Source organism: Poeciliopsis prolifica, unplaced genomic scaffold (genome assembly GCF_027474105.1).
Source record: "Poeciliopsis prolifica strain line A6 unplaced genomic scaffold, Auburn_PproV2 SCAFFOLD037, whole genome shotgun sequence".
Taxonomy (NCBI): Eukaryota; Metazoa; Chordata; class Actinopteri; order Cyprinodontiformes; family Poeciliidae; genus Poeciliopsis; species Poeciliopsis prolifica.
The window spans coordinates 3,143,719-3,287,700 of NW_026562412.1; the positions used below are offsets into that span (position 1 = coordinate 3,143,719).

General features: G+C 36.9%; 5 protein-coding genes across 9 annotated transcripts in view; 4 read left to right on the plus strand and 1 right to left on the minus strand.

The window, feature by feature from the left end:
- Positions 1 to 17,677: 17,677 nt before the first annotated feature.
- On the plus strand, positions 17,678 to 19,332 carry htr1d (5-hydroxytryptamine (serotonin) receptor 1D, G protein-coupled). Its single transcript, XM_055053427.1, has one exon. It carries the CDS (start codon positions 17,900 to 17,902, stop codon positions 19,001 to 19,003), a length of 1,104 nt encoding a protein of 367 aa, XP_054909402.1. The 5' UTR covers positions 17,678 to 17,899; the 3' UTR covers positions 19,004 to 19,332.
- Positions 19,333 to 41,007: 21,675 nt separating this feature from the next.
- On the plus strand, positions 41,008 to 68,574 carry ppp2r5ca (protein phosphatase 2, regulatory subunit B', gamma a). Of its 4 annotated transcripts, XM_055053400.1 has the most exons (16): positions 41,008 to 41,059; positions 41,148 to 41,213; positions 42,907 to 43,057; positions 57,465 to 57,664; positions 59,258 to 59,368; positions 59,909 to 60,001; positions 60,083 to 60,213; positions 60,321 to 60,380; positions 61,205 to 61,313; positions 61,523 to 61,576; positions 61,666 to 61,836; positions 62,843 to 62,970; positions 63,709 to 63,810; positions 63,925 to 63,997; positions 65,030 to 65,141; positions 66,791 to 68,574. In XM_055053400.1, the coding sequence occupies exons 1-16, from the start codon at positions 41,033 to 41,035 to the stop codon at positions 66,928 to 66,930; spliced, it is 1,728 nt and encodes a 575-aa protein (XP_054909375.1). In that variant the 5' UTR covers positions 41,008 to 41,032; the 3' UTR covers positions 66,931 to 68,574. The 4 variants fall into 4 exon arrangements, with proteins under 4 accessions (XP_054909375.1, XP_054909372.1, XP_054909373.1 ...); XM_055053397.1 differs by lacking the exons at positions 41,008 to 41,059; positions 41,148 to 41,213; positions 42,907 to 43,057 and adding an exon at positions 49,976 to 50,167; XM_055053398.1 differs by lacking the exons at positions 41,008 to 41,059; positions 41,148 to 41,213; positions 42,907 to 43,057; positions 66,791 to 68,574 and adding exons at positions 49,976 to 50,167; positions 65,212 to 65,277 and having other exon boundaries at positions 65,030 to 65,146.
- Positions 68,575 to 103,447: 34,873 nt separating this feature from the next.
- On the plus strand, positions 103,448 to 104,704 carry dio3a (iodothyronine deiodinase 3a). The gene has a single exon (XM_055053439.1). It carries the CDS (start codon positions 103,561 to 103,563, stop codon positions 104,350 to 104,352), a length of 792 nt encoding a protein of 263 aa, XP_054909414.1. The 5' UTR covers positions 103,448 to 103,560; the 3' UTR covers positions 104,353 to 104,704.
- Positions 104,705 to 110,030: 5,326 nt separating this feature from the next.
- On the minus strand, positions 110,031 to 121,124 carry LOC129374857 (protein delta homolog 1). 2 transcript variants are annotated; one of them, XM_055053521.1, is made up of 6 exons: positions 120,792 to 121,124; positions 120,422 to 120,531; positions 120,173 to 120,236; positions 119,255 to 119,385; positions 117,775 to 117,916; positions 110,031 to 112,950 (listed from the first exon to the last, which is right to left on the minus strand). In XM_055053521.1, the coding sequence occupies exons 2-6, from the start codon at positions 120,471 to 120,473 to the stop codon at positions 112,161 to 112,163; spliced, it is 1,179 nt and encodes a 392-aa protein (XP_054909496.1). In that variant the 5' UTR covers positions 120,474 to 120,531; positions 120,792 to 121,124; the 3' UTR covers positions 110,031 to 112,160. The 2 variants fall into 2 exon arrangements, with proteins under 2 accessions (XP_054909496.1, XP_054909495.1); XM_055053520.1 differs by having other exon boundaries at positions 120,422 to 120,515; positions 120,792 to 121,122.
- Positions 121,125 to 142,073: 20,949 nt separating this feature from the next.
- Positions 142,074 to 143,982, plus strand: part of LOC129374711 (paramyosin-like) — a 2,511-nt gene continuing 602 nt past the window's right edge. The window contains exon 1 of the mRNA XM_055053283.1: positions 142,074 to 143,982. This exon is cut by the window's right edge and continues 286 nt beyond it. Within this exon, the coding sequence (XP_054909258.1) occupies positions 142,167 to 143,453 (1,287 nt within the window). The 5' untranslated portion in view covers positions 142,074 to 142,166 and the 3' untranslated portion in view covers positions 143,454 to 143,982.

Below are 143,982 nucleotides of genomic sequence, written 5' to 3' on the forward strand. Positions count from 1 at the left end.
TGACTAATCTGATGAATTAACACCCTGTTTGAGTAATGCAGGCATTTCTTAAGCGTGGTCAGGAGTACAGGAGTCAAAAAGCAAAGCTGAACTCACTGCAGGGACTATGCAGTATATACTCCTTCGGACCTGAAGGGAAACATACTGTATAAAGTCTGGAGCTAGAGAGGCTGTGTCCCAGGGGAGCAGGATGTCTGAGTCTTCCTCTTGGATCTATTATCCCCGCAATCCGATCTTGGACAAGTGAAAGCCAATGGAAGGTTGGTCAGCTCTTCATAGAGACCAGAAAGGAAGAGATAAGATGAATAAATAGACACAGATAAACTTTTCCAAATCCTTATGACTCTTTCTCCCACATAAACTATGTGCAGAGATCAGTGGAGGCCACAACTCTTTTATTCTCATGTTCCTGAATCAGTCATTTCAGTCATCTTTCTGTATTTATTTCACACAAGACATTTCATTGTCAGGTTGTAAATGTTCAGGTGGTATTTACAATTTATTGCACTCAAAAACGTAACAGTTGCAACATTTTGAGAAATCCTATATCAAGCTGAAGAGCCTGTCTTACACCCTGGTAGTCGTGAAACTGCAAAGATTTTGGGAGGGAAATTGTTTTTCTACTGGGGTGAAAACAAGTTTATACTGAGGAGGGTTGACTAGCCCAGCCTGATGTTTTTCACTCATGATGACGTCATGTATCGTCATTTCTCAGGGTTGAAACGATTAATCTGATTAATTGGGATTAATTGATTATCGAAGTACTCGTCAACTAATCCAGTAATCGATTAATCGCTAACTGGGGCACACAGGCTCCAATAAAGATCAATTGGTGAGAAAAAAAAACATATTAAAAGAAGTAATTAAGTCAAAACTGCATAAAAATAACTACATTTAAGATAAAAATTTGTTTTATCCAGAACTCCTCAAATGTTTTAGTTTTAGCTTCAAGTTCACATTTACTATAGGAATCCTACAGTTTTGCATTTTAGGCAATAACATTTTTATTTTCTTATTTAAAAATAATTTGTTTATTGCATTTTTTAATGTAGAAAAAGGCTCAACGTAAAATCAGAAGAATGTGCCATTTCTTAAAAATCAAATTAATTGATTAATCGTCAGAATAATTAATAGATTAACCGACTACTAAAATAATAGTTAGTTGCAGAACTATTCTCAATATCAAATGTGAAAAAGTCACATCAGCTTCAAACAGTTTTTCTCTCTTTTTATCTTTTAAACAACTGATTTATTCAGGCACTAAAGAGTAAATCTAAAAATTACTGCGACTTTATAGAGACAAACAGGCGAGGCGAAGCTGCCTCCTGTGAAAATCCTGATGTAAAGGTTCTGCACTGCCTTGTGGGATTGAATAGCCCAGTCTGTGTTATGTTCTGCATATTTCCTTGATAGTTGGAAAGCACAGCTGGAATTTCCTGGGTGTTAGACCTGGAGGTATGTTGTGAAAGCTATGAGAACAAAGAGCAGATCTAGCACTAAATTACAGCTTTGATGCACGATTTATTGTTTGTCTTTACTAAACGTAAACTGTGCTGTTCTGAGGTGTCACCTTTGCAAGATACTGTAGCAAAAACATCTTAAGTTATTTATCACTCTTTTTGTGTAAACGCGTCCTGCAGCTTTGCTTTGCGCCGAGCTACTCGGCTGATCATGGCAGCATCTGTGAGGAGGAGTTAAGCTGGTAAGCTGTAAAACAAAATCCACCCTGCAAATTCAGCAACTGTCCGCAGCAGCAGAGGAAGCAATAACCACATGTTGTTTGGTACGGTACCGATGAACTGTCAGTAACGATCTGGAGAAGCTGGAAACGCAAATAAAAGATCTCCTTCAGCTGACTCAGCTGCTGACGTGAGTCAGAGAAACAGCAGAACAACAGCAGAAGAAAAAACTTTTTACTGCAGGAAAAATAGTCTTTGAAATAGATAATTGTAAAATAAAACCCAAGGGTTTGTTGAAAATCTGCTGAACATGCAGCTGGACGTCTGATTTAATGTTTAAAACATAAACAGCATTCGGTTTCTAGGAAACTGCAAAAATGCTGAAACACTGATTTCCTTTAAGTTCATACCTGCAACATTGATCATTATAGTTGATGTTTAATTGCTTGTTGATTTTGTTGATGGCATTTGGAAAAGTTTAGTTTCTAAATGATTATTTTGTGATTATTATGTTTCCTCGCGTAATCTTAGGCATTCACTTCTTTAAAAATTTGGTCGGCATAGAAAAAAAAATTGGATGTTAATTTCTGTCAATAGAAATCACGTGATTAATCATAAATTAATTTTATTAATTGATGATTCAAATAATTGTCAATTAATTTAGTCATAGATTATCCATTAAATGGAGTGCAAAGACTCAAAAACTGCTCAAAGAACAACACACTCAGAAATGCAAATAGAGCACCAGATTATCCGAAGCTGAAACGATTAATCATGATGAATCAATTATTCTAATAATCGTCAATTAATTTAATCATCGGTTATCCGTTAAATGGAGTATAGAGACTCAAAAAATGCAAATTACTGAAGGAATATGAGAAAAAGAAATCTCTTATGAAGTATTTTTTGCAATATTTTATTAATCAGTTAATCCAAAATAACGATCAATTAACCAACCCCACTGTTTTAATGGGCTGAACTTTTCACATGTTGATTTTAGAAGAATTTTTAACTGCAGATTTTTTTCTACAAATGACCAAGAAATGCTATTCTTGCATTGTAGGCAATAAAATGTTTGTTTTCTAATTTAAAAAGAGAATTGACTCATTTATCTGCACTTTTTAATAAGAAGAATATGTCAATTTTTCATTTGATTAATTGATTAATCACCAGAATGATTGACAAATCAATAACTAAATTAATAGTTACTTTGAGCTGTGTTTGCAAATTACATCAGACCAGCAGAAAATATTTTTTTAACAGAAAGGTTATGTTGCTGCATAAAAGAGAATCCAGGTTCTGCTTTTCTCTGTCCTACTTATCTGGAAACATCTTAGAAAAAATGAAGTCCTGAGAGCTGAAATGACGTTTCCTTTGAAGAGCAGCTGCCTTGATGTGAGAGCTCTGAATTAGCTTCATAACTACAAAACATGTGATGTCTTTGTCTCCTGTTAAGTAAACACAGTAAATTCACCATCTTTGTTGTGTTATCCGTTCGGATGTCCGCTGTGATTGCTTGTGATGAGCTGGGATTTCTCTGCCTGTTGGCAGCTGGAGACCAAAACATGGAGTCACGAAGCAGAATCTAATGGCTCCTGACTCACCTGCGATTCCTGACTCACCTGCGATTCCTGACTCACCTGCGATTCCTGACTCACCTGCGATTCCTGACTCACCTGCGATTCCTGCCCTAGGGCCGCCGCCGTAAAACGTCACGTTTTAAGGCGGCAAAGTAGAGCTGTAGTGTTTCTACATTAACTCACAACGACTTAAAGGGGATCCATCACCCAAAACTCACATTTTTGCATGGTTATTTTGAAAACCATTTCAACAGTAGTTAATGTTTTTGGTGTCTGGAGTTAATTTATGATTATTATTAGAGTCACAAAGATTCAACTTTTCAGGAATTATTGATTTCTTTAGATCAATAATGACTTAATATTGACAGAAAAGTACTAATTATGAGTAAAATAATCATGAGCAAATTTTTTTCTTATTATAATATTTATAAACATAAGTTGTGTTGGATTGAAATCAAGTGTGATAATAAAGAATGCAGCATTAAGTTGCTTTTATTGAAGTAATTTTGTTTTCATATTCTGTTTATCTACCCAACCAAATGCGATTAAACTGGGTTTAGGAACAAAGTCTGCACATTAATGCACTTAAGGGATTTTTTTCTGACTCATCAGGGTCTGTTTCTGCAGCTGCCCATGCATCGCGCTCTGCTGCTTCAGCTTCCAGGAAAACTCAGCTGTCATCACCTAAGTTCAAGTACTTCCATACTTCAGGTCACTTTAGCATTTAAAAGCTATTAAAATCTCCCCATGGGCTTTATTTAAAAAAAAAAAAAAGGCATCTCATTTCATTTTTACACGGATAACTCAGATTTATCTGTCCTCTGAAGGTGATACTGGATTGTCTGGAGGATTTGACTCCATGAAAGGCTTTAAACTTTATTTATTTAAAAAACAAAGTGTGTGACTCCAACTATTTAAGCCTTTTGAAGGTTTGCTGTAAACATTTTGGCACAGTTGCATCCAGATAAAATGTTACTTAGACCATTAGTGCTGCTGTTTAACCCGTTTTGAGTCAGAGAGGCTTCATATTGAATAGCTTCCTGTTTAGCTAGTTAGCTTAGCTGCTACGCTACATAACTAAAGCGTAACTTTACTGAACCTCTGTTTCTGTCACAACAAACAGGGTTGCCAGATCTGACAGATTCCAGCACAAACGCAACGTAAAAACTGCACAAATGCAAAACACCCAGCCCTAATTTCAACCTCTAATATATATACATATATAACAAAGTACATATATTCTTATTGTTGTACTTTATTCAGATATTATTTTGACAATTTATTCCTATTACTTAGATTTTATTCTTGTGTGACTTTATTCTCATTTCAACTTTTTTGGTCGTACAACTTCATTTTGTAATATTATGACTTTATTCACGTGCGAATTTATTTTCATAATATTATGACAATTTTTGTATAATTTCAACTTTATTCTTGTTTTTTTTTTCTCAGTGTGCCCATTAATACTTTATTGTTTTTTGCTACTCAATAGAATTTATTTAGTTGTAAAGGCAATATGATAATAATAAGACAGGATTGGACTAGGTCCTTCAGCTGTGCGGTGTGTGCAGACAGGCAGCGTTCTGCGTTCTGTAGCGTAGCAGACGCTGCTTGTGCCGATGTTATCAAGCTGCTGAATGGTTTGTGCTGATTGCTCAGGGCTGCATGGTTTCCTGTCAAGATGAAACAATGAGATTACATTTATGAACATAAGAAAAGTAAACTCAAGCTTTTCATAAGTTCTTTCTCTTAATAATTCACTGCATTAAACCAAACCTGGTCCTTTTATTTATTCTCTTTATGCATTAATTCATTTCTGCTCCTTATATAGAGCACAGAAACATTTCTTCTGTTTTAATTAAAATAACCTTATTGAATCATTCTTTGATTGCGGATGTGGAAAGCTTTTCCTTAAGCATTTCTTTAAGAATATAAAATAATGCACATATCTTTGGTGAGACATCTGCAGCTTTCATGGGTAATATGGATTATATCAGTGACCCTGGGGTGTAGAAAATCAGATAAAAAGTTATCTAGGCTTCTTGCAAATAGAAAAACCGATATTTTAGTTGAATTTGTGTTTCTTATTTTAGAGTTCAGAATGAACGTAAAATGTAAAAGGTGTTTATTGTTACCAGAGAGCTGCTCTCTGATATAAGTAGCCTTCAAATGAGTATTAAAGGGGCAGCATTATGTGTTTTCCGGTCGCATAATGGCATTTTATACCACAACAAAGTAACTATTTTACCTTCAGCTGTTATCAAAATGCTCTATATGTCAAATATGACTTAAAAAATGTTACTTCCTCGAAGTTGGGCCTTTGTTTCTTTAAAAACGCCTGCTCTTTCTGATTGTGCTCTGTCTTCGGAAAGTTAAAAATGAATTTATTAACCCTTTAATGAGCTCAGCAGATCTGCAGTTCTACTAGGTCTTTGCTAATTGCTGCTGGCTAGTCTGAAGGAGCTGGAAGGGGGAGAAGCTGTGTCTGAAAGGCGGGGCTAAATCCACCCAGCCGTTTTCAAACATTTATGAAAGGGTCAACAGTGCAGGTATGGTTTTGATGAGAGAATAACATTAAAACACAACATAAAGCAAATAAAAGTTGATTTTACATGATACCGGCCCTTTAAATCTCATCCTATTATAACAAAATCAGTGTATCTGGAGGTGTTTTCTGTCTTTACTGTGTTAGTTAATGAGAATATACTGGAACTTTTAATTTGTAATAACATTCTAGTTCTACTGGAGCATGAACATGATTCAACTGAATTCATCATATTCATATATCACCAATTCACATTTACAAACAATTCAATCACAATTTAACTCCAATTTATCCTAGTTATCAAATATTGCATTAAATTCAGGCTGTTATTCAAAATAGTTTGACGTTCCTGTTTAAGGAAACACATCCAGTTATTGACATTCACAGCGTTTTGACATTTCTCTATTTGACAAGAAATAGAGAAAAAAGTTTTAAAGAAATCAGTAAGGCTGTTATTTCTGTTTTAAAGTTCTACTCTTATAATCTGAGCATATAAAAATAAATACTGCTAATCTAACGCCTCCATACGCCTGTTGATAACAGATCCTGTCATAAGCTGGAAGCAAACTGTGGATAACTAAACCTAAAAACTTCTTGTTTATTTCAGTTTTTCAAAGTTTCCTAACATTTCCATGTGATGTGCAAATTGCAGACGGATAGATGGAGGCTGAACTCCCTCAGCTGCGTTTAAGTAACGGAAACATCTTTCAACAAGTCGTCAATCACAAAATATAGGCCACTAATGGCTCAGGCAGCGACAGCGGCTGTGAAAACAGAATGCGTATAGATCCGGACATCACGACCCCTGCTGTCATTTTAACTGCCAGATTGTCAGGATTTATGATAACAACTGGAGGGCCCCGTCTTCAGACAGAACTCTAATTATGGGAGCAGATTACGCCGAGCTTGGGTCAGTAGATATTAAGGACACGACGGGAAATTAAGAGAAAAAAATGGTGAGAATAAGAGCTGAAAAAAGACAAGAATAAACACTTAAAATGGGAGAAAACCAAAGGGTGGAAGATTAGATCCTCCTGATTGAAGACAAAACACAATTAGCTTTGCCCTGAGACGGCACAGTGTGGTGGATTGTCCCCTCCAGTGAAACAATGGTGTGAAAATTGATGAAAAGAGAGGAGAACCTGACATTGTACGTCGAGAGAGACAAACTGGTTTTCTCACAGTCCGATTCCTTGTGAAGACTCCTGCTGTACAACCAATAAAAACACAACAGAGAGTCTCAGTTTCCTGAAGTGGTGAGAATCCAGTCTTAAACAAGGCCCAGCAGGACAAAAGCTGGCAAGAGACGACAGATAAAAGGCGTGCCTTGATCTAAAGATGGAGACGGCTGAACAAACTGGAGGTATTTTTGGTTCATTTTATGTTTTATGCTTTTTGAATTGAGGCTTTTAAGTTATGTGCATTTATTTCCCCTTACCCGAAGACGATTCTCTCCAGAAAATATGAGTGAGTCGCCAACATTTGTTGTTTTTCAGAAAAGAAACATTTAATAGCAAAAACTAAATTCTTTATAATTTCATTCTGTAATACAAACATTAAAAACCTGCAGCTGCTCTACATGACAAGGAGGCAGCAATGACCACTGCTAGCTAAAATGTTTGCTATGCTAACGCTAAATCCCTAATCTTAAACAGTAAAGCACTGTACTAACATGGTATTTAGTAGAAGCTAATGCTACATGCTATGCTAAATCCAACCATGTTTTGATGTAGTGTATCGCCCCCAACAGGGTGAAATTTGTTATTCTTACTAATTTTCTGTTTATTGTCTGACTGATGCATTCTGGGTATAAAGTAAAAATAATTTCCATTTCTCAAGAGGTGACTATTAGGACAGGAAGCAGAACTTTTGCGTAAACAATCTTCATCCACTTCAAAATAAGAGCGTGAATACAAGCTGCTTGCAGAAATCTTCAAGATGTTGAGCTTTATTTTACTGAAAACTTGCAAAACAGTCAAGTAAATTATCACTTCAGAATTTTAATTTAATCATTTAAGCTAAGTGCACTAAACGTTTTAAATGTTAGCGAAAATGCTACGTTGCTAGAAGTGAAATAACTTGCGTGACTAGTGGATTTTTTAGGAATTGAGTCTCTTTAGCAGCACCTTTGGGATGATTTAGAGTTGATCATATGAGGTCAGTCCTGCTTGTCCAACATCAGTGTCTGACCTTACAAATGTACTTCTGGAAAAATGGTCAAAACTCCCGTAAACACACTCTTCAACATTGTTATCGGCTGTTGGTTGACATCTTTTAAAGTACATAATTATCAAACCTGAGTGAGTTATTCATGTCCTGCTGTGCATCTAAACACGTTTCACTGTCATAAAAGGAGACTTTTCACCTTTTCTATGATCTATGAGAGGAAAACCTGCGGTCTTTCATGTTATCCTTAGTGCTGCTCTTGTTAAACATCGGCTGTTATCTGCTGGATGGATCGTTTCTTTCCAACCTTCAGTGACTCACTGGCCCTTCGCCTTTATGACTCATACGCACAACAAAACTCGCAGGATAAAAAGAGCGCGCTGCTGCTGGTCTTCATCCATTGAGCCAAACTCCCACTGCTCTCTCTGGATCTTTCTCCCTCCAACAAACATTACTTTTTAAATACAGATGTTTAATCTCAGCGTAAACAATTTGTCTACTTCAGAGTGTGATTTATGGACCTATTATATTTGTAACAACCGGGTAAAAATAAGAACGACACTAACCCTGATGTAAGATGTTGAGTCTCCAGTATCTTCATTGGGAGAAAATAAGGTGCTTGTAGCTTAACTCGCTTTATTTTCAGTGCACATCTATTTACTGAGCCTTCCACCTATTCCCAGTTCAGGATTATTGGATTTTAATTCATGGAAAATTAGTCTATTCAAGGTGTTTTTTATAGAGCGTGTCTAAAATATTCTACAGAAAATGCATTTTTGAACGTTGAGATACCTGGATGAAATGCTACTCGACGCGCTACTGGCTGGCATTTGCATAGCAGACAATCTGGTTAATTTTCCTTGGCAGGGATCTGAACCCCCAACCACAGAAAAACAGTACAGCTAGCTTGAGTTGTGATGTTTTGTTGCTCCATTTTGGGTCTCCACTGCTTCTAAAAAATGGCCCAAATGCGTAAAATGATCCTGCTGAAGAGTTATTTGTAAGTTATTTTTGTCTTAATTCAAATGTACAGAGTGATTTGCAGAACCTAGACTAAAATTACTTGGTAAGATTTTGTGTTTTTACAGTGTCGTCCTTCAGTTAATGTAATGTAATTAATATGAAATTTTAAGGCTTTTTACCAGCAAATATGCCAGTTTGATTAAATTTGTTGATATTATTAAATAGTGATGAATGAAATTGAGTCCAATTCATCAAATCCTCTAACAGGAAGAACGCACGGCTGTCATGAGAGTGAGTCTGATTGGAGAGGGAGCCATCATCATCTTTTATTTCTGCATGTTCTCGCCATGCTGCTGCAGACATGCTGCAGCCAACCTGCGTGGGCTGCAGAGAAAAACATGCAGCGCTCGGCGCATCTGGACCCGTCCGCAATGAAAAGACGCTCAGAAGAATCAGAAACGGGTTTCTGAGGATTTATGGAGAGCAAATCTACCGCTGGAAAATAAAATAAACCGCAGGAGAAATTAATGCGCAGCAAAGTGACAGAATTAAGTTCAGACCACAGCGTTCATTACGGCGGCTCAGAGGGATAATCTCTGGGATTAATACGAAGGGAACAGATTGCTGAAAACAAGACAGTTTAGCTGCTTAGCAGGAAAAATTACAGTTTCGTTCTCAGTGAAAATCCTGCTTATGTTGTAAACAATTTCAAAAATATAACTAAATATAACTTTATTGATCCCAAAGAAAAATAAAACTCCTCCAATTTATTGACATCTTGAATTGCACAATTCTTGATTTTAGAGTGAGTATATATACATTTATATACAATCTGTTTCACCAATTAATCACATTTAAATACAATTAAATACAATTAACTGTGACTAAATACAGTTTCTTTCAGCAAACAAACTGAATTTATATTGAGATTAAAAGACACTTTGTTCACCAATTAGTTGATGTCTGGAGATATTTGGTTGCATTAGTCTGAAATTAACAGGAGGCTGAAGACAAATGCACAGTTTCAACAGCCTGTCCAGTTTCACCAGTCTGTCCAGTTTCTCCAGTCTGTTTTAATCGTTATTTACTGCATTTATTTGTCCTGATTGGTTCCAGTTTGAACCATTTTCCCTCCTGAGTCTTTGATGTTTGGCTGTTTCTTCCCACCATGTTATCAACCTTTTATCTCGTTTTGGATTCTGGTGCTGAATTCGTTTTCCACTCACGGTTTACACACGACTACAGCGGAAATCACACTGCATCTTCATTTGTCGAGTTAGTTTTTTTCAGGTTTCTGCTCTTAGACACAACATTTGATTTTAGCAGGGATGCCTCTCCAAAAGGCGCCGTATTAAACATTAAGCCACTGTTCAATATTTCAGGGAAGACGTTTTTTTCTCGTGTGCGGCTCCTGCAGACCAGAAAAAGGAACGTCACAAATGGGAGTTTCACCAGTTCTGTTCGCATAAAGCTCCACTTTTCTCTCCTACTTTAGTTGTAGTGCTTTTTGAGGTCCATCCAGGTTTCAGTGATGTGAATGTCAGTCTGTTGCAGTCAAGCTTTAAGGTTTGGTGTCTGTACTTTCATATGTGGGTACTAAAAAGTGTGGTAAAGTTTAAAGACACTATATTATCGTAGAAAGCTTGTTTTGCTGTTTTATTCTGATCAATTACACATTTCATTTCAAATATCAAAATGTGCAAAATATGAATTTTGTGTGATGAATCCCCTTTAAATTGTCAAATTAAACAAATGTAGATTAATTTGGATAAAGTTAATTCAATTAATTCTCATGAATGGGAGACTTTATTAATCTGGATCGACCAGCTCAGCTAGATTGGTTTAGATTGGAAACTGCATTTTATAATTTCCAGTTTATGTTGTTCTGAACCATTTAAATGATAGATGTTGGATGTTTTACTGCATACTACAGTTCATTCAGCCCAGCTGAGCCAACATGAGTCACTCAGAACGTTGCAGGTTGTGATGCATTAGGTTTTTATCGCAGGCAGCTTTGATGAGCCCATCAACATCGTAATAAACTCAATCCGTCGCTCACCTTGGGCCGCAGTGGCCTGACAGAAACACCCACTGCAAAATTAGGATTATTTTAAAATGCCACTGCTGGCGCACTTCAACATCCATCTCTTCACCCGACCGCTCACAAAATCAGACTCATTCATTCCAGTTTACAGCAAACACCGGCCATTAGCTGACAGCGGATGGTTCCGCCTCCTCTGAGATAAATCAATTATCCTATCTCCACCGGGGCCTGATGGGTCCAGAGGGGATTACCGTTTCAGACCAGCTCCTCAGCATCTGCATGGCCTTCAAATTAAGAATTTGGATTTTTTTGGCTTCTTTTCTATTACAATTCTGTATTTTTATTTTTGTTGATGAGGAATAATTAGCTTTACACTGCAAAAACACAAAATCTAGTATTTTCCTATTTAGTTTCTAGTGCAAATATCTTGAAATAAGGCAAAAGTAACTTACAAGTTTCTTTTCAGCTTATTTTAAGTAAATAATTCCTTAATTGTTTAGAAAAAAAGTACTGGTTTTATTGGGAGATTATTTCATGTATAACAAGGATGTACAAATTTTTCGCCATGTTTGCCAAAATTAAAGACACAATTAGTCATGAACCAAACAAACATAAAATCAAGCAAATACAGAAGCTTATTAAAGTTAGCTAAATTTAGCAAAAATGTTTGCTAAATTTAGCCAAGTTCAATAATAAACATCTGACTTTTCAGTAAAAGTCTGTTGGTTTTATCTTTTGTTAAAACTTGGTATTAAAAACACAAAACCTTTGTTTGTATTTTACATTTTCCTGTGTAAGACAATGATGTTGTTGACAATTTTGACCCTGATCACAAATTAAAAGTCTTGATCTGCATCTATGAGCCACATTTGGATTATTTTTGATTTGCAGTTGGGGGCCTCACAAATTTAGTCTGAGGGCCACAAATGTCCCCGAGCCGCATGTTGGACACCCCTGACCTGTGACATAGAACAAGCAGATTTTCACCAATATTAAGACATTATTTACTTCAACCAAGCACCTTCTACCCTGATGACCACCAGTTAGATTTGTCTTATTTAAAGTGTTTTTGTACCATAAACTCAACCAAAATACTTGGCCCTATTTTGTGTTTTTGCAGTGTGAGCCACGCCCCGCTGTATTAGATCTTCAATTTCAAGGCCAGATGTAGCCATAATATATTTTATGAGGGGCAGCGTCCAGACAAATCCTTTCCTCTCATCCATTCATTAAGACGCTCATCAGCTGGTTCTGTTTGTTCCCCGGCCCATTTGGAGATAAGCCTTGTTTTGGACTTCTTTGATAGATGGCCAAACAGTTTAATCAGTTTTCATCAAACATGCTAATGCACATGCTTGTGTGTGTGTGGGTGTGTGTGCAGGAAAACACTGGAATCATATTACAGGGCAGCTGCTTGAAACCAGATCAAGAGGCTTGATCGACTCTCCACAACAATCTTATTGCTTGCTGACCACACTGTGAATTCGATAAAGCTACGCTGAGCGCTCTTAACAGACACTTACCAGTTTCTTCTGATGCAATGAAGTGTGGCTGTTTGTCATGCTGTGCAAGCTGTGTCGATGCTTAGCCTGTCAGCAGCTCAAGACATCTATAGTACGAGTTTCCTGGAGGTTTTTATGGCTAAAAAACTTAAATATTCACAATTTGTTCTGGTGGATCATCAATATGAAGATTGAGCTTTGAAACAAACTGAGCAGGGAAATTACTGAAAACTACATTTAAACTCAGGATGTTCATTTCCTGACCAAATGTTTATGACTGTTAGCATGTGGTTGGGACAACTGCTAATGCGCTAATAGTGTAGCTAATGTTTTATTTAGCGCTTTTGATATTTTTGAAAGCCATTTAGCGTCCTTAGCTTCAACAAAATTATTTTTTCTGGACAAATTTTATTGTGGTAATTTACATAGCTGTTCTGCAAACAGTAATTTTTGTTTAGCGCTTTTGCTAACCTTGAAAACATTTAGCCTGCTTAGCCTCCCCTAAATAATTGTTGCAGATAAATTCTAAAGCACGAATTTATTTGCTGTTTTGTAAACAGCTAAGTAATTTTTTGTTTAGCGCTTTATAAATTTTGCTAAGATTTAGCACACTTAGCTTTCCCTGTTTTAATTTTTCCAGATACGTCCAAAAGTGCGAATATACCTGCCTGTTTTGTAAACTTTCAGTTGAATAAAGTTTCAGTTACTGACTTTCGTCAAATAGTAAGACGTTAATATTCATACTCTTATTTTGACGAGGGCGAATTCCATTTCCTCTTCTCACTTTTTCTCCTCCCCCTCAATGATTATATTTAAAATAACAAACATACATGAACAAATAAAACATGAACAGTAGAAAACAAGTTAAGTATAATATTTAAGGAGATCACCAAACATGAATGTCAAAAAATGGTTGCAGTATTTCAGTGACAGATACAATTTGGGCTGAAGTTAGCGCTTTAGCATTAGCTTCCATTAATTACAGTGTTGGTGAAGTGTTTATAATTAGTGGTTTAGCGTTAGCACAGCTAACATTTAGCCCTCTTTGGCCCTTGCTGCTATTAGCCTTAGATTGTGAAAGTTGGGTTACATGTTACTTTTTGCATTGTACCGATTCCCAGTTGAGGAAAAAAATGCTTTCTGTTTATATTTTACTGCAGCAGGATTGTTGAGCTGCACGAGAATCACCCCATTCCTGAAGAGGCTGATGCAATAAAGCAGTTATTTTAAGTTTCTTTAAAGATACTGACGGTTATATAACAAAGAAGTTAAATGCTAGGCCAAAGACATTTCACTTGCTTGAGGATCTGTGGAGGCAGATCCTTCAAAATTATAGATTATAGCACTTAGTTATGGCGTCTGGAGCACAATAACCATAAAAAGTATGACTGAAAAAAGCTAGAACAAAAGTATATGTCTTCAACAATCCAGTTTTCTCGTGCCCCACAAAAATGCTGCTTTAAACTGAAAGAAAAAAGTCATTTTGTTTGGTCCTGATGGCTTCAGTGTGAGAGATCCAACTGGGGTCTGAATGTGTGCAATGAAGACTCCATCTTTCACAAGTATAACACTCAATAGGATCCTTATATCCATCATTCAAAGATGTTTTGATACCTGCTAGTCCAGTACATTTTATTTGATTTCAACAAATAGCAACATTTGTCACATTTTCAGCTGCTGCAGTTCTCCTTCAGCCTGTTCCCCTCCTGGCCTGTAGGGGCGCTGCACCAAGAACCACTGAAGGAAACGACACAAAAACCATTTTAAAAAAACGAAGTAAAATGTAAACAAAATTGGAGTAGTGTCAGATATTGGATTGTCCTTTTGTTTGAAGTGAAAGCAGCCAGGAAAGCCATTTTATACGCTAGTCAGGGTGTTTGTTTGGATTGTATTTACCCAGAATACCCTGCATTGTAGTCCACCTCCTGGTTTTGGAGCAGTTTCTGGTCCGCTGGCCGTTCACATAGGCATTCGAACCAAACCAGAAATCATTTTAACTGAACTGAGGGTTTTAGGCAGACAAGACTTTGTGTTTTACAAGTTTGATTTTGAGTTCACGCTCCCCAAATAAACTGCAGCCCAAGCTTAGCTGCAGCACCTTTTACCGCTGTATGCGCTGTACAATGGCTGCTGGAAAAGACAAGTGTTTTGTTGTTGACCTACCATCCAGAAACCACTTGCTGCATTTTTGTTTGTTTTGCAGGAGGTTCCACTTATACTTTTCAAAGATGCACAGTTGTATAATTGCCCATTTGATTGAATCCATTTTCATGTGAGTGTAAATTTTGCATTGGGGGGCGTGGCCAACTCATTTTATTTGGATTTAAAGTGACAGAATGTCCTGAAACAGCTCAAATTAGGCAGAACTGAGCAGACTAAAATCTCGTTATCAAAGAATAATTTTGTGCAAAAAATGCGATGTACCTGTTTAGATTAATCCAAACCTGTTTAAGGAAGCGTAACAGGTCACCTTTAAATCACATTTTAAAGGTTTTGACCAAACGGCGAAGCTGTTCGCTTTTGAACTTTATTTGCATAACAGTGTTTATTTTATCTCTTGTTGCTTCTTTTTGAGGAAAATGCAAATACTTGTGAATTTTTCTCCAGTTTCAGAGTTTTGTTCAGGAGTGAGAAACAATTTAAAACAAGGCAGGCGTCTAATCTTCCTGCATGACTTCCTCATGGATAAATTAGTTGGACGGCGGCTGTTATCGTCATAACCGTGCCACTCAGTGCCACTGAGTGCCACTCAGTGCCTCTGGTTTAAAAAGAAAATTACAACCTATACGTTTCTGCTGAATTTTTAACTAAGCTGAAGTGCTGGGGTAAGTAACACAATCATTTGAGTGTCTTTTGATGTCAACCGTGCATTCGCCTGCGTTGCGCTGATCGTTTCCCTCTGGCCTTTTCCTCGCTGTCAAACAGCACACAGGTCTTTGATGGGAGACAACCAGCAGCCATTTAAATGCCACGGAGCAAACTGGGAGCAGGACAGAGTCTTTTCTTTATTTATGGTCTGAGGAGGCTTTGAGTTTATGATTTCTACATCTACACTGCAGAAACACTAAATCTTACCAACTATTTTTCCTGTAACTAACTTACAGGAAACTTTTCACCAAAACATAGGAGCTTGTTTTAAATCAATAATTCCTTAATATTGATGAAGAACTGACTGATTCCACTGGCAGATTGTTTCACTTGCAACATGCTGAGTCGCACTGCAAGAGCACTGCGCCGTTGCCACCCCAGTGGAACTCGTGCTCCTCCAGTGGCTGGTTTTTCTTACCTGCTGCTTCGTTTACTATTCAAAAATACAAAACCTTACCGAGTATTTTTGGTTTAGTTTCTAGTGCAAATATCTTGAAATCAGACTAAATTAATTACCAAGCAGGTTATGGGAGCTTGTTTTCAGTCAATAATTCTTTAATATTGATGAAAAAGTTTTAGTTCCACTGTTGATTATTTTGCCTATAAAATAATAAAAATGTCCTGTTATAAGTGAAATAATCTGCCAAAGTAATCAGTATGTTTTTCCTATTATTAGTGAATCATTGACTAAAAGAAGCTCCTATTTCTTTCTGAAAAATTACTTATAAGTTAGTTTTGTCTAATTTAAAGACGAATTTGCATTAAACTAAAGTGGACTAAAAAAGATTATTTGTGTTTTTTGGGTGTTGTTCTTCTACTAATGTAATTAAACACATTCATTTTGTGAGTTTGAGCTGCTAAATATAACATTTTTTTCTCAAATTTTTTTTCCCCGCATATTTGAGATTTCAAACTCAGAAATTCATTCGTTTTTTTCTAAAACAAAAAATCTGAGATTGTTTTGAAAATTTCTACAAAAAGTTTAATGGTAATTTTTACATTTTCAAACTGAGAAATGTTCATGTTTTTTTCTAAATTATTTCTGACATTTACCTCAAAAATTGTTCTTACATAATTTGATATTAAAAATGAACAAATTTCCAAGATTTTTCTAAACATTTCTCAGATTGTTCTAAAAATGTAAAATAAAAAATATTTCAGAGATTAATATCAAAATAAAAAAAATCTTGCAAATGTCTGACTTTTTAAACTCAGAATTGAACTCACAATTTTTTTGAGTTTTTATTCTGAAAATTTCAGTTTTTTTCTTTGCAAGTTTCTGACTTTGTTTCTGCCAGTTTATTTATTTGGACAATAAATAGATTTATTGACAAATCAATTTTTATTGATCTAAAAATGCCGTTTATTTTACTTGTCAACTAACAAATTCTTCTGTATTCGGTTTATTTCTGTGTGCATTCACAGAAATACACACACAATATGAAAAGGAAACAATGTCTAATATCATTTTTTCTGCTTGTTTCATATAGAAGATTAATGCATCGCTGGATTAAAGTCACTGTAAATCCCAACGGACGCCACGGCTGAAACTTTCCCGGATAATCAGTGCAGTGAAGAGGAGAAATTAATGGACAAACATTTTACTCTGGGAAACTGAAAGAAAACCTTTTTTTATCATCTCGTTCCAGCGAAGTTTTGCATAATGGCCCAGAATCCCAGCGGACGCTGAAGAGACTCTGTAACCGAAACACTTCTCACATTAATCATGCAACTCTGATGTTTTTGTCTTCAAAGCGTCGTAGAAAAAGTCTAATATATGGACCTAAAATCAGGAAAAAAAAAAAGATAAAAGTGAAACGAGGTGTCATCATCTTCCTACATCCAATTCTGTGTTTTGTTGAAGAGGAGAAACAGATTTATGGCTCATAATTAGGAAATTATGACCATGTAACGACCTGATGGATTAGGATTTAACCTCAATGATGAAGCCAAACGGAAATTTTGAAATGTACTAATTGATTTGGTTGGGAAAATACACAATAATTAACATTTTTATTAATCAAACAGTCAATCAAGTTGCTTTGTGTTGCACATTTCAGCGATATTAGAGTTTAAAGACATAATAAACAAATCAGATAGTCAACAAGTTTGAAGATGAATAAGAAGTGGATCGAATATGTTGGTTTAAAAGTTAAAGTAAACAATTTTAAAATGATGTAATTAGATACATTTAGTCCACAAATACAATCAGAACAAACAGTAAATATAAAACAAATATTATCTAAAGTATAAGAGTCAATAAATTTGGATGATTTTGATATTTTTATGTATTTATTTTGGATATTTAAAATGTCTTCCTGTTCCAGTGTTAAATGTTCATTAGATAACGATGTTTATTATTTATTTTAGATTATTATGCCGTTACTTGAAAATGACGTCAAAACAACGATATTACGCTTATCGCGATAACTTCCGGTCGATGTGGAGAAAGTATTTATGATTCGAGATGCTGACAGATGTGATGTGTTCTGAACCGGTTCTTTTCTAAATATCATTCGGTTCTCCTCCGGATCTCGTTATGAACTGAAATCATGGAAAACGTCACGGAAAGCAACGCGACCGCGGCGCCGTGGACCGAGGCCACGCTGCTCAGCCTGCAGGTCTCCCTCTACGCGCTGCTAGGCGTCGTTACCTTGGTAACCGCGCTCTCCAACGCCTTCGTCATAGCCACCATCTTCCTGACCAGGAAGCTCCACACGCCGGCCAACTTCCTGATCGGGTCTCTGGCCATCACGGACCTGCTGGTGTCCATCCTGGTGATGCCGATCAGCATCGTCTACACCGTCACCAAAACGTGGTCGCTCGGTCAGATCGTTTGCGACATCTGGCTCTCCTCTGACATCACCTTCTGCACCGCCTCCATCTTGCACCTGTGCGTCATCGCGCTGGACCGCTACTGGGCCATCACGGACGCGCTGGAGTACTCCAAGCACCGCACGATGCGCAGGGCGGCCATGATGGTGGCGGTCGTTTGGGTGATCTCCATTTCCATCTCCATGCCGCCGCTCTTCTGGCGGCAGGCCACAGCGCAGGGCGAGCTGACGGAGTGCGTGGTGAACACGGAGAAGATCTCCTACACCCTGTACTCCACCTTCGGTGCCTTCTACGTTCCCACTGTGCTTCTCGTCATCCTCTACGGGAGGATCTACGTTGCGGCGCGCTCACGCATCTTCAAGACGCCTGCTTCCGGGAAGCGCTTCACCACGGCGCAGCTCATCCAGACCTCCGCGGGGTCTTCGCTCTGCTCCCTGAACTCTGCCTCCCACCAGGACGCGCACCTGCACGCCGGGAACACAGGTGGAGGCGGAGGCTCGCCTGTGTTCATGAACAGCGTGAAGGTGAAGCTGGCGGACAGCGTGCTGGAGAGGAAGCGCCTGTGCGCGGCGCGGGAGCGCAAAGCGACCAAGACGCTGGGCATCATCCTGGGCGCCTTCATCGTCTGCTGGCTGCCGTTCTTCGTCAGCACGCTGGTCAACGCCATCTGCACCACCTGCTGGTTCAGTCCGGTTCTGTTCGACCTCTTCACCTGGCTGGGATACCTGAACTCGCTCATCAACCCCGTCATCTACACGGCGTTCAATGACGACTTCAAGCAGGCTTTCCAGAAGCTCATGAAGTGCAGACGGAGCTTTTAGGGACACAGAAACTATGTTTCAGTAGATTACAGCTTCTGTAATTCAATTCATGGAATATTAGGGATTATAGGAGTAAATCTGCACCAAACAACTCAGAACCTTTTAGATTCGTCTCCAAAATCTAAAAGAAACATGGAAATGTCTGAAAAGTTGAAAAATTGCAAGAAAAAAATAAAAACTTGTAAATTTTGAGATTAACTAAATTTTCTATAAGATTTTTGTTGACTTCAGAAATCAAATTTCATAATTTCTTCCAGCAGATGTTTGACTTGAGTCATTGATCACTAGGAGACATGATGGCAAAAAAAATCAGTACATTTCTGCCAAATAACTCATCAGAATATTAAGCTTTGATATCCTGATTAATATCAACAATATTAATCAGGGTAATGTTATTATTTACTTTTTTTTTATTTTCTGAGTTTGAAAAGTTTGACATTTTCAAATTGAAACAAAAAATTAAAAAAATTTTAAAAAATCAGTTTTATTTTCTAGAAAATTTCTGACATTAAATTCAAAATTTGAATTTTTTTCTTGCAAATATTCCACTTCTGAAACACAAAAATTCCCAAAAGTCTGTTTGACTTTTCACACTCAAACTTTTCAAAATTAATCAGAAAATTTCAGATATTTTTGGGGTGGTAATGAACTTTTTTCTATCAACAGTTGTCATGGTGCACATCATGTATGTGAAACAGATTTATTGCAGTAAGAGTTTCTGCAGCGCTTTGAGATTAAATATAGTTTAAACTTTTCCAGTATTTATTTTTCTTAGTTCTGATGATTCTGACTGAGAGTCAAAGAAAACCTCAAACGCAAATCCTCTTTGTGGAGCCGAAGCCGCAGCATCAAGGACACACTAAACAAATCCATTTAAAAATTATTATGACAATAAAGTCTTAATATTATGACTTTGTTCTCTTAATACTATTAGTTTATCAGGCTAAATATTTAGCTTTTCACTGACTACTAATTATTCAGATGGAAGCTTAAGGCTTTTAACATTATAGCTAACTACATATTTAGCTTGCTAAATATTTAGCTTCAAACTAAATATTTAACAGCTAGCTTTAAGCTAACTGTGTGATCTCCTGTAATGATCACACGATTAGTTTGCAGCAGCTAGCTCTAAGCTAACCCGGTGATCTGCCTTAATGATTACACAGCTAGCTTGAAGCAGCTAGCTCTAAGCTAACCCGGTGATCTGCCGTAATGATTACACAGCTAGCTTGCAGCAGCTAGCTCTAAGCTAACCCGGTGATCTGCCGTAATGATTACACAGCTAGCTTGCAGCAGCTAGCTCTAAGCTAACCCGGTGATCTGCCGTAATGATTACACAGCTAGCTTGAAGCAGCTAGCTCTAAGCTAACCCGGTGATCTGCCGTAATGATTACACAGCTAGCTTGAAGCAGCTAGCTCTAAGCTAACCTGGTGATCTGCTTTAAAGATCACACAGCTAGCTTGCAGCAGCTAGCTCTAAGCTAACCCGGTGATCTGCCGTAATGATCGCACCGCTAGGTTGCAGCAGCTAGCTCTAAGCTAACCCAGTGATCTGTCGTATTGATCCCAGTATCTTTGTGATCATTGCAGCAGATTTGGTGCCGTTTTGGACCGGCACCAAGTTCTGGCGTCTAGATACAGTTTGTCAGCAGAGGGGAGGATGAAGATCTTAAACTTCCTGGCTGTGCTGCTGACTTTGGGCTTGATGAAACCCGCTGGACCCGAAACGGCGCCACAAATCATCACAGACTATCGACCTTTAGGAAGTTTAATTTTCTACTCTTCCTTCAGAACCTGAAAGATTCATTGAAAGAAAGATAACACATCTGAGGACACTGCAAAAATGCTGCAGAATATTTTCTGTCTAGTTTCTAATTCAATAAGAAAAATATTGCTGAAAAGTAACTTTGCAGCAAGATATGAGCTTGACAGTAATTCTTTTTATATTGAAAAATACAAAATAAAACTATTATTTCAATGGTTCGAATTTATAATTTATATTTCCATGATCTGAATGAATACATCTGCAAATGGAACAATTTTACCCTGTAATTATTTAATTAAAATAAGCTAATAAGCTACATCTTGTTAAAAATCTGCTTGTTAGTTATTTTTGTTTTATTTGAAGATTTTGTGTTTTTGCAGTGAACTGTCCATCGGCCATAACAAAGCATTTTTTTAAAAAAAAAATCACTCTTTATTTGTCTTATATCATATTTATATCTATTGGAGAAGGGAGTTTTGGGGTTTTCTTTAACTGTAACCCATAATTATAAATACCAAAAATATATTACTATGAGTTTATGAATTGAATTATGGAAACTGTATCTTTGTTGACACATTTAGATTTAAAATCTTCATCTTCCAAAGAGGTTCGGATGATAACAGGTTATTTTATTTGGCCGATTTGTTTGGAAACATGCAGAAAAGCCATCTTAAAGACTGAAGCATGCATCTTTCAGAAGAAAGGAGGGACCTACAACAGACTAACATAAAAAAAATAATTTATCCATCAAAAACAGTTTTTTTCTGGATGATGGGAACTATTGTGAAAGGATCTTTTGTGACATTGTGGAAAAAAAGCAAACCTGAAGCAACTGGACTGAAACCTGCAGAGATGTAAAGCCATTAAAATGTCTGTTTTCTCTCCGTCTCTCTGCCGTTGCTCCCATGTTTCTCTGTGCCAGAGTAAAAATAATAAGCAAGACTAAAAACGCTTCATTTGCATAAAAATAAAAGTGCTGGTCTGCGGTGTCTACATGTTGTAGCTACAACAATAACGCCGAAGCAGCAGAACCGGGTCACATTGATATTACATAAACAGCAAATATTGATTTTAATGGGTTTTTTATGTGCTTGTTGATTAATGTGTTCATGTGGGAAAAAGTTATTGGCAGATTGGATGGATTTGCAGGAAAAGTTTGATTTAAATCACATTTCTGGAAGCCCTGAAAACGACGGACCATAAGATGCACATTCACCAGATTCAGTTCATTTTGGGTTAAATTATTATTATTATTATTATGTTGAAAATGTGTTGAGAGGACTGGATGAATCTGTTTTCAGGAGAAATAAAAATTATGAATAAATAAAAGATGAAATAATATGTTGTGAAAATCAATATGGCTTCTCATCTCTGTTTGCTTTTCCAAACATCAGCTGGAGGTAAAACAGACACTGATGTGTTACTGCAGCTTTAGCACAGAAAACAATAAACTGATATGAATTATTAAGTGTTGGATTGAAACAGCCAACAGAGTAAAATACCTTAGAATATTCACACTTTGTTATATCACAACCCTAAACTTTGGTGGATTCATCTGGACTTTTTTATGAATTGGAAGAAAACTACTAAGTGATGTTCATCCATTTTTATTAATCACTCATTATTTTACAATTAAATCAGACTTCTGAAACTCTGAAATCTGCTCATTTTTTCCCCAGAAAGTTCATGAAATAAATCTCAAATTCAACAATTTTTCAAGCTAAGTTTCCACTTTTGAAACACAGAAAATGTCCAAAGTAAAAATGTTTTCTTCTGAAATTCACACATTTTTAAGTTATTTGTAGAAAGTTTTTAGATTAAATTTCTGTGGGTTTGTTTCTGTCACATATTTGACTTTTCAGTATTTATTTAAATAAAAAATTATAAATGAATTATGTAATTTTAGTTCATAAATAACTATGTATGAATTAAACACATATATAGGTCTATGTACATACTATATATATATATATATATATATATATATATATATATATATATATATATATATATATATATATAAATTCCCTTCTCACCCACCGCGGGTGGTTCTTATCCTCTGAGCTCGGGTCCTCTACCAGAGGGTCCTGCAGTATCTTGGCTGTGCCAAGGACTGCACATTTCTGGACTGAGATGTCTGATGTTGTTCCTGGGATCTGTTGTAGCCACTGCTCCAGTTTGGGGGTTACTGCCCGAGGGCCCCGATGACCACAGGCACCACTGTGGTCTTCACCTTCCAGGCCTTCTCCAGTTCTTCCCTGAGGCCCTGGTATTTCTCCAGGTTCTCATGCTCCTTTTTCCTGATGTTGCAATCACTTGGTATTGCTACATCTACCACAACGGCTTTCCTCTGTTGTTTATCCACTACGACAATGTCTGGTTGGTTCACCATTACCATTTTGTCTGTCTGGATCTGGAAGTCCCACAGGATCTTAGCTCTGGCGTTCTCCACCACCTTTGGGGGTGTTTCCCACTTTGATCTCAGGGTTTCCAGTCCATATTCTGCACAGATGTTTCTGTACACTATGCCTGCCACTTGGTTATGTCGCTCCATGTACGCTTTCCCTGCCAGTATCTTGCACCTGCTGTGATGTGCTGGATTGTCTCAGGGGCCTCCTTGCACAACCTACACCTTGGGTCTTGTCTGGTGTGGTAGATCTGGGCCTCTATTGCTCTGGTGTTTAGGGCCTGTTCCTGGGCGGCCAGGATGAGGGCCTCTGTGCTGTCCTTGAGTCCAGCTTTTTCCAGCCATTGGTAGGATTTACTGATATCAGCCACTTGGGTTATTTGCTGGTGGTACATCCCATGTAGGGGCTTGTCCTCCCATGATGGTATCTCTGGCACCTCAACCTCCGTTCCCTGTTGTCTGAGACATTCACTGAGCACATTGTCTGTTGAGGCTTTGTCCCTGATGTATTTATGGATCTTAGTTGTTTCGTCCTGGACAGTGGTTCTCACACTCACTAGTCCTCTGCCTCCTTCCTTGCGGCTCGTGTACAGTCTCAGGGTGCTGGATTTGGGGTGGAACCCTCCATGCATTGTTAGTAGCTTTCTAGTCTTAATATCTGTGGCTTTTATCTCCTCCTATATATATATATATATATATATATATATATATATATATATATATATATATATATATATATATATATATATATATATATATATATATATATATATATATATATATATATATATATATATATATATATAGCAGACATAGAGGACAGTTACAAGTACCTAGGTATACCACAAGTAAATGGCAACCTCGATGAGGCCACAAAGAAAAGGAGCCACAGCTAAATACCTCCAACGAATAAGGCAAGTCCTGAGAAGCCAGCTCAATGGCAAGAACAAAATCCGTGCGATAAACAGCTATGCCCTGCCAGTAATCAGATACCCTGCTGGAATAATCAGCTGGCCAAAGGAGGAGATAAAATCCACAGATATTAAGACCAGAAAACTACTAACCATGCATGGAGGGTTCCATCCCAAATACAGCACCCTGAGACTGTACACGAGCCGCAAGGACGGAGGCAGAGGACTAGTGAGTGTGAGAACCACTGTCCAGGACGAAACAACCAAGATCCATAAATACATCAGGGACAAAGCCTCAACAGACAATGTGCTCAGTGAATGTCTCAGACAACAGGGAACAGAGGTTGAGGTGCCAGAGATACCATCATGGGAGGACAAGCCCCTACATGGGATGTACCACCAGCAAATAACCCAAGTGGCTGATATCAGTAAATCCTACCAATGGCTGGAAAAAGCTGGACTCAAGGACAGCACAGAGGCCCTCATCCTGGCCGCCCAGGAACAGGCCCTAAACACCAGAGCAATAGAGGCCCAGATCTACCACACCAGACAAGACCCAAGGTGTAGGTTGTGCAAGGAGGCCCCTGAGACAGTCCAGCACATAACAGCAGAGTGCAAGATACTGGCAGGGAAAGCGTACATGGAACGACATAACCAAGTGGCAGGCATAGTCTACAGAAACATCTGTGCAGAATATGGACTGGAAACCCCAAGATCAAAGTGGGAAACACCCCAAAGGTGGTGGAGAACGCCAGAGCTAAGATCCTGTGGGACATCCAGATCCAGACAGACAAAATGGTAATGGCGAACCAACCAGACATTGTCGTAGTGGATAAACAACAGAGGAAAGCCGTTGTGGTAGATGTAGCAATACCAAGTGATTGCAACATCAGGAAAAAGGAGCACGAGAAACTGGAGAAATACCAGGGCCTCAGGGAGGAACTGGAGAGGGCCTGGAAGGTGAAGACCACAGTGGTGCCTGTGGTCATCGGGGCCCTCGGGGCAGTAACCCCCAAACTGGAGCAGTGGCTACAACAGATCCCAGGAACAACATCAGACATCTCAGTCCAGAAATGTGCAGTCCTTGGCACAGCCAAGATACTGCAGGACCCTCTGGTAGAGGACCCGAGCTCAGAGGATAAGAACCACCCGCGGTGGGTGAGAAGGGAATTTTTTATATATATATATTTGCATCATATTTATATATGATGCAAACAACCAGGAACATAGAAACAGAAACTTAGACGTTCATCATATAATCTCTACATCTTTTTCCAATTCCATCATTTCGGTTGTTTGTTCAATAAAATCATAATTTTATTCCAAAGACGGTAAGAAAACATGAACCCAAACCGGCGCCGTCGCTGTAGATCAGCTTCGTCGGGGAAACTGCTGGCGGTAACATCCGGCCGTCTGGAGCAGGAGAACCGAAAGGTCACGACGCATTTAACCTCAGAAGATGGGGCCTGTCACTTCTCGGCGAGCGTGAGGAGCAAGGCCACAGCGGAGCGTAAACAGAGTGAGTGACAGCGGCGCAAACAGACGCAGAAACGGATCGCTGGAGCTGCTGATAGCGGCGCTGAAGGGCAATAAGACACAACAGGCGAAACCCAAACCACCGCTTGGAAATACAAACTGAGGCATCCAGATTCAAATGTTTTGATTCAAACAGACGGAAAAACAACAAGCCAAACAGTGGGGGGTGACTGTTTTGGTCCAAATAAATAAAAATATATGCTAATATTCAAGAATCACATGAAGATGCTGCACTGAAAACCTGACTGTTATTCCACCAAATGCTGGTTTCTGAACTCTTCCTGAGTAAAATTATGAGTATTATTGTTTACAAACGAACATTAACTTGTTTTCTTGGCATTATCTGAAAGCACTGCAACTTTTTTATTATTTTTACCGTTTTTCATTTTCAGTTAAATTTCTGCTTTGAGTTTTGCGGATATGCAGTCAGTAGTTCACAGATGTTCATTTCACTGTAAGAGAAACTGGTCATTTTACGTGGTTGTTTCTTCCAGAGCTGAATTTGTGTTTATTCTGAAAGGATGAGAGGTAAAATGGATGAATGCTTAAAACAAAGTCTCAATACGTTTCTGTTTTATCTGAGAAAAAAACAGATTTTATGTCCATATCTAAGGTTGGGATGACAAAGACAACACAGTACATAAATTATGCAGATTTGAGTTATGTGCATGACTTGCTGACATTTTGGTCAATGTATAGATATGACTCCTCCAACGCAGTCCTCCTGTGTCTCCGATACGGACGGCGGTTTATATTCCAGCCTGACTCAGAGACACACAGGGGATTAAATATTAAAGAAACCAAACAAGTGTTTCACATTTCCACTCCATTCAAACACAAAAACATCCTTCAATTGTTTGAGCTGGGCGACAAAAAGCAAAGCAAACACATATACGTTCAAATATTTCCAAATATTTTCACTCTTGTTTAGAAAATGATGCCTTGCTGAAAATATTCCTGCCCCTTTAATTATTTCAGTTCATTTATTGGGACATTATAGGAAAAAAACCCAACAGAAATTGAGTATAACTGTCAAAAGGAGCTAAAATTAAAGGGATTAATTATGATTTATTGATTGTTGAGATAATTGTAAACTAGTAATCAAATAAAGTTAATCATTAATTGGAATATAAACCTAAAAAAGGCCAAATGATGAAAAACCTGTGAATCAATAAAGCAGAAATAAAGACAAAACTGAAACTATTTTGCATTTAAGATAAACGCTTTCTCTTCACTGTAAAAACTAAAAGTCTTACCAAGTATTTTTGGTCTAGTTTATTGATTTTTATAGAGTTTATATTGCAAATATTTTAGTAACTTGAAAAATGACAAAACTAAAAACAAATTTAGAAGCTTGTTTTGGTTGTATGATTCATTATTATTGATGAAAATGTTTTATTCCACTAAAATTTAGTTGTTCATTGGCATCTTTAATGTTTTGTGAAACAGGCGATTAAATAAGACATCTTTTGTCTGATTACGGTTTTTATAGTGTTAGTAACGCCTAAAAAGAAAATCACAACTTTCACATTTTTGTGCTAAAGTTTGTGTTTCTGCTGCTGCTAAAAACAACAAGGTCTGAAAAATGAGCCATTTCAAAAACACTCCCAAAAGTGACATCACAAATCTCTGACCTAGTGACATCACTGCCCTGACCTAGTGACATCACTGCCCTGACATAGTGACATCACTGCCCTGACCTAGTGACATCACTGCCCTGACCTAGTGACATCACTGCCCTGACCTAGTGACATCACTGCCCTGACCTAGTGACATCACTGCCCTGACCTAGTGACATCACTGCGCTGACCTCGTGACCCCGGCGGAATCCAAACCCGTCACCTGGCAACCAGAGTTCCAACACCAAGAACAAATAAGATAATTTTTTTAAACCAATGATTTATTGTAGAAGCAGCTCTTCCTCTTCCTCAAATTGTTATTTATTATTCTATTATTCATCCACATGCTGAAAAAAACAGTGTAATTATCTCAGAGGTTTTATTAATTTACTTAGAATATGATGCATTGTGACAAAATGTAAATGTTTAGAATGCATTTTACTTGGTTTTATTAGCTTCCCGTATAAAATCCTTCAAATTTGTCTCTGTTTTTCGTTTTATTCTGTCTTTACAAGATTATTGGCACAGTTTATCCTTGTTCTGTGCCCTTCGCTGAGTCACAGTGACATGGTTAAAGGCAATAAATGTTTAAAGAGGGATAAGAATAGAAAGATTACAAATGTAGACAGTAAATTTGGCAGAGAAACGAGACGACAGAGAACTGGAACATTTTTCTGTGAATAATATTAAAAGATCACAGGTAAAGGTCAGATGTGAAGGTTACAAACAGAGCTAAATATTTTCTTTGCCTCATTGATTTACACCCTTGGAGTTCGTTTAGTCTGTAATTTGTATTGCCAGAACACAGTCTGCATTGTTGAAATAATTTTCAGTGGAAAAGGTCAGGATACAGAAGCTGAGCACAGGTTTCAGTAATAAGCAAAAACATGATTCAAAAAGCAGAACATATTAACCATAACAACTGGAAAAGACCAGACATCTTACCCATGGCTGCACATTAACACATTTACCTTAAACGACAGGCAGATTGTGCACACATCCAGGGGGAGAAACATAACAAAATACAAAAATGGCTGCCATAACAACTCAGAAACAATGTTTATCATGCTTGGGAGCTTCTGGCAGAGAAAATGTGAGGTTTTTGGGGTGAGATGAGGGAGGGAGAGTGAAGGAGAGTTTGGAGAGAAACACACAAAACACTCACAGCCGAGGGGTAGTTTGTTCCACTCAGTGATCCGTCCAGTTAAAAGCAGATGAACCACAGATGAACCCAATAAGAGTGAAGCAGTTTTATTCAGTGAATTTTTCACAGTTTAAATTTTCAGTATTATGCAAAATTTGCATAAAAGGTCCAAATGTATTTATATTTGGGTTTAAAAACAGCCAAAGCGCCATGTTATGGCAATATGTTTATGTGTTTTAGTGTCATTTCAAATTCCTGCATGGTTGCCTAGCAAACTAAGCTGAGCTGCAGCACATCTGGTCAGCTGGTTTTGCCACTGTACAATGGCTGCTGGAAAATAAAGGGGTTTTGTGATTGATTTACCACCCAGAAACCACTTGCTGCATTCTTGTTATTTGTGTAGGAGGCTCTACGAATGTTTCTCTAAAAACAGTCCCACAGGCTTATGGGCTGTACACCAACATGTTAATTACATTTTTTACTCAAAGTCGTTATTAGTCACTGAGATTTTAGTCTAGTCTGTTTTTCCCTACTGGTCTGTTTTAGGGTGTCTTTTCATTTTAAATCCAAATAAGCTGATGGCCACGCCCACCAACTTAACGTTTACACTCGCATGTGAAAACATCAGCAAAAAGATGTGCAAAAATACAACCATACATCTTTAAAAAGCAAAAGTGGAGCCTCCTGCACAAATGACAAAAATGCAGTGAGTGGTTTCTGGATGGTAGGTCAGCAACAAAACACTTGTCTTTTCCAGCAGCCATTGTACAGCAGTAAGACCAGCTGAACAAATGTGCTGCAGCTGAGCTTGGGTTGCTAGGTAACGGGCGGAATGCGGTTGAGGTTGCTAGGTAACGGGCGGAATGCGGTTGAGGTTGCTAGGTAACGGTGCATGCTGATTTGTTGACATTCTGGAGGTTTTTGAAACTGCTCATTTTCCAGAAACAAACAAAATAAAAAAAACATGAACTTATTGCCCAAAAAGTAATTTAAGAGCTGATTTTAGAAGCAGTAGAGAACGAAATGAAATTACAAAAACATGCAAAATGTGAAAAGTGTCTTTGTCATGTCCAGTGGTAAAGACAGACAGTGAAATTAAGACATTAACTAGGTGCTAACAAGACCAGAACAACAGAAGAAATCTACATACGGCCACAATTTGTCAAAATAAAAACAGTTGTGAGAATAGACTCTTACCCACAAATGACGCTAATGGACTTCAAAAGGGACATCATTGTGTTTCAGGAAAAGCAATTGGATTCATCACAGAAACCTGTTATGCTACTAACAGTAGCATGAAAGGTTGCCAGAGTAACGCAAATGAGAATATTTCTGATTGAACTGTTATGTTAACCAGAGAAGGAACAGGCGAGCTGATAAATGCTGGATGGGTTTTGGTGACTCTTTGACAAAATGACAAACACTGTTTATCATCATGGCAGAAGAAATAACTCAATGTTCATGTGGACAACAAACTGGACTGAAGAGAAAAGATCGTACTCCCACAGGAAGCCAGCATCACGTAAAACATTTAACTTCTCTTTGGAATTTATTATCTTTCATACTTTAAATTGAACCAAACTGAACTAAATTGAATACCACAGATTGATACAATAGCAGATAAATCAGAGTTAAGCCCTACTGGATTTTAGAAGTAATGCATAAAGCAAATTAAGAATAGCTCCAGTTATCTGAACAAAATGCAAACTTTTGGTGCCTTTGTAAAGTTAAGATGTTTGGGAGGAGAGGTAAAACTAACAAATTACGAGCCCAAGCGCTTGGGTTGTTGTTCTGCTTCTAACAACAACCCAAACGCTTGAAAAAAAAAATCAACCACCAGTTTTTGACAGTAAGTTAATATCTTTTGGAGTCTGAAAAAATAAGCGGCTTCAGAAATCTCTGGAATGTAAAGTCACAAATCAGCAGGCACTGACCTTTCACCTGGTGAAGCGCCCAGCCCATTACCTGGCAACCCCAGTGGAACTCCACCCGTTACCTGGCAACCCCAGCGGAACTCCACCCGTTACCCAGCAACCCCAGCGGAACTCCACCCGTTACCTAGCAACCCCAGCGGAACTCCACCCGTTACCCAGCAACCCAAGTGGAGTTCCAGAATGTTTGGTTAGCTGGTTTTACTGCTGTTTGTTTTGCTTTCAGCAAAACATATAATGAACATGTTTTGTTTCGCCCATTGACTTAGTATGGGTCAACATCAAGGACAATAAAGAAAACCTAAACAGTAATCTTCAGTCGTTTGCTGCTCCTCCGTCTCTCAGTTCAGTGACTCTCGGCTCGTAAGCTTCATGTGCTGCTGGCTGTCTTGTCTCTACCTGAGATGCAGGCAGGAACATTGCTTTTTACTCCCAGGCGCTGCTTGTACCGCTGGGAGGATGAGGCACTGAATCCTGTTTACTGAGGTATGAAAGGGAGTTTTATCTCAGAAAAACATGAAAGTCTGTCTAGGATTTTCTAACTATCACTCCTTCTGATACGTTTGAACACCAGGTTGATCATAAATGAAAAACTATCTTTGGACTGTTTGAGCTGGGATACAAAAAGTAAAATAAAAACAATTAAATTCAGAGAGTCCTTTATACAAATGTAAAATGCATATTTATTTTGTTTAGTTCTGGCTTAATTTCTGCTCTGAATATGTATTTTTAAGTCTATATACTTCAGTTAATCGATCGATCTATTGTTGACGATCATTTCAATAATCAATTGATCATGTGTGATCACATTAATCGCTTCAGATTATCTATTTTTGTTCAGATTCTGGGATTTTTACATGACAGAAAAAAAAGAAAAGTTTAAGTTAGTACATTTAAACTAAGGTAAAACTAAGATATTTAGTTTTAAATATTTTCTCTAAAACTGAAACAAAAATTCTTGATAAAATTTAGTGTTTTGCAGTGTCAACTAAAAGTCTTTAAATGACCGTTTTAGATTCACTTGGTTCAAATTCACTAAAGAAATTATATGAAATTGATCTTTAGGGAATAAAATGTTTATTTTCTTATTAAAAAGAGGAACTTAATTGTTTATTTGAATCTTTAATGTATTTCTAAAGTTCTAGAATTAAGGCAAACTAAAACAAACAAAAAAATCCTTTATCAGATTTATCGATTAATCGTCAGAACAATTGATTAATTGATTACTAAAATAAGCATTAAAGTCCTTTCTCCCAGTAAATTTGTTGATGTACAAGGAAAATAATGTGTAGTAGTTTCAGTCGAATAATCTTTACTGTGTAAATCTGCAACAGCAATCCAAGCGTGTTTAGAGGAGTAATTATTGTTATTTTTATTTTAATATGCAAAGTAATAACACCAGGTAGAGCAAAACAAGTAAGAGCTGAACTTCCTCGTCAATGGGTAATCGTGTGATTTAATTTGTGACCAAAATAATTTAATAATTATTAGAACTAAATCAAAATGTACTAAGAAAAATCTGCTGTGATAAAAGGTTTTCCGTTTGATTCAGAAAACATTCATTAGCAATCCCCAAAACATTCACCAATTAACATAAATGTATTCCTCATTCTTTTTATTTTGTTTCCGGCAGATGATTCAGAAATGCCTCGCTACCTCTCCTGCTGATGCTTTGCATTGTTCAGACACCAAATGCCAAATAAGAAGCAATATCGCTTCTATCTCACTGAGGTCCTAATGTCAGATTTAAATTTCTGTCCCTGCAGGGAGGTTTAAACTCATATCTGGCAACGCAGCCTCTCCAGACGACAAGATACGTTTCTTTCTCAAGTACATTTATAGGTCAAGTTGGATGGTATCAGATCAGAGGCACAAGCGGTGTTTTATCGTGGAGGAAAACCTGGCCTTTATGTGAGCCTCCGTCTCTGTTCACCGGTGTTTCCAGATTGCAGCTGGCCGGGTTCTGACCCGAGTAACTTCCCAGAAGAGTGAAAATCCAGTGGATGGTCTGGGGAAGAGATAGTATGAAGAAATGTGACTGGCTGGAGAGAAAGAAAGCTTTTAGAAAGTCGGAGGTGCAGAGAGGAGGCAGAGAGGAGGCAGAGCGGCCAGCGACTGGAAGGCAGAGGGATTTCAAATGGACGCCGTGTCTGACCGAGAAACCTCATCTATTTATCTCAGAAAGGGAAGAAACTCCAGAAAACTACATTTTTTACGGTGTAATTACTGTCTGCAGGAGTGTTTAGTAAAAAAACAAAATATCAACACATATTAAGGCAATCAGAAGAATGGAAGAGAATTAGAGCCTTTGGAAAAAAAAAAACTTGAACCAAAAGTCAGAATACTGAGAAAAAAAAAACAATTCTGAGGGAAAAAAATCTGGAAAAATGAATCAAAAGTCTGAGAAAAAAATCAAAAATCTGGATTTTGAAATTAAAGTCAGAATTTAGAATCTATTTCACTTATCATTTGAAAAATGTGTTGTAATAAATAAAGTGGAACTGGAACTTGTTCAGTGGAACTGGAACTTGTTCAGTGGAACTGGAACTTGTTCATCAACATTAATAAACAGCTGACTGAAAACAAGCTCATATTTTGTTGTAAAGTTATTTGTATTTTGGTTTTTGTGTTATTTCAAGTGAACTAAGATATTTCCACTACAAACTAGACAAAAAATACTTGGTAAGATTTTGTGTTTTTTGCAGTGACAACAGCTGACCACACATGCTGGAGATCCTCTTGGGTTGCTAGGTAACGGCCCGTGGACTGTTAACAGTGAAATGATCTAAAACTTTTTAATATTGAGGCGTTATTGACTGAAAAGTTACTTATAAGTTAGTTCTGTCTTAGATATTTGAACTAAAACTTACAATTTGAACGATTTTATGGAAACAAATAGAAGTGATTAATTACTTGATTGATTTAATCTGCTACATTCCTCTGCTGAAGGGACGAGGTTCAGATATTCTTTTTATTTTTCCCTCTTGGGGTTTTCTGGAGGTGCATCTGAAGTCTTGGTTTGGTGTTTCTGGCATAACCCCGACAGCAGAGCAGGCAAATGAAAAGCAAAACCCGCCAATCCTCCAAAGCAAAGCGGCCAAAAGAAGCCCAGCAGTGTGACTTTTGCTGCCTGGTCCTGATACAGTCTAATGGATCCTGCACTCTGGAGGCTCTGCTAGATTAATCTGCCTCTGGCTGCCGCAGAAAGCCTGATTGCCTTTGGCCTCCAGCAGCAGAAAAACCCCGGGAAAAAAAATAAAACGCAAAAAACGTGCCTTCTACTGCAGAGGCCGTCCAATTTGAGTTCTAATAAGATGAATTTATGTTTAATTAAAACAGTCATTGAAGCACCTTGTGCTCATAAAAATTTAAAGCGGGCTGCGTCGTGCCATTGTCTGTCGGCCAGGGAAAACAAGCCGCTCTCTTTTGTCCGTGTTCTCGGCTTTATCTTGCTGCCATTAAGTGGTTTTGGCTGTTTTCTCTCGATTGGCGCTCACTGTTCCTCCTTTTCACTGCTCGCTTTCAGATTGTTCTGCTTCCATGTTCCCATTTGACCCGGTACTTTCTGCAAGGCCCACAAATTATTTCACACACAGCAAGTTAATTTTCTTCCACCGTAACAATGACACAAAGAAATCCTATGTAATAAAACAATAACATAAAAGATCATTGTTTTTACTCACTTCTCATTTAATGCTACATATAGATTAGTTAATCACAGATATAACCGCTTATTTAAGAAACTATAAGATTTTTAGCAGAGGAGTTTTTTTTATCTTAAATGTAAAATATATATTTATTTTCTCTAGTTCTGGCTTCATTTCTGCTCTTAATGTGCTTTTATGAATTTGTATACTCTAGTTAATCAATTACTAAATTAGTTAACAATTACTTCAATTATCAATTAATCCTGATTAATCTGATTAATCGCTTCACATTATTTTTGTTCAGATTCCGTTTTTATTTTTGCATGACAGAGAAAGATGAAAAAGTTTTGTGAATCAATAAAAAGTCTTGTTAGCTCTGTTTGTGTCATGGTTGTCCTAGTTTGGAGTTTTTCATTTTAGTTTCGCTTTATTTTGTTGTGACTTTCTGCTTTTCTAATTCAGTTTTAATTAGTTTTTAGAGTGCGTTTTCTGCCTTTTGTGAGTTATTATCAGTTGATTTTAGTTTTAGTTTTCATTAGTTATTGAAGCAGTTTTTTTTCTTTGTTTTGGCAGTAAGTTGAAGTTTTTGGTGTCTGGACAATGAGGCATTTAGAAAACATCCAGAATATATTGACACAAACAAAACAGCGCTACGCCGTTACCTGGCAACCCCAGTCGGTTACCTAGCAACCCAAATGGATGTCAAGAGTGTTTGGTCAGCTGGTTTCACCTCCAGATATTCTCAATGGCTGCTGGAAAAGAAAAGTGTTTGGTTGTTGACATACCGTCCAGAAACCACTTACTGCATTCTTGTTGGCTGTGAAGGAGGCTCCACTTCTGCTTTTCGAAGATGTACACTTGTCTGACTGTGGATCTGTTTGCAGCCATTTTCACATATGATGGTAAACGTTGAGCTGGAGGCGTGGCCAGCAGCAGAATATCTGGATTTAAAGTGACATGACGCTCTAAAGCAGCTGAAAACAGGCAGAACTGAGCAGATTATAAATTTCTTATCTGAGAATGATTTTGTGCAAAAAGTGTAATAATTATGTTTTGTGTAGACCTTAGACCTATTCTAACAATACATCAACTTTAAATATGTACATGGTGTTAACTGGTTTGTTTTAATTCTTGCACTTTAAGCATAAAATTGCATCTTTGCCACCTTATTATGCTTTCCATGTTGCTATTTGCAACGTTGGTTTCATATTTATTATTTTCCGTAGTTCGACACACTCCATTTACCCCAAAGGTCAGAACCTTCACCTCAGAATAATTCCACAAATAAACACAGAAATTTTAGTTTAGTTCAGTTTTGAAAAAAATTGTTGCGACGAGGATGAGGTCTGATTTTATTTGGCCATAAACCAGTGTGATTTATCAAACTGGTTTAACACTTTTTGTGTCACATTAGTCACATGATCAACAACAGGAAGTTACTACTGGCAGAAATGACAAAGACAACATCAGGAAGTGGTTGGAGGAAGATGGCGCTGCGTCACATTTCTTATTTAATGGAGAAACAGCTATTGGAAATTTGTGTTTTGCCAATATTAGTGGAAAATAAAGTTTTGCACATATTTGTAATGAAAACACAGCGAGTGTCACCAAATGTCTGGAAACATTTCTATGAATTTTATCCTTAAATCCACAGAAAAACTTGCATTTATGGAAACTCAGGCTAAACATTTTTAGCTTGTTTTGCTTGTGCACTTATTTTATGTTATATTTTTATTTATTTGTCGTTATTTTTGCAGAAACTGATTCGAAGTGGTATTTTTTGAGGAATAAGGCCAAATTTTGTTGGCTGATGATTGATTTGCAAAAACGATAATCTTTCAGCTCATTATGAAGGTATCAGAGATGTTAACCTTTAAAGTTCAGTTACTAACTTCTCTTTTAGATTTGCAACATTATAGGAGTAAAGGGCAACTTCAGAATATCCATTCACTGTTTTTCTTATTTAATTGCAGCATCAAGTTTTTTCTCCATTTATAGTTGAAGCAACACAAATATAGGCGATATAGGTGTTTTGTACATCACAGGAGTCTATTTTTTTATGATTTAAATGCCTTTTGATGTACTTGTCAGTGAACTTTTCAGACTGGCTGATAAAAGAAGTCAGAAGGTAAAACATCTTTGTAAAAGGCAGAAATCAAAAGTAAAAGGGTAGAAGCTCAGGAAACTCTCAGGGGAAAGAAAGAAAAAAGGTTGCAGTCTGCGTTTCGCCAGGTGTGGGCTGAGATCTCATGAGGTGAGATCCAACGGCGACGTCCCAAAGCAGCAGCATAAAATATGAGGTAAAAAAGAGAAGAAAAGGATTGTGAGATCGGCTTTGAGCATCTGAAACCCGAGTCCCTGAGCGGAGAGTCAGGGAAGCAGGGGGCACACCATGTTTTCCACAAGCTGTCAAACAAACCGTTTGCTGGGGAGAGGAGGGCAGCCGGAAGCCATGTCAGCGCGCAGAGGGAGAGCGCTTAATCATGTCAAACATAAACCTGTCTGCACCCAGCGGGGCACAGTGAGCTTAGATTACCACGGAACAACACGGTGCACGTTCTGCCACCACATAAACTAAATGTTTTATTCTGAAAGGGATTTGTTACGTAAAATTCACCTTATGCACTTCTGATTGGATCTCGACTGCTACTGAAAACATCAAAAACCATTTTTTGTCCATAAATTAAAAATGACCTATAAACTTCATTTTAATCTTTATCTCCTTTCAGACTGAACCGTTTTAAGACGTCTTGTCACTTTAAATCCAAATAAGCTGCTGCTGGCCACGCCCCCAACTCAATGTTTACATTTTCACATGAAAATGGCTGCTACAGGTGAGCAGTTATACACTTAGAAAAGCATTAGTAGAGCCTTCTACACAACCAACAAAAATGACGCAAGCGGTTTCTGGACAGTAAGTCAACAAATGAATACCTGTCATTTCCAGTAGCCATTGTACAGCGCATACAGCCGTAAAACCAGCTGACCAAATGTGCTGGAGTTCAGCTTAGGTTACTAGGTAACGGCTCAATATGAGATTTTTGAAACAATTCATAAAACATTAACTTATTGATTAATAGTGGCTGGATGTTTTCTTTAAGTGCTTTGAGAACCAACTGAAAGTATAAAAACATGAAAAAAGTAAATTTTTCATGGTAGGTCTTCTTTAATGTTTCTCGAAAAAGTTTTCAAAACCACCTGATTTTTAAGTCACAGTGTGTGGTTACCTAGCAACCCAAACTGTTGTTACCGCTATATTTGATGCACAATGGTTTTCACTCTTGCTGATTGTGCAGGAAGCTCAACTTCTGCTTTTCAAAGCTGTATGGTTGTATGTTTGTTTATCTGTTAGCAGCCATTTTCAGGTGCGAGTGTAAACGCTGAGTATGGGGACGTGGCCAGCTGCAGATTATTTGGATTTAAATTGACAAGATGCTGTAAAACAACTCAAAATGGGCAGAACTGTCCAATAAATGTGATGAACGTGTTTTGTATAGACCATAGACACACCTGTTCATAGAAGTAAGGTACTATATGTTGAAATCAAAGAAGGCAAAATAAAGCTTATGTTTTTTCCAGAAGGCAAAACACAAATATATCATTCAGTTCATGGTAAAACTGACACAACATGTGAACATTTAGCTGTAATCACAGCTGATTGTGAACGTGAGTTACTAAACGAGACAACAGTAAACTACGGTGTCTTCAGTTCCTGTTTTCTAACAAGCTGTCCATCTTTACCTCCATCTCTCTCTCTGTCTCTCCCTCCTGGAAAAGCAAACAGGCGCTGTTGTGCTGCCCCCTCATTAGCCTGTTTTGGCTGCGCCGTTTTGTTTCCTCCACTCTATTCACTCAACACGCAAAACGACGTAAAACAGCTCAGCAGCTGCGGTGAAGTTTATATCACTAGCATTTTAAATATGAAGAATAATAGAAAAGGACATGTGTGCTGTTTTTATTTTGTTTTTTCATGTTCCAGTTTTTGGTTCCTTTTTGCAGGGACAATTATTATACAACAAAAACTGAAATTATACAGCGCTCCTTTTTTTGGCAGATGGTTTAGTGTTGTTATATTAAAAAACATAAAAATAGAAAAAAAATAGATACACACTGAATCAAGTTTGATTTAACATAGCAGCAAGCACAACAGCTGCATTTTGACTCAAACTGATTTGATTAAATTTATTGTTGTAAACAGATTAACAGTGCAAAAATTATACACAGAAATATGGTGATGTTTACTTTAGTCAGATATATTGATACATGCTATAGCCTCCATTTCAGGGTTTTAATTAATAATTAAAATGACATTTGCCTTTTGAATACCTATCTGGACCTTTTTTGCTTGTTTTTCCCTGTTTCAAGTGAAAAAACGTTTTTTACTTCTTCCAATTTTAACAGTTTTTAACAAAAAAAAAACAGTTTAATTAATATACATTGACAAAATAAAACCACAATTATCAGGACGAGAGTCAAGGGTTGACTGACCTTCAGGGATATTATCAATCATTTAATGTATATAAGTAAAAAGTACAAAACAGTAAAAATACTCCTCAAAGTATTTCATTTCCAACTCCCCCAAAAAACTTACTCAGGTAAATATTATTGAGTAACTTTTTCTCACTGCAGTCAAACAATCCAAACTAATTGAAAAAGCTGTTCCCCTCCTTGCCACTGGGGGCGCTGCACCAAAACCACTGAAAAAGACACAGAGTGCAACTTCCTTCTTTGTGAAATGTAAACAAAAGTGGAGTAGCATCAGATCTTAGTGGTTGTATGACTGTTTGTTTTTGGTAAAAGACTAAGAGCCATTTCTCCCTGCTAGCGCTAGGCTAACGCGTTTGTTTTGGCTGCATTTATCCAGAATGCCGTGCTTCCTGTTATTGGAGCGGTCTCTGGTCAGCTTGGCGTTCATATACAAATTCAAACCGAACCGAGACTGCCGTATGTAGGCGGACTGGAGCCCAGTGGATGTTTTGCTATTATTTGGGGGGTAATAATCACCAAAATACCCAAAATATTACAACATTAAAGCTGGAAAAGAGGGTATCTGAATTTCTTAGCTGAAAAAATTATTATCTGATTAGGACACAAACAGAAAAACAGCCTAAAGAAAAACCATAAATTAAATCCAGGGAGGTATTTTCCTCCCTGGATTTTGCAGTCTGAGCTGCTGCAGAGACAGGAAATGAATGGAGCCATATCATCCAGTAATAACACTGAGTCGATAATGAAGATCTGATTGTGAAGCGATGGTGACACAATACGTCAGAAAACAGTGATAAATGCAACACGTCAGAAAACAAACCCAGTCTGTTTTAAAGCTCACTCATGCAGCCACAGCTCATCTCAGTTCTTCCACAATCAGTCAAAACGAAACGTGTGAAAATCACGTGACTCAACGAAGACAGAACATCAGCAAGAGAAACAGTTCTTACTTTACTTTAGTTTGGTTTGGAGTCACTTTTTATTGTCCAAAAATGAACTAATCTGATTAATCCATTTTAATTAGTTATTTTTTTATTTCATTGCAAGAAAATAGTAAAATCCTAGCTCTAAATTCATTCATTCAGATACTAAAGTAGAAGTCCGAAACAATACCACACTGTCACCATGTGGTGTTAATGCTGAAATACAGCACCTTAGTTAAAACCGAGAACGTTATTTCACCACTTTTTTTACTACGTTCAATAGAGAAAACAGGAATGAAAACTATCAGAGGTGATTAGACTGAAGTAAGAGCAGCACTAATGTACTTTACTCAAGTCATGTGGATTTTTCAATATTGAAAGTAATTTATATAAATAGCAAAACCAGGCATGTAACTTTTTGCAAATCAGTTTTTTCCATGTGAAACAGAAGTGGAGATATCTGGTAATTATGTGGCTAAAGTTAGACCGTTCTTCATTCACAGTGGGTAAAGTATCCAGAAAGTTTACTCAAGTTAGAGAATCGTTTTTTGGCAAAGGAGTCCTGCAGCAGCTCTGTAAGTTTATTTACGGGAAACAACATCAAAGTCAAAGTCTTTTGCAGCCGAAGGAAGAAAGAGGAGCAAAAACTCTCACTAGATGTGAGTGTGAAAGTTGTATCGTACAAAAATCTGCCTTCAGGAAAATGCTTAAGAATAAACATCAGCATAAAAAGTGCTTAAATGTACATACTGCTGTTACTGCAGCACGTGTTTGTGCTGCCTTTGAGCTAGCGTTGAAACCTTCACTTATTGACCTTTGATTTGACAATCAATAAGTATTTTTATGACAAAAGGTTGGATGTTTACTACCAGTTACTCTCATGCAGACGAACTTGACCGTGATCCGTTTCTTGCCTTATTCCAGAACCCGTTTGTCTTTTGAAAATCCAGTAAATTGCATTCTGCCCTATAAATGCTCTGACTATCAGGATCGCATGTTCCCCACTGAAACCGATTGATCAAAATTTCCCACTAATTTCCTCAATATCTCTGTGACCCCAGTGCCATTTCAGTTCCTCCAGTTTAGGAGTGTGAACAAATAGCGACCACCGATTGGTCAGTTGCTGACAAACTGCCTAAACTGACAGGTGCCATCAAGTCAATCGTTCTTCGGAGGCAACGGGGACTTTGGATGGCAAGTAGTGAAAGAAGTCTTTTTGCCCTGGATGTAAACAATAACCTTCAACATGCAGTGTGTCTATAAAACTGATGGCCATTTATGCTAAATTAATATCATAATTTATGAAAAGTGAGTATAAATCAGACTAAAAGTTGATGTTTATTTGTACATTTTGTCTCTTTGGCCTGGATAATGTCTTTTCGCCTGACAACACTGCCCTCTGGTGGCGCAGGCTGCGCCCTGCATCCGGGAGAGGCGCCTCCAGGTGCGGCTGCCGCAGCAGTAAGTTGGCCGTCAGGATTTCCCTCCAACAAAGCGTGACTTGTGTCGGACAGCCAGCCCAGCGGGACGCCACCTTTCTGAGGCCCGGACCGCGTCACACGGCGGATGGATGGATCGCGGGAAAAGCCTGATCACAGTGGAAACATCCGCGTTTAGTGAGACAACACTAACACCTGACTGGAGGTTTTCATCTCAGGATGCCTCACAAGAGCAAAAAAGAAAAGGTAGCAGTGTGGACGAGTTTAGCTTATATATTGAAATTTTTTGTCACTAATTCAGCCTTTTATTTTTTTTATTTTTTTTTTTGTGAAGGAATCCTCCAAATCTGGAAGACCGAAAAAAGCTGGAAGCAAAAATGGACCTCCAGGGGAACAAGAGGTAAAACTTTTAAAGTTTATTTTATTTTCAAACAATGGCTGAGCACTGGGAGGCTTCTTCAAAGATATTACAAGTATATTTGCATGAGTTTTGTTTGTTTGTTTTTGTATGGATGCAACTCTGGAATTTATTTCATTTAATGATAGTTAAATTTTTAAATTACAGATAAAATAGTTTTTTAGTAAACTGAATCTATTATATTGGAGTTCATTCTGTGTTTAAGCTAAATTTGTTGTCTTTCATGTTGTTGTTTTTTAGTTTAATTTCTGTAAATTGTTTTTGTGAAGTAATGAAGCGACGCAACAAAACAGGGATCCTGAATAAAATAATCTTTTTAAGACATCACCAATTATAAAACAGGCAATAAACAGAACAGTTAGTCAAATATTATCAAAATCATCAATAAAATGTTTGGATCAATGTTCCACTCAATATTGATCAAAATTAGAATTTCCAGTCTGTTTTTCACCAGTTTTTCAGTTTTCTGGACGCTTGTTACACATTTGTGGTGCATTCTGGGGATTTTAAATGTTCCTGCACTGCAGCTTATCGAACCTCGGCTCTGTTTATTGACCAGACGTTACTCCAGATCAGAGCGTTTGTTGTTTTAAGGCTTTTTTGGGTTTTTGTTTCGGTGTAAACCAGGAAAAGTTGCTCATATGACATGTGGCATGATCTTGTGACTTTATTTTCTGTAGAAGTACTTTTATTCTGAGGGAATAAGGCCAGCATTGTAGCAGTTATTTTAGACCCAAGTTATTTCTGCAGTGCCTGTTGTTTGAATGTAGCAATTGGACAAAAGCCTCAGGCCTGTGTTCTTTCTGTGCCTATTCTTCACCACGGATATTCAGCCATCTTGTTCTAAAATTCTTCATAGTTTTTAAAATTAGACCTTAAAAATGTTCTCCAGTCAGATACAAGTGGATCTCAGTAACCTGGTGCATTTTTTGAAGCAATTCAAGTCTCACAAAAGTATTTTAAGTGTCACTAACCGCTACTATTTATTTTATCAATAATAAGGAAGTATTAACTTCTATGTTACTTGTAACTACTTGTATTTCAAGTGTAATAAGATATTTGCTCCAGACAAAAATGCTTTTTTTGTGCTTTTGCAGTACAGCAGTGCATAAAATCTGGAATAAACTATGAAAACTTGCTAATTCCACTGGCAGATTATATGACTGATAGCAAAATATTTTTCTCATTTTATAAATGAAATACTCTGCCAGTGGAACTAGTAATTTTTCCTCTAAATGAAGAAATTATTGACTTAAAACAAGCTCCTATACCTTGCTGAAATGTTACTTTTAAGTCAGTTTTGTCTCATTTCAAGTGTAATAAGATATTTGACCAAATATATTTGGTAGGATTTTGTGTTTTTGCAGTAAGTGGCATGACGGTGTGGTTCTTTTTGGGTCGTAAATTCAGATTAAATTCGCTCTGGTTGTTCCAGTGACAGCTTTATCAGCTCAATCTGAGATCATTTATTTTGTCAGCAGAACACCGGCCTACTGAGATTGTGTTTCCTGAGCCACTGGATCTGATTCGGAAAGGAAAGGAACCTGACCTCTTTACGGCGGAGCCTTCAGCCTCTTTTCTGTCTTCACTTGATTAGAGTGGCTGCTGTCCCACTTCCTGTGGAGCAGGAACCGTCCCACCTGACCTCACTCCGCTGCTGTTTGTGTTTCCACAGGGTTCAGGTAAGAAGGCGCCCCCTGCAGCTCAGCTGCTGAGGGTGAAGCAGCCCGGGTCCCACTCGGCGGTGAAGAGAGAGAAGAGGTTCAGCACCTCCTCATTCCCCCTCAGCGCTAACAGAGAGCTGCAGAAACTTCCGGCTCTCGCGGGTATGTTGAGTCTAAGCTGAAGTTTTACATTATTTGAATGTGTTTTATGTCTAATTTTAACCAGTTTGCAAAAATAACAGTCGAGGAAAACAATCTGAAAATTGCATTTATGTAGATAAAAATCAGAGTCATTGAAGATGCTCTTATGCTTCCTTGAACAGGTTTGGATAGATCTATCTATGGTCTACACAAAACTTGTTCATCACATTTTTTCACCAAATCATTCTTAGATAATCAAATTATAGTCAGAATGAAATGTTTTAGGGTGTCTTGTCACTTAAATTCAAAGAACCTGCTACTGGCCACGCCCCCCAACTCAACATTTACACTCCCACGTTAAAATGGCTACACAACCGTACATCTTTGAAAAGCAGAAGTGGAGCCTCCTGCATAGCCAACAAGAATTGCAGTAAGTAGTTTCTGGATGGTAAGTCAACAACAAAACACTTGTCTTTTCCAGCAGCCATTGTCCAGCACATTCAGCTCAGCTTGGGTTGCTAGGTGACAGGCTGCTGACATGTGACGTCACATTATAGAATTTTTTAAAATGGCGGCAGTCCTGCATGTTCGGTCAGCTGTTTTTTCCACTGTATGTGTTGTACAATGGCTGCTGGAAAAGACAAATGCTTTGTTGTTGACTTGCTGCATTCTTCTTGGTTGTGTAGGAGGCTCTACTTCTGCTTTTCAAAGATGTATGGTCACATCTGTTTGCAGCCCTTTTCACGTGAGAGTGTAGAAGTAGAGTTGGGGGATGTGGGCAGCAGCAGCTTATCAGGATTCAAAGTGACAAGATGCTCTAAAACATCTCATTCTGAAAGAAGATTAAGACTGAAATCTAATTGTCTGAGGATAATTTTGTGCAAAACAAATTAATGAACATGTTTTGTTTTGCCCATCAACCTATCGTGACCTATTCAGGGAAGCATAATAGATCACTTTTAACTTTTTGGGATTTATTAGAAGCAGCTGAGACCCAAATGGAAGTAGAAAAAACATACGAAAAAGTAATTTTATTGTATAATAATAGATCCCCTTTAAGAATTCATAACCTTTGTGGATCTTGATTCCCACCTTTCAAATGTTGAGATCCTTGGTTGTTACATTATTTATAGCTGTGCCCATCCGCCTGCTCTCTAATGCAGCTGATGTGCAATCAGCTGCGTCTCCCGCCTTACCTGACAATAACGTTTATTACTCCCTCTACGAAAGACCGACTCACTCCATCAACTGGTGAAAAATCCGGGCCATAGAATCATCATTTAGAACAACATGTGCATAAACTCATATTATAATGATTGCAAGGTGAGTTTTCTGTCAGCTGACCACACCGATTGACTTAATTGTTACATGTTCCGCTAATGGAGAAACGAAGAAGAGACGACGAGGCTGAGGTTTGAAGACTTTCATCAATCTTTTATGACTTCTTTGTTTACACTCAGCATTACAAACGGGATCTGGCCTAAGTATTTTCCTGTAACCGATACACAGCAGCTCTGGATGAGCTGCGTCCCCCCACACAGGTGTTCAAGACAAATGGCTTGTAGGGCTGAAGGAAGCATCGTGATACTCAATACAGCCCTTCCACTTTGGCTCATTGGCTAACATTATTGCATCTTGTAACCAAGAGGTATTAAACATTTTGTTTTCTTTTCATCTTTTAAAATCTAGAGGTTTTATCTATGACAGCCGTGAGTTAAGACCGGTCTGCAGTCTCCAGGTTCTCCAAGACATCTTCAATTGATCAACATTTATTGAGTGATTTACATCCAATAGGTGTCCAAAAGGTACTTTACAGCGGAAGTAAAACAAAAATAAGCATACAGAAATACAAATGTATGTTAATCTCTATGATCCCTGCAAATAGGTAAAACCCACAAATAATTAAAGGGGCAGTACAAATAAAAACTGTTTTTTTTTTTATCTTGTTTTAAGCCAAAAAGTACTAGCTGTACAGGCAAATTATTTCACTTATGACATGGAAAAATGTCTTGATATAATCACAAAATGACTGATCTTTGACACCCGTCTTCACTTTAAATACGCACCTGACTACAATCCCAACCAAACCACTGGTCCATCTGCCTATCAGACATTTATCTTGTACGGCAGTTTTTACACAAACATACAGACTAAATAGCAGAGCTAATCTGCTATTATCACTTATTGAGTGCTTTATTGCAATGTGTTTGCTTTCTTAGCCAAAAATACATTTTATGTGTGATGCAATAACTATTTAGCTCATCCATGTAGAGAAATAAAAAAAAGAAGGGAATTTGTTTTATTTTGTCCAAGAAATTCAGCAAAAATTTCTATTTCTATTAATATCACGTCTGTCAGTAGAACTGGAGGAGAATTGAGTCCTTCTGTTAGTTCCAGTTTGCTGGAGGCCCATGAACCGAATCCTGTCAGCAGAGCAGCCATGCAAATTTGATGAAGAGGATTAAACAGTACGCTCTGCCAGGTGTCAGTAAATCATTCAGCAACGGGGTTAGTTTCCAAGAACCTCTGGCTGAAGAGGTTTACCTGCACTGCCACCTGCTGGATGAAACAGAAAGTCTGATTCTGACCTCTTGTACCTTTTAAAACCAGTTACCTTTTTCTTTTTAATGTTATGAAAATGTTTTTATATTGTACTTGTTGAACATCTTTGCTTGTAATTCTCTCTCATTTATTATCTCTTATATTTTCAGGGATATTTATTGACGCAGTTCAAAACGTTTTGGTTTTTAGCTAAATGATTTGGAGAAAAGTGGCACTGAAAATCACCACAGTGTATATGCCACAGGTTTTAGGTTTCCATTCATAGAGAAATGTGAAGAATATGTATAATTTTCCTTCCACCTTACTATTATGTACTGCTTTCTGCTGGTCTTTAAAATAACCAATAAACTCCCTGAAATATAAAATTACAGTAAAAGCTGCAATATGACAAAATGTCACAAAAAAGGAATGGGATTGCTTTTGCAAATCACTGTTTACCACAACTGTGTCAAACTTTGGTAGCTTAGAAAAACTGACATTGTTAAAGGTGACCTTTCATGCAAAACAAAAACGTTTCCCACGTTTTTTATACTTCCACTTCAGTCTCAACTGGTTCTAAAAACATCCTAAGTGCTTAAAAAAATCCATCCAGCTCCTTTTCTGGAAATGAGTTAATATTTTTGGTGTCTGGAAAATGACCCCTTCTAATCCACTGAATTGAAATGTGCATTCTCCAAAGGGTCTGTCTGTTGTGGTTACTTTTGAACACCTTTTTACTTTTTATTTTTCTTACTTTAACTTTTTGTTTTAGTGAAACTAAGAAGCTCCTTTTCTAACACATTGGTGGAGAGTCTTGGTCATTTTCTTTCCTGTGAAAATACCAGTACCACAATGACTTATGTGTGTTTAATGAATTATATATAATTTATTTGTTTACATTTTCTAAGATTTAACAATTCAGATGAAGTACCATGTCAATGATTTGCTGATACTTTTAAATTTAAAAGTATTAATTCTTTTGATTGCATATAAATGTCTGTTTATAAACAGTTCTGCTATTCTTGTCAAATATCTTTTCTCCTGAAAGTATTTATTTTAAAGTTACTCATGCAAATGTAAATATTTACTAGCCAACTCTGCTTGTGACTCACCTAAATGTCTCAGATCATCAATGACAACATGAGTAAATACTAAATACTCCCATCTAACGATGGTTTCATTCAAAGCCGAAGATGAAAGTGTAATTTTCCCATTGTTACCTCATGAATTAGCCGATTAACCACATTTTTGGTTCAGTTTACTTGCTACACCCAGGCTTGGTTCGTCAGTAGAATAAAGAAAATGATTTAAGTAGAACCAGTTTGACAACATGAACCAGTGTTTTTTAAACTGCTGGTTTGTTTTGGATGTTTCTCTGCTTCACCACCTCATTTCAAATGATGGTTAATCTCAATCTGATGTGCTAGAGCAGAAAAACACGTCACAAATTCAGGACAGTGTGCCGTGAGAAGGAGGTAGATAAAAAAATAGATTTTTAAAAATAGACAATGTTACAATCCCGAGAAATTAAAAAACAGATTAGAAAAAAACTACTTGACAAATATTAGTCTGGAGAAGATTATAATACTTTTTCTAAAGCTTTTGGAGAACCACTATTCCCAAATAGAGGAAACATTCAAATAAAAAATAATCTGTGTTTAGTTGTTTTTATTTGGAATGTGTGGCTCCTGTTATATATGACATCAAAGTAACACAAAAGTCTAGAAACAGCATCTGAATCATGGTAATTAAGGTTTCTGATTCAGAATCTGCTCAACTTGTTTATTGGAATCACTAATTCTGCTCTCTATTCACCCGTCGATCCGTGACTGAAAGCACAAGAACACAGCAACTATGTTTTCAGCCAATTGTCGTTCGAATTTAGTGAAAACTTTTAAATTGTTGCAAAAACAAACAAACAAAAAAAAAAGAGAGCAAATTTTGTGTTTTCATCTATTTATATGGAGAGACTTAACCTGGTTGACCAAAGTTTTGTTAGATGAATATGTTGCAAACTAGCAACGTTTACATTGAGAAGTGAATCACACAGAAAAATCACACAGAAAAATAGACAATTCAAGGTTTGGACTTTAAATTTTTCAAATGTGTGCCTCTGGTAAGGTACAGATCCACCAGCCGAGTTCAGCCTGTTTGCTTTGGTTTTAAAAAGTTTAAATCTCAATAACAAACACATGAAGGAGTTTAAAAAAAATAGCTAGCTTCTCGCTAGGTTTTGCAAACACGTAAAAAAGCAGGTGGAGCGCCAGCATGTTTGAGTTTTCATCATTATTAAGAAATTTACTTAAAACAAGCTCCTATATCTTGCTGAAAAGTTACTTGCAAGTTGATTTTGTCTTATTTCAAGAAACTAGACCAAAAATACTTGGCAGGATTTTCTATTTTTGTAGGGTGATTGCAGTTGTTACCTTGAGTGGCACAAACTGCTCTTAGATTTAGGGAGCATTTATTTTTTCACATTGGACCTGGTTGGTTGAATAGACATGTGACCTTTCTCTTGTATTTAAGTCTGATGACTTGAAACAGTGAAGTGTGGCAAAAACAGCAGAAATCAGTAAGGAGGCAAATGCAGCTATGAAAACGAAGCAGCCGCTTAAACTGAGTGTCCATTTTTAAACAGACTGTAATTTCTTGGCTTTTAAATGTAAAAATGGTTTTGGAGTCTCGCTGTCCTTACAGGCTTTGGCTTGTCTTGTGGTGTCAGTGTGTGTGCTCTGTATCAGTGTGTCCTCTGATGTATCACATGATAAAACAGACAGCCACTTCATTATGTTTCAAAGAAAAGCAGATAAATCATTCAGTATCCTCAAGTATTACACAAATGGAAACATTACTAAACACTAATTGACACATAAGTTTTGTGATTTTTAGTTTTCTGAGATTAGATGAAAGTGATAAGACTGCTTAACGCTGCTGTGCTGATTTTCTGCATATTCCATTTTCTCTCTTGACTCAGTTTCATTTCCTGTTTATTAGCTAATTTCGCTCAACTTGTAAACATCACTTACAATAACAAACTCCTTCAAAGTTTCTGAGTCATGAAGTGACTGAAGGGGGCTGATTGTGGTCTCATTTGGTTATAAATGAAACGATATTTTTTTAAATTGTCTAGACTGGAGAGAACAGTCACCTGGAACAGTTGGAACCAGATGTTTACATACACCCAACGCACACTGAAGTTAAATCAGATCTCTTGTTTTAGCTCAGCTAAAATTACCAAAAGTATTTCTATTTGTTAAATGCCACAACCAGAAGAGAATATGCTAGAAATTCATTTAGTAATGTCTTCAAGGTCGAAGGTTTACATACATTTACTGACATGGCATCATCTTTGACGTTGGTTCGTACTAGCTTTATAACAGTTTTGGGTTTTTCATTATAGTTTCGTTTTATTTTGTTGTGATTGTCTTTTTGTTTGTCAGATTCAGTTACCGGTAGTTTTTAGAGTGTTTGCTGGTTTGTATTAGTTGTTATTAGTTAATTATTATTGGTTATAGCAGTAATTTTAGTTTTTCCATACTTTGGTTAATTTTTAGGTGCAGAATTCAAAAATGTGATTATGTTTACATCGATTTGGTGACAAATACTTAGCAGGTGATATAAAAAATGTATTCAATCATTGTCGAACAACCAACTCACTCTGGTGTTTTATCCCAACTTTTGCAGTCGCCATTTTATTTGGTAGGTGTGTTTTATGTTGAAAACTTAAAATGTCTAATTCCAATGTTAATGGTTCTTTGCTAAATTAGTTTGCTGGTGTGAGAGGGTAAACTACAATCAATATATTGCTTGAAAATGGTCTTAAATCAATAATATTATTGTTTAGCACAATAATTATTGGTACAAAATTTGCTATTGTGGCATATATCAAAATTCATTGCCACAAATTATGTCAGAAGTGTTTTTATAAATTCCTACAGTTACCTCTGCAGTCTTCTTTTCTTATGGTTTAATCTGTTAATCATTGAATCAATTATTTAAATCCCCACTCTGACCCTCATTTTGACCTCCTTTTCATAAAATATTACTAGAAAAAGATGAGAATAAAAGACTTTCCTGCCTTTCTAAGCTCCTCCTCTATTCAGCTACTTTTCCTAAATCAGATTATGTTGAAATCCCAGCTAATGGCAACACTGGAAACGATTTAAACCAATCTGATCCAAGATCTGTGGCAGAACCTTCTTTTAAAGCGGACTATTGGAAAGAAGAAACTGGAGCAAAAAAAAGATGGAAGCGCCGTAACTCCGCCCTCTGTCCAGTCTCTGAACCAATCACACTCCCTCACCCATACCAGCCTGCTTTCCTATTGCTCCAGAGCGGTATGAGTCCAACCAATCAGCTCGTGGCTGCGCTGCTGACGTCACCGACAAGCCAGTTCCCTCCCACAGCAGCAGCGCTTCATTTTCTGATCTGCTTTTGTGCTAAAATGGAGGCTGGCCTCTCGCCCTGAGTGGATCGCCTTCCTGGTTGGGCTTTAGATGTTGACATGCAATAAATCTGGAGACAGGATGGTTGTGGATGCACCCAATTCCAACGGGCCTTTCCAGCCGGTGGCTCTTATGCACTTCAGAGGTAAGGAAGCGATTCTTCCTGTATTGTCCCGGGGAATCGGGGAGCTGAGTGTTGCTGTGCTCCTGCTCCACTGATGCCGCTTGGTCTGGCCAACGTCTCAGCCGCTAAGGACGGGATCAACGGCTGTTTTTTTTTAATATAAGCTCCGTTGTGTCTGAATGAAACAGAAATGGTTTGTTTGGGCGTTTATGTAAAGCTGGAAGAGATAAAAAAAAAAATCAGCTTTACTAGCTAGCCGCTCTCTGCCCATCCCCCCGCCGAGCGAGTGACGTCAAAGGAAGTGAGGTCATAGGCAAGGGAAGGGTCTGTTCTCAGTGTTTTAATGTTTATTTTTCTATTGTTATGAGTTTGTTTTTTTGAGTTTTGTGCAGCTATTTGTTGAATAAGACGGGAGGAAATAATGAAATGAGCATCTTTAGCCTCCTGTCTGCAGCATTCATGTCACACTCCAGTTAATCTGGGCACAAATTGGTCAGAGTGAACACCAAAGAGATTTCAGGACATATTTAGCTTTTTGAGTGTTGTCCAACAGGATACAGTCTGGCTGTCCTTTTTAAATTAAATGTGTGCTCAGTGTAATGTGAAAGGCCGGTTTGTTACCACTGTACTTGAGTGCAGCCCAGTGTTGGATGAATCCGTAGGCAATTATTGATTTCAGTCCATTGAACCGTAGAGGCGACTGCCTTGAATGATGACTCTGTTTGGGAACAATCGGACTCTCCCTGCGTCATTCTGTTACTGTGGCTTCCAGTTCCAGCAAATGTTTTGTCCAAAAACTAGTCGGCTTTGTTTTATTTTAGTGGTAATGTATGTGGATTCAACTCAGACTATTTTGACAGAAGATGCACCGATCAGGTTTTTTCCCTGGACAATACTGGATACCAATTTTGGTTTCACTTGCTAATTCTCTTTTCTTTTGTACTCCAGTCACGCTATTACATATTTGGCTTTTATTTCAGTGTCAGACGAAAACAAAGCATAATTGTTTACCACCGTACAACATGTTTATAATGTGATCCCGCTATTACTGCAAAAGGTCACGTTACACCCAGGCCTGTCACAGTAAAAAATTTTGCTGAACGTTAAATTATCTCAGTAATATTGTTTCGAGATAATTTTCAATTAATAATGGCATAATGATGCAGGAACGCAATCTAAAAACACAAACTTTAAATTCTGCTGAATATTTAACACTGGAACTGGATGACATTTCAAATATACAAAATAAAGAAACAGAAATAACAAATACATGAATTATGAAAAGGCTAGTTGAGGCAAAAACACCAGATTATTAATTGATTTATTGCTAATTGTGACATCCCTAGCTACAGTGTGTATAATGGTGCAGGGTGTCTGCGCATAGTTAAAGTTTTAAGTTCATGTATCTAAAATTAAGGCCTTAAAATGTCTTAAATTCATCAGTTTTAAATATTTTTGGTCTTAAATATGGTTACTGCAGGATATCACTACTGATTGTGATTCAGACAACAAAATAAATGCTTTGGAAGATGCTAATGAATGGGATGTTTCAGAAATGTTCCTTCGTTTGTTCATGTTTTATCCATGTCGGTCCAGGCTACTTTGCTGTGCAGGTTTTTTGCTAGAAGTTAGCAACAAAATTCTGTTATTTTGTTCTATCAGCATCAAAATAAATATTGATTGATATGTTGACAGAAGAAAATGGTTCTTTGTTTTGTTAGTTATCAGTTTTCTTTTAAATATTTTTGATCTTAAATAAAAGGCAATTAATCAGCTGTAGTTGTTTACAAACAGATTAAATCAGAAAAAAATATCTAAAAAGATGACTTATTTTTTATTGTCCAATAAAGATGACACGATTTTTATTAGTCCTGTTCAGGCCTGTTTTGAACTTTCATCTCGGATCATTCAGATGTAGGTTAGCAAGAATAACAGCAACTATTCTGGTTTCAGTTACCTGCTTTTCATCAAAATAAATACATCTGATTAAGTTAACTGATGTTTTAGTTTATTTTATTCTGAGCTGAAGATGGTTAAAATACCAAGTTTAGCTGTTGTTTTGGCTTGAAGACTTATTTACGTCGCAAATGCAATATCAGTTAAAATAGAGAAAAAATAATCAGTAAATCAATTAATTGCTTGATAATTAATTGATTTACTTTTATGAATGTCCTTGCATATTATGCCATATCAGTCTCAAAACAACATTATAGATTATCACAACAATTTCTGGGATAATTTATCGCCCAGCAGGATTTATGGTGACGGGCTGAACTGCAGAACATTTATTTCTCTTTTGTTTTATAGTTTGTTTTTATCAGAGGAAAACCTGACTTTGTCTGGAGGTCAGATGTCAGAGAAAAACAGAAAATCAGTATTGATCAGCAAAAGTCAGATTGGTGGAACCCTATCCTAATAGAGTCGGGTTACGAATGGATCAATATGTAGCCTGAATTATAACAAGTGTCTTCTCAACAAAGAGTTTATTAAAACCATTTTAGTTCTTTCCCTGGAATATTCCCTTAAGTAACTGTTTAATTGTTTGAAATTGACTAAACGCAGTCAGAATATTATTGTTTTTCATTTTTAATTTAATGCTTTCAGATCCAATAACCTACTCTGGATATTTGTGCCAAATGCTCATTTATACACAACAGTCCCAAATGGTTGATAGGAAACGCATTGAAGTATCAAATTAAATTTTTTATTTCATGTCTCAGTTGCTTATCAGTGTGCAGAGAAATTGGTGCAATGCTTTTATTGAAAGCTGCAGCAAATATTAAAGTTTTCTGCTCTGATTCAAAGGGATTTGCATGTTTTCTAAGAATTTAGCAAAAATTCATATTGCTGGTAGAAAACAATCAGAATTGGAGAAAACTCCAAGTCAAATGTTTTCAGTTGTTCTAAAGAGTTCACTGTTTTTGGTTTTATTTAGCATATTACATTTTTACTCGCTAGTTTTTCTTATTTCGAGAAAAAAAAAATTGCATTAGAAATGAGAAAAAATAATTTTTTTAAAGATTTTTGTGCATTTTTTATAGACACTAAATTGTCCCAGAAGTTATTGCGATGAATGCTAATAAAGTTTAAAGATCAATATTAATATTTAACACTGGATTTTAAAAATCTAAAATAAACACACACAAAAAACCATAATATAAAATGAATTATGAAGTTTTTGCAAACAAAATTGTCTTTAAAATAACAGTCCATTTGAGACCAAAGCAACAAACTACAGATTTTGTTTTTCAGTTTTGAGGGAAAAATAAATAATTCAAAATGGAAACTGAATTTGTTTTAATTCATCATTTGATTAATTGATAAATTGCTTTTTGTGAATATTGGCAGTAATTAGTTTTCGTTTGGGACGTCTTTTCTCAACATTTATCGACTCACCTGCATTCAGTGCTTAAAGGTCATTAAGATGCATTTAATTCACTCATGTCAATTTGGTAGAATAATTTATTTTATCACACTGTGATGAACAGTTGTAGAAGCTAATGCTAAAACGGCAGGGTAAATGAAGGGTAATCATGGTAACCAGTCAGCGTTTAAAGGATCCGGTGTTTTTTTTAAAACAAATAATCCGACTATAATTCGCAACAATTCAGCCAAAAAATAAATAAATTGGCGTTGGCCAAAACTGGAATCAATCAAGATTGATAATCAGCAATTGGCCAGAAAACTGCAATTGGTGCATTCCTAATGTAATTGTTTCATGAATTGTAAATGATTTTAAAAAGTTTACTTGCAAATTCAGAAATATTTGAACTTTTAGTGAATGCTTTTAGAAACAATTTTTTTAAGTTAAGCAAATTGGTCACACAGGCTTTAAAATCTCTACGCGGCTATAAATAGTAGCTTGTCAATGTTGGCATTGATCACAAATGGTTCTGTGTAAAAAGCAGTCCCAGCTCTGTGGACCAAACCACAGACTGGTCCCAGTATGACTCCACTTCTTCATTATCTTTCTGTTTTGAACAGAAACGATTCACATAAATCTCCCTCTGTCCTGCCTGATGTGTGAGCGCAGACACAAAGAGCCTCTGCATGACTGTTTCCCACCTGAGGCTCGCATGAATTACGTTAATAGAAGTCACATTGAGGCAAACATCAATTTTGGGATCAGAACACTGGCTCTTTATCTGTTGCACAACAAGCCGGCGGGTATTTTCAGAGCATACAGAAAGTTTATAACGCAAGGAGACAGGCTTATGTAACAGAGGCAATTTAAGTCCTGACAGCGCCAGAGGAGCGAAGCATCACGCCAGGTTCCCGTCCGTCCATATGTCCCTGTGCATTATGGGACGTCGCACGTCTGACCCCACACTGAAAGCTCTTAAGCTGATGTAACTGCAACCTTTCTTTGTTTGTCTTAGGTCCAGCAGGTTCACTGAATTTATTCTAACAGAGAAAATGAAGTTGGTGGTTAATATCAGCCCAGCAGCTTTTGCCCCTAAATATTAAATAAAATAATGAACCCTAAACAAACTACAGAGCAAAAACTCCCAATGAGCCGCTAGCGGCAGTTAGCAGTTGCGCCTTGTAGCTGTTGATAAACTAATTTATAAACTTGTATAAGTTAATAAATTAAAAAAAGTCATGCAAATTATGGTGATTATTGCTTGTTTTAATTTATTATGAGATGAATTTATTTTGTGCGTATTGAGACAGGCTAACTCATCGAGTCGTATCAAATGTCTTCCTCAGTTTAGTTTTTTTAGATAAATTGTGTTGGAATCAATAACACACATTTAATTTTATACCTGAGGTTACAACAACAACTTTCCTCTCCCTGAAATTTGGGACGTTCTCCTCCGTTTGTCATAAATATCTGCCCATTTAAATCCCTAATATGGCAGTAAAATGTTCTTTTCACTAAGCCTACATAGATTTAGAACCACTAAATACATAACTGTGGAATTTTATTTAGTTTACATTTATAAAAGTTATGTTTTAAAAATTAAAGCACATGTAGTATGGTTAAATGGATTCTGCTACAGTGAACCCCCCCCCCCCCAAATATTTTTTCCTGCTAAAAAGTGATGAAGGTAAATTTTCTGACATTAGTTGAATATTTTAAGTTTTGCCCGTATTAGTGATGGAAACGCAGCTAATAAAGATAAATATGATGGATGTTGGACCTTTTCACACACATGGCGGCTCCAAAGCTGTGGCATTCTCGCGCCGTCATCAGGATAAATTGGCCGACCTTAGACTGACGCTGCAGAAGTGTGTGTTGGTGTCTGAGCCAAATCCCCATCATGTCTCTGCTTACCTAGAACCTACCAGGTGGCAGGATTGCTGCACACCAGGTCTGCATGCATTTTCTTCATTCTCTTCTGTGGAGGCCATGACTTTACATACATTCACATAACGAGGAGTGAATGTGTTCAGCTGCCTGTTGTTTCTTTTCAGCCTCTGCCAGAGCAGCCCTCTCTGTTGCAGAGCTCTAAAAAAAAGCACAATTATTGGATTTTTACACTGGATATTAATGCTATATTTTTGTTATCTGCAATTGATTGCATGTAAAAGTCTGGACATGTTTGGTAGAATGGCTGCTGGAAAAGATGAATGTTTTGCTGTTGACTTACCATCCAGAAGCCACTTGATGCATTCTTGTTATTTGAGCAGGAGGCTCCACCTCTGCTTTTCAAAGATGCATGGTTGGGTAATTGCGGGTCTGAGTGAGTTGGGGGCGTGGCCAGCAGCAGATTATTTGGATTTAGAGATGAGACGCCCTAAAACAGCTAAATCTCTGTCTGTAAATGATTTTGTTCAGAAAATGTAATGAACATTGTTCACTTTATTTGTAGCCATTGCTAAAACTAGTTTTAGCAATGGCTACAATTCTAAAAATGGCTTAGAAAATTGAAGTCATCGTTCACGACTTCTCTTTCTGTTTGCTGATTTCCCCTGTTTAAATTCTACCACAGAAATTGAGCTAAATGAGAGAAATCCCAGATGGAGCAGTTAAGGGAGATGAGAATCAAGCTGAATTTTGACCATATTTGAACGTTGAACCAGGAAACATGTGAATTTTTAGCCTCATGCTTCCTGCTCTTAGGTGTTGATGTTGTCCATTTGTGTCGGGGTTCCACTTGTTTTTGCTTTCAGGAAGAAAATTCTGCATATTTTGGTTGTAGCAAGTTAATATTCGAGCTACTGTGTCTTTTCTGTTATCTGAAAACAGACTGTCCATTCGCCTCTAATCTGATATCAACGAGGCATTTTTGTTCACACAGATGCTCGTGTTGCACTTAGATAAATAAACTTTTCAGTCATCTTCATATTCACTGAGTGTTTGGTTTTATTCAGTCTGTTTCTGCTGACAGAAACCTATGAAATGGACAAACCTGGAGTGAAGAGGAACATCACAAGTTGTCACATTGCTGGATTATAACGGTGCAACGTTGCTGTTACTGCATCACACGAGCAGCCAGATAGAAATTTTGATGTTTCCTCCTGCTGTTGAAATAAAGATGGTCAGATTAGAGTCCTAGAAAGAAAACCCACAATCTTTCTCTGGCTTTCTCTTGTGATGCTGCCAATTGTTGTTTAAGCCTTCAACATTTTATTGTCACGTTTCTCTTTCAGAGTAACTCTTACTTTGACTTAATTGGTTTGAACATTACTGAAAGAACAGAAGTAGGAGTGAAACAATTAATCGATTAATTGCTTGTTGAAATAAGCATCAACTATTGTAGTAATCAATTGATCATTAACTGGAGTACATACATTAAAAATAGCCGTTTGCTGAAAAGAAAAACTTAATTCAAAACAGTAATTAAGCCAACCTGAACAAAATATAAATATATTTTGCATTTAAGATATTTAAATATGTCTTATGCCAAACTTTTTAAGTGGCAAAGTTTAGCTTCACCTGGTTCAAATTCACTAAAGAATGCCATATTATTGTGTTTTAAGCAATAAAATGTTAGTTTTTTTCTTATTTAAAAAATAATTTGTTTGTTTGCATCGTTTAAAGTAGGGGTGCACCGATAGTAGTTTTCTGGCCGATCGCAGATGACCGATCTTTTAAAAAGTTTAACTTACCATTTTTTTTGTCTGAAATGTTGCTCAATATACCAAGAAAGTTGTTGAATTGGCAGCAGTGGGGTGACTATCTGTAGCTGTAAATGTGCCGACATGAAATGATCAGCCGGTTTGTCAGTCAAACTTCTCTTACTGGAGAAAAGAAAAGCACAGTGGTTGATTTTTAGACCTTTGCTGAGGTTAACGTCGGTGGAAAAGATCAACTTCACATGTAGAAATCGGCTTTCTCTTGATGATTTTTTGCTATTCCTGTTTTCTGCAGATGTGGCTCCAGCAGAGCAGGAGAAGCTGTTCATCCAGAAGCTGCGGCAGTGCTGCGTTCTCTTCGACTTCCTCTCTGACCCCCTGAGTGACCTGAAATGGAAGGAGGTGAAGCGGGCGGCCCTGAGCGAGATGGTCGAGTACATCACCCACAACAGGAACGTCATCACAGAGCCCATCTACCCGGAGGTGGTGCACATGGTCAGTACGGCGCCGACGGTTCAGGGAGAAATGGCAGAAAAAAGAGTCCAAACCATTTCAGTTACACAACTTTTGTAAATTTGGTGAATTTCTTGCACTCTGGAATGTTAGCTTTACTTTCTGAAGTTCAGTTGATTAATTATGGCAACTTTAACATAAGGCAACGTCTAACAGCAACTATTCCACTTAATTTGCACCTGGCTAAGTTGACTGTCAACATCAACAAGCCTCTGATATTTTAGTTTGTTATATTCAGAGCTGAAGACCGTAATATATGTTATTGATGTTTTTTCAAAAAATAAGATGACTTATTTCACAAAAAATAAGAGACAGTATTCACAATGGCATTTCAGAGACCAGTAAACTGTAATTTAATATCAAACACTCCACACTGGAACTGGAATATATTTAAATATCCAAAATAAAACATAATAAACAATTATAATTAAAAACCAAACACAACCAAAACCAGAAATGAGCACAGATCGGATCATTTTCTGGGTGAGAAGGTTGGAATTTGGCCGTTCAGGCTTTGATGAAAAAGTCACATTTAGCCGAAGAAAAAACATATTTGGGTCGCATTCGCCTGCTGTGTGAACTTTAGAGATGCACTACAAAACAAATGTGTGCATAGATTTTCTGAGTTACATTCCACAGCAAACACAGAAACTCTTACCAAGTTATTTTGGTCTCGTTTCAAGTCAAATATCTTAGTTTTACCTTATTTCATTTGTACTAACTTACACATTTTTTGCAAGATATTGGAGCGTATTTTAAGTTAGTAATTCCTTAAATTTGAAGAAACGTACTAGTACCACTGGGAGTTTATTTCACTCAAAATAAATAAGTTTTCCCATGTTATAAATGAAATAATCTGCAGATGGAACAAGAACTTTTTCCATCAATATTAAGAACTCATTGATTTAAAAATAGCTCCTGTAACTTGCTCATAAGTTTCTTTTTAGTTAGTTTCTGTTTGTAGTGAAGTATTTGCACTAGAAGCTAAATCAAAATTATTTGGAAAGATTTCGTTAGCAAATTCTTGGATAGATTGCGATCCTCTGTACTTTGGTTTCTTTTGGTCTAACATAGAAATGATTTGAATCTGAAACACTTTATTCAATGTTTCCTTTCGTTTTCCCTGGGATTTCCCTAAATCATCCAAACATTTCTCAGTGTAATTCGTTTTTCCCGTCCCACTGAGCCATTCTGGTCATGATTTTAGTGACCAGAGGTATCGTCACAGGGTGTACTGGGCGCTCTGCAGCCTACCTTTGTAACTTGTCTTCTCTAACAAGGCTCTTAGTGTTTTAGTAGGCCACCTGCGTTGTCCTGTGATCTGTGCAGCGGCGGCGGCTCACAGGGGAGTCAGTTGACACGGACAAAGACCAGAAACACAAGACTGTTAAATTATGGAGGAGCAAAACCTTCCAGGGTGGTTGTAAGAACACAGTTAAGTTTAACCTTAAAAAAGAATTCAAAATAGAGAAAGGGAGGGTGAAAAATCAAGTCTTTGTTTTCTCAGAATAAAGAACTGCAGGTAAATAATGAACACATCTGATGGGAGTTTGCTTCCTGCTTTGCTTCTTTCAGTTTGCTGTGAATATGTTCAGAACGTTGCCTCCGTCGTCCAACCCAACCGGAGCGGAGTTTGATCCCGAGGAGGACGAGCCGACGCTCGAGGCGGCGTGGCCCCACCTGCAGGTCCAGATTGAATTTAACTGGTTTCAACCTAAATGTTCTGCAATCTGTGGTTTGTCATGCAAATGTATGCACTGCAAAAACACAAAATCTTACCAAGTGCTTTTGGTTTCTAGTGTAAATATCTCAGATCACTTGAAATAAGACAAAAACAAACTTACAAGAAACTTTTCAGCAACATAAAGGAGCTTGTTTTAAGTGAGTAATTGAATTCCTTAATGTTGATGAAAAAGTTATTAGTGAAATAATCAGTCAAGCAAGACGAGACTAATTAAATAATATGCATAAATGGGGAAATTGTTGGTAAAATTATACATATATTGGGAAATTACTGATATGGGGTATTGCTGATAGAAATATAGGTATTGGGGAAATTGCTGATTTTAATAAGATGTTTAGTTTATATATACAAATAAAAATATGTGTTTCTTATGTGTTAGTTTTGTCTTATTTCAGGTGTGCTGATATGTTTGCTTCCTACTTGGTAAGATTCTTTTGTTTTTTCCAGCTTTTAAATGCATTTCTCGTTTGTTTTTTTCGCAGCTCGTCTATGAATTTTTTCTTAGGTTTTTAGAATCTCCCGACTTCCAGCCCAACATAGCAAAGAAATATATTGATCAGAAATTTGTTATGCAGGTAAAGCCCAACATTTTTCCAACGTAAAACCCAGAAGGCACAGCGACCCAATAAAAATGTGCTTTCTGCTTGACTCTGCAGCTCTTAGAACTATTTGACAGCGAGGATCCCAGAGAGAGAGACTTCCTGAAAACCACTCTCCACAGGATCTATGGGAAGTTTCTGGGGTTGCGGGCGTACATCAGAAAACAGATCAATAACATTTTCTATAGGTTGGTTTCCTGTTGCTCCTCACTCCAACATACTGGCATGTTAAACTGCTAGCATCCAGATCATTGGTTTGGGGTAGCATGACTAACATTAGCCTTTGTTTTTGCAGGTTTATCTATGAAACTGAGCACCACAACGGTATAGCTGAACTACTGGAAATACTTGGAAGGTAAAACATTCTTTCAGTCACTCATATCAAAAGTAAACTCTTAGAAATTACAAAATTAAGTGTTAGTTTATTTTGATGAATATGGCTAATAGCTAATGAAAACCCAGATTTCAGTTTCTCTGAAAATTTGAGAGAATAGATCAGGTGTGTCTAAAGTGTGACGTCCAGCTTATTTTTTCACAGCCACTGCAATTCAATAACGATGCAATAAAGGCTTTTAAGTTTTAATTATTAATTATTTTCTGATAGTACAAAATATTGTACGGTTATATGATCTATGTAGAAAATTTCCACAAAAAAACTCAGAAATTTTCTAGAAAAATTTGTAAATTTGAGTTAAAAAATTTGCAGTTTTTTGATTAATCTCTGAAATTTTAATTGATAAAAAAAAGGACATTTCTGGAAAAAGTCAAAACACTACTAGAAAAAAAAGCAAACTTTTATATTAGTCTCAGAAATTTGAGAAATCTTTTAGTTTCTAATCAAAGATTTTGTAGATTTTTGATCTAGAAAAATATAGAATACATTTTTAATGGAAATGTATTCATTGTGAAAAAAACATTTCTCCACAACTTTATCAATATTTCATTACATTTTCCTTCTATTCAATTTTTCCAGTTTTATTTGTGTAATATAAAATGTTGATAGAGAAAAAAGCAAAAAGCCATCAACACAAATAACTACTTGACCCAGCTTAGTTTTATCTTTCTAATACACTTTTCAATGTTTCTTTGTTTATATACCACTAAGGTTTTATGTTTTGTATTTTTGTCATAAAACTGAAATAGTTCAAAGTTTTTATGGCTTCTTTATGTTTTCTTCAGCATAATCAATGGATTTGCCTTACCACTGAAAGAGGAGCACAAGATTTTCCTGTTGAAGGTTTTATTGCCTCTGCACAAAGTCAAATCACTCAGTGTCTACCATCCACAGGTTTGTTCCAACTGAAAAAATGAAGCAATAAAAGCTCAACTTGTTGTTTTTCTAAGAAGTTGTTAGGTGTGGCATGTAAATTATTTACATTTTTCCTGTCCTGACCTGTTGTTGAACAGGCCAGAATGTTCTCACCTCGCTGCAGAGTTGCTTAAGGGGGTTTCTTCTGAATAAATTCAAACTTTTTCTTAATGTTTGGCTTTATGCAGCTGGCCTACTGTGTGGTGCAGTTTTTGGAAAAGGACAGCACATTAACTGAGCCGGTACGTTCAATAAATAAAGGGATAAGTAAGTTTTTGTTTTGTCATTTTATCCTTTATAACTGGTTTCCGCCCTGCATTTATCCCTGCAGGTAGTAATGGCTCTACTAAAGTACTGGCCAAAGACTCACAGCCCAAAGGAGGTGATGTTTCTCAATGAGCTGGAGGAAATCCTGGACGTCATTGAGCCCTCGGAGTTTGTTAAAGTTCAGGAGCCACTTTTCCGGCAGCTGGCCAAGTGTGTATCCAGCCCACACTTCCAGGTACGGGAGAGAAACAAAGAAAAAACTGAGTTAAAAAGGTTCAATCAACCTTCAAAAATGTTATATTATGTACAAGAAGTCCACTTATTTAGATAAATATAACCGTTTAGAGGTATAAATTGCACTGATTGAGTTAGTGTTACGTCATTATTATGGATGGGCAGTGGTGATCCCAAAAGGAGGGTTTTAGGGGGCCATGGCCCTGCTTGGAAAATGTTTTCCACCACAATACCAATTCCAGAGAATCATGTTCATGTCATAGAAAGACATACAGTGAAGTCCTTCAATGATGACATTAATGTAAAGCCCAATAGATTAATTAATCCAAAATAAATCATTTAAAAAGCTAAGCTGTGCCTTGCTAAAATTTTTACTGGCCTGATCTGACCACACCAATGACAACAGATTTAAGTATTTTTGAGAAAGACAACAGATAAAGAAGAAATATTTGTACTTTCAGGCTTTTTTCTTTATTATTTTTACAAGATGCTACATTTTAGTGACAAGTTTTCAAAAAAAAAAATTTTTTTTTAATAATGTCACAGCTGAGCATGATTTCAATGGCAATTTGTCTTAAAATAGTAATAGCTGTCAGGACTTTGACCATATTATTTAACATAGGCAGTGGCAATCCAGAAAGGTGGGTCAAAGGGGACCCTGGCCCCTTTTGAAACATTCGTTCCACCACAATACCCACCGCAGAAAATGATGTTCATGACAGAAAAACAAAACTCAATCAATGAACAATGTACAAAATACATAAAAAATAAATTATGTATGTTTGACAATGATTCAGTGTCATATTTAAACCTTATTAAATGTAATTTTCTGATGGCAGCTTTTTGGTGCTTCCAGTCAGAATTTTTAAAAAGGCATCAGAACAAAATCAACTTGCAGAAATCTGTATTTGGGGTTTTTAGCCTTGAAGTGTGAAGACTTGTCAGGATTTGTATCAAACTGTGATTTTGTGTAAATCACAGTTTGACGCGTTGTTTTCCTCCGTCAGGTGGCGGAGCGGGCCTTGTACTACTGGAACAACGAGTACATCATGAGTCTGATCAGCGACAACGCAGCAAAGATTCTGCCCATTATGTTTCCGGCTCTCTACCGAAACTCAAAGACGCACTGGAACAAGTAAGTTGTGCAAGGTCGCCACCTGCTGTTGTGTTTGGGGACAGTGTCTGCTCAATTTGTCCAAGCAGAATCAGTCCTGGCTGATTTCTGATTAAAGTCAAAGTTCTGAATTTAATCTGAGAATTTTTATGTTTTCTTAGTTTTGTATCTCGGTTGCCTTTTTCTCTCAGGTTTTGACATTTTTACTTTTATTCTTCTGAATATCAGTTGCATTTTTCTCATTAAAACAACTTTTGTCTTATAACTTTAAGATGTACTTCTGGTAAAATTCTGCCTTTTTTCTGCTGATGTTATAACTTATGTAATTACAGGAATGTAATTATTCTCATAACTAAATAATTAGCTGGGCACTAATACTTTTTGGTATAATTAACAGAAAGACTCACAAAAATAAAAGCCACTTTTTCAAAAGATTTTATATCATTAGTAATTTTTATTTATTGGAATAAAAAGTAGAAAAAAATATGAAAAAATCAAAAATTATATCTGGTATGAATAAATGTATCAGGACTTATGTTTAAGCTGCAACACTCATAAATGTTTAGTTTTCCTGTTGCATTGGACCAAACGTCATGTTCGTTTTGTTTTTTAAAGTGTTTAAAAACCTTGAAGTTGATCCAAATCCATTAATTGACCAGAAAATTGAAAGTTAATTTTCATAAATCTGTTGCTCTGTGGCAGAACTTTGTGATTTTGTTCCTAAATATTATAATGTTTTTGTTTTTTGTCTTTCTACAGGACCATCCACGGCCTCATCTACAACGCTCTGAAGCTTTTCATGGAGATGAACCAGAAACTGTTTGATGATTGCACACAGCAGTTTAGGGCAGAGAAAAACAAGTAAGTCCTTTTTGTCATCATTTCAAGGTGATTTAGATGATTTTACTGCCGTTGGATTTTTGTGTTTTGATGAAATTGATGAAATCTGAGACATTTTGGTGTTTTGATGAACAGAGAAAAGGCAAAGTCGAAAGAACGAGAAGAGGCATGGATCAAGATTGAGAATCTCGCCAAGTCAAATCCACAGGTAGACTCTATGTTTAACATTTATTTTTACCGGTTTCTCTTTAGAGAACCAGGAGGTTTTACTTTCATCACACGTCTGTGATGAGCTCTCATCACAAGAGTGAAAACAAACCCATAACTTACAACTATGTACTAAAATTTAACCAAACAGCTCAATTTTAATCTTGAATACATTTCTGATTTTGAAAGTCTACAGATCATGGTGTGTTCGCTGACCAGAGAAATGTCAGATTTTAGCTGATTCTTAGCTCAAACCGTCCGTAAAATCGGCCGATTCCAGTCACCTACCAAAATGTTGGCATACCAAAACTTTCATAATGAAAAAGTTTTATTTAAATTAAAGTTCTGTGAAATCCGGGGGAACAAAACAGACATGAAACTGAAAAAAAACATAAACTATAGGAGCATGTAGTTTAATAATCCGTCGTCCACAAAGAAAAAATAATGCCCTGGTATTTAAAAATGATTTTCAAACAAACCAGGATTAGACAAAAAAAGTTTTCAGTCAGATACAATCAAATGCATCAAAACCCATAAACAACTTTTCAAAATTCTGAATAATTCAGCAAAAGAAAATTTACTTAATAATTTTTGTTGTTTTAAGCAAAATAGTCTAAAATTAATGTTTTTCTGAGTTTTTTATAATTACAGTCACATGTGACTAAAATGAATGACTAACAGATACTCGTATGTTTAGTCAGTGTTTGTTGTAACTTTATTATAGCAACATAATCCACAAAAGTGTTTATTCACAAATTTACATCAGAAAAACATTCACAAATTTACATCAGAAAAACATTAAATGTATAGAAAACAGGACCTTTTTGAGGGAATTTTGTTTTGTCACTTGTAACTTTTTAAATCTCTATAATTTTAAATATTAATAATAATAATAATAAAGGTTTATTTTTTTTTTAAAGATGTGTCCCAGAGGTGAAGAGTTTTGCAGATTAGCTTTGGTTTCTTCTTCTTTGCATGCCACTGAAACTCTTTCTCCATCTTCTTCCTTTTGCTTCCCTCCCTTCGCATCCAGTTCTGTTTGTATCTTGATCCCTATGACATCATAAGTACCGTTGCTATGGAAACGGATGACCCGTTCATAGAAGATGTACAGAGGTTAAAAAAGGCAGTTGAGGAGGGCGCAACTCAGGTAAACCTGACTTTCTCTGAATTAACTGATTCAGCTGAAATTTATTTAGTTTTCTTCATTTGCAGAAAAATTCAGGGACACATCTAAGAAACGACTAAACTTCAATAAAGACGTCCTGAGTGTTTAAGTAATGCAACGTTTTTAGTCTGAAATGGTAGGAAGAGAATGGAGCCGAAGAGAGATATATGAAATATGACTCTATCTGACTTAAAGTATAAAAAAAAGTCTTATTATTATTAAAATACCAAACTGCCTAATGTTTTACAGAAATATAAGTTTTTAAGTAATGACTCTTAAAGATAAAACTAGTACTGTTCTCCCAAAGTAAAATAAATTAATAAAATGAAAAACATTATGCATTTACAGTAGTAAAGGGAAAACTGAAAAAATTGAACCTCTGGTATTTGTGGGAGCAAATTAGCTAATAAGCTAATCACTTATTAAAAATGAAAATCTAAAACTAACGGACTGAGTGATCTGTTGTTTGTATGGGAAATGTTTGCATGGTATTTTTTTTTTTTTTTTTTGAATCCTGATGCATTATCGCTGTTGTTGTCAGTTGTTATAGCAACGAGACTGTGCATAGTGTAGCAGAAAAAAGTGAGAAAAATTTTTTTGTTTTTGAGTCATTCGTCAACAGTCACACGTGAAAGATCCCGCCCTGGATCCCAGCTGGAGGGCAAAAAGCTTCTCGCTAACGATGGCTAGCCTTGGATTTAGCTGTTGAGTCGTCAACACGCTGTTGAGTCGTCAACACGCTGTTGAGTCGTCAACACGCTGTTGAGTCGTCAACACGCTGTTGAGTCGTCAACACGCTGTTGAGACATCAACACGCTGTTGAGTCGTCAACACGCTGTTGAGTCGTCAACACGCTGTTGAGTCGTCAACACGCTGTTGAGTCGTCAACACGCTGTTGAGTCATCAACACACGCTGTTGAGTCGTCAACATGGCGTACTGGACCTGAACTGAGCGCCTGATACAGAAACGGAAAAGGGACAGAGTGCTTTGCTACGAATTGTCAACACTAAGACAACTAGATGACGAAGTCAGGAAAACGTTTCAAATAAGAAAAATAAATTGTGAGGCAGAGGGAAGTGGGTCAGTTATGCTAGCTTGACTATGAGAACCTTAACATGAAGATGTGCTGTAAGGTGTTCCAAACACCAACTCTGACAAATCATTAGCAGGTGTTTAAATGAGCTAATCCACCTCCGCTGTGTTAGCTTAGCTACTAGCAGTGGCAGCTAAGCTAACACACGCTGTAGTAGCTAAGCTAACACAGCGATCACTTATTAATAATCACAAAATAAACATCGAGCCCAAAACCATAAAACTGTAGCGTTCTGTTCTTCATTTGGAAAATGTTTCGGTGTATTTTTGGTTGAATATGGCAACGAGTCTGCCTTCATAGCGGGTTTTAGTCGTTTCTCTGCGTCATTTTTCCCTTTTGCTGTGGCGCACTGCACTGAATTAATCAGCGACATCTCCAGGGTCATTTAGTTAACGGACGGCCAGTAAGAGAATCCTGTTTCTGCCATCTAGCGTTGTGCGCAGGCGCGTAAAAAACAAGGCGGCCCGTCCCTTACATGGCGACTTTCATAAAACACGTGGAGCACGACCAAATTTCTGTTTCTGTCCCCAACCTCAGTTGCAGGGGGAGCAGCGAAAAGAGCGGCCCATGGTGAGACGCAAATCCGAGTTGCCTCAGGATATCTACACCACAAAAGCCTTGGAGTCCCACCGCAGAGCTGAAGAAATGTTGACCACCCACGACGGGCTCTAGAGCCTCCAGAGCCACGGACAGAATGACGCTGGCGAAACGCGTTTCTTTTACCCACAATCCTTCAGTTTGTCTTCATTCCTGCAGAAACTCTTCAGCCGCCTCTGTTTTTCCACTTTCTCAGGTCGTTTTATTTTTTCTCCGAGGATGATGATGATGTTTTGTCTTTTATCCCGCTTCGTCTCCGTTCTTTCATCACTGTAATCATTGTGGACAGCACAACGCTCGTTTCTACAGATCAGACGTTTAAGGTTTGTGTCTTTAGTTCAGCGGGAACAGAGACCAGCTATTCGGATTTAAAAAGTAAAACACGATCGTAGTTTATTTCTGTTTTGGTGCCAAGACTGTTGCGTTCTTTATGCTTGATTTATCGACTGCCTGCCTTTGTTTGTTGCCACTGTTTGGATTTATTTTCCTCCAGCACACTTAAGACCAAACTTGGGCCTGTTCTCAGCCTTTCGGTGCTCAGAAAAAAATAAAAATAAACAAATTTTAAAAATGGCGAGGAAAGAAGAGGATTACTTATTTTATTTTTTTTAAATGTCCCGTGGACGTTTTATTTTTTATTTTAAAGTTTCAGTCTTATTGTTTTTGTGCCATATGCCGCTCCTTTTTCTTTTCTTTTTTTTCCCTAATATCTATTGACGATGTTTGAAAACGAAATGAGTTCAAACAATGGTGCTTTCTGCATTGGAAGAAAAATGGAAAAATGGCAACGCCCTAAAACGTTGTTTTCCGTTTTTTCTGTGCGCACGTTGAAAAATTTGCGCGATTGAACGGGCAAAAGGAAAAGCTCTCTTCTGTTACATCGGAAAACTTGGATTAGGACCTTTTTTTTTTTTACATTTATATGATTTTGAATGCAATGAAAATGTTAAAGGTAATTTATTTTTAAATTAATGATCCTTCAGTCAAACTTTCCCAATAATTTTTTTCTTAAGTAATTTAAGTCCCACTGAGTGTTTTCCAGTTAGTACCATTGTTTAAACTTGAAGCATCCGCTGGATTATATTTTTTAAGTTTGTTTTCTTTCAGTCTAATGCGTTTTATTGTCTGTTTTTTCCATCCCTGGCCATTCAAAGAGCCCAGTGCTGAAACGGACTGGTGTGAAAAATGACCTCAAAAATGCCAGATGTGAAAAAAATAATAAAAAAAACTGACATTGTGATTTAGTTGAACTGTATTAATACTGTATTTGCTTGAATGCAAAAAAAAAAGCTGTAAATTTAGACTGACCATGTCAAACATGTACCTTTTACCCTGGAGGAATGCCATTCACCAAACTGGTTTCTTCTGTCGGTCATTACATTTCTGCCTGCTGGGAGAAATGGGTTTTTATTTCATTCAGTCCAGAATGTTGGAGTTTTCTTTTAATGCTGAAAACAAGTCATTTATAATAAGAAAAGATGATTTGGAAATTATTTGGTGGCTTGTTCTATTTCCACAGGATCTAGCTATTTTAATTTTAACACATAATTTTCAAAACTTGTTAACTTAAGTGTCCTTTTGTATGTGACCTGTACTATATGATTCATTTATTGTATATATGATTTACCTTGTTTCATGTAGTGTTATATATCTAGATTATTTTGTACAAATTGTCCCTCTGTACAGAATAAAACATCAATAGCAAGTGAAAGAAATTAATCTGCTACCACTGTCCTATTTTATTTGTTTTTGTAGTATAAAAATTATTTTTTAGGTAATTCCTGAACATTTGTTTTAAATGAAGAATAAAGATTTATTTTGGGCCGTTAGATTTTCAGTTTCAATAAAAATAGCTGCGTTTTTGTTCACTATATAATTGTGCAATTTAACATTTCAAAAATACATTTTCTTAAAGGAAATAAGCCAATTAAATAAATCTATAATTTTTCAATAAAAACCTTTTGCGCAAGGATCAAGTGTATTTTTTATTTTTTGTTTCTTTAGCCATATTGAAATTAATTTGGAAAATTGTACTAAATAATTTTATTTTATTTTTTTACATTAGTGGGATTCAGACAATTTGCACGTATTTGTAACGTAAACGCAGCTTTACGTAACCTTGACTTAGAAATCTCCAGAAAAGGTAAGATGATCTTTAAATCGATTATTATTAAATTAGACACATTTCAATAAAAAAAAAATCAATACAATACTCTGTCAGTTAATAAATTGTTTAGCTTATAAAAATGACCTCGGGTTAGAAATGTCACCACTTTTATGAAGAACTGGGTGTGTAAACATCTTAGATGATCATACTGGAGTTAAACATTTGAGCAGTGAGCCTTTATGAACACCAGAGGGAGCCATTTCCACAACAAAACGTCCAAATTGAGCAGTGATAAACTGGAGCCTTTTGGATGATAAACTGCTGCTATGATGACGTCATCAGATACCACAAATAATTAAACTGTGATCAGATCAGTCTGCATTGCAACCATAAAAACTAAAACGTTCCTGCACGTTTTTGTAAGGTGCTATATCAGGAAGCCCTTTCCCTGTTTGTCCAGCAGGTGGCAGTAACGTCACACAAAGTCTGCTCGGTTTTTCCTCTGATGTTTTCACCCTTTGACCTGTTCAGTCTGCAGGTTGACACAAAATGTTTTCATTTATGTCTCCATAAGCGAACATCCTGCGCAGCATTCAGCTGTTTCTACCATCCACTTTACTCTGCTCAAAGACAGAAACGCTGTTTTAGAAATGGTGAACAATTCTCAGGTTTTTTTCCATGTCTGGCAGAAGAAAAAAAAACTTTTAATTGACGGTCATTCTTGTCTTCAAGGAAATCAAGTTCACTGCAAAAAAACAGAAATCTTACCAAGTATTTCTGTTTAGTTTCTAGTGTCAATACCTTAGTTCACTTGAAATAAGACAAAACTAACCTAGGAGCCATTTTAAGTAAATAATTTCTTATTATAGATGAGAAAGTTCTAGTTCCATTGGCATATTATTTAACTTATAATGTGGGAAAAATAACCTGTTATAAGTGAGAACATCTAGTAAATACTTCCTTAATATTGGGGAAAAGTACTTATGAGTGGAACATTTTTCCCATATTTTAAGTTAAAATGTCTAGTTTTTTCATTTATAACTAGTTCTTTTTCATCAATAATAAGGAATAATTTCTTGTTGAAACATTGCGTATTATATTTTATCTATATTAGAACATATGCTCATTATAAATATCATAAATATTTCTAGTTGTGCATAAGAATTGTTGTGACATTTTAGCAGATTTTTTGCTAATTTTAAGTGATAAAAGAGAGGAACCGACGCTGCGCTGCAAAAACACAAACTCTTTCCAAATGTCTTAGTACAGGTGAAATAAGACAAAACTAACTTATAAGTGAGTTTTCAACAATCTATGGGAGTTTGTTTTATAATGATAATCCCTTAAAATTGATCAGAATGTATTAATTATAAGTTAAATAATCTGCCAGTGGAACAAGGAATGTCCCGTTCTACTGGCAGATTACTTACATGTTGAGTCACATTCAGTGGTTACCAAGCAACCTCAACCAAGCAACCCAAATGGAACTCCAGCATGTTTGGTCAGCTGGTTTTTCCACTGTATTTAAGTTGGGAGAGACAGTTGTTTTGGTAAATTGGTAGATTATTTAACTTATAACAAGACATTTTCCCATGTTTTAAGTTGCATAATGTTTTACTCTTTTGTCAACATTAAGGAATTATTTACTTAAAAATAATCTCCAACACTTTGCTGGAAAGTTATTTGTAAGTTGGTTTATTTGAAGTTAATTGTGCTAGAAACAAGAACAAAAATACTTGGTAAGGTTTTGTGTTTTTGCAGTGTTGTTGTATTGAAGGAGCAGAAAAGAAACCTTAGAAATGAAAAACATTTTTAGTGCTTTATATGCCCAAGGCTGAGCAAGTGCATGTGCGATCTGTTTCTGAGAAACAAAAAATGAATACTCCCTGATGGAGATCAGAAATCGCTCTGCTCCCCTGAAATCCAACAACCTCTTCTTGGAAAGAGTACCATGTTATTGCCAAGATGTCCTCACCTGCCCTACCTTACTCACATATGGCGCGCAACCAAGACTCACAGTCTACTGGAGAGGAAACCGGCATCCATCTGGAACCTCGCTGACTGCCAAGCGCGGCTCGCACAAAATCTTACATAAACACTTTCTATGCCTGCACAGACATTAGCTGGACATAAATAATTCCAATAAAACTGTTTACAACTCATTTGGATTAAATTTGTGAACCACTTTTGTTTTTATTGTGACCAAGAAGAAATGGAGAAACTCAGAAAAACTCAATGCTATGGTTGAAAACTCAAGACGTAGCTGATTGATTACCTCCAATATTCAGAAAGGTACAATGTTTACTCACATGAGATCAATACAAATAAATTAGATTAATATATTAAAATATACACATTAGCAAATGAAAAAAATCTATTTTAGACTCTAACATTAAGGAATGATAAAAACCAATAATGGCGTATTAAAGTGGGTGCTACACATGGGGGCGCTGACTACAACAATGACAAATCAGGATCTCTGTAGTTAGAAAACAAAAAGGGGAAGGAAATATTCATCAAAAATCTCAGAAATTTAACGATTACATTTAGAAATTTTCAAAAAAAATAAATCAAGATTTCTGCAATTGAAATGTCAAAACGTTGCTACAAAAACTCCAAAATTTTGAGAATACTTTTTAAAATAAGAAAAAAACAGAAATTTCTGAGCTCCAAAAGTATACAATTTGTGACAAATAACACAAAAATTTTTTAGATTAATCTCAGGAATTTCTACGAAAAAATATGAAAACATTCAACTCAGAAATTTGCAAAACATCTCTAACATTTCTAAATTTTTGCACTTGAAATGTTTAAACTTTGCTGCAAAATCTCCACAATTCTGAGAACAACCTGAAATTTTCAAGACAAAAGGCTAAGATTCTCAGGAATTTTCTAGAAAAAAAGCATTAAGACTTTCTCCATCCTCTTGAAGATTTCAAAAGTTAAACATTTTTGATTTTCAGAATTTTTCTGAGCGTCAAAAGTCGGAACCGAAATTTCCAAGTTGTTTTCTTGAGGATTTCTTAGGTTTATTTCAAACTCATAAATTTCTGGAGGAGGGGGGGGTTCTAGAAATTTCTAGAGATTTTGTGGCAGAAATTTGTCAGGATGCTCAATTGATCTCTAATTCAGAAGAAAAACAAATATTTGTCGCTGTTGAAAGTTTAAACGATACAAAATGGTACCAAGTAGTTTCAACCTTTTTACCTTTTTACACTTGATGTAAGACAAAAAAAAGTTCTGGTCCTATTGTCCCAGTTCAGTGGAACTAGAACTTTCTCATCACAATAAGGGATTTATTTCCTGAAAACAAGTTCATTTATCTTGCTGAAAATTTACTTATGAGTTAGTTTTGTCTCATTTTAAGTGCATCAAAATATTTGTTCGCAAAACTAGACTAAAAATACTTTTCTGTTTTTGCAGTGTGTGAGAAAATACTCACAGAAAAGCCCACTGGGGAAACGTATGGAGGTTATAAAAATAAAATATTACATTAGAAATGTAAACACTAAAATTAATAACTCATCTGTTTGCTATTCAACGTTTGGGGCGAGTTTTTTTAAAGAAACGACTGCAATTAAAAACATAACAAGATTGCTTATTACTAACAGCCAGCGGCAAAATTATGTGCGTTTCAGAGTAAAACTGTGTTTTCATAGCAGATAGTATTTATAATATGCTCCATTGAGGGAATAATCCTGGAGCGGTCCCACATCTGGAGAACCTGGGAGGACGTGTTTTTATTTCTCCAGTGCTTTCATCCCAGTCCAAGCAGCGCCGCTTCAGGGAGGCTCGGAGGAGCTGCCTGGGCTTTAATCCTCACTCCCAGAAAGCTGTTAGCAACTTCTATCAGCAATTTGCACAATTAGCAGATGACATTACCTCTCTTCCTGATGGGCTCCATCTGTGCAGTAAACAACCTGCAGTTCATCTGGTGTCTGTTTGCACCCAACCCAGACTTATGTAAGGGTCACCCTGCGTTTCCTCTGAGCCTCGTTTCTGTTCGTTATTCCCACAATAAAACTTCAAAACTCTCCTGCAGTGCCTCGCCTCCATCACATCCCTCACACATCCGCGATGTTGGACACCCAGAACCAACAATTTATGATTCCTAGTCTGTAAAAGTAATTGTGATACTTTAAACTTCACTCCAAACGTTTCTGCTTTTGGTCATATTTATATCCAACCACCACGGGGATGTGGGGGAGTTTTCTGATTTGAGTTCCCTCGCAATAAGTTTTCTACACCGGCGCATTAGGGCCTTTGTAGACGGAGAAGAAAAACAAGCAGGAGTCCATTCCTGCCAAAAACAGAGATATTTCTGAGCTTGAAAAGTGGAAACATTTTAATCTCAGAAATTTTCTAGAAAAAAGGGAAATTTCTGAGTTGGAAAAGTTGGAATTCTAGAAAAAAAATTAGAAATGTTGAGATTAATCTGAGAAACTACAACGGCATAATCAGAAAAAAGGAAGAGTAAATTTCCTTTTCCCAAAAAAATTTGGTTAATCACAGAAGTTTTTTGGGGGGGTTGTTTTTTGTGGGGGTTAGAAAAAAAGCCTGGATATTTTTAAGTTTGAAAGTCAAAAATTTTCTCGAAAAAACAAGGAAATTTCCAAAAACAAATTTAAAAAAAGGAGTGATTTCTGAGTGTGAAAAGTTTAAAATTTGCTTGAAAAATCTAAGAAATTTTTAGTTTCATCTCAGAATTTTTCTATTGAAAAAATTAAATTTCAGTTTCCAAAGTAAATTCTGAATTCAGACTTTTCTCATAATTTAGGTCTTTCACTCAGATTTCTGACCTTTTTTCTCAAAATTTTAATTCTGTGTCAATCAACATGAAAATCCAAATCGATAACTAAACATTCTTGGCGTGTGTCTATTAATACAGTTAGGGCCAGAAATATTTGGACAGTAACACAATATTTGTGAGTTGGGCTCTGCATGCCAGCACATTGGATTTGAAATGAAACCTCTACAACAGAATTCAAGTGCAGATTGTAACGTTTAATTTAAAGGGTTGAACAAAATATCTGATAGAAAATGTAGGAATTGTACACATTTGTTTACAAACACTCCACATTTTAGGAGCTCAAAAGTAATTGGACATATAAACATAACCCAAACAAAAAAGTTTTTTCTCAATATTTTGTTGCGAATCCTTTGGAGGCAATCACTGCCTTAAGTCTAGAACCCATGGACATCACCAAACGCTGGGTTTCCTCCTTCTTAATGCTTTGCCAGGCCTTTACAGCCGCAGCCTTCAGGTCTTGCTTGTTAGTGGGTCTTTCCGTCTGAAGTCTGGATTTGAGCAAGTGAAATGCATGCTCAATTGGGTTAAGATCTGGTGATTGACTTGGCCATTGCAGAATATTCCACCTTTTTGCTCTCATGAACTCCTGGGTAGCTTTGGCTGTATGCTTGGGGTCATTATCCATCTGTACTGTGAAGCGCCGTCCGATCAACTTTGCAGCATTTGGCTGAATCTGGGCTGACAGTACATCCCGGTACACTTCAGAATTCATCCGGCTACTCTTGTCTGCTGTTATGTCATCAATAAACACAAGTCACCCAGTGCCATTGAAAGCCATGCATGCCCATGCCATCACGTTGCCTCCACCATGTTTTACAGAGGATGTGGTGTGCCTTGGATCATGTGCCGTTCCCTTTCTTCTCCAAACTTTTTTCTTCCCATCATTCTGGTACAGGTTGATCTTTGTCTCATCTGTCCATAGAATACTTTTCCAGAACTGGGCTGGCTTCTTGAGGTGTTTTTGGGCAAATTTAACTCTGGCCTGTCTATTTTTGGAATTGATGAATGGTTTGCATCTACATGTGAACCCTTTGTATTTGCTTTCATGGAGTCTTCTCTTTACTGTTGACTTAGAGACAGATACACCTACTTCTCTGAGAGTGTTCTGGACCTCAGTCGATGTTGTGAACGGGTTCTTCTTCACCAAAGAAAGTATGCAGCGATCATCCACCACCGTTGTCTTCCGTGGACGCCCGGCCTTTTTGAGATCCCAAGCTCACCAGTCAATTCCTTTTTCCTCAGAATGTACCAGACTGTTGATTTTGCTACTCTAAGCATGTCTGCTATCTCTCTGATGGATTTTTTCCTTTTTTTCAGCCTCAGGATGTTCTGCTTCACCTCAATTGAGAGCTCCTTTGACCGCATGTTTTCTGGTCACAGCAACAGCTTCCAAATGCAAAACCACACACCTGGAAACAACCCCAGACCTTTTAACTACTTACTTGATTACAGGTTAACGAGGGAAAGGCCTTTTGAGTTACTTGCAGCCTTTGGAGTCCATTGTCCAATTACTTTTGGTCCCTTGAAAAAGAGGAGGCTCTGCATTACAGAGCTATGATTCCTAAACCCTTTCTCCGATTTGGATGTGGAAACTCTCATATTGCAGCTGGGAGTGTGCACTTTCAGCCCATATTATATATAAATTGTATTTCTGAACATATTTTTGTCAACAGCTAAAATAACAAAACCTGTGTCACTGTCCAAATATTTCTGGCCCTAACTGTATATATGAAACGATCACATGATTGTTTCTTCCTTATTGTAAACCTGCATTTTTCTCACTTTTTCCCAAGAATTTAAACAATTCTGAGAAAAAAAGTTAAATTGTGCGAAAAAAGTCAACATATCTGTTTTCTTCAGTGGCCCTGATCTTGTTCCGTAGATTTAACATCATTCCAATATTTTTCCAGTTGGTCCTGGATGTGTGGGACGCCAGCCTGAGGTCCTGCCTCTGACCAACAGGGGGCGGTGTAGCTCTGCTGGGACAGAGCCGCGGCCGGGAAACAGCGGGGATGAGAGAGAGGGCAGCTGAGGTGAGCGTCTGGGTGGCGGCCGGCCTGCAGCGTCACTCCGGCCCCAGCAGGGTAATCTAACTCAGACTCTCTCAGGCTCCGATCTGGAGTCATGTGGAAGTTACAGGAGTAAAAAAAAAAAAAGATCATGTCAGGATTAATTTGTTTTACTTGTTTATTGGATTTATTTGACAAAGGAAATCAATTATTATTTAATTCTGATAATAAAATTGTTGCATTCTGCAGACTTTTTACCCTTTTTGTTTTACAGAAATACATTTAAAACAATTCAATTCCTTTTTGTCTGTGAGGAAATTAAAATTTTATCGCCTAAAATTCAATAACATGGCATTAGTGGACGCTTGATCATTTGTAGCAACAGGCGATATAAGCGTTTTATATCAGTCCATATCAAAAATGATTAGTTTTTTGTTTTAAATATTCAAAATACTGCCAAACTGGTGACGTTACCTTTCCTGTTTCATCCAGTTTTCACTCCATGCCGTTGTTTTTTATTTTATAGCAGTTTTTAGGCACAACAGTAAAACCTGAAACTGTTGTTGCACAAATTACTCAACAGGTTGTTTGTTGCTAAGGAACCAAAGAGTGAGTGAGTAATGACAATAAAAATAACTAATATAATAATAACTTGAGAATACAGACTCAAAAAAAAGATCATTTACGGAAATGACAAAACCCTGAAATGATTATTTGTATTAGTTGTGATTAATTGACTATTGAAATAATAATCAACTAATTTAGCAATCGATTGATCGGTAACTGCAATACACAGGCTCTAAAAATGGAGACTAGAAGAAAGTAAACCCTAAGCCGAAGCCTGTACTTAGCGCTGAAAGCAATAATCAGATTAATTGTTATGAACTGGTTATTGAAATAATCAATTAGTAACTGGTTAATTGGTGGTGTCAGCCATAGGTACAGGATTACGGTTAGGTTTCCACAAATAGCCTTTTTTTGGGTCTATAAACGTCAGTTAATAATTAATCAATCACTGAATTTGTTGATTATTTCAATTGTTGATTAATCATGATTAATCCGATTAATCATGATTAATCCGATTAATCGTTCACAGAGTCAGACTGTTTTTGGATCTTTCTGCAGCCTAAAAATATAGATTTTTATCATCAAAAGCTTTCTGCTTTATTTATCATTGATACAGTGGAGAGCTGATCTGTTGATCATTTTTTGAAGTGATAGATTAATAATTGGATAGCAAAAGGTGCTTAATGGAAGATTTTTTGTTTTTGTTTTTACAGAATTTGACCCAAACATGCCACTGGAGAAGTTTTGGAAAGAACATGTTTAAAGACAAAAATTGGTGTTTTTTTTTATCTTAAATGCAAAACATGTTCATTTTTAATACAGTTTTGGCTTAATTGTTGCTCTGAGTATGCTTTATGGATTTTCTTAGGCATTTTATAACAATTGTTTCATTTCTAAATTAGTTAGCAATTATTTTAATAATTGATTAATCACAATTAATTCAATTAATCATTTCAGGATATGAAATTTTTAGTCACTGCAGCCAAAATTGTATGCAGTATTTTTCCTGCTAATGCTAATTAAATCTGTGTCCAGTAAGAATAATTTAAATTAGAAAAATGCAGATTTTTAGTAAATCACAGGTAATTTAGCTAATTTTGTATCAGAGAATGATCTGGTGAATAACCATAAATATACGACCAGATCAAAGTGGCACAAGGTTTAGCTTATGGATTTTCCATTGAAATGTTTAGTTCAGTGTTAGCTAAACTTTCTCTCAGCTCTCACTGTGCTGTACTTTTATTTGATGGATTGCCTGAAGGAACGAGCTGTTTGGAGAAAAGCGCAGGTGGACCTCTTGAAGTCTTTACTTTGAAATGACTGAACCTTGACAATATTTAGATTGGTTTCAGCGATGTTTGCCCTGTAACAGGCTCCATATGTAATCAGAGGTTAAATGGGCTGTGTGATTCACCTCTGCGTGGCGTAAAACACACTTCCCTCTGATTATTTCAGGGTCTAAACATTCATATATGCAGGAAAAGTGTTCTGCATTGTGAACGAGAGTAATGTTTTTTCATGTAATTTATTTAAAGTGACATAGAAAACAGAAATGAACCAATTGAATGTTTATAAAACCTTTAAAAAGTGATGGGATAATTAGCTCCTCATTTATAAAATATTACATTTGATCATTTTAACCAGAGGATATGAAATAAATTAGCTTAACAAATAATTAGTGCACAGGTAAATCAATCAGATTTAAACTTAATAGTTGTCTAATTGATATTCTAAAACTTTTTTGTTGCAATTTGCACTCAAAAAGACACTTTTGCCCTCGCTGCTACAAAATAAACCTCATTCAAGAAGCAAAAACAAGCTAAAGTAAAATCTATTTCTGTTTCCAGATTTTAGAACAAAATTAATCTTTTATCACTAAAAAAACAATTATTTTGTAGAATGTTAGCCTTTTCAATAAATATGAAAAATAAAAAAAATAGGTAGCAGAGTTTGATTATTTGATAATTATCTGCAGATTTTGCAGAAGAACTTGCAGGAAAAATCCTAAAATGACAATTTTTGTTGAATCAATAAGCAAAATTGCAACATTTGTTACATTTTCAGCTTTGGTTCTTTGACACTGTACTGTGTCAAACTATCTAAGTAATTGAAAAAGCTGTTCCCCTCCTCGCCTGTGGTGGCGCTGCACCAAGAACCATGGAAGGAAATGACACAAAACAACTCTGATTTTAGAGGATGTTGGAGTTATCTTTTGTCTTTTGTAATAACAGAAAAGAAAAGAAAAGAAAAGAAAAAAACGAGCGCTTGGCTAACATGTTTGTTTTGGTTGTATTTACCCAGAATGCCCTGTGGTGTACTCCACTTCCCACTGTTGGAGTGGTCTCCGGTCTGCTTGGCGTTCAGATACGCAGAAAAAAGAGAAAACACCGACAACCGCTGAAATCAGATGCCACTTCATTTTTGTTTACGTTTCATAAAGACGGAAGTTGGGCTCAAAGTCTTTTTCAGAGGTTTTTATGTTGCTTCCTTCAGCAGTTTGTGGTGCAGCGCCCTCACAGCGCCCCCAACAGGCGAGGAGGGGAACAGCTCTTTTAATAAGGTTGGTTCATTTGACTCAGTGAAGAGAAAAGAGGACTGCAGCAGCTGAAAATGAAACAAATTTTGTAATTCTGGTCCAAAATCAAACCAAGTCCACGGGACTATCAGGCGGGAAGAAACCTTGCTGAGATCTTGGTTTGTAGATGGACCAGAGTCCATTTTTTTTCCGGTCCCATCGCACATTTACCCCTCCCCACATGATCCGGACTTTCTAGGCAAACAAACAGGAGTTTGATTAGAGCGGATTAATCCAGGCTGATGTGAACAGAGAAAAACAATCATGCAAATGGAAATCATCTGGATTGTGTCAATCTATTATGTGATTAATCAATTTACTACAACAGGCTTAGATTTGGATGCTTTCAAGTGGTGGGTTCCACAGGTTTTGATTTATATAAGATGGGTTTTTTTTTAAATGTGGCTATTTGGCTCCATATGGTTCCCAGTTCGCAGCTGACTTACCACACATGTTTTGTTCTAAACGCTTCATGTATCTTCCATGTCTCCTTTATCGCTGTCCACTGTGAGACAAAACAGGATGTCAAAGCTGCAGCTGATAATCTGTAATCATATGGAGCCTCGTTAACTTCAGACGGTGGAAAACATCTGAAAGCATCCGACCTTAATGCCTACCGTGCTATGGATAATGCCTACATATAGGAAGTTGATGCCTTGTGCTTTCTTTTTCGTGTTAATGAGAAGGCAGGTTGCTCATACTGACATCTCGGTAATGACAGCGTTCGGAAAATTATATACATCGACATCCTACATGACGAAACATACTGATAATTTAAGTTAGGATGTTGGATGCTGGAGTTGTTCAGCTATTTAGATGTTATTCTGTGGTTTGTGCTGAATCACAAGGATGTGTGTTTATTTGTGTCTTTTATTAGGTGTAAAAGAGTACTATTTTCTTTTATGAGCCAAATATCCTGGAGATTTTACCTGGATTTAAAACCTAATGACGGAAAGAATGAAAGTTAATTTTCTCCTCGTCTGTCTTTCTTAGTCCTGTGTGTAGTTATTAAATGTTTATATTCCCCTTTGAAGATTTTGGAGGCCAGAAACAGAAACTTCTCAGACATACGTATGCAGCTATAATTGCTGAATGTTGGGCAGTAATCACCCACACCCACAGTTAAAAGCGAACGTATATCCTGCCTTATTTGCGTCTTGAAACCGCACCATGATGGCAAACTGTGACCTACAGAAAGCTAAGATTATGATCTTATATGTTTGACTGTCAGTTTACACTAGAAGAAGAGTGGATGTAGCAGACAAACAAGCCTCTTGGGTGGCATAAAGATTCACAAAGCTGACAGCATCACCATCACAACACAACATTTACTCATTTGTGTTTGTATCTCCATGTCAAACAAAAGAGCACAGCTGGCAGTAAACCTCTAATAAAATTCAGCATGCTTTTAAATGCAAGCTGCACAGCGATACTGCGTGCAATTACTTGCATACTTTAAGTCTTTCTACAGGGCAATTGCATTGAGGTTGTTTCATGACTAAGCTGCAACTTAATTTGGTTGGTGGTACTGAATGTTTTGACTTGTTATAGTCATAATTTGTAAGAAAATGTGGCAAGTTTTCATGTTTCTTTTATGAACATTTTTATTTCACAATCCTAAACAGCGGCTGAAGGGCGCGTATTTATTTTGTTTGATCTGATCATAAACTGAGCAATCAGTGAAAATACAGAGAAGACAAAAGGGCATCAGATGAGCGACGCGCTCTGCAAAAACACAAAATATTATCAAGAATTTTTGCTCTACTTTCTTGTGCAAATATCTACTTACATTTGGAAATAAGACAAAACTATATTTTCACTAAATGTGTTGGGGATTGTTTTAGGTAACTAATTCCTTAATAAAAAGTGCTTTTTTCACTAGCAGATTGCTTCACTTACAATATATTTTCCATGCTATAAGTTAAACAATCTAAACTAGTACTTTAGCTTAAAGAATAATTAAACTAAACCAAAAATACCTGTATTTTTGCTGTGTGGTTTCTGAATAATAAGACAAAAACAAAGCAAGTGTCTCTTCCAACATATACGGTGAAGAAAAAAAAACAACAACCAGCTGACCAAATGTGCTGGACCTCTACCGTGGTTGCAAGGTAACGGCACAGAGCCAATAGAAAGTGACTAAATATGTTTGAGTTAAAATTATCTGTTTTCATTAATATTAATGAATTATTGTTTTAAAGTTTTGCTATAAAAATAAAAAGATACTTGTAAATTAGTTTCGTCTCATACAATATTAATAAAAAACAAACGTAGCATTTTGTCCCAGACTTTGCATCCGAGTCGTCCGCCTGGACTTTTGTTTTTGTTTAAGTCTTAAGCTCCAGAGTTTTTCTTTCTTCCTCGCCGGATTGTCCCTTTTTTGCCTTGATATTTCTTCCGTGCCATTTCCTGTCTCTGTCCTGCATCTGTTTCCAGGATTGTATGTTTCTTTGTGTTTTATTAAAATCTTCAACAGTGGAAGTCTGTGCCTGGGCCCTGCCAAGCAACACATCATTACAAAGTTAAATTTGCCTGATGTTAAAATGTGTTTGGTCATTTGAGGCTTTTCAGTTTGACAAATAAAAGTAAAAACAGATAAAAATCCACGAGGAGAGAAATACTTTACAATAATCTGATTTACATCTCATTTTTCTCTCTATAGCATCTATCAAAACATTCTCCATTTGACCATCTTTTAATCTTTGCTAATGTTAAATATCCTAATTCACCCTTCAGCTCTGTACTTTAAAAACCCAAATCCAATCATTATTTATTTTTACTTGCATTTATTTTAAATAATTATATATTTGGTGCTATTTTTATTTATTTTATCCAATATTTGACTTGAAAAAACACAAATCTTAAGTTCTGTAGTCTAGTACTAATGTACATATGTCAGTGCTGTTGAAATAAGACAAAATTAACTGGCAAGTAACTTTTCAGTGAGATATAGTAGTTCTTTTAAATCAGTGAGTCTTGAATATCGAAAAAAATCCTATATTATTTTATTTGTATCACAGAAAAAATGTCTTCAAACAAGTGAAATAATCTACTGGTACCATTTTTAATCAAAATTAATTAAGCACAGACTTGAAACAAGCATCTAAAAATGATGCGGAAAAGTTTCTTCAGAGACACTGAAGAGACACTGAAGAGACACTTTATTTCTTAATAAAGAGGACAAAGTACTGGTTTCACAGGCAGATTATTTCAACTATAACATGAGAAAATATCTTTTTATAAGAGAAATAATCGGCCAATGGGATAATGTCCAGGAATTATTTATTTAAATCAAGATCCTATATCTAAAAAGTTACTTGAAAGTTAGTTTTGTCTTATTTTAAGTCTCATAAGATATTTGCATAAGAAATTAGACCGAAATACTTGGTATAATTTTGTGTTTTTCTGTGAATCAGATCAAAGCAATAGCCGCAGATGACGTGAATTTTAAAAAATGAAAGAAAATCCAGCTCCAACTTGTGACTTTCCCAGACTTTTTGAGATCATCGGCAAAAGCTGAAAGATGCTTCAGAATTCAAATTAAGCTCTGAGCGGCAATTCGGCCTCTTTATGCAATAGAGCCATCACCAGAACAGCGGGGGAACTGAACAAACATTCACTCTAATTATAAATCAACCTCCTGCTACGCCAGCTCAGATTGCTCACAGTCGTCTCTCCTTTTTTTTTTTTCTCCGTCTCTTTTTCTCGCCCACGTCTACCCACAGCCAAATACTTTGGTTCATCCAAGGTAAATCTGCTTCGGATAAACAATCCCCACAATAAAGGACGGAATTTAGATGAGGATTTTGAAATGTTCTTGCAAACACAAAATGGTTCTCTCAACATTTATCTAAAATTTGGTTACAGCTGACAACACTCACATCAACACAACTTTATCTTAGCAGCGATAGCTCGCTGCGCTGTAACGTTTATAAAAGAAACGAACACACAATGCTGATGACACAGGAAGTGTTGTTCACCAACAAAAACCCAGAAGAGTAAATATCTGAGCTCATCCTTCCTTAGGAGTTACAGTTTGTCTCTTCAGCTCAGAGATTGGAAAACCGTTTCCTTGTCTGTCAGTTTGATCTACGCACTGCAAAAACACAGAATCATACCAAGTATTTCTGGTCCAGTTTCTTCCATAGACATCCGAAGACACTTGAAATATAACAAAACTGAATCACAGGTAACTTTTCAACATTGCTTTATGTCAATACAAATCTGCCAGTGGAAACAGAACTTTTTCATCAATATTAGGGAATTATTGACTTAAAATAAGCTCATATTTCTCACTGAAAATGTTCCGATAAGTTAGTTTTGTCTTATATCAAGTGAACTAAGATATTTGCACTGGAAACTGGACCAAAATTACATGGTAAGAGTTTTTGTTTTTGCAATTTGGGGTCTAAAACTATCCTACCAATAACTATTTTACTCATCAATTAATAAAATTCTAACAATAATGACATATTCAGTAGTATTTTTATTCATTTTAACTACTATTGAACCCAAACAATATACTGGAAGAGACACAAAATATTTGGTCTAGTTTTTAGCTTCAAAAGACAAAACTGACTTTCAAGTAACTTTTCAGCAAGATATAGAATCTTATTTGAAGTAAATAATTCCTTAACATTGATGAAAAAGTTCTAGTTTTACTTATGAGGAAAATATATTAGTATAATTAAAATAATGTAATGCAGTGGAACTATATTACAAAAAACATATATATTCAGTTATTTACTCAGAACAAGCTTCTACTTCTTCATGAAGAAGTTACTATTAAGTTAGACGGATATTTGCACGAGAAAATCAACAAAAATACTTGGTAAGACTTTGTGTTTTTGCAGTGAATTGAATTAAACTAATTCAAATTAAATCAATTCTAATCCAACTAGTCACATTCAGTTGAGTTAAATTTTATCAAAATAAAAATACAGCACACAGTCTGCTTATTCGCATATTTTTAAACCCGCATTTTATTGATTTTTTTATGTTGTAAATTTTATTTTACTCACATTTTTTATACTTTGTATGGTGTTCTTTCTTTCTGTAACTTGTTCCTGAATTTTCCTACTGTGGAAGATTAAAATATATTTTTCTTCTTCTTCTTCACTATTTCCAAACCCATAGACTGAGCATCCAGTCCAGTTGAACCTTTAATGTGGATTTTCCAGAGACAAGTGTTTCAGAAAATTTGATTAATTCTCTGCAAATCAACTGCAATGTAGTTATCTGGCATTGTACCACTGTTTAAATCAAACTGTGTAATTTAAAGTGGAATATGCTGCGGTTCCAAACAGTGTTCTCATAAATGGAGATTTATGAAGAGAACCTCTCAGTGAATAATAAATTGCGTGTATAATACATACCGCATGTCATTCTTCCACAAAGCCAAAGCGAGAAGCCAGGAACTCCAGAAAAACATCAAAAATAGCATCTCTGACAGACAGCTGCCAATAAGGTTGCATAACTTTTAAAAGAGAAGCAATTAAAGGATTAATGCTATAAAAAGTGATTATTTATGTTGCGTTACCAGCTGGGGGGGAGGAGTATGGACCTAAAATGGAGCCAAAACTTTGTTTAAAAGAAATAAAACTGAAAAAAAATATATATATATAATTTGTAACTAAAAAAACTATTTTGACGCTTTGAAGATTTGGAGTTGAAAGGAACAGTTGGAAACTGTAAAAATTATTTTAAACTGAAAAAAAGCATTTGAAAATTAAAAATGTTTTGAAGCTGAAAAAAAGTTTAAACAGAAAAAAGTATTTTTAAATTGACAAAAATGTTCAAAACTACTTTTCAAACAAAAGGTGTTTTTCAATTTCAGATCTCTTTTTCTAAGGTTTTTTTTTCTTTTGAACAAATTTGAGGTCCTAATTTAGTTCCATAGAACGACCCACAGGAGCATTTTGGCACCAAATGTTACATTTTATTACATGTGTTAATATGTACAAGGCTGGAGTGAGGTAAGACTACAAACCTGATTGCTTTTATTAGCGCTGAAGCAGTTAATTGGATTAATCAATTATTGAAGTAAACATCAACCAATTTAGTAATTGAATAAGTTGCAGACAGAACTCCAAGTGTTAGAAGTATTTTCTGACTGCAGATGCATTATTTGCTGCAAATGATCACATTTTGACTAAAGGAATGCCTTTATTAGACTTCAAGCAATAAAATATTTGTTTTCTTGTTTAAAAAAAATATTTAATTATTTGCTTATTTGTATTTTTTATGGGTTTTCAATATAGTACTAAATGGGCTTACATGGTAATATGACAAACCTGCCGAATGTGCCAATTTTTTGTCCAATTACACTGCAAAAATACAAATTCTCACTGAGTATTTTGGTCTAGTTTCTAGTGCCAATACTTTTAATGCACCTGAAACAAGACAAAACTTTATGTTTTCAGATATGGAAGCTTGTTTGAAGTGAATATTTTCTTAATTTTGATGAAAAACTGCAAGATTCACCGGCAGATTATTTCACTTTAACATGTTGAGTCACATTTCATGAGCAATGCACCGTTACCTAGCAACCCCGGCAGAGCCCGCCCCGTTACCTAGCAACCCCAGCAGAGCTCCAGCACGTTTGATTGGCTGGTTTGTTTGATTGGCTGGTTTGTTTGATTGGCTGGTTTGTTTGATTGGCTGGTTTGTTTGATTGGCTGGTTTTTCACTGTATGTAAGTTGGAAGAGACGCTTGTTTAGATGTTGACTTGATACTCATTAAAATACCAAATCTTATCAAATGCTTTTGATTTAGTTTCTTGATTTTCTTTTCAGGAATTGTTGACTTGAAATAAATTCCTATATCTAAGTTACTTATGGGTGTAGGTGCTGAAGAACCCAAACGCTGTAATCAAGAAAGATTAGCACGACCTCAACATATTTTCACTGAAGTAAAAGTTAAAAGTAGACATCCGAAAAATGACTAAACTAAGAGTAAAAAAGTATTTAGTAAAAAGTCCACTCAGGCACTGAGTATCTGATCAAATTATCAATCAATACTTAAAATTTACATCATCAGATTAACCAAAATATAAGGTTAGGTGGAAATATTGGTATTTTTAAGAACAAAAATGACAATCCATATAAGTATCAAAGAATAACAAAAAGAAGTTTCTTAACAAATGAAAAACTTTTGAGACTTGAACAGAAGCTGCAGATGTGTCTCGTGAATTTATAGTTAAAACATGTTTGTTTTTCATTTTACTCAAGTAAGAGTAGCAATATTTAATAATAATATTACTCAAGTGAAACTAAAAAGTACAGCATGGTAAAAATACTCCTAAACTTAAATGTTAGTTTTCTCTAATTCCAAACGTAATAAGATATTTGCACTAGAAACTAGAGAAAACACTTAGTAAGATTTAGTGTTTTTTTCTGGAGTACTAAAATACTCGACAGTTACAGTCCTAGTTCTTCACGCACGCATCATGAGACTCCTGTGACCTGACCTGAAAGAGCTGATCTGTAATCTGCTCAAAGCATCATTAGCTCAGATATCTTCACGGTCACAGCTACAATCAAATGCTAAATCAATCACATTAAATAATCAATGATCTCCATAGACAGAACTTGAACTCGTTTCTTCCCAATATGGCTGCCGGCTCTCTGGATAGAGGACCTCCATCAGCCAATGATATTGTATAACAGCTAGGCTGCGGCGTATCCGTGTAAATCAGGTTGACCCTTTGAAACTGAAGCTCTAGTAAACAAACAATTAAGTCAAAACCAAAGCACTAACACTGAACCAACCACAGTTAAGAGTTATGGACTGTGGTTGATTATTTCCTCCGGAAATCCTGGAAGGATTTAACCGACTCGCACATGTGTTTGCTGCAATCATCCTTTTTTGCCTTTCTGCTTGTCTAACTCGCTTCACGTCGGCGAAGCGAGTCCAGAGAAGTGTGTGTGCAGTGTTGTGGTGGAAAAGCTTAGGAAGGATTTAAACACTACTACTTAGAAACTCCTAACCTTACTGACCCTTTTCAGACTAATACAAATCCTGTTGTACTTGAGAATTACACTAAGCCCTTGATTTGACCGCTTGGTCCAGAAGGCACATGGACCAGGACATTAACAGTAGAGGTTCAGCTTTCAGCTGACTGGGAAGGTTAACCAAAGTTCCCGACGGGAGATTACAGATTTCCTCTAATACACACAGAGGAGGAAATGCATTTAGGCAGCAATTTGGACCTTACCTCGCACTGCAAAAACACAAAGTCTTACCAAGCGTTGGTCGAGTTTCTAAAGCCAATAAAGTCAAATTAACTAAAAAGTAAAGTTTTTGCCAATAATTTATTAATATTAAAGAAAAAGTACTAGTTATAAGAGAAGTAATCAAAACAAGACATTTTTCACAATGTAAGCCAAAACGTCTTGTTTCTCTGGCATATTTTTAATCTCATGACATGGAAAAATGTTTCATTATAAGTGAAATAATCTGCCAGTGGAACAAATACTTCATCGGTTATTCCTGTCATATTTCAAGTGCATTTTCACTAGAAACTAGACAATAAGTGGTAATATTTGTGATTTTTGCACATCACAAGTGCCACATGATCAACAACCGGATGTTACTACTGACAGAAACAATAAAGGAGATGACAGGAAGTGGTGGGGAATGGCAACAGCGCAGCATGATTAGTACTGATGAATACAGATCAGCTCTTTCAGGTCAGGTCACAGGAATCTCACGATGCGTGCGTGAAGAACTAGGACTGTAACTGTCGAGTATTTTAGTACTCCAGAAACAAACAGATGAGTCTGATTTTAATTTCTTTTTTAATGGAAACAATTGCAAAATTTGGCTCCTTCGACATTAGCAGAGTATCAAAAACGTTTTGCGCACTTTTGTAATTGAGACGCAGCTTTTCATGGCCATGATTAATTAATTTAAATTAATCATGGACCTTGTTCAACTTGTTCAACTTCTGAAATGAGTTGCATGAAACCAGCATTTTCTCTTCTTCATTAATGTGATGTGAAAGGAATACACCCATAAAATAAAAATGAAAGTTTACAGCAAAGGGTTTTATTTGAGCAACATTATAGATGTGAAGTCTGTCAAAATGTATTTACTCTTCCTTGGTCAATAAGTTGTTTCTTCAGAGATTTATTGGTGCTTTAAGTTCTGTTGTTTTGCTCTTGACAGTTAGTGGTTACGATAGCAACCAGCAACCGTTTTAATGCTGCTGTTCTGTAACTAACATATAGAATCGGTTTTGTGTTTTCTTTACATTTTAGCATATATTTTAGACAAATTTACTCACATGCAGTGATTCATGAGTGCCTTTGCTGTTTTTAACTGTTATTATCAATTTTGCTCATTTTAATTTAAACATTTTAATGTGTTTAATTTTGCAACTGCTAACTGCTCCTTGCGTATTATTGCTGTGCAGTTTTATTATTCGTTTGTCATTTATTGAGTTTTATTTAATGTTCAGGGGCAACCAATTTGATTCCCACTTTTATTAGGATATTAATTTATTTTCACATTATTATAGATTAGAGGTTTGTCAAAATTAGTTCATTTATTCTTTGAATTTATTTTTGTTTGGTCCAGTTGTTGTTTCTCCAGACATTTATTTATTGGGACCAGGTTCTGTTGCTGTTCTTGGCGGTTAGCGTAGCAACCGATAGCGGACAGCTCCTTCCCCTTGTTCGGTAACTCTGCTACATATCAGGATCAGCTCTGTGTTTTATTTACAAGTATTCTTTTTAACAGAAATATTAGACAAATTTAATCATTTACAGTGTTTCATGGGTAATTTTGGTATGTTTGAACTGTTATTAATGTTGTGCATTTTAGCTATGTTTAATTTTACAACTGCTAACTGCTGTTGACTACTGCTAACTGCTGCTAACTACTGCTAACTGCTGCTAACTACTGCTAACTTCTGCTAACTGCTGCTAACTGTTGCTAACTGCTGATAACTGCTGATAACTGTTGCTAACTGCTGCTAACTGTTGCTAACTGCTGATAACTGTTGCTAACTGCTGCTAACTGCTGATAACTGTTGCTAACTGCTGATAACTGCTGATAACTGCTGATAACTGTTGCTAACTGGTGCTAACTGCTGCTAACTGCTGATAACTGTTGCTAACTGGTGCTAACTGCTGCTAACTACTGATAACTGTTGCTAACTGCTGCTAACTACTGATAACTGTTGCTAACTGCTGCTAACTGCTGATAAATGTTGCTAACTGCTGCTAACTGCTGATAACTGTTGCTAACTGCTGCTAACTGCTGATAAATGTTGCTAACTGCTGCTAATTGGAAGCTATTGCGCTGTAGTTTGTTGAGGGATATTTATGGTCTCTGTAAGAAGCTGCTGGACTGATGTTCACCACCAACTTGATTTAATTGTTTGTAAAATAAATAGTCATGAGACAAACCAAGAAGGGCTTAAGCTACACAGGCTAAACACTCTAGAAAGGTAATAATGTTGGGATGTAAGGTTTTCTTTTCAGTTTGCAGACTCAGCTTCATACCAGAAAGAAGACTTCATCTTCAGGAACTGACTCACTTTGTCGGGAACCATTTTTCGGGGTTCTTCCCATAACAAAAACATCTTGACTGGAAATGTGTCACATCTTCCGGATGGTAAGCTGAGACGTGACTGAGTGCAGCAACAAATCACAAAGGCATCCTTTCCCCCAGAATTAGTCATGAATTAGATCGTCAAAAGAGAGATGTCCAGCGCTAGAATCAAACAGCTAAGGATCTTTATGAAAGCATATTTTGATCTAATGCGCACATTTTATTTATTTCCCTTTATCTGACAGATCAGATCTCTTCTGGAGAGCTTCCACATTACAGCTGTAACTTATATATTTTTTTCATGTCACTGCACAAATCACTGCCTATGCTTGTGAGTCAGCCATGGGTCCTTTGAGTCGTCGAACTGACATTTATAAGTTATTCTACTTTATATTTTTCTTCTTTCCAAGGGATGTTTCAAGTTACCAGATCTAAAACTCTTGGAAAGGCTTCCCTTGACGGCCTTAAGAGGCCCTTCCTGCATAGTTTATAAAGACATCACTAAAAATGTAACGGAGAAAACACAGTTTGGAAGACGGAAGAGCACATTTTAGCCTTTAACATCCTGGAAAATGTAACTTTTTTTGGTCAGGTTTGATATGTTGGGAGCAGACATGCATGCTAAGCACGGACTCCACATACGTTCTGCTTCTCATTACGCGTTAATGATTCAAGCCACCATCGCCCCCCCAGGCCTATAGCCTTGAAGCCATTTATCTGTCAACAAAATTACCACGGTTAACCTTTTTTGTTTCAGATTTGTGTCTTGTTTTTCTTTTTTCCTCCCTCCCCACATTTTTGATGTGCCTCAAAGCTCCACACACAATCAATACAAACACTAAATGAGGAGAACTGAAAATATGAGCTGAAATTTTCTTCAAATCTCCACGTTTTGGTCTGCTGTGAAAGACCGTGGCTAAGAAACTGTGGCTAATCTTGAGGCAGAGAGCGTCCTCATCTGAACTTCTGAGTCGATGAAACAGCAAAGTCCCACCGCTGCGTGGCTTCTCTCCTTCTCTCTCTTTTTCTCCCCCTCTCCTCGCTCCGCGTTAGAAAGCTACCCGCCTGCTCACAGCATGTCAACAAGTAACATCTGCGATGAGAAGGTGTAAATTTGGACCAAATTCATGTCTAAATCTGTGAGAAAAACACGCTTGTGATAAACAACAGAAGAAGGCAAACGGTTATTTTAAAAATATTTTTTCACCCTGTTGAAAAGAGCAGAAAACTGAATTTAAATATTTTATAAATTACTTGAAAATGAATGGAAATCATATTTCTAATAAAAATAAGTCTTAAATTATACATATTCTCTTGATCTAGTGGCATAATTGCAACAATAGTGAATATTAGGTATGTAAACAAACAGAATTACATTTACTCAATTTTTCTTGAGTTACTGTTTTGAAAATATTTATTTTTCCCAACCTGTACTTTTTACTGTTCAGTAGTTTTGCTATAAAATATTTTTACTCTTGCTTGAGTGAAATTTCTGGATTTTCTACCCACTGAATGAAAAACAAACATGTTTTAACCAAAAATTCACACCTGCAGTTTCTGTTGAAGTTTTATATGTTTTTACTGGAAAAAACTGATCTGCAAAATGTTTAATATGTTTTATTACTTATTTGAATTATTGTCATTTTAAAATGCCTAATTTTCTATGTGAATTCTGGTCTGTATAATTATGTAATTTTAAAATATAAAATTAATGGTTATTTGATCAGTTACTCAGTACTTGAGGAGACTTTTTAACCAAATACTTGTTGGTGTTTTTGCCTCTGTGCTCCACCAGCTCCAGAACCCGACCAGAACCCCTCAGTGGAAATTACCTTGAGAAATAATAAGATTTGGCTAAATATAAAAACAGGCTTTAATGCCGAAAAATGATCAAATGTTACAAGCCATACATGTCCTACAAATGGAAGAGATGCAGAGTTACATTCACCGAAAAGATAAAACCTATAACTTTATTTCTTTTACTTCAGTAAAAATATGCTGAAGTAGTACTACTCTTACTTGAGTAAAATTGTGGGTACTTTTACAAATGACTGTCAAATGAAGTGTTACTAGATTAAAATTTATTCCATTTGATCTAATAACATTTATATGAACCGTCTTTAAGTGCTGTAATTTGGCCGCCATCCACCAGAGGGCGCCGCTGCGGCGGATCCAGTTATACAGAAACTAAAATAGCGGCAGTGCATTACCATAGGAAAGACAAAAGGTCTGCTTTGGGACGCAAAATGCACTTTAGTGGTTTTGTTTTTCAATATTAACAGTTGAAAACAAATTAAAGTTTCATCTTAATGCTCATTCAGAAACAGGTTTCTTAAAGCAGTTAATGGAGGAAAGTTTAAACATTTTTAACAACAAGAAGCTAGCCTAAAAGGTTCTGCTTGTGTTATATTTTCTAAATATGACTCAGCTTAATAACATGAAAAATAGCATTTCTGTTGATTCAGTCAGTTTTAATAAAGCTGAGAAAAAAGTTAAAATGAAATATATTTTTAAATTTAGCATATTATGAAAAATGTAGCCTTTCTTGTGTTGAAAAAAATCGTTCATGGAAGAGAAAAGTCTAGTTTTTAATAGACTAGCTACTTATCAACTAATCATTAGTTAATCAATGAGATCAGTCAAATATAGATTAACTAATTAATCAAAAAGTTACATCTCTATTAAATATATTCTGTGTTATAGCTGTTGGTGACAATACATCTGATGAATCTGTAACACCAACATTACAACATTAATGCATAACGACAACTTAATCTCACCTCAGTAGGCTAAAGGCTTGAAACTGAAAACGAAACAACTTGACCTTTCTAGTTTATGTATGTAATTAAGGTGACTAGTAAAAGTCACCTACCTGGTCCTGACGCAGCAGAACACTGTGAATTTCACGCGTTAGATTCTACTGTCCCGGACAAAAACATGTCGATTTAAAACACAACAATTTAACAGTTTAAAAATGAAACAGTGTTTAATTGGTGCAAGTTTGAGTAATTTTCTTGTCTAAATATCACTTTTGATTAGAATCTTGTGGATCAGTTAGTGTTCATATTTGTTTTGTTGTTTTATTTTGCTAGCTAAACAGTGGTGAATAATCTAATCAAATCTTGACAAATATAAAGAAATTTTAAAGGTTTTTCTTGCAATATATGACTGGAAAATGATTCAGCCTGTAGATACGTTTTATTCAAAGAATTAAAATATTTATTTAACATAATAGTGCATAAATGCAATGCTGTTAAATGGTGTTTAATTCACATAATTTCTCCTTCTGGTTGTTTTTCTTTCTTCCAGGCAGAACACGCCAGGCTGTAAGTAAGTAGGTGTTTAGTTCCTAAAAATCCTCTGACCACCCCCACAAACACATTAAAAATGAAAACTCAAATTAAAAGCGCCTCGTTATGCAACCAAACTGTCAAGTTGTGATTATTTGAACAAAAGTTTCTCAGTTCTGTGTGGGAGGTGGAGCACATTAATAAAAGCCTTTTGCGGGACTGAAACTTATGTTGAGGAAGCTTTTCTTGTCTTTCTCTCAGATGTTGTTTTTATCTCTTGTTACTAAAGATGAAGTTTAGTTGAAGAGAATAAAACTCTATCCTGGCATTTAACTCCATGTTTGACTTTTTGTTAGCACAGATTCTGACACAAACAAACACTTCCTGCTTTTTCAAATTGTTTGGATTTGATTTGAAGGTTTTAGAAGAAATATTTTGATGACTTACCAAAGCAGGAACAATATATAAGTTAAAAAAATCAGCCAGTTGTCAGCAATAGTTTTTATTTTTTTGGTGTCAGGAAAAGGAACTGCTTCAAAAACTTGTTGATTGATGAGTCACAATAAAAAGACACAATGGTGTTACCTAGCAACCCCAGCTGAGCTCTCGCCCCTCTGGTCAGGGGCTGTACAATGGCTACTGGAAAAGACAAGTGTTTTGTTGACCAAACTTGCTGCATTCTTGTTGGTTGTGCAGGAGGCTCCATTTATGCTTTTCAAAGATGTATAGCTGTATAATTGCGCATTGGTTTGCAGCCAGCAGCAGCTTGTTTGGATTTAAAGTGACAAGACACCCAAAAAAAGCTCAAACTGATCAGACCAAAAAAAGCTCAAACTGATCAGACCAAAATCTCCTCATGTAAGAGTAATTTTGTGCAGAAAATGTGATGAACATGTTTGGTGCAAACCGAAGACCTGTCCTAACCTGCTGAAGGAAACTAGCAGTCATCTTTAAGACAAACGGAAAAGGAAAAAGGGGTTACAAAGGATTTAACCACCAATGTTGGCAGAATTTTATTAGAAATTTGCATTTAAAAGAGGAACAAGAAAATAGAAAATACTGTTGGAAATAAAAGTAACAAAATTTGATGCACCAATACATTTACCTTCCTTTGTGAACGCTTGTGAAAGGAAACGTACTTCAAACGTACTTCCATGAGATTCTTCAAAGACATAAAGATGAAGATCAAATTTAATTTCTGTGTTTTCAAAACAATTTGGTTTTTTACACACTAAAGTTCTTTGCTGCATTTATTATCCTCAAACAAATTTATACTAACTATCTGAAAAAGTGTTTAAAAGTTTTACTCCGTATTTTGTGACATGCGTAGCTTATTTTCAGAGAAGGGACAATAATATTTTGTAACTCAAAGCTGACCAAACCCAGAGCTGACGGATGCCAGTCACTGGCTGTCACGCTAGTTACTCTGTTAACCTCCTCTGCCCTCGGCTGGCCTCATGATCTCAGCCATTAGTGTTTGGCTTCCCTTTCCTGTCCAGCGTTTGTGAGGCTGCCAGTTGATGCTTGTCCCACTGCTTTAATGGTATCCTGCAGAGAAGACCCTGGGCAGCAAACACATCCTATTAAACAGTGGTGAGTTCACAATAACCTAATGAGTGCTGAAGAAGTGCTTTGATTCCCCTTCCAAGATGGAAACACTTAAACCTTCTGTTAAAAGATGACCCTTTATGCTTCCTTGAACAGGTTAGGATTGGTCTATGAGCAATAGAAAACATGTTCATTACATTTTTTTGGACAAAATTACGATTTCAGTTGGTTCAGTTTGAACTCCTTCCAGAATGAGTTGTTTTAGGGCGTCTTGTCACTTTAAATCCAAATAAGCTGCTGCAGCCCCTCCTACCTCCTCTCCCCTCAACTCAACATTTACACTCATGTGGAAACAGATGCGCAATTACGAAACCATCAATCTTTGAAAAGCATTAGCAGAGCTTCCTGCACAGCCAACAACAATACAGCAAGTGGTTTCTGGATGGTAAGTCAACAACAAAACACTTGTTTCTTCCAGCAGCCATTGTACAGCGCATACAATGGTAAACTGGCCAAACGAGCTGGAATCCAGCTTGGGTTGCCAGGTAACGGGCGGAACTTGGCTGAGGTTGCCAGGTAACGGGCGGAACTTGGCTGAGGTTGCTAGGTAACGGGCGGAACATGGCTGAGGTTGCTAGGTAACGGGCAGTGCCTGCTGTTTTGTGACTTTATTTTCTGAAGGTTTTTGAAACTGGTCGTTTCCAAGACATGAAAAAACATTAACATATTGCCACTGGGTGTTTTTAAATGCAGTTTTATAAGAGCTTAAGAAGCAGGTGAGACCTAAATAGAAGCACAAAAACTAGCAAAATGTGAATTTTGCCTAACATCCCCCCTTTAAAGAAGTTTCAGATGATAAAACAGCAACTGAACATTTCATTTTTCTCCTGTCCTGTTTTATGGTTATGCTGTTGTCCTTTTATGGTTTTGTTTGTTATTATCCTTATCACTATAATACAGTGATAAAGCTAGCTCGACAAATGTGATGGCACTCAGTTTACAGCAGTAGAAACCCAAATGGAAGTACAAAAACACGCAAAAGGTAAATTTTGCATAATAGTTTCCCCTTAATATAGTTGATTTTGTAAATAAATCTGCTAATATGCCGATTTTCTTGGCAAGTTGTCAAAAATAAAGACAGAAACATGATTACATCCCTGCTTTGTTGTAAAGCGTCACCAACTTTTAACAACTTATCAAAATGACATCCCTAAAACTGATTATTATCCGTATAACAACGGCCGCATGGAGGTCTAACAATGTGAGAGAAAGAGTGGGAAAGAGAGAGAAAGAAAGTATGTCAAAGGTTCCCCGTTCTTACCCTGCGTGGTCACCATCTGTCTGGCTCCGGCGAGAGCACAGACGGACACTCGCTAAGCTCAAACAGGCGAGTCATGTGAGGACAGCTCACCATCGCCGGGCCGAGGGGAGTGAAAACCAGGGCAGCTGAAGACGTGAGCTTAAATAAGATGACGTGTGTCATCTGCTCTAAATAATAAAATAATTAAAAAGATGACAGAACTGATGAAATATCAGGACATTTGTTTGAAGATAAGCGAGAGAGAAACAAAATGGCGCTCAATCTAAATACGCTTTTTAAAATTTTGCCAGAAAAAAACAGAAATGAATTAAATTTGGAAGGATTTCAGGTGGAAACACTGCAAAAACACAAAATCCTTCAAAGATTGTTTTAAGTTAATTATTTCTTTATATTAATTAAAATAACTACTAGTTCCACTGGTAGATTATTTCACTTATAATAAATTTTTTATAAGTGAATTAATCTGGACAGTGGAACTAGTACTTTTTATTAATATTAAGGAATTATTAATACGTTTAGTCACTCAACAAAGCACATTTCATCACCAATGTACAAAAACATTGTCTTGTAATAATTCATCTACATCAGTGAAAGCAAGTAGGAAGAAGAAAAACTCATAAAAATGTGATTGATTATGAAATTATTGACTTAAAACAAGAAAATAAGCTCCTATAACTTGCTGAAAAGTTACTTATTGGTTTTGTTTCATTTCAATTATTAAGATATTGCTGTTACTAGAAGCTAAACCAAAGATATTGGTCGGATTTTGTGTTTTTGAAATATGAAAATAAATTTTTTAAGCAACTCTTTCTGTTGTTTTGTCTTTTATTTATTCATTCATCTTCACTTCAGCTGTTCCTGTCAAAGAATCCCCGTCCATGATGCTGCCACCACCGTGTTCTGATATAGTTCACGCTGAGCATTTACTAGTAAGTTACTTTCTGAAGTAAGATGCAGTGGATTTTATTTTGGGAAAAATAAACCAATGTTTTCAAGAGGATCTGTAGTCACTTCTTTACGCTTTGATAAATAATTTATCACCAATATTAGACAGGAAAATGGTTAATGAGGGAGAGACGCTGGAAGCATTTATTCAGACAAACTGTTCTGTGAACTTGGTAAAACTGATGTTTTCTATATCAGGTTTTATTTATAGCAGAAGCTACTTCAACATATATTTGCACAAATAAAAGCAAAAAGTACTTGTTAAAAAGGTAACTCAAGTTTTGATGAACTGATTTAATATTTAAAAATTACACCATCAACTGATCCATAATATGTAGTTTTTGTGAAAATTCTGCTGTTTTAAAGACCAAAATGAAAATGATTAATGCAAATAAAATAATTAGGAAAAAAGAAGCAGTTTTCAAATGAAACTTAAAACTGTCAATCATTTAATATTTAAAAATTACAAGATGAAATGGAGCAAAAAGTGGAAATTATGGTATTTAAAGGATGAAAAATACCATAATTCACATAAGTAACGGAAAGTAAAATCAGGTCAAAAAAAATTCTCCAAATCAGTTTCTTTTAATAAAAAAACTTATGAAGCTTTAACAAAAGCTGCAGATCTGTGTCTGGTGAATTTCTGGTTTAAACATGTTTAAATTCAGTGAAGCTATCCAAACATTTTGCACAAGTAAGAGTAGAAATACTTTATAAAACATGACTAAAGAAAAAATCTTTTTTTAAAATAAAGTTACTGTCAAACTGGTTTTTGTGGACAGGTTCGATTACATCATACCAAACCCAAAGAAATATTATGTTTTTCTCTGGATTCAGTTTGGTATGTGCGACCAGACCTGCAGAAAAGCGTTCAGTAACTCGACCCGTCATGGCGGCTTTTGTCGGTTCTTAAACCTGCCCACCACTTCTCCAAGAGATTACCGGTTATGATGAAGTGGAAATTGCAAATCTGCTAGAACAAATGAAGAACAGACCTTCAGAGCTGTGCAGGTAGCTCAGGATAAAACCAGGACTTTAAAATTTGATTCTATTGAAACTGTAGTGGATGTAGAAAACATTACACACCTCGTTTCAAATGCTGAGGTTTTGTGATGCAAACAATGCAGCTCAAATGAAAATCAGAGGATAACAGACTGGAAAAACCTTCCCTGTTCTGACAAGTCTCGGTTTCAGAAACAGTATTTACAAGTGTAAACAATATAAAAACATGGATCCATCCAGGTTTGTATCAAGATTTTAGCCTGGCTGTGGTGGAATAAAGTTGAGGAGAATACTCTCTTCACATCCTACTTTCTATAATTATAGTGAATCTGATTAACCGAAAATTTGGTCAAAGTAGGTCATTTTTACATTTTCTTTCTCATTTGAAACCTTTGGCTAAAGCTACTTTGCAGACAGGTCAAAAAACAAAACAAAAAGATGATGAAAACATATTCTGGAGGTTACTACGACAGCATATTAAGCCGTTGTAGACAGAAAAAAAGATGAGTAGTAGTTTCTGCCAAAAAACGTTCTAGAAAAAACTTAGAAATTTCTGTTTGAAAAGTTAAAATCTTGGTTGAAAAATTCAGAAATTTTGAGGTAAATCTCAGAGATCTTCTCGAAAAAACATGGAGATTTCAGTTTCAGTGTAAAAAAACAAATGAGAAAAAATTCAGGAATTTATAGATCAATCTCAGAAATTTTCTAGAAAAAACTTGGAAATTTCTGAGTTCCAAAATGTGCAAGAAAAAAAAAACGCAGAAATTTTCAAGAAACAAAGCATTTTCTGAGTTTAAAAAGTCAAAAATTTGCAAGAAAGAAAAACTAAAAATTTTAGATTAATCTGTGAAAATTTCTAGACAAAACATGGGCATTTCTCCTGCTAGCGCTAAGCTAGCACATTTGTTTTGGTTGTATTTACCCAGAATGTCTTTCGCCATAGTCCACTTCCTGCTTTTGGAGCGGTCTCTGGTCCTCTTGGCTTTCACACTGCACTCGAACGGCGCCAGAGTTCACTTCAGTCGAAGCGACACAGAGAGCGAGGAAAAGAAAAGAACATTAGTGGTTTGTTGTTTTTTTTATCAGCATTAGTTTCACTACAGCAACTGCAATATTTAAACTGTCAATAAACAACTGGACTAATTGTCTCGTTTGTTTGTAGAGCATGTTGATATTTATAATAATCAAACAGGATGAAATATTTCATCAAGTTTAGGAGCCATCGTTTGTTACATTTTAAAGTTATTTTAACAGGGGCATATTAATCCATAATATTAAACTATTGACCAATATGCTTAGTCCTCTCTTGCATCTTGACAGGATCCAAACTGGTAATAGAGAAAATACATGTTTTGTGAAATTGGGTGAAAAATAAAGGCGCTGCAACCATTTTTGTGACAGATTCCCGCATTGAAAACGTCTAGTTTTGCAGACGTGACTCAATGACTCAGTAATGGCGCCTGCAGGAGCGTCGCTAGCTTTAGCAGCTAACAGGCGATGTCCAAACCACTAATGTGGATCAATGGAGAAACTCAACTACTCAAATCTGACATCAGTTTTGTTTACATTTTGTGATGCAGGAAGTTGCGCTGGTCTTCTTCACAAGTTTTTGTGTTGTTTCCTTCAGTGGGTCTTAGTGCAGGCGAAGTGGGGAACAGGTTTTTCAGTCAGTTTTGACTGTTTGGCAGATTGCGGTGAGAAAGCAAATCGCACCAGCTAAAAATCAAATCAAATTTTATTTGTATAGCACATTTCAGCAGCAAGGCATTTCATGTAACCAATGTTGCAAATTTGATCCCAGACCATACAGAGTCTATGGGATTATCACATGTGAAAACACTCTAAGCTTTAACCTTTTTGGGTTTTTCCTCTGGCCATGCTCAGATAAATGAGCAAAGCTTTGTGAGATGTTTAAAACTTGTTTACTGCCAAAGTTTTAATTTACAGGTTTTATTTTGTATTATTTATAGTTTTTGTTAAGACTCTTATTTTGAAGGTTTAAGGTAGGAAGTAGATGTAGAAGCGTCTGGTTACCAGGTTACCAGAGACGCTTGCGATATAACAGCATCGCGTTGGCAAGCAGATGAAGAAACATGATTTAAGTGTAAGAATTTACTGAATGACCTCATTTCTACCTCAAAAGGAAGGGTTAGCCAGCGAGGTATGTTTATATGTTTTATGTTATTTTTATATCGATATTGTATTCTTGACACCATCTCACTAAGTTTACGTTGTGTTTTAGTTCGACGGTGGTGTTGGTGTCAGGGAAACTGAAGCTGTAATAAGAACGACCTTAAAGAGTTTCATTAAGCTGACTTCACACCAGCAGTGCGACGAACTCTTAATTGCCAGAACAAGAAGAAGAGGTGGAAGTGATACTTAGGATATTGTTTTATAAACTTTCAACTTTTCCACAATTGGTTCCCTAACCTCTCCCGCCTCCACTTTGGTTGTCACAGTGTCGAAAACACGCATGCCACACAGATTTGTATTTGTAAACCAGGCTTCCTTTTACTATATTACCTGTGCACTACAAAAACACAAAATCTTACCAAGTATTTTTGATCTAGTTCCTAGTGCAAATCTCTCACTACACTTGAAATAAAACTAACTTAAAAGTAACATTTCAGGAAGCTATACGATCTTGTTATATGTGAATAATTCCTTAATATTGGAATATTAATGAATTATTATTAATTAATATTAATCCTTAATATTGACTCTTTTAAAAAAATGTAGTTCTATCAACAGATTATTTAACTTATAAGAGAAAATTTTTTGTTCTAAAGGAAATTGGTCAGAATTTATTTTTTTTTGCTGGAACTCTGCTGGTGTTGCTAGGTAACGGGCTGAGGTTGCTAGGCAACGGGCTGAGGTTGCTAGGCAACGGGCTGAGGTTGCTAGGCAATATGACTCAACATGTTGCAACTCCCAGCGAAACTGGCACTTTCTCATCAACATGATTTACTTAAAACAAGCTTCTATCTCACAGTAAAGTTATTGCAAGTTCATTTCCTCTGAAGTGTAATAAGATATTTGCACCAGAATATACGCAGAAATACTGTTTTGTTGGTTTTCAGTGTGTTGGTCAATCACATAAAAAAATCCCAGTAAATATTTGTGTCTGTAATGTGGAAAAGAAAGACTAGAGAGATTTTGTTTGTTGAACAGCCAGAGGGCAAAAAAAAAAAAAAAAAAAGATGGTGTGACCAGAAAAATAAAACTGAATTTTATACAATTTTGTTTTTCCACTAGCAATAAAAACAGCTTTAGGGAGAGTCATTCAGCATGAAGGCTGGAGCTGTTTGATTTAGACGGGGTCATGGAAGGTAAATCAGAGTAAACTCTGTTCTCCGTGAAGACAGAGATATCAGAAACTTGAAAGCGAGTGGACCAGCGCTGGCTGTAACTTATCATTCTGATCTGTTCTGTGCTTCAGTCTTTTTTGATTTCCCATCAGCCGTGGTTTCTGGAAGCTCAGAGTCTCAATAAACAAGCCCTTAAAAAAAGAAGAAGAAAAAAAGAAAGGCTGCTTTCCTAGATCTGTGCTATCCTCAGATAAACCTGGAGCTGCTGCCAGGAATCCAGGAGGTTTAAAGGAGGTAGATGTGAGAGTTTGCAGCCACAACAACCAGTGAGTAATTTTAATGCAAAAGGCACAGCAGGTGAGCTTCTGTTTTCTCACCAAAACGCCTGGGAGATTCGGATTATAGATTGTTATTCCAGCTCATCTGTGGGGGAGGAAAGTGGGCAGAAAGTGGCGAGAAATAAGCTGTTTTTAAGAACTGAAAAGCAGATTTGTCGGCTAAATGGTTCGTCAGACTGCAAAGTTCTGGTTACATCACAAACAAGAGTCACATCTTTAACCCAATACAGATTATTAGTCCAAATTGTTTGGTATGTGGGACAGATTACTTGAGTCAATAATACTCGTGAGCAAAGAGAGTTAAAATAAAACTAAAATAAATAACTGTTTATTATGGAAAACAGACGTTTTTTGGGGGGTTTTGTATCTAAAACATGAAAAGGATTTTGTTGGATTAAAAGAAAGAAATCTACTTTTCAAATTATTTTTGGCTCACTTGACCCATTTTATTAGGATTTGGGTCACTTTCTTTCAATAAATTAAATAAAAGCTGAAGAGGATGAATAATTTGTTGTTGTTCTGAACTTTCCACTCTAACAAAATTATTAATAGTTATTTTTTAAAAGTTAAACAGTCTCCATCTACATTTCAGCTAATATTACCTTAGCTTAATCAAAATGTTGGAGTAACGAACTCATTCGTAGATTTTGCTTCACTTTTTTCACATAATAAAACATTTTGTCTTGAACAAAAAGGATTTCTGACGTTTTTTATACTCAAATGTTCTGTGCGGTTTGCAGCTGCGCTCAGTCATGATCTCATATGTTGCTAAAAAGTTAAATTAGTTTTGTCGTATTTCCGGTGCACTGATAAAGACAAAAACACGATTTCGTATTTTTGCAGCGTGGTTTCTGAATTGCAAGTCGACAACAAAACGACGTGACAGAACTCCACCTGGGTTGCTAGGTAACTGATGGGGTTGCTAGGTAACTGATGGGGTTGCTAGGTAACTGATGGGGTTGCTGGGTAAGGACTCAATGATTGTGACCCAACATGTAACAAGTGAAAATATCTGCTGGTATTAGTCCTGTTTCTCTTTTTTTAACAAATATTAAGAAGTTATTTACTTGAGTTATTTTAAGGATGAAAATGACAATAATTTGTTTACGTTACAAAGTAATGTTTCCACATGAGTTTCTTTCAATATAAAACTCAGAAAACTTTAACAAAAACTGCAGGTGTTTCTATATCTGGTGAATCATTCAGTGGGTAGAGAATCCAGAAATATGACTCAAGAAAAAGTGAGAAGTACAGTAAAAATACTCCTAGAAGTAATTTGTTACTCATGTTAATGTAATAGTTACTTTTTGCCATCTGAGCCAAAATGGTAAAATCAGGCCTTTCAAATGTTTTGATCCAAATCTTGAAAGGAAATTTTTAAATTGTGCTTTAGGTCATTTTGTAGATAGAAAAAAAAGACTAAATTTATGCCAAAAATGACATTTTGTGATTATTCTCAAAAAATTTTAAGAAATGTTTTTTAAAAATTCGAAATTCAGAAATTTCCAAGTCTTTGGGAAGAAATGATAACATTGATCTAAAATTTTATTATTTTTTTCTAGCAATTTTTACTGTTTTTTTAAGAATTTTTGTGAGATTACGCTTAAAATTTCTAAATTCTGTTTAGAAATTTTCTACTTTAATTTAGCATGATTGCTGTATTAAAACAGATTTCTAGTCTTCAGTTCCTTTTGGGCTCGATTGAATAAATTTATTTTCAGTAATAAGAACAGGATTTTGGTTATTTTGTTTAAATATATTTTCTATATTTAGCCAAGTTTAATAAAGATTAAAAGCTGATTTGGGGGCAGCAGAGTCGGCTCTTCAGTAAAAGTCTTTTTACATTTTGTTATAAAAACATGAATACTTTGTGTTGTACATTACATTTTCCTGTGTAAGAAAATGATGTTGGTAACAGTTTTTACCCTGATTACAAATTAAAAGTCTCCATCTACAGGCCAAATTTGTATCATGTTTGAATTGCAATTGGTCACTGCGCGAAATCAGTCCAGGGGCCACAAATGGCCCCCGGGCCGCAGTTTGGAAACCCGTGGAACTAGTAGAACTAGTTTAGTCACATTCTGCTCTACGTTTGACTTCCAAAGTGACATGAATTGGTTTTTCCTGTTGGTTTGTTCAACACTTCCGCTCCTGGACGCCAGCAGGTAATCCCCGCCATGTGAGGCCTCGGCCCGGTTTGGAGGCGGGCTGAGATCCATTCAAACGTGCCAAAGCTATAAAAAGGGGCGGGAGACACAAGTAACCCAACTTCAACTCGGAGCCCGTGGCACAGCGCGCAGGGCCGTGCAGGTTCCCATCAGAAAGTGATGATGAATACAGTCAAAGCTGTGAAAAACGCGGCGGTTTGTTTCGTCCTGCTGCCCCGCTTCCTCATGGCAGCTGTGGTTTTCTGGCTGCTGGACTTCTTGTGCATCAGGAAGAGGTTTTTATTCAGGGTGAAGGAGCAGGGAGGCGATGCCATTGATCCTCCAGTGTGCATCTCGGACTCCAACCGGCTCTTCAGCCTGGAGTCGCTGAAGGCCGTCTGGCACGGCCAGAAGCTGGACTTCCTGAAAGCGGCGCGCCTCGGACGCGCAGCGCCCAACACCGAAGTTGTGCGCCTGGAGGACCGGCAGCACTCCCGCATCCTGGACTTTGCGCACGGCGACCGGCCGCTCATCCTCAACTTCGGCAGCTGCACCTGACCGCCGTTCATGGCGCGCCTGAAGGCTTTCCAGGAGGTCGCGCAGCTGAACGCGGACATTGCGGACACCGTGGTGGTCTACATCGAGGAGGCGCATCCGTCCGACGGCTGGACGAGCACCGACGCGCCCTACCAGATCCCGAAGCACCGGAGTCTGGAGGAGCGGCTGAGCGCGGCGCACCTGATCCACCTAGAGGTGCCCGGCTGCCGGGTGGTGGCGGACAACATGGAGGACACCTCCAGCGCCGCGTACGGGGCGTATTTCAACAGACTGTACGTCCTGCAGCGGGGCACGGTGGCGTACCAGGGCGGCCGGGGACCGGAGGGTTACCGGATCTCAGAGCTCAGAGACTGGCTGGACCAACACCGGAGAGCGCTGCAACAAACTGAGAGCAGTCTGGCTTTAAACGTGTAAAATAACTCCGTTTCTCTCTTTGCCTCTATAGTTAAAGCGTATTTATTATTATTTTTGTATTATTAGAGTTTTGTGGAGACTCGGAGCGGCGCGCATCTCTCGGTATTGTTGTGAAGTTCGGTTTTTAAATGGCTCCAGTCCAGGAAACCGGTGCTGATGTTTCTATACCAGTGGATCAGCTGCTCTGCTCTCAGTCTTGCATGCGTATTTCTCTAAAAATATTTTGTTTTATTGATATATTTTTTTAGGTTTCTGTTTCTTTTTTCACACAGATTTAATTATTGTTGCCTATCTTGTATTTTGATGTTTATGCAGAAAACAAAGGATCAGATTTCCTCTAAAATAAAGCACAACTTACCCCATTTAGTAGTTTATTTCCCGTAATTCATTTTCTGAAGGACATGAAATCCTTCCAAGGTGGAAAACTATGTATTTTTGAAAAGAATACAATATTTTCTGTATAATTTGAGCCAATTTATAAGGTGGAGAGCAAAGCACACTGTAAAAACACAAAATATTACCTATTATTTCTGTCTAGTTTCTTGTGCAAATATCTTATTACCCTTAAAATAAGACAAAACTGACATATAAGTAACTTTTCAGGATACATTTTGATGAAAAATCACTTATTACTGGCAGATTATTACACATTTTTTTCATATTTTAAGTGAAATAATCTGCAAATGAAACAAATACGTTTTTAAGTTAATATTAAGAAATTACTGACTTAAAACAAGCTCATATATCCCACTGAATTGTTACTTATGAATGAGTTTTGCCTCATTTCAAGTGTTTCAACATATTTACAGTAGAAACAAGGCCAAAAATACTTAGTAATATTTTGTATTTTTGCAGTGAAGTTCTCTTTCTGTCACATTTATCAGGATAAAACATCAAATGAATCTTTGATTTAAACCTTACCCATTATTAGATTCATTTTGTGTCTCAGTAAAATTCATATTTTAATAAAAAGTGTTCACCTGAAGGAACAAATTGCCTAAAGATTGTAAAGAAAACTGCTCTTAAGGAAGAACAAAGACAGAGATTTTGTAACATAAATGTTAAAAACATTGAACAGATGAAGCATAAACATGTCCAGAGTTGCAAACAAAATGTAGATTTTAACTCTAAATCAAACAAAATCTTGTAAATCTGGTTCTTTAGATGATAAAATCATCAATTTAATGCAAAACTTCCAAACATATTTTGACTCAAAGCTTCATTTAACGCTTCAAATAAAGCCTGAAAGATTCAGAGAAATGAACAGAGAAAGGCTGGATAAGAATGAAAAGAGGTGAAGTTTTAAAAAAGATGCACCAAAATTGGAGATATTTAAGAACTTGTGCAGATTTAAAAGCTGTAAATCAGAAGGAGAAAATGGTTTTACAGTGAAGCCTATTAAATATGTGCATTAAAACTGAATATTTGAAAGCATCAGGATAAAAATGTTGGCCTTTAAATGCAGATTTTGTGCCCAGGTCCGTTTTGCGTCTAGCAGCGCCCCTGTTCTCCAACACTGTTCAAACGGTGTTTTTATATTCACCTCCACATGAAGATAATCTCACTTTATCAGATCAATCTGGATTATATTACTGTTTATGAAGGTCTAATTTTCTCACATCCATCACACAGCAGAAGTTTCTCAGTCTGATACGTTTTTATTTGTGTTTTCTGCTGAATATTCCCAATAATCCCACTAAAAACACATGAAATATATCCGGTTTTTATGGTTCCCCAGAAAAAGATTTCATTCAGCTTTTCTGAAGCTGGAGGGAAAATTCCTTCCTAATGCTTCAGATAAGACATAAATAAAAGTCAACAGAGGGAAAACTCATAAACATGAAGATAAAAGCCAAATGAGAACATCGAACACATAAAACCAAAACTGTTTTTATTTATTGCAGTCCGACTTTTAGCAACAGAAACGCTCTTTAGTTCATGATGATGCCAAGGAAATGTTTCCTCAGAAGTTTCTAAAAAACAATTGAATATCAAATTTCATCTGTAACAGCAGAACAAAAAGAGGAAACATTTTGTTTTACAGTTTGAGCTGCTGATGAGATCATGAACCAGACGTTTTAATACGCTTTAGTTTACAACTGAAAAATTTGGGAATTTTCATTGAAAATCAAGATTTTTGTCAAAGAGTTTTACAAAAAACCTCTTTATTTAGTCATTCATTCATAACAAAGTGAAGAGTTATCGACTTCAAACAAGCTCCTGTTTCTGGGTGAAAGGTTAAATGCAGGTTCGTTTAGTCTTATTTCGAGTGTCCTAAGATATTTGTGCTAGAATATAGATTAAAAATATTTGGTAAGATTTAGTTTTAAACGCAGGTCGTTACAGGGCCACTGTTCACAGGAAGACAGTCAACTTCCTCCAGAATCTCAAATTCTGAAATCAAACACAGAAATTTTCTAGAGAAAAACAAGTACATTTCTGAGTTTCAAAATTGTAAAATAATTAAGAAATTTCTCATTTCAAAAGTTGAACATTTTCTAAAAAATAATTGAGAAAATATGAGGATAATCTAAGAAATTTTCAGCAAAAAGCTGCAAAGGTTTTGAGCTTGAAAAGTTAAAAATTTGTTGGAAAAAACTGAGAAATATTTTACTTCAACCTCAGAAATTTTCTAGAAAAATCTGAAATTTTCTGTTTTGCAAAGTAGATTTGTTTTAATGTTTTTCTCTCGCAAATTTTTGAAATTCGAATTGCCTTTTTTTTTTTTTTTTGAAGATTTCTGAAATAAATCTCAAAATTTCAGATTTTTTGGGGGGGAAGTTTTGACTGGAAATCAGGAATTCCCAACATTTCTCTATAACATTTTTGAAAGTTTGTGGTGGAAATTTGCGCCATAATTTTTCCCATAACTCTGGGTTGTATCTTAAGAGTATTTCTCTGAACATTTAGCAGATATTTTGTGTTTTCAGGTAGAGAAATCCTGGTTTGACCCGCTGTGGGTGAATTTTGTGGCCCTGAGTCAGAATGGGAGCGTTTTGCTGCTGCTGCTCTGCTGCTGTTAGCGGACATGTTACTGGTCTTACTTTCAGGTCGTCCAAGTGACCTGAGTTTACGGCCCATCTGGAACAGATTTAAGGCAGAAACACAGAGTATTTATGTGGAGCTGACAGCTGACCGAGGGGTACCTGCCTGGATGAAATATCGCCTGCGCCCCTGAAAACGAACCCAACAGGAATTCTTTGGATCTGAATTCCTTCCATGTGTGATTTTCCACGGATGTTGAGTCTCATCTGTCTGCGGAGAGCCGATGGGAACAAATGGTTAAAGGGTCTCCAGTTTGGGGGGAGCTTTAACTTTTGCTGTTCTGTTTTGCTTTATGACTCCGGGTCTGCTGAGGTGTTTTTTTCTTCCCCTCTCAGCCGCTCTGGTCAGCTTTGAAGGTGAGGGCCCCTCTCTCCCCAGGGTCATAACTCCACAAATGAATGTCTGGTGGTGGGGAGCCTGGGGGCCTCTGCACACAAAAAGGGCTTCATTGGAGCTGGCATGTCAACATTTAACCACGCTCAAAACAATCTTCTTCCTGTTGGGAAAATAAAGCCGTAGTGCGATCCAGGATGAACGTCTCAAGAGAGTTTTAACGCGGCTCTGGTTTCAATATCAGAGGAAATCAATAAATATGACCGCAAACGTTGTGATTAGAAAATATTCTGCAAGGAATTAATGATGCAAGAGGAAAAGTTAGTGGAAAAAGTAAAAAAGTAAAATATTTATTTTTCTTTCAAAATGCTCAAAATGAGATGAAACTTTCAACGACAGAAAGTAAACAACGTGGCAACAGGTTTGAGTGGCGCCATCTTGTGGTTGAACGTTGTAACTATTTTTATTAGTTTTAGAAAAAAAGCTTAAAAATAAACAATTATCTTTTCTGGCCACTATATTAGGAACACTTGCAGCAGCTCAAGTTTAAACATTTAAACTAAAATAATAGACATATATTTAAAAATAAATTTTAAATATATGTCTTCTTCTATATAAAGCTTATTGCTACACTTTTTTAAACTTCTATAAATATAATACCAGCCTAATATTTGTTTTGTTGAATGATTTCCTCATAAATTCACCTGCTTTTCTTGTTTTCTGTTTTGTTTTTTAAAGGGAAACCAAACATAATTTCATGACACTTTGTTTATAATTCATATTACAATTGCTTAAAAGTCTGAAAAGTTTGGTTCAAATATGCATTATATCCAATTTATTCTAAAAAATCATCCACCTGTTGTTGATCAGTAGATTTCAGTTTTTACCGGTTTTGTGTCGGAGTTGATTAAAAAAACTAAATCGAAAACCACGTGAAAATCATAATTTATTAAATTAAACAGCGTTTATGTGACGTCATAAAAATAAGAAAAAGGTTGAATGAGAAAATATTTCATTGTGTTGATTTGCAAAGTAGCCACAAGATGGCGACATAGACCTTAGAGCTTTATCTCCATCTCGTAGCTGAATTGGCTTTTATTTTAAAATATATATTGAAAACTTTAAATTAGGATAATGTTCAGACAATATCTTTGACTAAATAAATGCAGTTTAATAAAGGTGCATTGAATTGAAATATGATCAAAAACCTAATTTATTTACATAAATCCAATTAAAATGCAGCAGATCATTGATTATATGGACTTAATGCACACAGTAAAACATTTTATTTCTGTTGATTCTGATGATTATGTGAAGTTCAGTTTCTCATCAGAGAAACATCCGGGCCCAGATACAGAACTGTGAATGCTGTAAAGGTCCGGTCAGGGCTCCTTTTGCATGAATTACTGCATCAGAAATCCGGGTTTCAGCTGAGCGAAACGCCTCATTGGGCCTGGCCCCACCTTCAATACGTAGATACTGTGAGGAAGCAGCTAGCGCGTAGAGAGAGCAGTGCCTACATGAGCATTACTGACAGCGCTAATCCCCTCTTCCTGGTTCTAATTGGGGTTTTTTTTTTGTTAATTTAATATTTTTTTATTTTTACAGATCATCTGTTTTAAACAGTCACAACTTGATGACTGTATATATTTTCAATATATATTTACATATATACATCTATTTTAAATGTATGTAAAAAATTTTAGCAGCTACTCCAGCTGGAAAAATGTAAATCTTTCTGAGTTTTTGCAAGTAAAGTTCTGGGAAGAGTTTCTATTTTACTGAATAACCTCCAAATCTTCCTCATGACACTTGTGTGCCGGTATGATGTGCAACAATGTAGGAACATTGAAAATAGAAAATATAGGAAGTAAATTTCTGCTGAAAAACAAAGATTCTGAGATTAAGCTCAGGAAACTTGGAGATGTTTGAGTTTCAAAAGTTTTCTTTTAATAAAGATTTTTTTCTGTTTTTCTACAAGATTTATGAGATTAATCTCAAAATTTGACTATTTTTCAAACTTGTATTAATCTAAAACTTTTAGTTTTTCTTACAAATTTTTGACTTTTCAAGCTCAGAAATCTTTTTTTTCCTATAATGCCCTAATAAACCGTCATAAATGTAATATTCCAATTCTATAGATGAAAAACCCTGATATACATTTCATGCTATGAACCAGATTATTGAAATAAATTAACTGTTCAAAAAAATTCTAATTTACTGGAAAGGTGTGAAAGAAAAACATTAAGCAAATTATTGATGGGAAGTTAAAGGCTTTAAAAACAGGTGATACTACAGCAGAACGTTGGACATGATGCACTTTACTAAAAACAATGTTTTTCTGTCTTAAACAGCACATCATTTCATAAACAAACGGATGACTTCATGTTTTAAGAAGGTTTTCAAATGCAAATCAAACCTGAAGTAGAATTTACCGTAAAAAGAAAAATAACCACCAATTACCGACGTCGAATATTTGCAGAATGACACACAAACCTTTTTCATTTCAAATTTTACGACAAAATGTACCACACATTCAAAATACTTTGCAAGAACTCAATTAATAAATTAAACTGAATTAATAAAAACATTATTTTCTGCTTAAAAAGGGGGTTGATCCAGTTTAAGGAAGCAATACAAAGCAGGTCAGAGTTCATATGTTTGTTAAATGGACTGTGAAATTGGAACACAGACAGAAAAATTAAATCTCAGTAAAACCGTTAATAAATGCACAAGCTGTCAATTAATGGAGAAACATAATTAGCATTTATAGAAATAGACTGAATCAGGACACTTTTCTGTAAAATGTTAAAGTTGAGTTGCTGTGGAAACATGAAACAAACATCTAAAGTTACCTAAATAATTTTTAATTTTGATTATTTCTGTGTTGTAACTTCTTTGCAGTAAATTTTGTAATGTTGGAAACCATTACAAAATTTTTAGAAATTATTGCCACATTTCTAAAAAAAAACAAAACTGGATTTCAGTGGCGATGCTAACTTTTTGATTAGCTCTGTAGCGATTAGCTAACTTTGAAAACATTTCGCGCACCTAGCTTTCTATAAATTAACTTTCCAGATGAATCCCAAAGAGCTACTTTACTTGTTTTGTAAATTTTCAGTGGAATAAACTGAAGTTTTTGTAACAAGCTGTTTTGAATTCTTCAGTGGATTCAATGTTTATGATTTGTGTAGGCTAGCTAGCTTTGCTAGCCCTAAGCTAGCTTTGCTGATTGTACCGCTGACAGAACGCTTTGCCAATATTCCGTTTCGAAACAATAAATAAATAAATGCGCAACTGAGACGTTTCTGTTGAATTAGAAACGTAATTAAAATCTCACGTGAATAAGTTTGCTCACCCGAAAGCCACTTCCTGTTTTCTTCTTCGTGGTTTGAATTAGTGGCAACATTCTGTTGGTCATGTGACTTGATGCCTATTGTTTCCAAAATAAACCAATTTTGATGCAGCCAAAAAAAAAAACCTCATTAAAAAAAATAAAACATTCTAAATTGTTTCATTTAAGCAAACTTATTTGTTAAATGTCAAATTCTCCAACTTTGTGGAAATGCGTCTTATTGTAGGCTTGGTAAATATAAACAGCTTTTGGTGCAGGAAGTGTGATGGTATGGAAAAACTCAGTTTATTCTGTCCACTTTTATCCAAACCTAAACTTCAATCATCTAAATGAATCAATAATCCATTTTTAATTGAAGTTTTAATGGGTGCAACCCATTCAATCCACTTTCCTTCACAATGTGGCACCATTTAAATGGAAATAAAAGTTTTACAATAATTTTACAGTTGCCTAGAAACTTTGTTTTAAAGAAATAAAACATTTCCTTACTTTGTGTGCATGAAAACTGGACTAATATCCAACAAAGAACTGACTCATTGGTACATTTGCACAACATGGTGATGTTTGTTTTGTGAATTTATAAGCAGGAAAAACCATTATACACATCGACTGCACATTACTGTACAAACTCACCAATTATTAATAAATTTAAACTCATAAGTCCCACATAGATAGTTATGTAACAGAAATGTTTACACTTTTTGTCTAGAATGGTCACTACCAATTTACAATTAGACTATTCTAAAATAAAACTATTGTTTATAAATTGTGTACAAATTCATAAACAAAGTAAAATATCTCACAAAAAAATCTAATTAGAAGCACAAAAAGAAATGAGTGGTTAGAAGAGAGGTATAGATAAGCCACACAATGACATCTTTTGAATTTAATAGTTAATAGCATGACTGACTGATACACATTTACAGCCTCATGTAACGTTCGTCCCCTTGGTCGAATGTTACATTCAGAGCAGGATACATTCAGCCCAGTCTGCGCTAAACAGCTGCAAACAGTGACAGAGACATTGGTTGGGTCTCCCTCCGCAGGGAGCCGCTAACAGGAGGAGACGTTTTGATCAGATGGAGGTGTAGTGCCTCCCGAAGCTGGAGAGTCTAATCTTTTCTGGCAGGATGATGTTCACGGAGTGCTCCGGTTCTTCCTGGCTCGCGCTGCCAGCTTCCCTCAGCAGGTGTTCCCGCTGCTGCCGAACAAGCTGGCTGTACTTGGCGTTGGCCAGCCACGTCTCGCAGCGGCCAAAGAAGACTATTCCTGTGGTGCCCAAGATAACCAGACAGGTGAGCAAGGCCAGCATGCCGAAACAGATGAGCTGGCCGTGGGTGACCAGGACGCCGGAGGAGTGGACCGACTCCTTCAGGGTGATCTTCAGCGAGTCTCTTTCCAACGGTCTGAGCAGCTTGTGAAAGGCGTGGGCAGGGAGGGAGTAGTGCTGCGGAGTGAGGGCAAATCCTCTGTGCTCCACTGGTCTGGTGTTGGCAGGCCTGGTCCTGGATCTCTGTCTGTGATGGAGGGAGCAGGTGGGACCCGTGAACCATTTCTGGCAAACGCAGCGGAAGGTTCCGTCGGACTGACCGATGCATGCTCCGTCGTTGGCGCACGGCGCGCCCGCGCAGGCAGCGAGGCTGCTGGTGTTGTTGCACGTGAAGCCGGTGAAGCCGGGCGGACAGGCGCACGTGAAGGCCAGGCCGTGGTCCGTGCAGTTGCCCCCGTTGAGGCAAGGGTTCGGCTGGCAGCTGCCGGCGCTGATGTCACACAGGGCTCCGGAAAATCCAGGAGGACATAAACAGGAAGGGTCGGCCGCTGAGCCGCTGGCCTCCACACACGTGCCTCCATTCTGACAAGGAGAGCTGAGGGACACAACAAGACAAAGCATTTCAGAGATGAAGAAGGTCTAGCATTCATTATTTAAAGGTGACCTGTTATGCTTCCTTAAACAGGTTAGGATTTGGGCGGTACAAAACATGTTCATTAGTTTCTGCACAGAACCATTTGCAGATAAGAGTTTAGTCTGATCACTTCTGCCTGTTGTCTTTTTAAATCCAAATAACCTGCTGCTGGCCGCGCCTCCCTGCTCAACATTTACATCGCACGTGAAAATGGCGGCAAACAGATGTGCAAATAGCAGAAGTGGAGCCTCCTGCACAAAGAAGAATCCAGCAAGTGGATCCTAAATGGTGAATTAATTAAAAAGAATCTTTTCCAGCAGCCATTGTGAAGCGGTAAAACCAGCTAACCAAACATGCTGGAGTTCCATTTGAGTTGCTAGGTTACGGCTCAGCACCAAAATACATTCTCTTATTACCAAATTAGTGGTTTTAAGGGTTTTTTTTGTTTGTTTTTCTTTTGGCTGGTTTTAGAAGCAGGAGAAACCCAACTCCAAGTACAACAAATATCCAAAAAGCAAATTTTGTTGAGTCCATCCATGTTTTATTCATGTAGTTATGAAAGAGGAGGTAATGAAGATGAGAATTTAATCAGAAAGGTCAGAGCTTGTCTGGAGATCATTTTAATTAATCTGCCTCCTCCTTTCAGACGTAGTTCTGTTTTATTTCCCAGAAAAATAAAGGAGATGGTTCTCAGTAAACACACCAATTTACCACAGACTGAGTCATCGAGCAGAAAAAGCCTTATAAGCCGTCCTTGGAGGTTGTACCAAAAATACAGCATTTAAAGCTCTTTCACCTATGAAGAGCAGCTCATGCTTTCTAAACAGAAACCTCAGACATCAGGAGGATTTATTCTGACATTTCACAGCCACAATCATTTTGACTTTTTGAATAAAGTTCTCAGAATAAAAGAAAATATTTAATTCTTGAAACAATTGTTCATTAAAAAAATGACTTGATCTCGTTGTCAAAGTTATTTTTATTAAAATAACTTTTTTCTCATAATTCTACGATTTTTTTCAGCATCTTTATTCTGCTAATGTCTTGATTCTCGTATTTAAAGTTTTTCTTGTCTCAATACGGCGCCGTAAACAAACATACGTAACATTTTTCTGAATGAAGGACTTTAAATTTGACATGTCAGGGATACCGTATAAGAAGCTTAACATTAAACGGTTGAATTTCCTCCTTTATAGACCAAACTGGCCGTCTTGCTCCGTTTTTGAAACCTACGATCGACAGACATGGGATATTTAATTGGTTCTTCTAATCTCAGGAACAATCCTCTCAAGATGGCGGTTAAAGATCCTGTTTGTGCTTCTGTTTCGTCTTCCACTGAACAGCCAGACGTGACCTTTCTGGAGAGATTCAATCACAGGTCAGCCGTCTCCTCCATGACTGCGCAGACCGCAGCGTGGCATTTCTGACTTAAAGGTGACTTATCATGCTTCTTTGAACAGGTTAGGATGTTCATTACATTTTTTGCACAAAATCATTCCAAGATAATGAGATTTTAGTCTTGAGTTGCTGTCATAATTAGATGTTTCAGGGCGTCTTGTCACTTTAAATCCAAATACCTTGCTACTGGCCACGCCCGCTAACTCACCGTTTACACTCGCATATTAAAATGGCTGCAAACAGAAGTACAATTCTACAGTACATCTTTGAAAAGCAGAAGTGGAGCCTCCTGCACAACCAAAATGAACGCAGCAAGAGGTTTCTGAATGGCAACAGCAAAACTCTCGTGTTTCCCAGCAGCCATTGCACAGAAAGCAGAAAAACCAGATGAAATGGAACTGGGTTGCTCGGTAACATGCTGGGGTTGCTTGGAGGTTTTATAAAAGGCTTGTTTTCCAGACACCAAAAAAACATGAACTTATTGCCAAAAATCGGTTGTGTGTTGATTTTTTTAAAGACCTTTTTCTGTTTTAAAAGCAGTGGAAATCCAAATGGAAACACAGAAATTGATGTACGTCAGTTTTGCATAATAAACCCTTTAACTGTTATTTTTAATTTGCCTTTTGTAATTTAAATTGAGAAATTGGGTTTTGGATTTCCACTTGCTGCAAGTCGATCAGAAATCAATTAAATTCTGGAACCATAACAGTTGTTACTCACAAATGTTTGAGCGATATTCTAATTCCCCGAGCTGCACCTGTGATGCTCATTGGTATTCCTTTACTGCTGCGAGCCGCTCTTCCCCTTCACACTAATAAGAAACAGCAGGCTTCATTTTCTGCAAATTAAAAATCTGGACCCATTACGGGACATAAATAAAAGAAACCTCGGCTGCGCCTGTGAAATAATCCACCGGCGCTGACTTGTGAGGCGGCGTATCTGATCAATGTGGTCATGCTTAACAGGACACAGACAGATGAAAGCGCCAGATAGAAACCAATCAATACCTCCAGCAGTACTTTGGGTAATTACACGAGCCTCCAACACCTTGCCTGACTGAGTGTGAAGAAATACGGTTCCTTTGCAGACGTCCCTGCCTCGTAGCGCAGCCGATTAATGTTGGAACCACAAGCAGGGATCTGGGTTTTCCACCAAGCAGTTTATTTTGTGAGGCAGTTTGGTGTTGGCTCTCAGTAAGTCGGTTTGTTCTGGTGAAAGCTGAGGGCTTCAGGCAGCCGCCTGCGTCCCAGGAGTCCAACAGCCTGATGGGCAGATGGAGGATTCCTGATGGATAACAGCAAATTGCAATCCAGCAGCAGGAAGGAAAGCTCCTCAGCTTTTCCTCAGATTCAGAAACGCAGAGAACTTTGTTCAGCTTAATCTTAAGCTTTATGCTGCTGATTTATCTGGTTTGTTCTGTTTCTGAATGAGACTGAACACACTCATTTTACTTAATTTTACTTTAAATTCGGCAGCAAATTTAACACAGAAATTCACCTACAAACGTGACCCGATCCAAAACTATCAGTTCCGGACCAAATCGAGCGGCTCTCAGCCAATCAAATGAAGCTCCTTTAATCACATGTCAAGAATTCGAACTTTTGATTGCAGAAAATTGAAGTAAAAATTTTGAGAAGAATGACAACTTTTCTAAGAAATGTCAGAAATATTAGAAAAACTGAAAATTCTGGAAAAAGGCAACAGAATTCAGAGAAAAAACAAGAGAAACAACAGATTCCTTCAAAGGAATGTCAGAAATCTGAGAAATAAAAAACATCACTAGTTTGGGAAAAAGACAGCAATCTGAGAAAAACGTCAGAAATCCAAAAAATCCATCAGGGCTCCAGAAATCCAGGAACAATTTGAATTCTTCTGTGAAACGGCAGAAATCTGAGAAAAACCTCAGAAATCTGAGCTCTGATGTGAACTCTCAGCCCACTCAGACCTTGTAACTCTGCATGTTTTATTCTCTCAGTTCAGCTGTAAAAAGTTTAAATGATCTTCATCAGAGTTAATAGCAGCCTGTTAAAATCCAAGGTCAGTTTTTATCACCTTTTGTGAACAAGCTGGAGCTCAGAGTCTGAGTCTGATGTTGGCACCTCAGAGACCAAATATTCTCCATGTAAAGGCGATATAACATTTTCCCAATGAAACTGCAAAGTCGAGGCCTTTTGAATACAGAGACGCAGGAAGGATGCGCCGACGTCGTCCTGCAAGCTAAGCAAGGAAATCAGGTCACAGGCAGCTTGGTGGCTCTGAAATGTGACAGCCTGTTAAGAGCATTTTGATTTATTTGATCTTGAAGTATTGACATGAAAGGTTGAGTGCTTTGAAGTGGCCTAAAGAAAGCCCACAGTCTGTGGAAATGTCACATTTTATCCAGGACAGGATCATGTTTATACTTATAAAGTAGGAAATAATTGCTGTTTGATATGAAAACAAAAAATCCTGTAAAATAAAATCTCCATTTTTCAGGAAAAAGCAACTTCCTTCTTCACAAAATGGAAACAGAAATGGAGCAACATCATTTTTTAGCGGTTGGAGGATTTCTCTTGCTAGCGCTGCCTTTTGTCTTTGTTTTGGTTTCATCTACCCAGAATGCACTGCTCTGTGTGTTTCTGGAGCGGTCTCCAGTTTGCTTGGTGTTCACATACGCATTCGAACCGCACCAGAGTTCACTTCAACCAAACCAAGACTGACGATGGTAGACGGACCAGAGTTCACTTTTCTTGACTAATCGCACATTCGGATCTTCCCAAACCGCCAGCGTTCGATCCGAACCGGCCTGCGTTCGATCCGAACCGGCCTGCGTTCGATCAGAACCAGGCGGCGTTCGATCAGAACCAGGCGGCGTTCGATCCGAACCGGCCGGCGTTCGATCCGAACCGGCCGGCGTTCGATCCGAACCGGCCGGCGTTCGATCCGAACCGGCCGGCGTTCGATCCGAACCGGCCGGCGTTCGATCCGAACCGACCGGCCGGCGTTCGATCCGAACCGACCGGCCGGCGTTCGATCCGAACCGGCCGGCGTTCGATCTGAACCGACCGGCCGGCGTTCGATCCGAACCGACCGGCCGGCGTTCGATCCGAACCGACCGGCCGGCGTTCGATCAGAACCGGCCGACGTTCGATCCGAACCAGACTAAGCAGGTTGGTGGGAACGCGCTCATCGTTCTAACAGCTCAAAACAAACCCAGTTACAAACAAGATTTAAACGGATTTAAATGGAAAGTATTGAGACCAATTATTAGAGCAACGAAACTGAATTAAGTGAAACAAGAAAAGTATAAATATTGTTTTCATTAGTAGTGGCTGCAGATGAACACACACCTATCCTGAAGCAGTATAAATAATAGTTCCTATTGGTGAATAAAACAGGTTGTGGTACCCGTTCAGAAGGCAAAGTCTCTGCTTCGTCTGGCAGTTTTTTCCAGCGTAGCCCTGAGGACAGACACACAGGTAGCCGCCCTCTCCTCTCTCTATGCAGGTGGCGTTACTGGGACACGGCTTGGACGAGCACAGCCGCATATCTGGTGCAGAAAAACAGAAAATCACAACATCATGTGGTTTTTCACATCACTGTGTGCCTCTTCTAACATCTTTGTTGCTACTTTCGCTCTGCCGCCGCATGGAAGCAGCTTTGCATCATCAAAAAGACGGAGCCCAGTGCATAACACAGGCGATGCGAACATATGCTCGGGCAGAATATGAAAGACAGCGTGAACGCTCAGATAACTGGGTCAAACTGCGCTCAAAATACCTCATCCAAAAAATAAAGCAGAAACTCCTTTGAATTATTCCTCTTTGTTCCTCGCTTTGCTCGAGGGATCAACAGATTCCCTATTAATTATTCGGTTTTGTTTAAAAATGTCGTCCTTAGGACACCAGTGAATACATTTTCAAAGGTAAGGTGGTAGATTTCTATCTGCAGGGCCGGTCCAAACCTTTTCGAGGCCCAAAGCAGATTTTAGTTTGGGGGCCCACATACCAAGATGTCAACACCCAAATGGTTTATCATTCCTAAGCTTCTCTATGTTAGCTTAGAGCAGCTTCATTCTTAATTAGCTCAATAATTTCTCTGAACTCCGATCCAGAACCAGGAAGTCGGTGGAATCAACTCGCTCGCTCGCTCTTTGGTTACCTAGCAACTCACTCATTCTATGGTTGCCTAGCAACAACCTGCTGAGTAACTGGCGCAGCAGCAGTTTAAGGTTTCATGATTACTTAAAAATAAAAACCCAGTCTGGACTGAAAACTGTGGATGAAACAGGAAAGGTCACGCCAACAGTTTGGCAGCATTTCAGATATTTAAATGTTAATGAATAATTATCAATATCGACTGATCTGAAACAGCCTTAGTTTAAGTGTGTTATACAATTTTAACTATTAAATAGTAAAAAGGAAAAACTGCGAGTCTATGACTACCAAGGTTTTTAGCTGTTGTCAACAAAATGTGCTAGACCTTAAATGTATGCATAATTTATAGAAGTAAAGGGGACGCAGTGCTTGTCTACTGTCAACAAGCTCAGCAACGCGGACATGAACGGCACATAAAAGAATCTTCTTCCAGTGATGCACAAATGTGCAAAATGTCCACTTGTAAATAATAACATGTCTTTAGAAATTGTTTTTTCCATGTTTAGAAGCATTCAGTTTGTATTATTCCATGTTAATTAACGTATTTATCATGCTGGCCTGATGCTCTTGGGGGCCCCCCGGTGGTGTGGAGGCTCAAAGCAGCCGCTTGACTCGCACATCCCTTGGGCCGGTTCTGTCCTCTTTATTCTGAATAATTTCATGTCCTTTCTTCTGGGCAGCGGTGACTCAGCCTCACCTCTGCGGCGGAAAAGGAGGTTGATGCGACTCACCTTGGTCGCACAGGCTGCCCACCCAGCCCTCTTTACAGACACACTGCCAGGCTTTCTCACACGCGCCGTGCAAACAGCCTGGGAACGGGATGCAGCGGTCGCAGTTCTCCCCTTCCCACCCGGGTTTGCACCTGAAGGATCACAGGAGGGAGAAAAGAATAAAAAACTACAGCAGTTTGAAAGTATTTATACACCAACCCACACATCGCTTTTTGTTCTTATGTCCTCAAAACACCCAAAGCATCCAGAGGACTTAAACTATAAACTATTACTGGGGTTCTCTATGGTAAATAGAAATGAAAGAAAAACCCTCAAAGTAAATTCATAAAATCAACTTCTGCAGCAATTAGAGCTGCATATCCACTTGGAGATTAAACTTTTAGCACATTATTTTTTAAATTTGATTAAATATGGTTTTAAATTAAGTTTATAGATTCTAGCTCTGAATTTTCTGTTAAGAGTAAATAAAAAATAAACATTGTAAAAGAAATATTTTAAACCAACTTCTACAGCAAAGCACCACATCAATTCATTCTTTATAGAATATAGCTAAAACTGAGACAGATTTGATTAAATCTGGCCTTAAATGTTAAGTTTTTACAGTTTCTAGTTCTGGATGCATGCATAGGCTTTGATCTAAACCATTTAAATCAATTATAAATGAGCAGAAAACACTTCTTTAATCCATAATTTAGATACTCAGGAAGTAAAGTGTGACAAATGACAGTTTACAGTGGGTAAACTTGACCAAACTCAAAGTTTTAAAATGATTTATTTTTTAAATCCCAGCTGTGGAACCTCCAGGTTGTGGTTGGATTTCCCTGAATGAGGAACATTTAGTAGTCAGCTGATGGAAACGGGGTTGCAGGATGTGAGCCATCATCTGCTCAGGAATCCGAGGTAATTTTAGCAACACACCTGCACTTCCCCGGCTTCTCACAAAACCCATTTTCTGTGCTGCACGCCGCGCTGCATTCCCAGCCTGCAACAGAAACAGCCGCATTTTCACTGTCAGGAGTCACAAAACAGCCAAAAACAGCCAAATATTCTGCACTTTGTCCGACGGGAGGGAAAACAACAACAAAAGCATTTCATCTGGGATCAAATGAACGCAATTCCTTTGGGGTTGTTTGAAATGTCAGAGGAATGTTAGAAATCACGGATTACCTTCCGCTATTCCCGTCACGACCAGGATTAAGACCAACCCGATGAGATGCATCGTAATTTGAAGCAAGGCGACCCTCTTTGTCCTGCAGAGCCGCTGCAAGAATCACAAACTGCAATAAAAACCAAACGTTTCTCCACTAAAATAATCCCAGTTCCTACAAGTTTGTCACCAGAGAAACAACCGTCTTTAATTGGACAATTCTGCCAAATTTACAATTTGTTAGAATTTTTCTCATTTGAATCAGTTCAAATTAAACTTATTATGAAATAATTATCAGTCATTTCCGTCTTCGACGCACCTGAGCCACGGGGATCAGAAAGAGGAGAGATTTTTCCCAAAACCATCTAAACGCAACAAAGACAGTCTTACCTATGGCATCCAGACGCCGCGCCGCCGAACAGCGTCGCTCATATTTCACTGGTTCGGCTGGACTGTTGTTGCTTTCCGGAACCAGGCGGCGGGATCCTGGAGGTGAACAGGTGAACCGGCGCTCTGATTGCTCCGAGGCGGACCTGCAGGTTTGGACGGGATGATGGTGCTGCAGCGCGGCGCGTCCCGGCGCAGCTCGCTCCTCCCACTCAGCAGGCCCCCCGCTGGGAGGAGGCGGGACACTGCACAGAACCGAACCTCAGCCCGGTTCTGAGCCCGTCTCCACTGGACATATGAAGCTTCTGTGGATCAGCATCACTCACACGTGACAAGGCAACACACAGTCCCCCAAACCCAAAACCTAGACATTTTGAGATTTTCTGGGGAAAAACCTGTAAATTTCTGAGTTTGAAAAGTCAAGAATGTGCGACAAAAAAACTTAGAAATTTTAAAATTAATTTTAGAAAATTTATAGAAATTTTTCCAAAGTCAAAAAGTTTTTTCTTGAAAAAAACAAAACAAAAAAACTTAGTAATTCAAGTCTGAAAAGTCAAAAATTTAAAAGAAGCAAAAAAGGGGATAATTTAAGAAATAAAAAAAAATTCAATTAATATAAATAAACTGGAACATTTCAGAAAATTTCCAAAATTTGACAAGGTTTTTCTTGCAAAATTTTTAAATCTAGAACTCAGAAATTTAAGTTTGAAAAAAGAAAAATTTATTATAAAATCCAAAGAAATTAATTTCCGAAATTTTTGAGAAACACAAAAAAATTTCCGAGTTAAAAAACAAACATTTTGAAATTAATCTCAGAAATGTTCTACAAAAATAAAACTATGTCAGAGAAAATTTTCTGATTGTTCTCTAAAATATTTGTATGAATTTTCAAACTCTGAAATGTCCAAGATTTCTAATCTAAAACTTTCACAGCTTCATGTGCTTCAGATTGGCTGCTGCTCTGTTTCAACCGTTCACATCGAGTTTTTAATCAGATTTCTTTGCATTTGCTTTTGTAAACATACAAATATGTTTTTAAATTTGTGTTCTTGGGTTTTCAGTCATTTCATTTTTTATTTCCCCTATTTTTATGTAATTAGATTTTAGTGGAAATTAATTCAATGTCTAGTTTTTGTGCACAAACTTGGTGAGAAAAGTTGATTCTGATGTCATTTATTTCACTCTTTATCAAAGCTGCTTATAAATCCAGCCGCCATTTTTACTGAAACACTTGGATACTTTCTAACTAACTGACTTCAGTTCAAAGACCTCAGTAAATTTAAGCCCCGATTTTCACATTAATGCAGATTTAGACTGAAAAGGATTTTTATTAAACCAAGAAGTTTGTTTTTAATTTGAAGAAAGATGATAAATAATGTAAACAGAGCATCTCCACCTGTTACCTAGCAGGCGGTACTTCGCCTGTTACTTAGCAACCCCAGAACTCCAGCATGTTTGGTCAGCTGGTTTTACCGCTGTGCAAAAACTAAAAGTGTTCTGTTGTTGACTTACCATCCAGATATAACTTGTTGCATTCTTCTTGGTTGTGCAGGAGGCTCCACTACTGCTTTTCTAATATGTATGGCTGTATAATTGCATGTCTGACTGCAGTTGTTTTCACATGCATTGAATTGGGAGTTGTGGCTAGCAGCAGGTTTAGTGACAAGACGCCCTGAAACAGCTCATTCTGCAAGGAGCTCAAGACTAAAATTTAACTTTAATGATTTTGTGCAATAAATCTAATAAACATGTTCATTATCTTAATGCACCTAAAATTAACTAGTAACTTTTCAGCAAAACATGGAATCTTGTTTCCATTAATAATTTTTTAATATTGATAAAGAAGTACTTTCTTCATTTTCTGATTATTTCACTTGTCCAAGACATTTTTTCCATGTTATAAATTAAATAATCTGCTAATGAAAGCAGAACTTTTTCACAAATAGTAAGGAATTATTGGCTTAAAACAAGCTCACATTTCTTGCTGAAAAGTTTCTGTAAGTTAGTTTAGTCTCATCTCAAGTGAACTCAGACATTTACAGTAGGAACTAGACCAAACATAATTGGTAAGATTGTGTTTGTTTTTGCAGTGTAACCTGTTAAATAGGTCACCTTTAAACTGAAATGTGTTTCAATTATTCTATGAGCAGCTTTAGGTAAACGACTCACCTTTTTATTACAGTCTTAGTGAAGGTAAGATGAATCGTTTGTTTTAGTGTCTTTCTTCAACGTTTGCATCCTTGACTGTAAAACATCATTAATGAGCATCAGACGGCAGAAAAGAGGTGGTAAAATCTCTGTGAGATGCATCTAGTTCTGTTTTCTGTAATGAGGAGCAGAAGAGAAACCTTTGCTTCCCTTCGGGGAGAGAAGCTTTTTTTTGTCTTTAGGAGAAAGGTGAAAGGAGACACAATTAGTAATCCGTCCCTTCATTTTCCGCGCTCAGTTCTCCCCGTAGGCCGACCGTTGCTTATCTCAAGCTTGCACTGGGTGAGTGATGGGAAACCCTCTGGACAGGTCAGCAGTCCCTCTCAGGGAAACTCAGAGACTCACAGGACCAACAACCATGTGTGCAAACACTCTAATGGCTACTTATGTTACATTCCTGCAGGCAAATGCAACCCAAATATCCAACTATTTCACTGCATCAGGGCCTTTGTAGATAGAAAAAGATGAGCACATTTCTACATTCTTAGATTCATTTCAGAAAACTTGCTAATTACTGAAAAGTTGTCTGAAATTTGAAGTATGAGAGGATGTTGCTGTGTTGATTTCACACAGGATTTTCTCAATCAATAGAAAATGACTCTGTGTGAAATCTCCTGAGACAAATGTTTGTCATTTGCCAACAGATTATAAACCGATTCCCCATCTGGGAAAGAGGAAGGGACTTTCTGTCACTACATGCATCCTGTAATTCCTGTAAATAAATGAGAAATCTTTCATCGTGCACAGCTGTTGTGTCTTTGCAGATGTAGCTTCTTCAATGCTAAAGTATTTCCAAAATTTCTGAGATTTTTCACTTTTCAAACTCAGAAATGTTAACGTTTTTCCCAGAAAATGTCAGACGTGTTTCAGCACAATGTGGATTCTCTACTCAGCTTGTTAAATATTCAGGGTTTTCTGATGTGTTTAAAATAATATCATCAAACCTTATTTAGTTTTTCTCATCAATTAAAAAGTATTTTTGATAAAATAAAGCTAAAATCCACACTACAACAGCTGTTGTAGTTTCAGATAAAATGAGGATGGAGGAGAAAAATTATTGTCATAAATAAGGCGACAAACGCAGCACCTGATGCAGCAAACGTAAAAATCTACAAATCCTTCTTGCTGCAAATCAGCGCTGGCCTGCTGTGCAGACCCTGCTCTGCGATGTGGATCCATATTTCTCTTACGGTTTTCCCTGTAACTGCAGCCGCCTTTAGGGATCGCATCTCAACAGAACAACCTTTAGGCAGATCAATAAAAGCCATGAAGAACCAATCTTAATAAACTGGAGCATGATGCCAGTGTGGAGACATGAAAAAGCACAAAGATGTGAAATATTTTTACCTTTTGTGATTGAATCTCTGAAATATGGAGCAACATTAGAGCCAAACTCAGAATAAAATTAAATAAAATTACGAGAATGAATAAATAAATGATATTATGTGAATAAAGTCACAATATTATGAGAATAAAGTTGCAGTGTTATGAAAATAAAGTTGGAATAATACAAGAATAAAGTCGTATCAGAATAATGTCACAAAATGAGAATAAAGTTGTAGAAGTACAAGAAATACATTTTTAAAAAGATTTTTTTCTTAAAATATTATGACCCAATTCTCTTAATATTTTCACTTTATTCTCTTAATATTATGACTTTATTTTTGTATATTTTCTTACTTTATTCTTGTAGTTTTATTTTTCTATTTTCTTTGTACGACTATTACTATGTTAAGAATACAAACAGCGTGCCTCATCCACCAGGTTAAGTCCTTTTAAACACTTTTAAAAACATAAAAATGGCCGTTCCACCTCTCACGGATCAGTAAGACAATCCTTAACGGATGAGAAGTGGAAAAAGCCTCACCAGCTGCAGTTTGGGCTCAGCTCTGTTGCTCTCAGAGGAACTTTCTGTTTTTAGCTGCAGGGCTTCTGCCAAAATCTGAGCCGGCTGACAGAAGTGGAGAGCCCACGTCTCTCTTTCAAATACAGCAATTATAAAAAAGGAGGAGCGCAGATGACTGACGGCCCACCGCGTGTCGGTCTGGCTGCTGCACGCTCCCCTCCGCGGGGGGTCAGGAGGCTCTCAGCATCTCAAACTGCTTCCACTGGAGCACAAAAACCGTCTCTGGAATATTCTCAGCTGGGGAAAAGGACGGACGCCGCTTTCGCATCAGGAAGTCTGCAAGTATCGGAGGAGAAAAAAATGAAGGCTCACCAAGAAGTTCGGTGGAAAAAGGAAAAGTGTTTATAAGTTTGACTTTAACCAATTTAGCTCCGTCTTACATCATTTGTATTTCAGCACAGAGTCAGAGAGTTGAACTTTACTCCCTCAGCTAAAAACACTGCAGACTGAATGTGAGCAAACCTCAGATTTAATTTACATTTAATTTAAAAACACGACAGAAAAAAAACAAACCTGCAAACAAAATGACTTTTATTTACAAAGTGTGTCCAGTTTAAATGAAGAACTTTGGTTGATAAAAGACCCATCTATCTATCTATCTATCTATCTATCTATCTATCTATCTATCTATCTATCTATCTATCTATCTATCTATCTATCTATCTATCTATCTATCTATCTATCTATCTATCTATCTATCTATCTATCTATCTATCTATCTATCTATCTATCTATCTATCTATCTATCTATCTATCTATCCATCATCCATCCATCCATCCATCCATCCATCCATCCATCCATCCATCCATCCATCCATCCATCCATCCATCCATCCATCCATCCATCCATCCATCCATCCATCCATCCATCCATCCATCCATCCATCCATCCATCCTCCATCCATCCATCCATCCATCCATCCATCCATCCATCCATCCATCCATCCATCCATCCCATCCATCCATCCATCCATCCATCCATCCATCCATCCATCCATCCATCCATCCATCCATCCATCCATCCATCCATCCATCCATCCATCCATCCATCCATCCATCCATCCATCTTTTCTTTATAAAGTCACTAGGTTAACAAATATTTATATATATAAAATCACAAAATATTTACTGCACCAATGAAAATACTAAATAAATAAATATTGCATTAAGTTAACTGATCAATATAAATATTGATCAAATGATCAAGATTTTCTGTTTTTTGCTCATTTGTTGTTTCTTTGTCTTGTTTTCCCTCCACAGAAAACATTTTACACGGGAAAACCTGGTGACATGGATCCACTTACTGGGAAGGAAACACGCGACCAGTTCAGGAACCGGAACCAACTCCGAACCGAAGAACCGCCACCGTTTCTGACACTTTCTATCTATAAATAAAAATACAGTCATTTCTGAAATAATTTATCAGTGTTCTCAATAAAATTTTCTTTATTATTATTATTTTGTTTAAAGCCTCCAGATCAGAGCAGATGCTGTTTTCCATGTGAGGCTTGAATTTCACAGATTAATGATGTAAAGTCTTTGAATTAACATCACTAATTCAAAGAAGCGTGGATGTATATTCATATGAAACGGTGCTGCAGTGTCAGACAAAGCCCCAGATTATGTTCTGCTTTGGTTTCTGGTTAAAAAAGCAGAAACAGTCACTGCGATCTGCGGGGGGCGGAACGTGAGGGATGATGTTTGCGGATTTTACCATCTGCTCCGGAGGGAGCGAACGCGCGGAGACGTTAAATACGCTTCGATGGCGTGGCCCCGTCTCCATGGCAACAGCAGCCTCTCATTATCCGAGGTCGTGGGAAGAGGCTGATGGACAGAGCTGATCGTCTGAGAGAGGAAGAGCGAACCAGAGGAACACTGCGGAGGAAAATCTCAATCTGGAGAAAACGGAGGACCTGAAGTTATTCCTGTCTCGTTTCCTTGGGAACAGGAGCAAAACGCTCAGTCTGTCGCACCTTGCAGTGACATTGCATCACTGGGCTGCAGGGTAACCTTTTTACCTTTTTGCAGAAACAAGGCGTGCTCTCCAAAAGTTGTCCAAACACAGAAGGTTATCAAAAAGCTGAATCTGTTGGAAACCAAAGCAGAAAAACAAACGGATGTTCTCCTCCCTGGTAATAAACGGAGACGCTTGGTGTTAACTCTCATCTCTGCTGCTAATTGGTCCTTCTGCTTCAAACTCTCACCTGCTGCAGAGCCTGAGACGTTCACGAAAAGCAAATGAAGGGATTTATTTTTATAAACGTAGGAGATCTGACCTCCTATGACGTCATCCCAGTTAATGGCTGCATTCACACCAAATCCGATTTTCTGCCTTAATGCGACCTCTGACCTTTTTCATCAGAGTCTGAACAACTCAGATCGGATTTCTGGATTGGACACGTGGTTCTAAATCGACCAGAATGTCATCGATACTCTACAAACGTCACTATTCTGCTTCCTGATATTCGCAAACGGAAAGAAAAACAAAAAAACAGCCATGGTGAAAAACAATGAAAATAGTAAAATAGTAAGAAATGCCTCGACCTTCGCTATTTTCAGAATTGTTTTTACTATGATTTTAGAATTGTGACTTTAATCGTATAATTCTGAATTTAATTTCAGAATTATTATGTTTCTGAGAATTCAGAATTTTTCTCAGAATTTTTCACTGTAATTGCGGAATTCTGACTTTAATCTCAGAATTCTGATATTTTGAGATGAAAGTCAGAATCCACCTGGATCATTGGCCTAGGCTACGTTCACACTGCAGCCTGAAGTGACCCAAGTCCGATGTTTTTGTGAAATCTGGTTTTATTTTGTGTGGTCGTTCACATTGTATGTGATCACCCGTGTGACCTGGAGATGACCTGAAAGTGCCCCGCATGCGCAGTAGAGGGCGCCATGGTGCCGGTATCATGGAGGCTGATAAAGAAGAAGAGTTTGCAGAAGATTAAAATCAGATTTCTGAAATTACAGTAAAAAATGTTGAAAAAAAGTCAAAATTCTGAAATTAAATTTAGAATTATTTGATTAAAGTCAGAATTCTGAAATTACAGTGAAACAAATTCTGGAAATAACATCATAATTCTGAGATTAAAGAAAGTCACAGTTGTTTTTTGATTTCAGTTCTCAGTCTTCTGCATGAGGCTGACACAATATCACTCTTTCTGATTCATCCTCATGTTTTGCCATGGATCCAGCGCTAAACAACAATATGGTAATCTGGATATTCCAGATTACCACCCTAATCTCCAGTCACTTGGATTTATTTATCTCAGCCCTTCAGTGAAACATTTTCTCATCCTGCAGTTCACCATGTGACCTGATAAAAAAGCTTTTCTTGCTGTGGTCACTGTCGCTGATTGAAGCGACGTCGTTTGGCTTTGCAGATGTTTGCCTCAGCATATAATAGAGATAAATGACGACAGATCCAGAGCAAAGCAGAGAGACGGGAAGCAACGGGCAACTATAATCTGCTATGATGCTAAAAGCCCAGATTACTCATCTGGGCTCTTCAGTTGTTGTGACTCATCGCCATAAAGAAATCATCCTGAAGGAAACAGATATCTCAAGATGCAGGGTTTGACGTCTGGCAGGAAACAGAGAAAGTGAGTTGCTTTTTCTTTCTACCTGCAATAAAAAAATCAGAGAGAGAAAGGTATATAATATTAATCTTAGCCCTCTCACTTTTCTTTTATCAAGCTGAAGGCCAAACAGCCATCAGTCACTCTGACGGGATAAACACATTACAGAAACCTGCAGGTTAGAAATAAAAAATAAAGCTGGAGTCAAAGAAGCTTTAAAGTGGACGCAGGTCTCTGCTTCTGCTTTTGGGAAACATTCAAGCTGCTCTACACTGCAAAAACACAAAATAAGACCAAGTATTTTGATCTAACTTCTAGCTTAAATATGATAAAACCAAATTAACAGTCATAAACAGGAGCTTGTTGATGCAGATAATTCATTATTATTGATTTAAGAAGTCCTAGTTAAGCTGCCAATTAAGATTTTTTTTCATGTTAAAAGTGAAGTAATCCAGAATTTTTCCATAAATATTTAGAAGTTTTTTCTATTTAAAAAAAATTCTCTATCTCGCTATAAAGTTGCTTATATGTTAGTTTATTACTGTTTTACAAAGCCGGTTTAGATACACTTCAAAAACACAACATCTTGAGGTAAGCAAAAATAACTTAAATGTAACTTTTTAGGAAAATATAGATTGTTTTCCTTAGTATTGAGGAAAAAGTACTAGTTCCACTGGCAGATTATTTTTAAAAAATGGACTGAATGATGAAAACGAAAAACAAAATAAAACATTTAAAGAAGGAATATGATGTTTGAGTGAATCAAAGCTCATTTTTAATCTTCTCATGAGGGAGTTCAGAGTTTCACAGGCATTGAACTTCATTAGCTGCTAATTTTTGCTTTTTCAAAGAACTGCCTGCAATCCCTCAAATGGAAAGTTCTGACCGAGGTCCAAAACATGTAAATTATAAATATGAAAATATAAAAATCTGTGTTTCAGATGTGGGGATGAAACAGAGACTCAACAAAAGAGCAGATGGAAATCCTGCAAATGTAGAATTTATTTGTTATTTTTTATTATTAGTTTTCTGCCTGCATCAGCTTCAGCAGTTCAGGGTCAAATTGATCAAATAAAAGAAACATTTGCTGCAGTGAACAGTTTCAGTTATTCACTGCATTTTAAATAAAATGCATCAATACACTTTGCGCACATGCTGAATCGATTTGCATCATTAGAGCAGCACTTAATTAAGAGACACTCAATGCTTTTGTTAAGCAGCATGATCCAAATCCCAATTATTGGATTTTCTGGGTTATTTTACAACAGTAGACACTCAGATTTTGTTAGAAAGTAAATAAAAACAGCTTCCAAAGAGCATAAATCATATGAAATTGTGATAAAGCCTGTTGCTCACAAATAAAATATGTTCCTCAAACATAAAACATGCTTTATAAATTGGCTTAGAGTGCAAAATGATCTCTTCTCGTTTACAAAGTCTCTCTGATCCGTGTGTGAAACAACAGTTACATGGTAGCTTACATGAAATTATGCAGTTTCCCTCCCCGACAGCAGGTGGTGCCATTGAGACATTTGCGATTTATTCAGTCCAATAAATTCATCACAGTCATCAAGAACATGTTGGGCTATTGTGTGTCATTTGTCTCATTTTTGGGATTTAAAAAGAGACAAATAGATTTGACGGACGGGTCTGACCTCATTTTAAAAAGTTGGAGAGGATTACAGTTTTAAATACGGATGGGATTAAATCTCAACCTCAGATGATGTTAAAAATGATGTAGCTCTTTAAGGATCAAATAACTGATTAAAAATTTGAGGTTTAGAGATCTGACACGGTTGCTAGACAACAGGACCCGTAGGACGTCAATGAACGTCATCAGTGAAATTTTCATCAATATTATGAAATTATTTACTTAAAATCTTGCTGAAAAGTTACTTATAAGTTAATTTTGTCTTAACTTAAGTGTACTAAAATATTTGCACGAGAAACTAGACAAAAATTATTTGGTACAACTTGGTGTTTTAGCAGTGAAGCATCTGGTATTTTGTGGGAGTAGGGGGGCCCCAAATGTCAGTCTGCTCAGGGCCCCAAAAAGGCTTGGGTCGTCCCTGTGCGCATCGTTTCATTGCCGTTTTTGACATTTTATTTGTTTGCGATGTTTTGGCAGAAAAGGAACTCCTTATAATTGTTAGTAAACCTCCTAACATCCCCCGTTTTGATTGTTTTTTTTATGAATAATACATCACAGCTTCTACCACAAAAGGTTCGAGCGAACTGCTGGGCAACAGCTGGAACGATATCAGTCAGGGGATTAGCCGCTCCTCTCCTCGTCTAATTGAATTTCACCTCAACAGGAACCTGTGGCAGCCAGCCCAAGGTTAAGACAGTGTTGATATTGCCTTCCTGTACCCTCCAACTCACCACAGTCCCTTCCTATGAATTATTCAGGAGTTCAGTCGGAGCTGAAAAGAGGCCAGAATAAAGGGAGATAACCTCAGCCGTTCAGATCATCAAATCATTGTAAATAAAGCGTCTTTTAAAGAAAGCTTCAGGCTTTTATTGCGTTTGTCGGGGCGCTCTGAGGCTTATCGGCGACATCTTATGACTTGTATCATTTCCAGTCCGGACAGGTTTGTACTGTCGGGGGTTCTGGTTCGCCCGTGTTTAAAGATCGCCGTCATGACCTCGCTGAAATTTCCCATCAGTTTCAGCCTCACACAGACTGAGAGGCAGATAATGAAATGCTCCTCCAGCTGCATCCAAAATGATGGAGCTCATTTCCCCGCTTGTTTCCTCGTCCTCCATGATGCAGAAGAACAATCTCGCTGTCAGGAGCCGATTGGGTTTTATGCTGTAAATAAAACTGAGCCTGGGAAACCTTTGTGGAATAGATACAGCACTCCGTAAAACTAATAAAACAGCAGCACTTTTTCTCCATGTTTCCTCACAATACAATGACAAATATCAGTTTGTTTTGTTGGGATTTTATGTGATAAAGTCAAAAGAAAATGAGGTTTTCAATTTTTTTTTACACAAATCAGAAATCAGTAGCGTGTGAATATTATTTCGTTTCATTCATCTTTAATAAAAGTTACATAAACTTTTAATTTCCCTCTTGGATCAATAAAACATTTTTGAACAGCAAATTCAATTCAAAAATACTTAATTAACTTCAATAACTTGTATGATTTGGTCTCATTGTGGATGTTTGTGCTGTGAATGATCTCCAGTAGCAGTCAGTGTTGCAGATAATCTGAAAAGCCTCTGACTAAAGACTGACTGAAGAAGGAAGCATCAGTGATTAGCAAGCGCAGCTAATCCACCTCCTTTATTTTTGCTTCTTGCAGTTTTCAAAATGTTCCAGGCACTTGGTGTCATTTTACAGGAAACTGTTACCTCCAGTGGCTTTGCAAATATACTGCAAAAAGAAATTTGATTTTACAATTTGAAAACTTGAACTTGGGCTTCAAATATGCTTTGCTAATGCTAATTCTCCCCTGACATTCAGCACAACATTCATGCTAACGCTACAGCAAAATAACCAAATTACTTACTTGCTCATATGAGTAAATTAAAATACATTGATTTAAATCTAAAGTTTCTGCAACATTTTACAGTTTTTTATTGAACGCTTTTAGTTATTTGTCTGATTTAGGAATTATGTTTATCATTGTTAATTCCTTTATCATTAATGAATCTTATTCATTTGTCTATTTTCCTTTAACATCCAAAGTTGTTTCTGTGTTTTTGCTAAACTTTCTATATTTATTAAAATACACTATTATTTTATTATCTGACTTACCTTCTAGAGTGTTTTGAATGAAAGGAATCGGACGATGAAATGAACTGCTTTCTGTTGTCATTTTGAGTTTTCCTCAGGATTCGTGTGGGTCAGGAAACTACAGGAACGTGACCAATCCGCGGCGACAGGCTTATGAACCGCAGGACAGACGGAAGCAGGAAACTAATTCTCCCCTGACATTTAGCTTCACCCTCCAACCTGCAATTAGCGCATCTCTGGTCTGTGACTAACAAGATACACATCTCTGTACACCTCAGTCTAACACGAAGATGGAATAAAGCGATTAAACCGACCTCTTTACCCAGAATGCAGCTTGACTCAAGGCAAAGATATTAACATACCATTCAGCTGAGTATGTCTAAGTAGAAACCTTTATAAAAATGGCATTTCATAAACAGATTAACTTTTGTTTCATCTGATATATATTGAACAAAAACATGGTTAGTGAAAAATAACTGAAAAAATAAACTGTGTCAAACTGGAGGCCCGGGGGCCAAATCAAGCTCGCCGTAGCTTTTTATGTGGCCTTCAAGACTCCAGAGGAACACAGTTATGTACTTAAATATGATCTTATCAATCAAATTACAGCTGTTTTTATTCCTTTGGTCCCAGTTTACATTAAACAGTCCTTCCACTTTTTCACACTATTTGCAAATTTATTGCAAATTTTCCACAAAAACATTGGTTTCATTGTATCTTCCAGGGACATAGAACAATTTTATAGCACAGTAAAGTAAATGTTACCTTAAGTTGCTAAAAAAAAAAAAAGCTCTTTATGTGAAATATGATTTCAAATTTGTAATTTAACAGATTGAAATTGGGCTTTTGTTTCTTTAAGAAGCTCCTGCTCTTTCTGAAACGCCGACTTCAGGAAGTCATCACAACATGGCTCCTCGATAAACCCTTTAACAATGTTTTTAGCAGCGTTTCACTGAGAAGAAGCTCCGATAAAGAGCTCAGCAGATGTTTGCTAATTGTTGCTGGCTAGTCTGGAGGAGCTGCTCTGTGAGGCAGAAACTCAGAAACTGCAGGGTGAAGGCGGAGCCATGTCCTGAAGGCGGGGCTAGGTTCAACCAGGCTTTTCTCATAGGTGAATGGTTGCTAAATGGAAAAAAAAAATTACGTACTGTCCATCATAGAAAGTTTTGTGGAATGAAAAAGTATGGTAGAAAAAGGTGTCAAAGCAAAACAAATAATTGCAGCCTTTAGTGGACTGTTGAACAAAATGCATTAAAAAATATGGGGAAGTTAAGAAGGACAGATGCTGGGTGAGGAACGAACACGCGCAGATAAATCGTAAACAAAACAGAGACATGGGAAGAATCTTACCGAAGACCGTCTTGTTTTTTGATTCGTTCATGTTTGAGACATTTTCATTCCTCCATATCGGAAGTGAAGCAGTTTAGTTGTGCTAGCTTGACTTTGAAAATTGTAACAAGTGACGGTGTTGCAGAATTCAGTGTTTCGGTTCAAGTAAAGAAAGAAAAAGTGACCCACAAATCAACTCTCATCACATTATGTTTCCCCAACAATGGCAGCAGGAAGAGAGCCGAATAAATCTGTATTAATACAGATTTTACTGTTTAAATTCTTGCAACCAGTAAGATGTGAACCTCAGCATGTTGCATATTGTGTAAATGTTGGGTAAGTATGAAGGAGTTTTTCTCTTAAAATGTCTCTAAAGATAAACTATAATCACTTTTGCTTTGTGCGAAATCTGCACAAAATAAGAAGCAGGAATAAAGCGTCATAAGGAAATGTTTAATGTTTGACCTTGTGCAGCTGATTCTTCTTTTCGGTGCTCCGTGATTTTCTTCCTCTAATCATTTCTGTCTCTTCTGCAGAAAGCGACAGAACCGACAAAGGGACCAAAATGGACCTGCAGTGAACAGACTGGAAATGAAAAGAGGATGAGACAGCAGACAAGAAAGAAAGTGGCTGTTCCTTAACAATGCAAGGAAGTGACGGCAAATAACAGGTCTGAAGGAGCGAAAGAAAGAAGGGAATGAAGACAGGCGGATGCAGAGAGTTGCAGGAAATGTGTTTAGAAAATAAACCGAAACGACAAACCAGGACTTCGGTCCAGAGAGGAAAGCTCGGCCTTGATGTGCAACAGGAAAACAAGACGTGAGCAGAATGACGTCTATGGAAACTGGATTATTATAGTTTACCAGTTTAGTGAGTATTTTCTGTGTTATGTGGCAGAGCTGGTAGCTTTGCTGCCATTCAGCAAGAAGGTTCTGGGTTCAAATCCCAACCTGCACTGCAAAAACACAGAACCTTAACAATTGTTTTTGGTCTATTTTCTAGTGGAAATATATTAGTGCACAACCAGTGAATCTGGTATTTTTTCATCAAGTTAAACAATTATTAACTTTCAAAAAAGCTCATATTACACTTGAGATAATTTCTCCCCTTTAGACAATAAAACCCAGATTTATGCCAATAAATCATCCAAATTCAATAAACTCTTAAAACCAAAAATCTGGGAAAAAATAAATGAAAACATTAAATGTAGTTGAAAGGTTTTAAATTCACACCGGTTGTGTGCCGGTTTACTAAGTCTCCACAAACAAGAAGAAATGTGATTAAAATTGACAGTTTTGTTTTGATTTTGTCATTTTTTTTGCATTGATGCCAAAGTTTTCTAGATGAAATAAAGATTTATTATTCTAAATTATATTGTTATTTTCTAATAAAACCTAAATTATTTGGATACATTTGCATATTCATAATTTTTAAAATAGAAAAGGTAAAGTGAAGAGAGCCTAATTGGGTCGATATATATGTGAATATATAAAACACTGCGAAAAACAAAATCTTATCAATTAGATTTAGTTTCTAACACAAAAACAAGACAATTTAACTTATAAGTAGCTTGTTTTAAGTAAATAATTCCTTAATATTGATGAAAATATGTATTTGGTAATCAGGTATTGTACTTAGAAATATGAACATCTTACTTTTTTATTATGTTTTGTTGGTGAAATGACAGAAATAAATGATCATAATCAATCAAAATGTTCTTGTTTCATTGGCAGATTATTTCACTTATAAAATTTCGCTCATCTTTCAATGGAATTGATAAATTTTTATTGATATTAAATAATTATCGACTTAAGAAAAGCTCTTATATTTGGTCTAGTTTTGTCTTATTTCAAGTGTAGTAAGATATTTGCACTAAAACTAGATGAATATAGTTGCCGTTTTTGCAGTATTCTTGGAGTTTTACATTAAAAAACATGCCTGTCCGGCTGAGTGACAAGAGAAACCCTTAATATTTCTTCAGAGTGCCAACAAACTTTAAAGACTCCCCGCTGTGAACGGCTAGATTATCATAATTTAAAATATCATTAAATCTTTGCAGGCAAAATTTGCTTTGACATAAATGACAAGTTAAATGTCAGTTTGAAACCCAGAGGAGCTGCAGTTTGGCTGAAAAAGTCCCACTTACAGTCAAAATGCTCCCAATTAGAACGTGCAGCGTCAGAGCAGTCCTGAGTTTTGTGGCTTTAATGTCGATGCCAGCGGCGCTTCAGGGAACGAAGGAGCTCTTCATGCCAGGGACTCACTTTAGGAGAAAAGCTTCATTTCTCCTCATCAGCTTCTCCTCGTTATGTCAGGAGTCGGTCAGAAATAAGCTTGTTCTGCAGTGAAGAAGTCGCATGAACTGATGATTAAAAACAATCAGAAAAATGTTAAAGAATTCCCTTGTTAGTTTTTAAAGTGCAGAATTTATTTATTTTCAAATTGGGAAAAAAAAGTACTTTTAGGAATATTTTTACAGCACTGTACTTTTTACTCTTACTTGAGTGAAGTTTCTGGATTCTCTACTGAACTGAACCAAATTCCATAGAACATCTACAGACTCAGGTTTTCATAGTCAAGCTAGCATAACTGATCCACTTTGCTTCCTTTTTCCCTTAATTAAAACTTTTTTCTGACCTTGTTCTCTAATTATTATTGTGCTGCAAAGCACTGGGTGCCTTTTCCTTTAATATATCATTTATATCATAGATTTAGTGTGTATTATTTATAACTGAAGCCAATGCTAGTCATCGTCAGCTGGCAGCTTTTTGCGCTGCAGAAGGGAGAAGGACGCAGGATTTCTTTCTTTTAGTTAGCAAAAATGTTTTCTCAGTTTCAGTTTTCATTATTTTGTTGGTTTTAGTTTCTTAATTGGAGCAGCGTATTACATCAGTGACACAGCCTGGGAACAAAAATACGTCAGTATGTTGATTTTCCTTTCTACAAATCGTAACCGACAACAGAATAGCTCAGCAGGAAGGTATAAAATGCTAATGGACTCTACAAAGTCTGATTTCCTCTCTCAAGTTGATGAGCTTTGACGGTAATGAAAAGCTGCTGATTGACACCAAATCTAATTGTAATCACAGTAAAGTTAAACGCGTCTCCCCCTGTTGCTTAGAAACAGAGCCTTATGCACCACGCATACCTCGTCAAGCTCAATAAAAGCAAACAGGCGCAGAGGAAAGCAGAGGCGTCAAAACGAATGCTGCTCAGGTCTAATACTTTTCATTAAAGAGATAATTACAGCCTGCTTGTAGATATGGGAACGACTCATCATGTTTACATGTCGGCTTTTCGAGAAGTTATGCAATCAAGTGGATTTTTAAAATGAAAGAGAAAAGACTTCAAGACGACATTCATTTTATCTCCACCAACAAATACCTGAAATATCAAAACATGAGCAAATAAACAGAAACTTTAAAGAAAAAGCTGAATAAATATTATCTGAGATTGACACAGCAATTTGTGGTTGATTTTCTTAAAATCCACACAAAAATAATACATATGACAGCAAGTTGGGGCCACTGTAAAGGGAAAAACTGTTAATTTCTGACAAAAACTCAAAAATGTTTAGTGCAATTATTTCTGAGCTGCAAAAGATACAAATTTGCTGAAAAAACTGAAATTTTGATATTAATCTCAAAGTTTTTAGAAAAACAACGGGAAAAGTTGAGAATTTGCTAAAAAAAATAAAATCTAAAAATTCTAAGATTAATTGGGGAAAAAAGAGGGAATTTTCTTGTTTCAAAAATATTAAATATTAAACTTTCAATATTTTCAAAAGTGAAAAATTTAAGCCTTTTGAAGTTTTTTTTTTATTTAGACAGTTTGTGACTTTTCAAATTTGAATATTTTTGGGGGGTTTTAAGTACATTTCTGAGATTTTCTAGACAGAAATGTAAATTTTGTTTCTGTTTTTTGCATCTACCGTGGCTCCAGCATGCTTTACAGGCTGCTTATGTAGAATGTTCCTGTCACGTTGTACAGAAAGCAAATGTGTTTTTTGTAGCCAACAGCAAACATTTGTCTTCCTTCTCGCTGGATAATTGTGTCAACGCTCTCAGAATGTGAATAAACATTCGTAACTCCAGGCCAACACAAATTGTAGGAGCAAAAGACATTAAATCAAATGTTCTGGGTTTCCATATCGGGAAAAATCCACTTTAAAGTCCAACTTGTTTTCACAATGATTCTGTTAAAATATGTTTTTCATCGTCCCGCAATGGAAAGAGATTTTATCAGCTTTAGGAGCTGAGAGTGTGGAGAATCATTATTCTTCATAAATGTTTCATCAGAGTAATGTAGAGAACATATAGGCAGCCAGATGCCCTGCAGGATTTAGCCTCAATGGAAGCTGAAATACTTTATTTGTGCAGTTTTCTTACAGAATCATAATATTTGATTTACAAGAAAAGGGAGCGTGTCATAAAGGCTTCATTCCCCACAGTGTTCATTAATAATATACGCAGATTTTATATTATGCAACCCTGAGGCCTGAAACGCTGCGACGGAGGCATTTAAATAAACAAGATGAATCAGATAAAGTAAAATAAAGTCTTTCTGTGCAGAGCATAAAGAAACTCAGTGCAGTTCGGTGCAATAACAAATAACATTAAAATACCTGGAGATCAAAAGTGAAATTAAAATATTCCTAAATCTAAATCAACTATATTTCTTTACATATTTAAAGCAAATGAACTATTATGTTCTCAGTGCTGCTACTGTTCTGTTGTGATTTGTAGTGGTGGGCGCTAATCCGCTATAGCTTGTCATACCTTAGCCATAGCATAGCTTAGCCATAGCATAGCTTAACCATAGCATAGCTTAACCATAGCATAGCTTGTCATACCTTAGCCATAGCATAGCTTAGCCATAGCATAGCTTAGCCATAGCATAACTTAGCCATAGCATAGCTTAGCCATAGGATAGCTTAGCCATAGCATAACTTAGCCATAGCATAGCTTAGCCATAAATTCTAATTTTTTTAGTTGTTTTGTGAAACTTTCGTTTGAATAAAGTGTCTGATTAGATTTTGGTTATTATTTGTTAAGTATTTTTGATGTAATCAGCATTTATGATCTCACTTTTATTTTATTTTTTACCTTATTTTACTATTGTTTATTATCATTTTATGTGTGTTTATGATTTTTACTTTACTTATTTACATATTTAAATTTTTAATGAATTTATTTATTTTAATCGAGTGCTACGCCCGGCCCCGACAGGGGATCAAAGAAGTATTTTATTTTATTTTGAAGTGGCAGAAAACCACTTCCTCTCCTCATGTTCTCTCTCTTTTTTCCCTCAATAATTTTACTTAAAACAAGAAACAATCAAAACAGAAGAAAACAAGACAAAAACATAAAAACAGAATTACAGAACATGTAAATTATGTTAAAATTAAAACTGTCTTTCAGGGCAGATATAATTTAAGCAGCTAAACTTGATATTTATAGTCATTTACAAATGAAAATTAGAAAACCAGGAAGCTAGGTTTCTGTTTGGAGGTGTGAATATGATATTTACTGTAAATAATATTAATAAAGTTTTAGCTTTTGAGAAATAATTTTTATGCTTAGTGTTTTAGGATGTGCAAACTTTGTATCTAGCATCGCCCAAACCGTAAAGTCAATGTAATAGATTCATTTTTTACAAATGAACCTTTTAATGTGAACAAGTCCATGTTGTGAAAATGCTGTAAAATATAAATAATGACACAATAAAACCTTGAAATGAATGAAGAAAGGACAAAAAAGGCCTAATGTTTTCTCTTTTCCCATCTTTTCCTCCTCAGGTATAAAAGCTACACCACAATATAAACTCATCGCACTTGTTAAATATATAATCACTGAATGTTGCACAGTTTTCACACTGCAGAGATGTGACAACACTGAAACATGCTGGTCGGGTGAATAGTTAGATATTTTCAGCACAAAGCTGAAATTATGCCAGAGCGAAAGAAAGTGAAAAGCTGGGAATTGTCAGATAAAATGTGAAACACCTTGAGGACAGAATTAGAAAAAGAAGAAGTTTGTCTGGTTATTTTCTCTGCTTTGGCACAGCTGAGGCTCCACCTGCATCGAGTTTGATGCGAAAAGTGTTTACATTTTTTAATAAATGGCCAAAAAACAACTCACACTACCACAGAAACTTTTTATCAAAGAAAACATAAGTTTGGCTTGTTTCTATTAAGCAAACTTATTTTTTAATTCCAATTAGAGCAACTTTATGGTTAACAGAAACGTAGCTACTAGCACGAACCAAACAGAAGAAGAAAACAACAGGAAGTGGCTGAAGGACGATGTTTTTAAGGATTTACTGTGTAAACAAACTTTTTTTTATTTAAAGAAAAAACTGCTCAGTTAATTTTAAATTGATGGAATATTGATAGACTTTTGCAAACATTTGTAATGGAAACGCAGTTAGTGGCATTAAAGTGTTTTTATTGTTTGTTCTCTTTTTCAGTCCATGTTGGTTTAAATTTTCATTTAAGGGCTTTTTGATTTATCTGTTTTTGTACACTTGGGTTCTACATTAAACGCATCATGACAGTTTTTCCACCAGCTTTCTGAATAATGATCCATAATTTTATACTTTTCTTTTGCTGCAAGCTATTTTAAATTTATAAATGTATTCAAGCACAGTTTTAATTTGCTTAGCATTCTTTAAAGTCACCATCAGGTCAGACGTTTATTTAACACCAGAGCTGATTAAATGCAAGTTCATGCAGAGATTTTCTTGCTAATGTCGACCTTGTATGGTAATAAGAGAGAAGATGAATCAAAAACCTCAATAAAAACCTGGATGAAGATGAAAATTTAAATTCCTGGTGGCGGCTCCTATGGAGTCACATCAGTGCCTTCATGATTTATTTGAGCCATTCTTTATCAGACTTACCACCACAATAATTTCAAAATAAAATGAATGGATTATGCTCCAAGTGGATCCATGACAGAAAAACAACCAAATGCAATTATTATTGATTCTGCTAAAACAACTGGTCAAAAAACAACCAGAGATGTTGAAAAATCCTGTTATGAGTGATTTTTATTTTTTGCATAATCATGGTGATTATTTACTTACTCACTAAGTTATCCAAATATTATTGTAAAATGTAAAAAATATAATAGTGTCTACGTTTAGGTTTTAATTTTGTTTTGAGTGAAGAAAATCTGCAGTAAACTCTAAATTCAGAATTTTTTTTTTAGGTAATCAATAATTTTCAACACGTTCCCTTTGATTTGTTGAACCGTTTCGCTCAACTGATTTCTCAATTATGTGAAATGTGTTTCAGGTTATTACACTGATATCTGAAACAAACCCTCAGCTGCTCAGATTGTTTTATTTAATGAACAAATCTGTTTGTTTATAATGGTGTGATGTTCAGAAAATGAAAACAAAACTCTGTGATACCTGAGGTAGCTGAACTTTTCTGTTCACTTCTAATTCAAATGTTTAAGGATGAGGAAGGAATAAAATGTTTTTAGTCAGAAAAAAATTATTTCTGTATATTAAATTCCCCTTTTACAGAAAAATGTGCTTCCGAGTTTTCTCAAATATAGCTTTGGATAAGATTTGAGATTTGAATTAATCTGGATTAGAATTCAGACAGTGAAAAAAAACAACTTTTCATTTAACTATTTGAGAATTTTGTTTATTTCAAAAGCAGACTTCTTAATGTGACATTTTGAGTATTGCAGTCTAACCAAGTATTTTTGTCTAGTTTCTGGTGCAAATACCATAGTTCACAAAAATAAAACAAAACTAACTTAGAAGTTAATTTTGAGCAAGAAATAGGAGTTTGTTTCAAGCAAATAATTCCTCAATATTGACAAAAAAAAGTATTTCACCTACAACAAGACACTTTTCCCATTTGATTACTGGAATAATCTGTTAAGGAACTAATACATTTTTATCAATATTAAGGAAAAACCAATGCCAACGTTCTGGAGCTCCTCTAAGGTTGATAGGTAACTGTTAGCAGCCGCTAACGGCTCCCAGCCGCTAACGGCTCTGTGATCCCAGTTTGAATTTTCTCCAACGGTGAACAGAAAAATCCCTGCAAACACTGTGATATTCAGCTCAACGTTGAATGTTGAATCAACATTCAACATTCAACTTTCTTATCCATGAATGGACACTGGCCAGAAAGACGGTCGGAAATGGTGGCTTCCAACATCAGCTGGGTTTCCCCTTTTTCTGTTTTCGGGCACCATGTGACCGTTGGTCCTGGCACCCTGCTGTGCCAGTCCATTGTCCTCAAGAGCCGCTGTCTCCCAAGTGTGGATTTCAGCCTTGGTGATGTATTACCAGCTCAACTGTCTCCAGTGGCCATCAGCTGCAGCTGTAAAGTTTGTTTTTATTCAAACTTCAGCAGTTTTCTTGTTGTCCTTCTGAGGCAGTGACATCAGTTTGTGACATCACACATTTTGATGTCACAAAGAGTGATGCACCCTTTGTGGAGTGAGAATGCATCACTTCTGAATCTACGCTCATAGCTATTGCAGCAGTTGGAGAGAAAGCACAAGTATTGTACTTATCGCACTAACAAGCAAAGAGTCAATTTTCTGATCGATTTTCAGATTTTTTCAGAGAAAGAATTAAAAATGAACAAGAGCAGGAAGATGAATAAGCCTTGTGATTGCAAAGACAAGGAATTGCAACAGATCATAGCGAGACAGACGCAGCAGCTCAATGACATTGTGAAAAAAGTCAGCATGATGTCCATCGAGCGAAAGTCTCTGCTGAAAGCGAATGAGGAGCTGAACATCCAAGTTCTAAACGTGAAGAAAGCTGCGCTTGAAGTTGACACTCTGCTGAGGGAGAAAGACAATAAATTAAAAGAACAGCTGGAGGCAAATCAAACTTTAGAGAAAAATATCACCGCTCTGGAGAAGATAAAGGCCACCTTGGAGGAGAAAAACACTTCCCTGGAGAACGAAAAGACCGTCTTGGAGAACGAAAAGACGGCCTTGGAGAACGAAAAGACGGCCTTGGATAAGGAAAACACCACTCTGAGGGTGAAAATCGAAGCTCTGGAACAGAAAAGTGTCGTCTTGGAGCAGAAAACCACTGGCTTGGCACAAATAAACAACGTCCTCAGACAGGAAAACACCACCCTGGGGCAGAATAAAACCGTCTTGGAGGAAGAAAACACCACCCTGAAACTGAGAACCACCACTCTGGAGAAGAAAATAACCAACTTGGAGGAGAAAAGAACCATCTTGAGGAGGAAATGCACTGCCTTGGAGGAAATGAGAGCCATCCTCAGGCAGGAAGTCACCAACCGGGGGCAGAAAATCACCGCTTTGGAGGAGGGAAAAAGCTCCCTGGAGAAGGAAAACTCCACCCTGAAGCTGAGAAACACCACTGTGGAGAAGAAAATAACCATCTTGGAGAAGAAAATGAACATCTTGGAGAGGAAATGCACTGCCTTGGAGCAAATCAAAGCCATCCTCAGGCAGGAAGTCACCACCCAGGGGCAGAAAATCACTGCGTTGGAGGAGGGAAAAAGCTCCCTGGAGGAGGAAAACACCAACCTGAAGCTGGACATCGATGCCTGGATGAAATATAGCACCAACCTGCAGGTGAAAAGCGAGACCCTGGAGGAGATAACCAGTGCTTTAGAGGAAATGAACACCGCCTTTGAACTGGAAAACACCGCCCTGAAGCTGCAAAGTATCAGAGATGTCTCGGAAGAGAAAAAGGAGAACAAAAAGATAAGAGACAGAGTAGAAGAGCAGAACCAGCAGCCACCTAACGAGGAAACCCACGAAGACAGCCAGTCGGTTTCAGACCAGCCGTCAGTAATTGCACATGTGGTGGGAGGTATCTGGAAGACGTATAAGAAAATGTACGACAATGGTACTCTGAGATACTGGGTTAAACTGTGATTTAAAAAGTGTCATGATAACTGAATCCTTCAGAAAAGCTTTACAACAAAAGGACTGCAGTGTCAAGGGAGCTTGACACTTAGGGGCTGATGGTGGAAGATGTTGGCAGGAGAGCGTGCGGCCCGCAGGACTGCGGTGCCATGGGAACTTGAGGCCTCGAGTTCCCAGACCATCAGACTCTAGTCCCATTTGTCGCCAGGTCATCAGACACTCTCCGGCTGACCTCTGGGGCTTCGTGCCGAGTCCCGTTGGACTCCGGCTGACCTCCGGGGCTTCGTATGGAGTCCCGTTGGACTCCGGCTGACCTCCGGGGCTTCGTGCCGAGTCCCGTTGGACTCCGGCTGACCTCCGGGACTTCGTGCCGAGTCTTTTTGCACCAATATTGCATGTTCTCCCCATGCTTCTGTGGGTTCTCTCCGGGTACTCCGGCTTCCCCCCAAAGTCCAAAAGTATGAGTGTTAGGTTAATGGATTTCTCTAAACCCATCCTTAGGTGTGGATGTGTGTATGCATGGTTATTTTTCAGCTGT

Excerpts from the sequence above, each read along its gene's own strand:
- LOC129374857 (XM_055053521.1), bottom strand. The coding sequence starts at position 120,473 with ATGCATCTCATCGGGTTGGTCTTAATCCTGGTCGTGACGGGAATAGCG. Across the intron at positions 120,237-120,421 it reads CGTGACGGGAATAGCGGAAG|GCTGGGAATGCAGCGCGGCG; the intron begins GTAATCCGTGAT and ends TTTCTGTTGCAG. Across the intron at positions 117,917-119,254 it reads GGGCAGCCTGTGCGACCAAG|ATATGCGGCTGTGCTCGTCC; the intron begins GTGAGTCGCATC and ends TTTCTGCACCAG.
- ppp2r5ca (XM_055053400.1), top strand. The coding sequence starts at position 41,033 with ATGCCTCACAAGAGCAAAAAAGAAAAG. Across the intron at positions 59,369-59,908 it reads CGGCGTGGCCCCACCTGCAG|CTCGTCTATGAATTTTTTCT; the intron begins GTCCAGATTGAA and ends TTTTTTTCGCAG. Across the intron at positions 60,214-60,320 it reads ATCAATAACATTTTCTATAG|GTTTATCTATGAAACTGAGC; the intron begins GTTGGTTTCCTG and ends TTGTTTTTGCAG.
- htr1d (XM_055053427.1), top strand. The coding sequence starts at position 17,900 with ATGGAAAACGTCACGGAAAGCAACGCGACCGCGGCGCCGTGGACCGAG.